This window comes from Haliotis cracherodii, unplaced genomic scaffold, assembly GCF_022045235.1.
Source record: "Haliotis cracherodii isolate W230 unplaced genomic scaffold, xgHalCrac1.p SCAF_16, whole genome shotgun sequence".
NCBI classification, from domain to species: domain Eukaryota; kingdom Metazoa; phylum Mollusca; class Gastropoda; order Lepetellida; family Haliotidae; genus Haliotis; species Haliotis cracherodii.
The window spans coordinates 19,418,581-19,562,759 of record NW_027266271.1 but is presented as its reverse complement, the minus strand read 5'-3'; the positions used below and the strand labels follow the sequence as shown (position 1 = coordinate 19,562,759).

The following is a 144,179-nucleotide window of genomic DNA, read 5'->3' as shown; positions in this document are numbered from 1 at the left end:
ATATGTCATTCTTTTGAACAGATACACGAATGTTACACGGAAAGACAAAAATGAAAATGACATTATCAAAAGAAGAGTTGTATATTTCAGTTACAGCGCGGTTCGTCAGCTTCATGTGAGCAAACAGACGAAGCGGCGCCAATCGTTGATGACTCGTGAAGATCCGGGATAGAATAGGTCTTCAGAAACCCATGCTTGCGACTATGCTTGTTGTAACAGGCGACTAACGGGATTGGGTGGTCAGGCTCGCGTGATTGATCCTCATGATGTCAACCCCTGGGTTGGCTGGTCCAGACTCGATTATTTACAGACCGCCGTCATATAGCTGTAATATTGCTGAGTGCGGCGTAAAACAACCAACAAACCAACCATCGTATTCCGATTACGTAGATCGATACTCATGATGTCAATCACTGGATTGTCTGGTCTCACATATAGCTGCCACATGGCTGGGATATTGTTGAGCGTGGCATTTAAGAACAAACAAACACACAGGAAACTAATTTGGACCGATCGGACTTGATTATTTACAGACCGCCGTCATATAGCTAGAATATTGCTGTGTGTGGCGTTAAACAAAAAACAAACAAACACAAGTATGATACTGGCTGGCCAAAGATCATATTACGGTCGAATCTCAGATTCTACAACACGACTTCCGGAATCTCTCAGTGGCTCATGATGAGCAATCTGTCCGAGACAGTGGCGATAATAAGACAGTGCAACACGTGTTCAAATGCGTTATTGTCTATATCATACGTTCATCCATTACGATATCAAGGCAGGTGTTTCATTACCCTAATTGTTCGGCAGCTACTTTGAATGTCTCTACCACGGTTGCCTCAGTGCCTTCTTGAATAGTGACAACTACGACGAATGTTCTACTTCAGCTACCATGACTGTTGCTACAACTGCCACGACTGATATCACATCTACCACGACTGTTGCTGCGACTACCGCGACTTTTCCTACATCTGCCACGACTGTTGCTGCATCTACTACCGCGACTGTTGCTGCATCTACCACGACTGTTGCTATATCTACCACGACTGTTGCTGAAACTACCACGACTGTTACTACAACTACCGCGACAATTGCTGCGACTACCACGACTGTTGCCACATCTACCACGACTGTTACTACATCTACCACGACTGTTGCTAAATCTGCCACGACGGTTGGTACAACTACCACGACTGTTGCTACATCTACCACGACTGTTGCTACAACTACCACGACTGTTGCTACATCTACCACGACTGTTGCTACATCTACCACGACTGTTGCTACATCTACCACGACTGTTACTACATCTACCACGACTGTTGCTACATCTACCACAACTACCCCAATGGTTGCTTCAACGACCACGACTGTTGCCACAACTACCACGAGTGTTGCTGCAACTACCACGACTGTTCATACAACTACCACAACTGTTGCTACATCTACCAAGACTGTTGCTACATCTACCATGACTGTTTATACAACTACCACTACTGTTGCTACATCTACCACGACTGTTGCTACAACTACCACGACTGTTGCTACATTTACCACGACTGTTACTACATCTACCACGGCTGTTGCTACATCTACCACGACTGTTGCTACATCTTCCGCGGCTGTTACTACATCTGCCACGACTGTTCATACAACTACCACAACTGTTGCCACATCTACCACGACTGTTGCTACATCTACCACAACTGTTGCTACATCTGCCACGACGGTTGCTACATCTACCACGACTGTTGCTACAACTACCACGACTGTTGCTACATTTACCACGACTGTTACTACATCTACCACGGCTGTTGCTACATCTACCACGACTGTTGCTACATCTTCCGCGGCTGTTACTACATCTACCACGACTGTTTATACAACTACCACGACTGTTGCTACATCTACCACGACTGTTGCTACATCTACCACAACTGTTGCTAAATCTGCCACGACGGTTGCTACATCTACCACGACTGTTGCTACAACTACCACGACTGTTGCTACATCTACCACGACTGTTACTACATCTACCACGGCTGTTGCTACATCTACCACGACTGTTGCTACATCTTCCGCGGCTGTTACTACATCTACCACGACTGTTTATACAACTACCACGACTGTTGCTACATCTACCACGACTGTTACTACATCTACCACAACTGTTGCTACATCTGCCACGACTGTTGCTACATCTATCACGACTGTTGCTACAACTACCACGACTGTTGCTACATCTACCACGACTGTTGCCACATCTAACACGACTGTTGCTACAACTACCACGACTGTTGCTAAAACTACCACGACTGTTACTACAACTACCACGGCTGTTACTACATCTACCACGACTGTTACTACATCTACCACGACTGTTGCTACATCTGCCACGACTGTTGCTATATCTACCACGACTGTTGCTATATCTACCACGACTGTTGCTACAACTACAGCAACTGTTGCTACATCTATCACGACTGTTGCTACATCTACCACGACTGTTGCCACATGTACCACGGCTGTTGCTACATCTACCACAACTGTTGTTACACCTACCACGACTGTGACTACATCTACCACAACTGTTGCTACATCTGCCACGACTGTTGCTACATCTACCACAACTGTTGCTACATCTACCACGACTGTTGCTACATCTACCACGGCTGTGACTACATGTACCACGATTGTTGCTACATCTGCCACGACTGTTGCTACATCTGCCACGACTGTTGCTACAACTACCACGACTGTTGCTTCATCTACCACGACTGTTACTACATCTACCACGACTGTTGCCACATGTACCACGGCTGTTGCTACATCTACCACAACTGTTACTGCAACATAACTTCTTCAACTACCACGACTGTTACTACAGTTCTGCCACGGCCGTCATTAAATGTAAAACCACGGTTGCTATTGTGCAGCAACCCTTTTAGCATACGCATCAAATCTACGACCTTGTTCAGTTGTTATTCCAAAAATTCCAGAATGAACACTTCAAGAATCCCATCTCCTGTATGACGTCACTAATAGGACCACATTTATGTAACATTCAAGGAAGTGACTCGATGCCGCTGTCTCTTATTCCTTGTTTATCTCCGGCCTAGTCGCGCTAACGTAATACCATAACACATCACGGAAACCACGGCAATAATTAATGGCGCATTTAATGTGTACTGATAGCTATGTTGTTTATTGTCATAATGAAAAAGAAAACAGGTTAATCATTAATAAAACGAAAAACAGGATACACCAAAACGTGATTAACTCAAAAAATAAATCGTCCAAGGAGACTCTACCCCAGGTGTACTCGACTCTTTGTAGATTTACCTGCGTTCCGGTTGGGAACCAGAGGAAGAGTATTGACAGGACGTTGTACTCGTATACAGGTGTTTTCTAGCCACCACAAGACTACACCTGTGCACTCATTAGCGTTATTATCCGCGTTTCAAACAAAATCAGGCTTTTGAACAGAGGGCTCCCTTCGATGACGCATTGAACCATGGGGTTCGGTGAATCAATTACCCGACAAATATTGATAGAAAAGTCGCACAAAGGAAGTTGAGAATCCCCATGGAGCTTTCGATATCGCGACACTGACATATCATGGCGAGCGTCTGGTAAGACGCCGATACGATGAGAACGATGTCAGGAGCTTGGGGAGAAGGAGGGGACGGGAGCATTCAGTTTTGTCATTTGTCATTCGACGTGTAGCATAACAAATGGTCCCCTGTAGATGTTACTCGCGGAGCGGGTTGACATGTTTTTAAAATCATCTTGATATTCTATATTTTACGGCTTGCTGTGAGGAGTGATTAGTTGAGTTCGTGTTTCACAAAAGTCATTGTCTTTCTGTGGACAAAATTACGCGTATATGAAGAACTTGGTAAGTTTTTGGTTTGAAACAAGGCAATATACACTAGGTAGGAAAATAACAATAAATAATGTTATACGATGCAAATAATGCAACAACAATTAACAGACGAGGAAGAATCAGGGTCCTTTTTTGCACAATGGAAATGTCAAATTTTAATGTCAAAGGGAAAAACACAAGCTGCCTGTTAGTCGTTAGTTTAACAGTCGCATCACCATCTCATCCTACCGGGGGGGGGGGGGGGGGGGGGGCGGTCGGGTAGCCTAGTGGTTAAAGCGTTCGCTCGTCACGCCGAAGACGTGGGTACAATGTGTGAAGCCCATTTCTGGTGTCCCCCGCCGTGATATTGCTGGAATATTGCTAAAAGCGGCGTAAAACCATACTCACTCACTCACTCACTCACTCACCATCTCATCCTACCGGGTACCAATTTACTGCTGACATGTTTCCAACAAAGTGACTTGCTAAAGGAGACACCACATTTGCTACATGTGCTTTAGAGTGGAGCGGAAGAAGTGAAACTGAGAACTAGAAACTCTCAGGGGCCAAGGGGTCGAACACGGTCACCCATCCACCTACTCACCGCAACCATCGTTACTGGATTGACTATAACCAGATATGTTTACTGTCTTTACTTACATATCCTGTTAAAATGAGGTTGGTACAAAGACGTACTCATGTTCAAATCAAAACTATATAATGCCTCCAAATCAGCATAACAGACGCACCTTAGCTATAAACACGGTCACCCATCCACCTTCTCTCCGCGACAATCGTTGCAAACGTCACCTGATATGTGTCCCGTGAGCTGTACAAAGCACCACGTGGGTTTACAGGTATCACTTTGTCTTTCTTAATCTTGCACGTTTCGTTCTTCTGACATAAGCAAGGAAACAATCAGCATAACAGACGCGCTTTAGCCTTACTCTTCATCTAGTTTTGTTGTACAGTAAACTACGGTTATAAAGAACTGAAAGGGACCACTAATTTTAGTTCGTTATAACCGTAGTTCGTTATCAGCATATGTCCAGCAATTCCCAAAGACTAAAAATAATTCGTTATAGCCGTCAGTTCGTTATAAGCATGTTCGTTACAAACGTAATTTAGAGTCCACAACATACACGCGCTGCTATGAACAAAACCAAATCTCATTCATGGTATCATTTCTTATTTTTTGCAGATCATGTGCTATTTCCCTACCTCGTTCTTTCAAGAGATTGTGAAGACATTTTCAGGACATGGTTCATATCATGGCAGGTCACATAACAAATATTGATGTCGGCAATACCAGAGGAGAAGAGGATAGAAGGAGATGTTTCCAAGTTTGGAGAAACACATGAGAAAGTTTATAGTGGTGACAACAAAAGATCCAAAATTCGAACCTACGACCAGTGAACTCTTATACCAAGGGAAAGCAAAACCGAATAGCGATACGCCACGTTGTCCTCAAAGTCACAAAGAGAGTGTTGTTAGAGTCATTCAACTGCCTGGGAAAAGATTATTCACTTGAAAATGATATTTGCCCAAAATAAACGTTACAAGGTTGAAAACAGTCTCCGAAAAACTGCAAACGTTAGATCCGAACACGGGTACGATACCCTATCAAATACATCACCATCGATTAATTATTTCTTGTATTTTGTCATACCCACCATCAAACTTGGAGTATACTTTCCTTTGTCCGGTACTTACATGTTTGTCTGCATATATCCCAGTACTTTCATTATTATACACCAGAATAAAGGCTGGTTTAAAATTTGTGTACAAAGTTTAAGAAGAAGAAAGAAGAACATATTTTATTCAAATGCACAGAGATGTATACATCTTCAAATACACCAGGACCTACTGGATACCAATAACCTTGTTACAGGTAAAAATATAAGTCATTAGGTTTATGAGCTCCCATTTCGACTAGACATACAATCAATAAAGTTTCGATGCCCCTTAGTATTACAGCTTTCACGTTTATTGGTAGTATTGGGTCGTAACGTCCCGTGGGTACTCACAATGTAAAGGACCCGTTTGCTAATGAAGCATTATACAAATTATTCATGATCGTGGTGATGTCTTTTTTCATGAAAAGTGAAGCAATGATGCATATGTTCAATCAAACGTACGCCGAAAAGTCACATGTTTGGCTAAAAGTTGTGTGAAATATCTGACAAGTAGCGAACCTAATTAAAGAAGTTACAGAGTTGGAACTATGGTGAAATATTGATGCTAAAGTGGGCATGTTTTGTAATTGGAATAACTGAAGAGGAAATGTTAATGCTCGTTATAGAATTTGTAGCCTGAAGCCATATTTCACAAAACTGGTCAAAGAACTGCTTTCAAAAATTATATCAACAGCTGATGTCTTAGCCATGGAGATGCCTCCGTTTTATCATCAATAACTCCGAAAAAATGATTCTATCGTGACACGTTAAATTCCTCCGTGAATTAGTTTTCGAACAATACACATGACTGGTCTAAAAAACATTTATTTTAATATTTTGTTTCTCATCAATTAATGTTTTAACCTATGCTAACATACCATATGCAACTTCTCAAACGTGTTTCTGTCTGGTGAGTCTATTGTTTGTTGTGTTACGAATGAAGTGTCATAGTCAAAGGCTTTACTGTTGGTCTATTCTTATACCTGGATACTTGTAACCGCATGACAGGCATGAATGAGCGAATCGTTGAAACCAACAACTCTTCTCCGTTTACAAACCTCAGATGGATATGATACAAGGCATGCATGACTGACACTTGCTTCCCGCTTGCATCACGGACCCAGCTCGTGTTGTAAATGTACAATTAAGACGAATTATACGTATTAAGGTCAGGCGTTTTTGTTAAATGACAGGAAGATGTGTCCTGATGGACGATAGTAAGCACAAGAGACAAAATACCGAAGATAAAAACAAAGTGTCTGTTAATACGTACCTCATTATCCCCTCCATCATGTTGTGTACGACAGGGTTGTCCTCTAGCCCCCTTCTTTTTATCACAAACGTTGAAAGATTGCTCCATGGCTGTCGCATTCGCGCTGATGCGTTTTAAACGTTGGAAATATGTTCTCTTTATGTTGTGTGCAGTGTCCATCAACATAATACAATCCTCAAATGTGATTACTTTGTTTGTTTGTTTATTTGTTGTCAAACGCCGAACGCAGCATGGGGTTAACTGTATGACGACGACCATAACAAAATCGTGTGTGGGAAAAGATAATCTAGTGGCTGATATTGTGAGCATCAGTTATTCGCAATAAAGTTATTTATCTCACCAAGTGATACACTTGGTCGCCTCTTACAAACCAGCATGGGGTGCTGTGGACCAATTCTAACTCGGATTTCACACGGGGTTGATTGTCTTTCATCACACCTTCATACTGATGACATATCAAAATTTAGGCTGATATAACACACTTTCGATGAACGTTTTCGAATATGATTACATGAATTACTTGTTTAATTAAATGATTATTGTGTTTATCAGTAAATCAGTACTTTGTTTCCATCCAAACAAATTCCAGACATTGACGTGAATACGAAATATTACTGGATAACACGACGTTTCTGAAAGTTTTTGGCAAAGATCGTGCAGCCCAACGCATTCGCTGCATGATGACAATAGGGAGGTTGTTTAAACGCCGCCTCGATTTTTTTTTTAATTGCATTAAGTGTGTTAGTTGATGAGGGAGGAAAGGACATAGTGTGCATGTTGTCGACGTTTTCCACATGGCTGAAACCTAATATAACGGACATGGTGCTGACAAACCTAGACAAATAATTTGTGACAATTTGGGATTCGAACTCACGATCGTGGGCTTCGGGCACGCCCAAGGCCTGTAAGTTTACAAAGTGAATTGCTGGGCAGCGATTGGACCAACCACGTCAGTCTTTAGGATTATAATCAACAACACAGTGGTAATATGCAGTGAAACCCCGCGAATCCTGAGGACACAGGACACAATTCACACACTTTCTCACAACTTGCTACTACAAAACAAGGGGCGGTCGGATAGCCTAGTGGTTTATGCGTTCGCTCGTCACGCCGAAGACCCGGGTTCGAATCCCGACATGGGTACAATGTGTGAAGCCCATTTCTGGTGTCCCCCGCCGTGATATTGCTGGAATATTGCTAAAAGCGGCGTAAAACCAAACTCATTCACACTCACTCAATTCACACACTTTCTCACAACTTGCTACTACAAAACAAGGGGCGGTCGGATAGCCTAGTGGTTTATGCGTTCGCTCGTCACGCCGAAGACCCGGGTTCGAATCCCGACATGGGTACAATGTGTGAAGCCCATTTCTTGGTGTCCCCCGCCGTGATATTGCTGGAATATTGCTAAAAGCGGCGTAAAACCAAACTCACACTCACTCAATTCACACACTTTCTCACAACTTGCTACTACAAAACAAGGGGCGGTCGGATAGCCTAGTGGTTTATGCGTTCGCTCGTCACGCCGAAGACCCAGGTTCGAATCCCGACATGGGTCCAATGTGTGAATGCCATTTATGGTGTCCCCTACCGTGATATTGCTAGAATGTTGCTAAATGCGGCGTAAAACCAAACTAATGGATCAGGTGGTCAGGTTCGGTGACTTGGTTGATAGCGTGTCATCATACCCCGACGGCGTGGATCGTTACTTACAATATCAGTCACTGGCCTATCTGGTCAAGACGCGATTATCCACAGGCCACCGTCATATAGATGAGTGAGGCGTTAAACAACAAACAGACACACGATACACAAAAAGACCTTTTCAGTTCAAAAATATAAATGTTTCAACACTGTTTGCCTTAGTGTTTCTGTAAGGTGGTTTTTCACAATCAACACGTGGCCTTCACTTTGAAATAGTTTGACAACCATTAACGCCAACTATATATGTCAGCACAGTAGCACAAGAATGCCCAACATGGCAATAACTGGTACTTATTTACCTCACATAGGTCAACCAAGAGACATATTCTTAGACGAACTTGCTGACACCGATATCAGATACCGTGTGCCGTCCCGTGGCCATGGAGGACAATATTAATTGCCAATGAGGAAAATATCCTCGTCCTCATCTGCATGTACCAAGCTACCGAGGACATCGAATATGTATATGTGGAAATATCTGTTTAACAGGACTTAACCGTACGTTTTGAGATTGCTATTAGGGATCATTTGCAGTGCATTTGCTGGCGTCACGAGGATTAATCTATATAATTATGATTCCACAAAGTGGGGGGGTGTCTCGACGCGAACAAATTCTACTCTAAAAGGGGACATCCTGTTGTGTTCGTGTAGACAGTGTTTGTGAGGGTCATGTTAGTGAGAATCGCGTTGACAGAATGTTGTGTCATGCGTTCTCTATACTTGGCAGTGATCATGTCTGACGTTTCGTTCGTACACTGCGTAAAATATTAATTCATGTGTTTTCATTTCCATTACTATTCTCAAAAACTCATCTCCAATGACAGCACAACATTACTGAATGTTGCTGATGCTGGTCAAGCAACACGCACGGTGAATATTATGATGGAATATCGTTGTAATAACCTAAGCGGAAAAAGAAAGTATAGGTTGGCAATTTGTAATTTTCCTAAAAACAGCGATAACTAGTGGAAAGTGGGTATTGGGAATATGACATCCCAGCACTTAGATGGTCCTTGCATATTCATGAAAATTCCTTGATGGATAAAATTGAAACTGATGTAGAGGAGGGGATTACATATTTGGTACAGTATGTTCTAGACTCGGCGTCCTGTATGAGGAAACAGATCAAATATGGTGAAAAAAACCCACGATAAACCAAAGTTGAATATAGCATGTAGGGCAGCAAGATCTGAATCCAGGAAGGCTCTCAGAAGGTATAGGTGCTGTCGCAGTGAATACAACCGACAACGCTACTGTAAACTGAAAAATGTGTATAAAACCTTTTGTAGAAAGTTCAAATATGATCTTAAATTGTCACGGCTAGTCCGACTAAACAGCACTTTACACAGTCCGAAATTATTTTGGAATACTATACGTTCTCTTCAGAGACATCCTACCCCCAAAGGATCTATATCCCAAACAGAATGGTTACATCATTTCAAGAAGTTATTCTCAAAAGATGATTCGATATATTTGGTAGACAATGAGTGCTTTGAACGTGATGATGATGGCGTCAGTGAAATTCTTAGTGATGTTGACATGCTTCTGTTGGAATCGCCTATCACGGAAACGGAAATATTTAATGCTATATCCCACCTTAAAACAGGTAAATCTGCTGGTACTGATTGTGTTATAGCTGAAATGCTCAAGTACTCACTACCTGATACTATGCCTTTTCTGGTTAAATGTTTCAATCGGATTTTTGATACAGGTATTTTTCCTTCTATCTGGTCAAAATCTATTATTATTCCGTTATTCAAGAATGGAAACGTAAACAATTATCGGGGTATATCTCTCACAAGTATCCTTAGTAAAGCATTTACATCATCAATAATAGATTAACACAGTGGTCAAATATGAGAGATTTGATCCCTGAAACACAAGCGGGATTTAGAAAGGACTATTCTACTTTTGACCACATATTTACTTTGTATGCAGTCATTGAGAAATATTTATCGTACAGGAAACGTAAGTTGTATGTGGCCTTTGTTGATTTTAAAAAGGCATTTGATTCTGTAAATAGAGCTTATTTGTGGAGGTGTTTGAAAAATAAGGGTTTAGGAGGCAAAATGCTTGTCATTATTAAATCAATGTATGCAAATGTACAATCATGTGTTCGCTGTGGTGATATTAAGAGTGACTTTTTTTATTGTCCGATAGGTTTACGTCAAGGATGTGTTTTAAGTCCTATACTTTTCTCATTTTTTATAAATGAGTTATATGTTGATATCATACAGTCTGGTAGACATGGCGTCAAGGATCTTATAACATAACATCAACTGGCTTTGTACTTACATAATGCTTTTTGGTTACGAAGTGAATTGTTACCTTGACTTTGTATTTTATAAAATATGTTATGTAACTCCGTTGTATATGGGCCTGTGGCCTTTCATACAATAAAGAATTGAATTGACATCCCAGGAACAGGTACCCAAAAACACCTCATCCGAACGCGCCACCTTTGACGGCGGTCGTGCGGTGACAAAAAAAAATGGTGAAACTGGTTTCCCGCCAATGGCATAAACTGCACGTGAATGTTAGCTGTATAAATGCGTTCGTCTGCAGGGTATAACTACACGTGATGAAAGCACACAAGATAAATTCCACGACTGTCACAGGAGCAGAGAGAGAGAGAGAGCCATCGGTATGGCCGAAATGGGGGCAACACAGATCCAAATTGCCAGAAGGTTTGGTTGTACACCATTGACAGTAGCTAGGCTGATTCAACGGTACAGGCAGACGGGGAGGACACAGGACAGGTCCAGAACCGGACGACCCCGAGTGACAACACCACTGGAAGACGGTCAGATACGGCTCATCTACCTGCGAAACAGATTCGTAACGGCGACGGCGACGGCGACGGCGACAGCAGCAACAGCGTAGGGACATCCCATTAGCCAACGTACAGTACTACGACGACTTCGCGCTGTTGGAATTCGAGCGAATCGTCCTTTCCGAGGAACGGTACTGGTCAACATCGACGCCTGAGACTGCGATGGGCGAGGCAAGTTCGACCCTGGCAAGTGAGAAATTGGCGTCGAGTGCTGTTTTCTGATGAAAGTCGGTTTAACTTGTTTCGAAATGACGACAGAGAACGAGTTTATCGACGCAGAGGGGAACGTTTGGCTCCGGCGTGTATTCGAGAGGTCGGGCGGGGGAGGTGTCATGGTGTGGGCGGTATTTGTTGAGATCAGAAGACTGATTTGGTGATTATACAGAGAAACCTGAACGCTGTGCAGTACAGAGACCAAGTGTTGCAGCCAGTTGTGCTTCCGTTCTTACAAAACCAACAGCAAGGGACATTGTTTCAATGCCAGGCCCCATACTGCAAGACTGACTCGGAACTTTCTAAACCAACAGAACGTTGACGTTTTGCCCTGGCCTGCCCACTTACCCGATATGAATCCTATTGAACATCTGTGGGACCACCTTGACAGACGGATTAGAGCACGCCATTAGCCTCCCGTCAGAAATGCAGCAGGCCCTGAGAGACGAGTGGCAACGGATTCTAGTCCACGTCATCGGAAGACTGACGTCATCGATGAGGCGGCGTATCACAGCATGCATTGAGGCATCTGGAGGTCATACACGCTATTGAAGGCAACTGTGTCGACAATGAACTTGTAGTGTGTCTGACATCTTTTTGGTGACATTTCAGACAACTTTTGAAAATGAAATTTCTTACCCCACCATTGTTTACCTTGAGCTTAAATTACCTGGGATTGCACAACATTATTCACACTGTGGTTGATCAATCATGTGTTACCCCTCCCTAGATTATATTATAATTCACAACAAAACCTCTTCTTGTTATTTTTAATCGATCATGGAACTGGACCTATACTTTCTTTTGCCGACCAGTTTAATTATGAGATATTATATCAATTTACACATTTAACTACAAATGTATCTCTTGTGTCTGTTTTTCTTAGCATTTCTTGTGTCCCCCGCCGTGATATTGCTGGAATATTGATAAAAGCGGCGTAAAACCGTATTCAATCACTCACTGTTCCTTCTTATAATACCGAAAAGAATTAACTCAAAAACTTGGCCCTGTTTCTTGAAGAGTTAAACTTTACTGATGTAATTTGGCTGCCGATATCTAAGGATTTTCTATTTTTAGATTTAAGCACATTTCAAAATCGAATTAAAATTCAATTCTTGTTCTTGTTACACATATGATTGTGAGATATGTGGTTATTTTCATTTATCGATGCAGATGCAGGTAGTTTGAGAAGGAAGGGACATTTCCTGGGCGACTCTCATTTGACCCCAATGCAAATTTAATTAGCTGTCCTGGTCTGTCTTGACAAACCGCCTCCATGGTCTAGTGGTAGAGCGTCCGCCCAGAGAGCGGAAGGTTTGATCCCCAGCCGCGTCATACCAAAAGACGTTAAAAGACGGTACTTGTTGTTACCCTGTCTGGCGCTCGGCATTAAGGGGCTAAAACAAGGACTGGTCGGCTCGGGGTCAGCATAATGTGTCTGAGTGGGGTATTCATGTTAAACTGCGGCCTGGTATCTCAGTGTCCTAGCACTATAAATCGGCATCAGTCAGGACTGACAAGCAGCCACACATACACGTGCATGCACGTCGCTATATAAGTGCAATAATCTTGGACGCGACGTTAAACCCAATTTCACCTCACACCTCACCTGTCTTGACAAGGGTTTGTTGTGTCCACTGACGGTCGATCAATCTTTGAAGATATGTAGCCAATATCATTATAAATTTAATTGTCAGTTATCGAATAAATAATATGAGCATTGCAGTAGACAATGTACTTGTCACCTTCTACACCCTCACAAATGTGGCTATTGTATGTTTCCTAACGCCGCAGTTAGTAATATTGAAGATAAATGACGCGGCCTCTAAATAATCGAGTCTTGGACAGATAAAACAGTGGTTAATAGTATAAGCAACGACAACGCTGGCGGGTTTAGTCGACTTAGCAATCATAAACCAAGCCATCGCGCCTGACCAACCAATCCACTTTTATCGCCTAAAAGGACAACATACTTGAGTGCTGGGGACGTATTCAAACAAAACATGACATGACCACCATTGAAACATAAAGAATGTACATATCACGGAATAACACACGTCATTACAGTGTTGTCATACTGCCAATTTCACGACGAACAGTACTCTCATGATATCAAATAGACACGTGTCACTGACGGATGTCAAATCATCCATAGCCATCTGAACAAGCCCGGACTGGATCCCTTAAACAAATTCAACAGAGACAGGTGTCTGTGTTAAAATTAACAACTTGCTGGGCCAACTCGATTGGAAAGTGTTGTATCACATTTTGCTTCAAACAGTATCTTATTTCATATGAAATTGACAACCGAATGCCTATCCAATCAGTTCGTTCACCCCGTGCATGATATTTTGCATCTATACACAATCCTGTTTGTGAAAGAAAGTATAATATAAAATGGATATCGTTAAAGCTTTGAATGTACCTCATCGTTGACAAATATTATATTCTAAATTTAAATATGACAAAAATATTTTTGTTTCCGGGTAGTCGACTATTTATTTATGGGTTGTTAAAATATTATGTTTTTGGTAAATAATGTTTATATATTGTAATTTTATTGCCTTCATTTTTGTTCTGGGTAATTCCCCGAAATAGGCACCAAAGTTGGCACTGGTGCTTTAAGCATGAATTTCTTAAATTATTTGAAAATAGATGAATTTCTGTTTCTTTAATACATTTGTTATTATCATGGATTTTGATTCAGGGGAGAAGCACGAAGTGGCTAGAAATATCCTGTAAAAAATATCATTTGGGAGAATTGTCTCAGCTTATGTAACATAAAAAGTGTTTTTATCAAGACAGAAGTGGAATCATCAAATAAAAATATTCCTTATCATCGCGTTGATGAAAATCCTGCTAAAACGGGCAATGTATCAACGGTATCATACTACGAACACTTAGCCATCGCGAGACTCAATGCATCAAACAAACCTCACGTTTTAAATAGTTTGGAATATCACGTTAAATAACAGCGATACCGCTCTGCATTTCACAAATGATACAGGTATTGGGTAACTCCAAAACGTATGTTGAAGCCACGTGTTGTTTGCCTCAATGTCACGGTTTGAATCGCAGTTGAAGGCAATGACAACCATGCGGCGGTATTTCACGGCAATATATCACCATAAAATAATTGTTACACTAACCCCAACTCTTCAACTAGTCGCCATCGTAACACGAGTTCAAAGAGAGGTTTATTCCAAGATGGCGTCGCGCTGGAAATGGCTTGAGAGGAAGACGCCTTCCAAGACCCGCCTTTGACGAAATCAAAGCATCCTTGAGACGCGCGTTAAATAGATTTTGATGAAAATTCCCTCTCCTTTCATCGAATTGACAGATTTATTGACATTTGCGCCCTCGGTTTATCAGAAATACATCTATCTGCGACGTTGAATCATAAGCCTCAAGCGCTGCCGGAATCAGATTGAAACAAGATGTCGGAAAAGCCCAATCCAGTTGTATTCATATCGCCACATCTACTCATGAGGTTTTGTTGACAAAGGGGTGGGGAGGGGTAGATGGGTGTCATGGGGGACAGGGAGAAGTTAAGACGGGGGTGGAGCAGAGAGGTAATTTGACTAGTTGAATGTCATCGTCGACAGGTTGGGTGGATGGGAAGGGCAACGTCGGGGGAAAGGTTAAGAAATGCGGATCTGATTGAGTGACGGACTCACGACGAACGAATCCCAACTGGGGTCCGGGGGGAAGGTCTTCTGGAGGGTGTAGGACTGTCAAAAACTGTGTTACTTTTGCGCGCAGTTTTTTCAAGATAGTATTATTTACCCTCAGTACATTGCAAACTGTAACAATTGAAATTGACAATATGTGATTTTGATATTGATTAAAGTGTTTTTAAAGTGACTAAATTTGTGGTTTGTGATAAATTTAGAAAAAAAGAAACGTTTTATTGAATGACGGCGGAATAGTTGTAATCAAACTTTTATTTCCCCCACATGGTACTACAATCAATGCTATTCATCGTGTAATTGGCAATGCGGCAACGTTGTACATGTTTTGAAACGTGAAATGAACATTATGTGAAACAAACAATATAAATAGCAATATGCCTTATTTACGTATGGACATCACTTTTAAACCATGTTAAGTTCCTGCGTTTTAAAATTTAATTTTACCTTACGTATAATTAAGTCTTCTTTTAACTATTTTATCTTATTATCTTATCCATAGAAGTAGGGAGCGGTCGGATAGCCTAGTGGGAAAAGCGTTCGCTCGTCACGCCGAGAACCCGGGCTCGATTCCGACATGGGTACAATGTGTGAAGCCCATTTCTGGTGTCCCTCGCAGCGATATTGCTGGAATATTGCTAAAAGCGGTTAAAACCTTATCACTCATTCACCCATAAACGTAGACGGAGTAGAAGGTTTAGATCTGGTTGTAGCTGTACGAACCAGCTCAATAAAGCGTGAAAAACAACACCGTTTTGACACCCATTTCAGGCGTCGCAGACAACACATACCACTAAGACATGACCCTTGTGCTAATGACAGAAAGACAAATACGGCGTTCTTTAGCAATTCCCCCGTTTATTATCGACAACGGTAATAGGACCATTAACGTTTTTACCTTTGAAGAAATCCCCCACACAGGCTCTCACGATGCCACCCGGCTGTTGGGATGTACCCGGGACACTCGGCGGGGTGTCTTCGGCGTTAACAATACGAGATTAGTGGTTTTAACCAGTTGAACCGCCCCTGCTATATCCACCAGTGGCACGTGAAATGGAATGTCGTTAATATTCGTCAGAATGGCATGGTGTACATATCTGTTGTACACCACCCGTTTTTCACCCTTATATACCCGTTTACTTTAGAATTATAACTTGCAGTGCATCTCAGAACACATATGTACCCCAAGGATAGTGTGCATATGATGTTAATTATTCGCTAAAACTGATTTATTTCATTTTTATTTCCGGCTTTATGCCACTGTCCATCTGTCCACCCGTCCCGTGTGTCCCCTTTTATATTATCGTGTCTGGATATGTCGGACCCCAAAGTTCATAATAACTGGAATTCGTTTTCACAGGGACAATAGTGTGGCTTGTGAGAATCAAAATTTGGTTCCTAAAAAGCATTATAAATCTTTGAGATAACGGACGTCGTCTCTTTTACCCTTAATCTATCTCTTTATCTGTCTCCTCGTCTAACCCCCCGAAAGATATATATTGCCTATAACTATAATATCTAACTGTAATATTAACTGTATCATGCAAACACCCAACTGGAATATACACCGTATTATGTAAACATCCAACTGTAATATACACCGAATTATGTAAACATCCAACTGTAATATACACCGTATTATGAAAACATCCAACTGTAATATACACCGCATTATGTAAACATCCAACTATAATATACGCCGTATTGTGTAAATATCCAACTGTAATGTACACCGTATTATGTAAACATCCAACTGTAATATACACTGTATTATGTAAACATCCAACTGTAATATACACCGTATTATGTAAACATCCAACTGTAATATACACCTTATTATGTAAACATCCAACTGTAATATACACCGTATTATGTAAACATCCAACTGTAATATACAACGTATTATGTAAACATCCAACTATAATATACGCCGTATTGTGTAAACATCCAACTGTAATATACACCGTATTATGTAAACATCCAACTGTAATATACACCGTATCATGTAAACATCCAACTGTAATATACGCCGTATTATGTAAACATCCAACTGTAATATACACCGCATTATGTAAACATCCAACTGTAATATACACAGTATTATGTAAACATCCAACTGTAATATACACCGTACTATGTAAACATCCAACAGTAATATACACCGTATTATGTAAACATCCAACTGTAATATACACCGTTTTATGTAAACATCCAACTATAATATACAACGTATTATGTAAACATCCAACTGTAATATATGCCGTATTATGTAAACATCCAACTGTAATATACACCGTATTATGTAAACATCCAACTGTAATATATGCCGTATTATGTAAACATCCAACTGTAATATACACCTTATTATGTAAACATCCAACTGTAATATACACCGTATTATGTAAACATCCAACTGTAATATACAACGTATTATGTAAACATCCAACTGTAATATACACCGTATTATGTAAACATCCAACTGTAATATACACCGTATTATGTAAACATCCAACTGTAATATACACCGTATTATGTAAACATCCAACTGTTATATACACCGCATGTTAAATTTTATTTGTGGTATGCAAACACCGAACTGGAATATTCATCGTGTTGTGTAAACATCCAACTGTTATATACACCGAATTATGCAAACATTCAACAGTAATATACGCCGTATTATGTAAACATCCAACTGGTATATAAACCGTATGTTAAATTTTAATTGTAGTATGCAAACACCCAACTGGAATATACACCGTATTATGTAAACACCCAACTGTATTATACACTTTTTTTGCAAACATCTAACTGTAATTAACATTTTATGATGCAAACATAATAAAGTGAAATAAAACCAATGGTTTAGCGATACGGGCTTGAATGACGCTCTCAACAATATCTATGTCAGATTAACGGTGGTCAGCTGAATGTGGGAAGACCTTACGCAGGTCGAAGATCTTTACGTCTCTGGTTACCATAAGACCACGGTGCGGATCGACAAGGCGAGTGGGGCACCACATATTGGTTGCACATAGTGTATCCATTAAGGGAATCAAAATTAATCCAATAAGTGTGTTTGTGATTAAACCCGCAGTCATGGGAGTCTGGTTGGCATAGGGGACGCAACTCTGCACAGATAATCACGAACACGCTGGTTATTGTAGTGTAAACGTTTCATATAAATAATTTGGTTTTGAAACAAACATGGCAATATGCATACCATGTATCGCTACTTACAACATTCATTACGTATAAATGAATGTTGATTAGCCATATTCAACCTGTGTATGCATACAATTGTACACGTTGATCACATGTGACGCTATGCTTTAATGTACATAGCTGTACACACTTGAAGCATTATGTTGATCCCGTGTGGGCGTATGGCCAACATAACAATTCACAGGATGACGTAGCCGAGGTGAATTATGACGTTCCAGGCTACAGGATCACAGGGGTGAAGTCAACAGATCAACACAGCCATGTTGCACAAATTACATCGGGAGATTAATTCATACCCAAAACAAAACATCGAAAACCCTTTGAATTAAATCTTTGCCTGAAATATGTCCCAACAATAGCTTCAAATGAATTCATCACGATTTAATACAAAAGGAGAACAAAGCAGAGAGGTCTTCCTTGTTCGTGATAAATCGCCAGGATATATTTTGTATTCAACTCAAATGTTTCATTAAAGTTCGGTCAATTCTTCTTGGTGGCTACCAAAGAACGAAAGCAAACAAAAACGAAAAATAATAGGACGTGATAAATTCCTTTATGTCGAGACTGTTGTCATCCCCACTACCAGTATAAGGGAAAGTGAAAATCGAGTCTTAATTAAATAGCCATGACACTAGAAAACAATTTATTTTCGCAAGAGTAAGGGGAAATGTCACTGAGAGAAAAGAATGCTTTCCATCAACCTCCGTGGCTACAAACATGACGACGGGCAAGTTACATCTCATCGTGGGACACAGCATAAACAATTCATGGCATGTTTTTATATGTATTTATTGTATAATATTGCTCGTGTTCGCATCGACATGTACATGTATTTGCACACAGATGACATTCACGGGTTTAACATAATTTACCTTGATATTTTATGTCGGTAGTTGGTATTATCGGATTTGGAATCTGCTTTAAGAATGCAATATCTTTACGTTTTCTGGAAGTATCCAGTAGAATAGGTCTTCAGCGACCCATGCTTGCCGTAAAAGGCAACTATGCTTGTAGTAAAAGGCGACTAACGGGATCGGGTGGTCAGGCTCGCTGACTTGGTTGATGCATGTCATCGACCATAATTGCTAGAATCGATGCTCATGATATTAATCACTCGATTGTCTGGTCAAGACTCGATGCTTTACAGACCGCCGTAATATAGCTGGAATATTGCTGAGTGCGGCGTAAAACAACCAACCAAACAACCATCGTATCCCAATTACGTAGATCGATACTCATGATGTCAATCACTGGATTGTCTGGTCTCAGAGACAGCTGCCACATGGCTGGGATATTGTTGAGCGCGGCGTTAAAGAACAAACAAACAGACAGAAAACTAATTTGGACCGATCTTTGAACAGCATTTTTAACGATTCTGAACATACTTTATGATGTTAGAAAAACGTGTTTTATTTGGTTATGACGGTCATAGACGGTTGTTGACATTTGCTACGTCTGTGCGTTGACCATGGCCTTGACCTTGACCTTAATAACCAATGGCGCTACCGTAATGACCTGCGCGTCTGTTTTTACCCATGTTAAGTTTACAATCATGAGTGAACGTTTGTTTCTATTACTCTGCCGCTTCCGTTTTGTTTTGTTTCGTTGCATGTGAAATAGTGAGTATGATTGTACGCCTCTTTTACACAATTCTAGAAAACATATCACGCAAACATATTCGCGCTGAGGCCGCTTTAACCACTTAGCTACCCCACCGCTCCTTTGGAGCTGACAGACCAAAGATCATAACCATGACGATCAGCAGATCCTGGCATGTTAGGGACTACAACTCTGCACAACGAAATACGGCGGTTCACATGGCTGGGTCATGTACAAAAATATGTACATCCCAAAGACATCTACGTCTACCATTTGATATGAGGTTGGAATTATTTTATCACGTGGCGAGCCATTTCTGTTGGCCCCTCCAGCATGCTGTTGCTGGAATATTGCTGAACGCGGAGTAAAACCACTCTCACTCACTCATGACAAGCCTTAGTGTACATACTGTTTCTTCTCACTGCGATCGCTATCTTGTTACGAATAATGAAAGACAATGACTGATCAGATCGAGACGGATCCACACAGTCAAGGTCAAGGTCAAGGTCAAGGACAAGGTCAGGTAATTTTTGGTTCGATTTAAAGTTTTGGTGCCACAGTGACACCGTGGAAATCATGAACACCAAGAGTGAGTGAGGTGATGTTAAATGGGCTTTAACATCGCGTTCCAAATTATTGCACTTACAGCGATGCACGAGTGTGTTTCTGCTTGTAAAAAAACCCACTGAATACGATGCTGCACTTTAACATGGATACCCCACTCAGTATACTGACTCCAAGCCGACCAGTTCTTGCGTTATCCCTCAATTCCGAGCTTCAGGCAGGGTAACAACAAGTATTTAACTTGTTTTGTGGTATGACGCGACCAGGGATCGCACCCCTGAACTTCCAGTCTCCGGGCAGTTGCATGGTTTAATGTCTCTATGATCATTATTGCTATCGCATCGCCGTGTATCAGCTTGTATTTGGGGGGAAGGTCGTCGATCTGTATAATTTTGAAGAAATCCATCACAGCACGAATCTTGCATTCGAATCTACGATCACAGGATTCTGAAACGCATAAGGGTCGCAACTCTGTACAACGAACTGCGATACCTAAGACGAGCAATTCAGGAAAAGGAAATAATAAAAGCCAAAGGTGAAGAGTGAGTGAGTAGATTTTACGCCGCCTATGACATTCTCGACCTATCGTGTTGTTGTTTTACGCCGCACTCAATATTCCAGCTATATGACGGCGGTCTGTAAATTATCGAGTCTGGACCGGGCAATCCAGTGATTGATATCATGAGCATCGATCCACGCACTTGGGATCGTTGACATGCTGCAATCAAGTCAGCGAGCATGACCACCCGATCCCGTTTGTCGTCTCTTACGACAAGCATAGTCGCCTTTTACGGCAAGCATGGGTTGCTGAAGACCTATTCTACCCCGGATCTTCACGAGTCCTCGAGCTATATCACAGCGTGGGGCACCAGAATGGTATTACACTCTGTATCAGTATTGTTAACCACATTCTACCCACAAACCCAATAGTTACAAAGCTTTCTTTATTCTGTTCAGGCCAAAGGACGAAATACATGATACATTTGACACACCTATGCAACAAAAGTTTCAAAACAGAATGAATTTGAAAATATTTTACTGGATTTTAATGACAGAAAAACACATATGATAACTCAATTCAATTAAAACAAAAAAAAACAGTGACATTTTAAATATAATTTCCCCGGGGTACCACATCATTACCGTACAACTGTTGTACTTTTCATGACGTCATACATCACTCAAATTGACACACCAGATCACATCAAACGTGCCGCATTGATTAAGGCATTGACAAAACTTAACCACAATATAAATCGATATTCTGTTGATCACGATCAATCACAGGCGAGCTCTGCTATCAACGTTTAATACAATCATAGCCAAATAATAAATTGTATCTAAAATATTTTAGACAATATTGGATGTTTACGAAATAAAATAACCATGTGAAATTCAAAAATATTGTCCATCGCTTGTAATTATTCCCTGACTTACGTATCGTGATTAATGACGTCACCACGCTGGGGCTTTGAAATGAAACTGCCTTAACATTTGGGGCTCCTCAAATTTCTGTAAGCCGTCCATCATGCAAGGCGTCTTTGATGTCCGGCGATTAATTATTAGATGTGGGCTGTCTGTATGATTTATGCTCATTAATAAAGTATAGGTCTGTCTCAAAATCAGAGATCGGTCGTTTTAGTCCCGTGAAGTAACGAGTCCTGCAATAGCAGCGGACGTCAGATGACTAAACTTCAGAACGCTACAGTGGAACTCACAACCGCATATCAACCGGCGTCCTCGAAGTTAGATTATATTGTGTTATAAAAGTCGACGGTCAGCCATTTCGCAACTCTGACTGGCTTCACCCCTATCCCGGGCGCCCAAGAGCCGCTACCTAATGCTTCATTCGCTTTCATTCCTTCTCAGAAGTTTACAATTTCGTCTGTTCGCGACAAAACTAAATTGACAACCGCAAGAAATTTTATGTTGTAATTGAATAATAGCATGCTCGCTTTAATTTGTTTCAACTTAAAGTCTTTCGTCTCGATAGCGGGCTTCGAGAAATCGATAAGTACTTTAATCTAGCGAATGAAATGAAACGAAAAGAACAAGAGCGACTCAATTTGTTTCCGACTAATCACGGAAGGACAGCGTAACCACAAGCAAATACAATGTCGGCATTTCCAATTAGTACCCCAGACTGAAATGTTTCAAAGAAAAAGTTGTGTTAGTGATGACGTGTAAATAATACTGTTGCATCATGGGTAATGGAGAGTGGCGAATGCATGAATTACCTGTGCGCATACCGACATCGGGTATACTCGTTGTTACATGATTGTGATACAAATACAATGCCTCGGCATAAATTAATAATTTGAAAGTAAAATAAATATGATCCCAAATCGCAGAATGAAAAGAGTAAACCTCGCTTATCCGGACGTTTATCCCCGATGAAATCATCCGGATAAACGAATCAGGGGTATTGAATTATTTCCCTTTGTTGTACGTACGATTCAAAAGCATTCGCACTCAAAACTCCGTATGAACGGAATCTTGTCGAAAAGATCGTTTATAAAAAAATGAAAAAAATACACGTTAAAAAATAAACACACGAAAACTATTGGAAGTTTGTGTGAAAATCTGTAAACGTTTATCATAATTGCGAAGCGGTATTGTACACAAATGGGATCGTGATGAAATATGAATACACGCATTGAAAGCAGTTGAAAAGAGAACACCCAAAGTAATAGCACTAAATTTGTTGCTTTCTGTGTAAATCTGTCTCACGTTTGCATTTAGGGCAGTCACTGGCCTCACAAATTGTAACCCCACGACTAAGAGACGATTTGCGGCACCTTAGACTGTTTGGCCATCCGATACCCTAACCTACTAAAGTTTTGGGGATCAGGTGGTCTACAGGAAACAGCGTCTGACAGAACATGATCTGAAGTATGAGGGCTACGAGTGGCCCAGTCGTCTTAGGCGCCGTAATTGGTAAAACAGATTGCGTCCCCTGGGTGCGCCAGAATCCTATAATTGTGGGTTCGAATCCCGGTCCGCCCCGACTATATTTCTAGGTTTGTCAGCACCATACCCGTGCTCATGGGTTTCACCGAAGTCGTAAACGTCGGAGACCTGCATCACTTCTGGCTTTCCTCCCACATCAAGCTGACACAACATGATATTCCTGGAATGCTGTTCAGCGGCTTTAAACCAAACACTCACTCTCTCATCCAGTAGCAGTTGGTACCCAATCGGCCCATGTACGAAATTGTTACATTGATTATATGTATTATGTACGTCCTCGTACCCCAATGTTTGTTTGTTTGTTTGTTTGTTTGTTTAACGCCGCACTCAGCAATATCCCAGCTATATGACGGCGGTCTGTCAATAATCGAGTTTGGACCAGACAATCCAGTGACTGACATCATGAGCATCGATTCACGCAATTGGGATACGATGATAGGCATCAACCAAGTCAGCCTGACCACCCGATCCCGTTAGTCGCCTGTTACGACAAGCATAGTCACTTTCTACGGCAAGCATGGGTTGCTGAAGACCTATTGATCAATGCTCACTCTAATAATCCCTGGTTGTCTAGGTGAGTGAATGAGTGAGTATGGTTTAACGCCACTTTTAGCAATATGCCAGCAATATCACGGCGGTGGACACCAGAAATGGGCTTCACACATTATACCCATGTCGGGAATCGAACCCTGGTCTTCGGCGTGACGAGCGAACGCTTTAACCACTAGGCTAACCGATCGCCCCATTGGTTGTTGAAAAAGTAATACAGATTGTTGATTAAAGAAATGTTATGCATATTGAACAATATGTCAGCCTTATCACGGGAGTCGTGTTCTGGTAAACCAATGACTGACAGCATGAGCAGCGAACCACGTTATGGGGTCACGACGACACTCAACCAGTCATGTTACAAACGAGGGACCCTCAAACCACTCTAACTCAGACACGATCAAAATGTTCTAACCCACCTTCTCAGCGTTAGCCCGAGTTACGTATATCGGTCCCTAGTACCATTTGCTTGTCGTAAGAGGCGGCTGATAGGGTTTGGTGGTCGGGCTAGATGACTTGGTCGATTGCGTGTCACCGTAAACCGACGTCGTTGCTCGTAATATCAATCACTGGTTTGGACAAGATAAATTTATGTTTATGGTTTGAATATAGTTGATTATATCAGACACGGCGTCAAAAAAACAAACGAACAAACAAACAAACTAGTACCCCATGAAGCGGTAATTCGAAGGGGAAACTAAACGGCCTTTTATCACCATTGACTTAGTGAGTGATTTTTCTGGCGCCGAAAACGAATGGATGTCAGCAGCGCAAATGTTCGCAACTGAATAGATGGCACACGAAGCGCGGAAGCCAACAGTATAATAGAACCTTTAGACGTATGTTGCGGGCGCATTTAAGGCTCGCACGGAGGTTTCAAGACGAATATTCTCGCAACGTACACCTGGCCGAAAAAGCGGTGACTTGCACACTTGGGTACATGTATTTTCACTGAACTGACAAGTAACATGTCGTGGTAACGATACCATCGCGTGCACCTGCACATCTGTTGACGGTCCCTTTCTCATTGTGTTTCAAAGTTGTTGTTTTTTACCATTTCCTTGGGGGAGGTGGGAGGGGGGAGTGTCAGAATGTAATGTATCAGCTCCAGGTATCTGCTTCCCTCTGTTTCCCCAACATTGTATAGCACCATTAACAAGACGGACAAAAAGTATACATTTGTCAGGCAGTCGCTCTTCTGGCTGTTTTTTTAAATGGTTGCTTAAAATAGTTTTTTTACGCTTTTCCTTTTGTTTTATCGTCTGTTGTTGCATATTTGTGCCTTTGGAGGAGGTTTTGACAGGTTGGTGCTGGTATATCATCAGTAATTTGGAATGTGATGAGTGAGTGAGTGAGTCGGCTTTTGTGTCACTTCGCAGTTAAAACTGTCCTGGAATCGTTATAGCTCAACTGAAACGATCGAGACATAATCGTGTCATATGGTGTTATAGATGAAAATAAACCACATATTGTATTATTTAATGTATAATTGGTGATATTATTCTACATTAATGTCTAGTCCAGAAACGCCTCACAAATCTGCGAGATTGCAAAGTCTTATAATTGCATACGTCGGTCGCGTGATGGCTGTAGCGCTGGATATGACGTCATTTTATTTTTCAATACTGAAATGGGAGTCATGTCTAAATATGTCTATTTCTATGAGTGAGTAAACGGTTGCAAGAATTTATGTAAATAAACAAGTGGTTGATAGCGAACAATGATCGGTGTTCATGCTGACACAGAATCCTCTGGACCAAATCAAACAACCCGACTCCGAAGGCATTAAGCTTTATTTTGTTGCAAACAAATAATTATTTTCACGATTCTTTCAAGACATGCTTTTCAGTCATTCATACCTATTTTTCATGTTTATATGTCATAAATCGGCCCAACGCGGAGCACAAAATGGAGCGTTTCCACTGCACAACCACGTTTGATGTACGAGATGCCTGTTAATACATATAATAAAATATAAAACGAAGATAAACACATTGTAACACGTCTCTATATCCTGTCATCAACAACATGTAACAAATTATTTTCAGCCGTCCATTCACACATTTCCAGACACGCCAAGCAAGAACGATATAACTTGTACAGAAACAGTCCATTCTGCGAGTCATTTGTCATTTTCCGCTCATGTGACCCTGTGTCCAAAACCTAACTGGACACTGATAAACACGACAGTCGCATGATAAAGACGTGGGACAAGCGCACAACGTCGTAACTCTCGATCGTCCAGGTGGCAAGTTTCTTCCCGAGTCGCCTACGTGATTCCCCGCATGACTTGCACGGGCTGAAATATACACCAATAAACACAGGCCTTTGAAATCCAACACAGGTGATAATTTACTGTTACGGGACAAAAGATGACCTGACGGTTTACATGTCGTAAGATACGCTTGGTGGGAAAATATATAAATTTAATGTTGTTTATATAATTAGAGAAATATTTTGAATTCTTTTTTTTTTGGAATAATCAGATATGTATTGTGAATGACAGTTTGTGAACATATAATTGCGTTCATGTTTTGGTCCAAAATTTAATTTTCGGTAATCTGAAAAAATATATTCAGGTATTTCAGAATTGTGTTATGTTTACTGGAGGACAGAAAACACGCAAAATCATTCAACACAGACCTGTCTTGATAGAGACGCTCAATTAACTCTGATTGGGCCAATATTAAATTTCTTATAGGTTGGATGAATGCGACCAAATACTCATATTCGTAAGAAATCGATTGAGCGATTCTGTTTACATCTTGCACATGTGTTTCTTAATCACTATCAAATAGTGATTCTACGAAGTGTTCGCGAGAAGGAAAGTGTGTCCTGCCCCACAAGTGGCGCCATTCAAAAACACATGCAAAGGCAAGTCAAATGTTCACCTGAAAAAATATGGGAAATAGGGAATTGCATCTGATATAAATTTTTCACTGATGCGTAAAATATCCTCCACTCTTCCATTAAAAAAAATTGAATTTGAATACCAGTATATTTTTTTATATACGACAGAAAACGGTGAAAAAAAATAAGTTGGTTTCTATGGCAACGTGGATACTTATATGTGTGTTTAGTTAAACTAAAATCCATTTATAGACCGTTGTCGCACATTTATTAACAAGGGGATTTGCATCGTACCCATGATTCGTTACTCCGTACTATTTTATTGTGATTGAAACCATGAGCATCTCACTACGCAATTGGGATACGATGACATGCATTGCTGAATGCTCAGGTATGATTTGTTTGTTTTTAACGCCGCACTCAACAATAGTACAGCCATATGACGGCGATCTGTAAATAATCGAGTCTGGACCAGACAATGCAGTGATTGACATCATGAGCATCGATTCACACAGTTGGGATACGATGACATGCATCAACCAAGTCAGCGAGTCGCACCACCCTATCCCGTTAGTCGCCTCTTACGAAAAGCATGGGTAGCTGAAGACTAATTATAGCCCGGATCTTCACGGGACTGGCTGAGATAGCAATTCACTTTTGACGTCGAATGAATTGTTTGTGTTAATACTGTTCGACTTGAACCATGAGCTAATGTTCTGTAGATGGTGCCAGTTGAAAAACAAAGATGAATGTTTTTTATGAAACTAATGCTAATATTCAAATGGATGCTCTTGTAGGAATGGCCATATCACCATCTCTCTGTGATGGCTTTCCGGTCTCACTGCTCTTGGTGTTTTTTTATGTCTCCGAAGGGTTTCCTGTGGTCAGTCATTTGACCTGCAGACTTCAAATGGTCAAGTTTGTCCCAGGTGGGTTGAGCCGACCCACTTATCTGTCCCTTTCTCAGCGGCTGTTGTACCCACGGAGTCCTTGACAAAAAAGCTCAACGCTGACAAGCATTGTCTAAAAACACAAGTTATGGCCAACATAATATATGACCCTACAGAAGTACCCCTGAACAGCTCTCGCCTTTATAACAAATACCCAAACTCAGAGTCAGAGTTCCTTGCGGTCAACCCGGCACCTCTGCCAGCGAGATACTACGATTCGTCATATCCTACACAGTCCTTTCAACAAATTAAAATGTTTTTCATCTGTTTCGTTTTTTAAAAGTCTCCACATTAAGATAAACATATGTCATTAAATGGTGAGACCGCCTCCGTGGTCTAATGGTAGAAAGTCCGCCCGGAGAGAGGAAGGTCCGGGGTTCGATCCCCAGCCGCGTCATACCAAAAGATGGTACTTGTTGTTACCCTGTCTGGCGCTCGACATTTAGGGGCTAAAACAAGAACGGGTCGGCTCGGAGTCAGTATACTGTGTCTGAGTGGGGTATTCATGTTGTAAACTGCGGCATGGTATCTCAGTGATGTAGCACTATAAATCGGCATCAGTCCGGACTAGTACAAGCAGCCATACACACACATACACGTGCATGCACGTCGCTATATAAGTGCCATAATCCTGGACGAGACGTTAAACCCCATTTCACCTCACCATTAAATGGTGAACTTTCATATCCTAACACATGACGAACTCTTTCTATTTGCGTATCTATCCGTCGTTTACACAGGATGTATCTACGGCAGACATAGAATTAAGTTCACCCACACTACAACCCAGTAACTATTTCCTGTTCCGGCAAATGAAAGCTGGCCTATGTGGAAGACGCTTCCAGGATGACGAGGACGTAAAGGCTGCCACAGAGGCGTGGTTAGAGGACCGACCTGCGGATCCCTATAAAAGTAGTATTAAAAACATGAAGGATAAATGGAATAAGTGTATTGAGGTGAATGGAGATTATATAGAAACATAGCAGTACAAAAGATATTCTGTGACTTGGTCTTATAATGAAGTTACAAAACTTATTGAACGCCCCTCGTATATTATCGTACAATCATTGTGGCAGTTGAAGATGCATATCTATATGATTATATAAAACAACCAGTAAAACGTACTGAAAGGCTTCCATTGGCCCGGATTGTTCTTATTTCAGGGGCGGTCGGGTAGCCAAGTGGATAAAGCGTTTGCGCGTCACGCCGAAGACCCGGGTTCGATTCCCGACATGGGTAAAATGTGAAATATCAAATGAGTAAAACATGTTCGGAGCTATAAAAAGTGAGATATATAGGGCGTCCCGTATCCCAGTCCACATCCTTGGGAGTGTCCTCTAAAGTACTGTCGGAAATGCTAGAAAAATGTTTTTTGCCCGTTAAAGAAAGGATTAAAAATTTCACAGACTGTTATAATATCGAGTGACAACCGATCGGCTTACCTGTGGTTGGAAGTATTTCACTCACAAGGAGTCCTACCAACAAGTTTACAGGAGAAACATTCAAACGAAAACATTAAGTTCACATTAATTCCAAGTCCAGTGATGGCAGTCTGTAGCGTACTATAGAAATATGAGCACGTGACTCCGTTATAATGATAATAATGTGGTCTTCATAAACCAAATCGAGTGACATGTGCACCTGTGAGTATGCACGTGCCGGTGTGAGGTCATCACCTCGGGACAGGTGTAAGATGATAACCTAAGGTTATAGGCCGTTTCATATATGCATGACAACATATGACACGGTATGGTGCTGACAAGCCTAGAAACATAATCGGGGTGAACCGGGATTCGAACCCACAATCATAGGTTTCTGGCGTGCCCTGGGGACGCAACTCTGCACGCTTTAGACGACTGGGCCACCAGTGCCAGCTGTCACATACGAGGGATGGTTGAAAATCTATGAACCTAAATATAGCGTTAGTATAGCAGATCCTTAACAATCTGTTTGTATGGAGTACAATGTGTTCCATGCTTTGTGGCTACATTTGAGCACAACCAGCAGCATATGTCTGACATCAAAGTGACGAGGTATTCTCCGGGGACGAAATTGGACAATGGATCTCGGTGTCATCAAGTATCTACAGCTGAAAGGGCCAGCAACCATCCATGCGGACATGGAGTCCAAAGGAAGGGATGATGTTCCTTCCTTTGCCACTGTTTGCAACTGAAATTGACAGCGGAGTGTGAAAAGGGGACGAGAGAGCCCCGAATATGATCCACGCTCAGGGATACCTTCCACTGCCGCCACTGAGGATAATTGGGATGAATAATGATATAATGATGGATGGATGAAAGAGTGAGTGAGTGAGTTGGGTTTAACGCTGCTTTTAACATTATTCCCGTTATATCACGGCGTGTCAGTTTAATGTGGGACGAAAGCCCGAAGTGATACAGGTCTCAGACGTTTACCACTTCGGTGGAACCCACGAGCACGGGTATGGTGCTGACAAACCTAGAAACATAATTTGGGCGAACCGGGATTCGAAGCCACAATCATAGGTTTCTGGCGTGCCTAAGGGACGCATCTCTGCACAGCGAATCGCGGCGCCTTAGACGACTTGGCCACCTGTGTCCCTTATGGATGAAAGGTGACTCATCACGCGTTACAAAGCCACTATAGTAAGAACCTGACAGAGTTGACAACATTCTGGGGTGAGGTGAGGTGAAATGGGATTTAACGTTGCGTCCATGATTATTGCACTTATATAGCGACTGCATGTAAGTTTGTGTGGCTGCTTGTACTAGTCCGGACTGATGCCGATTTATAGTGCTAGCTCTTTGAGATACCATGCCGCAGTTTAACATGAATACCCCGGACACAGTATACTGACTCCGAGCCGACCAGTCCTTGTTTCAGCCCCTTAATGCCGAGCGCCAGACAGAGTAACAACAAGTACCATCTTTTAACGTCTTTTGGTTTGACGCGGCCGGGGATCGAACCCCAACCTTCCGCTCTCTGGGCGGACGCTCTACCACTAGACCACGGAGGCGGTGACAACATTCTGGGGAATGAACTGGGCATGACTAAGGTTGCAGATCCCCTGGTTCCAAGACTTCTGATCAGAAACGCTCCCGATTCATGATCTCTTGGAAAATTCCATCAGCTGCCAAGGCGATGGCTTCGATTTTCTGGGATTCCAAAAGATCAGGCCATTAGTGGCCATTATTATGCTAATCTGCTTCTACACTCACTGAAGGTGTGCTGTTCCACGAGGAAAATGCACCTGTGCACATGTCTGTTGTCGCCATGGTCGCTATGCATGACTTTCGCCTTTAACTCATTGAACATCCTTCGCATTGAGGGGCACGGGTGGCCCAGTCGTCTAAGGCGCCGCGATTCGCTGTGCAGAGTTGCGTCCCTTGGACACGCCAAAAACCTATGATTGTGGGTTCGAATGCCGGTTCGCCCCAATTATGTTTCTAGGTTTGTCAGCACCATACCGTGCTCGTGGGTTTCACCGAAGTGGTAAACGTCTGAGACCTGCATCACTTCGGGCTTTCGTCCCACATTAAGCTGACACGCCGTGATATAACTGGAATAATGTTAAAAGCGGCGTTTTACCCAACTTACTCACTCACTCCTTCGCATTGAAGTAGATTTGGCACCATCAGATCTCCATCCTCTTCTCAGACTTGAAGACAGAACTGTCTGGCAAGCATTACGCAAATGATTATGACGTAATGTCTGCTGTGGAGGATTGGTTGGTTGGTTGGTTTGTTGTTTAACGCCGCACTCAGCAATATGCCAGCTATATGACGGCGGTCTGTAAATAATCGAGTCTGGAACAGACAATCCAGTGATTAATATCATGAGCATCGATCCACGCAATTGGGATCGATGACATGCATCAACCAAGTCAGCGAGCCTGACCACCCGATCCCGTTACGGCAAGCATGGGTTGCTGAAGACCTATTCTACCCCGGAATCTTTTAGGGTCAGAAACAGTTAAGAAACGTCATCAACCAATAAGTGACGTCATATGTCTCCCTAAAAACGGAACTGCCTGTCACGTAGAATCATTTACACTGTTTTCAAACCAAATTAATATATGATGGATAGACACTCGAGTTGTTATCGGGGGCAACGCTTTTGCAATGATTGTATGTGGCACGAAAAGTGTAGTAGCCAAAGGGATTCACATAACCAATTTTAACAACAAATCCGATCGACGCACACAGTAGCATTTCTGTCACAGTTTCGTTTTGACCCTGTCCTATAGTCAGGCTAGATCGCAGATGGAAGTTGTGACACAAGCCATTTATCAAATATTCACGCGGACACGGAGGCTGTTCGCGACGGTGCCGTGTAATGAAATCCTCCGATGGCACAATGGTGAAGAATATTCCGTTTGAGATTTGTCTGTTACTCTGTGTTCAAGAACACGGCTACTCAGAATTCATTTGACAGTTTGGAACGGACTATTTAATATTCGGAGGAGGGTTTATTAGAGAGAAAGTAATGTTTCTGTGACTGTTCAAGCCACACAATTGTATTCTCAAACACTATTCTGTGAGTGTGTATGGTTTTACGCCACTGTTAGCAATATTCTAACAATATCACGGCGGGGGACACAAAAATGGGCTTCAGATACGTACCCATGAGGAGAATCGAACGCACGCCTTCGACGTGATTAGCGAACCATTAGACTATCAAACCGCCTTTGTTCAGGGCATCAAGTAAATCATTTCTATGTAAAAAAAACCCTGAGGTACAGTATTTTCAATGAACATTTTATTTTCGGAAACGAAAATGCTATACACCACACATGTAGAAGCCGAAAAGACATAACTTGATTTATTACTTCATGATTTATTAATATTTTACTTCCTTTCAACTTATTAATACCGCTTGCTACCTTATTCCAGGATCGTCCTCAATACCGACGGCAACTCCAAAGACAGACATACCACAAGAGCGCGGATAATTATGTTCCAAATCAATTTCAAAGAAACAACGATATGCATCACAGTTTCCTTGTCTCAGAACACACTCCCAAACAGAACTTCGATGCATGGATACGATACTTTGTGTTTTGTATCAGCAAATAGATGGAACGTGCAAGTTGTCAAGTTCCTTCCTATGCATCATTCAAATTAAAACAAACGCCTATTAATAACCCTCTGTCTGTGGCTTTGATCTTCAGTTTCAGCTGCAACAATAGATGATATATTTCAGTGAGTGTAGAAGTGTAATCAATCTGGTTAAATTAAAAGGAATCTTTCAGTCTGACATTGTGGAACTCTGGTAGACAAATGTGCTCTCTGTGGCCACACTGACGTAACCGCCTGGTTGAATTTTGACGTCAGGATACAGCAAGTCCCAACAACTGATTTTGTGATGAATTTTGTGGTTTATGTATTTCTATGTTTGATAATTTGATTATATGAATTGATAAATAAATGAATAATTCATAAGAAGTGGCATTGCGATTTGGCATCAATGACAATACACGCTACAGTTGCTATAGCAATTGTGGCAACTGACTCAGAAATGGACGACGCTCAGCTTTAAAAGATGATCATCAATTCAAATATTAATTAATCAACTTCATTTTTAATACGAACAAGAACATCTCGTTTAGTTTTTTAAAAAACTGAACGATTCACAGTCTCACGTTCATTCGCTATCACGTTATTTCGATGTTTCTTGAAAATGGCAACAATGACCATCTTGAAGTCGAGTTCTTCAACAGTCGTCAGTGAATAGAACTAGATCGGAAACATCGCAGATCAAAAACACCAGTTCCAGATACAATCAACTCTCTGGTCAAGAGACACACACTCAGCCAGAACATTCACTTTCGCATTGCCAAACACTGCCGGGGCTGACCGGAGCTATATATCACTGGGACGAACACACACACTAACGGAAGAGATAGCCAAGCAGATCCCCAGTGACCAGCTATCGTCCGGGAAACTAGATTGATGGAGTCTGGGCGTCTGACATGGTGTACGTAGCCCATCAGAGTTGTCTTTTCCAAAGACTTTGGAAAATAAGACCCAGATTCCTACAGATTAAGTTAATTATTTGTGGGTCTCTGATGAACTGATCCTTGTTACAGCAACACTTGGTTAATTTGGACTCCGTATTAATCCGGAAACATCATTCCACAATTTTGATCCAAGTGTCTAAAATGTAACATCAAGCAGTACACGTGATTCCTTAATCATGAAATCTGGTAATCCGGACGATTGCGTTGAAACCTCCTTAATCCGAACGGCTTTGTCCGGATTAATTAGGTATGTTTCCATGTATTTCTGTAACTGCATGTAGAAGTTGGAGTACTAAGTAAGGATAAGATATATGGATGATAATATCAAACCAGTCAAACAACAGAACCAATGCCACATTCAAAGAAATTCTTTTTGTGAGGTCATTTTGATGATGTATAGAATATAATGTAGTTCTTGAATCGCTGGGGAATTGTGTTTAGAATCCGTATTTTGATAAGAAGATTCAGAAAACGTTCCAGGTTTGTCCTGTACTTGAAACAGTATGACGTGAAGTGTCATGACAACCAGTCTCGAGTCAAAAAAGCAATGACATCTCTTAATTTAATTCCGGACATAAAATCGCTTGAGAAGATTAGAGACACTTTTAGAACATATTCTTCAAGACATTAAATTTGGAATGCGTTATATTTAATGCACAAAGCAGCTGGGTTTAGGAATATCTGTATTTCGTTCTTAATACAATATTATTTATTGAACAAATTCCCTTCACCCGCATAATCACATACGAAAAGAAATGGTCAGTACATTTTGATATAGGCTTGATATAATTGCTTGCACCTGCACGGAACCGTCTACCAAGTGCAAGTAAAGAGATTGTCATCAATACCACTGTCATTAGGTCAGTTTATAATTGCAAAATAAAATGACAAAGAAGACAAAAATCGATATGATATCCAACAATAGTCTCGCCGCATCGATGAAGCATTGTATAAGGCCCGTGCCGTTCTCAAAACTTATCGTAATGTTTTACCAATCGACGTGGGTCGTAATTTGGGTCTGACACGGGGTAGGCTCTGACAGGGGCCAGCATAAATCGTGGGGCTAATGAATGGAGGAGATAAACCTCTGCCCCCACAGATAAAGACTACACACTCCTCATGGAGCCGCTCAGATGCCTGGTCCCTGTGCTAATTAGTGCAGTAGGAAACAATGCAAGGCTACTGTTTCGTAACATGGTAGAGACGTGGTGGGTGTACGGTAAATGTATGCTAAAGACAGGGTTGAGTCATGGTAGAGGCGGAGGCATGGTAGAGACATGGTAGAGGCAGAGACATGGTAGAGGCGGAGACATGGTAGAGACATTGTAGAGGTATGGTAGAGACATGGTAGAGGCAGAGACATGGTAGAGACGTGGTGGGTGTATGGTAAATGTATGCTAAAGACAGGGTTAAGTCATGGTAGAGGCGGAGACATGGTTGAGACATTGTAGAGGTATGGTAGAGACATGGTAGAGGCAGAGACATGGTAGAGAAGTGGTGGGTGTATGGTAAATGTATGCTAAAGACAGGGTTGAGTCATGGTAGAGGCGGAGACATGGTAGAGGCAGAGACATGGTAGAGGCGGAGACATGGTAGAGACATTGTAGAGGTATGGTAGAGACATGGTAGAGGCAGAGACATGGTAGAGGCGGAGACATGGTAGAGACATTGTAGAGGTATGGCAGAGACATGGTAGAGGCAGAGACATGGTAGAGATGTGGTGGGTGTAGGGTAAATGTATGCTAAAGACAGGGTTGAGTCATGGTAGAGGCGGAGACATGGTAGAGACATTGTAGAGGTATGGTAGAGACATGGTAGAGGCAGAGACATGGTAGAGACATGGTGGGTGTAGGGTAAATGTATGCTAAAGACAGGGTTGAGTCATGGTAGAGGCGGAGACATGGTAGAGACATTGTAGAGGTATGGTAGAGACATGGTAGAGGTAGCGACATGGTAGAGCCATGGTAGTGACAAGGTAGATATAAGTGAAACACGTGAGATACTTTGTAGAGATATATTAGAATGGGTAGCGCCATGGTAGTTATATGATAGACACACGGTCGACATGTGGTAGATATGGTAGAGTCCGGGTAGAGATATGATAGAGACAGGTTAAACATGGTAGAGATATGGTAGAGGTAGGATAGCGCCATGGTAAATATATGATAGTCACACGGTAGACATGTGGTAGATATGGTAGAGTCAGGGTAGAGATATGGTAGAGACAGGTTAAACATGGTAGAGATATGGAAGATGTATGGTAGACATGTGGTAGAGTCAGGGTAGGGATATGGAAAATACCGGTTAAAACATGGTAGAGATGTGGAACAGGTATGGTAGACATGTGGTAGATATGGTAGAGTCAGGGTAGAGATATGGAAAAGACCGGTTAAAACATGGTAGAGATATGGAACAGGTGTGGTAGACACACGGTAGATATATGGTAGACATATGCAAGTAGATGTGGTAGCGGTTGGTATAGCGGTACATTAACGTGATGGATGGTATGTGAAAGTGTTTTAATTATTGCGTTTATATTGCAGACAATACAGAAATGTTCACTCTGGTTACAGTGGGTATTGCTAATAAACGTATATTTCTTAATGTCCTGTATATTATAACAGTGCATCAGTTATAAAAGGTTTGACATATTATGGAGTTCAAACTGTGATATCCCAAAAGTAGAGATATACCCAAACCTCATCAGCCCGGACCCTGATAAATCGAACATCATTTCTTTGAGGTGATTATTGATAAAGAGATGTTGCTAATTACCAATGATTCATAAATCCATAAAATCGTTAATCCGGATGATTTCACGAAGAAAGTAAAGTTCGGATCAAAGGGGTCTCACTGCATTTATGTTACTTTTCCCTTGAACACAGTTGGGCGTCCTGTGTGAATACCAGGTGTAACCGCCATCTGATACAGGAGTAAAAACTCGTCTTCAGTGAGTGAGTGCGATTTATGCAGCTGTCAGTAAAATCACATTTCACGTAAATCAAGTGAAAAGTAATCGAGTTTACACCAGACAAACTAGTGGTTGATTGTGCGAGCAACGATCAGGTCCCTATAATTCCGATTTGATGGTAATCGGGTTAAACAGTGAGCGGACTTTCTCGGAAACCGAAGAGTTGATATATGTGTTGAGCTGAGTGTTTGATTCGTGGTATCGTAAGCATGGATTTCACTGTTGAGGTGGGGAATATAGTTCACTACTCTTACAACTAAGGGTCGGTGGGGTAGCCTAGTGGTTAAGGCGTTCACTCGTCACGCCGAAAGTCAGGTTCGATTCCTCACATGAATAAAATGTGTTAAGAACATTTATGGTGTCACTCGCCGTGATATGGCTTGAAATGTTGCTAAAAGCGTCGCCCTCACTCACTCACTCGCCCACTCCCTCCCTCGACCTAACTCACTGTGCGGGGCGGCCGAGTAGCCTAGTGGTTAAAGCGTTCGCTCGTCACGCCGAAGACCCGGGTTCGATTCCCGACATGGGTACAATGTATGAAGCCAATTTCTGGTGTCTCCCGCCGTGATATTGCTGGAATATTGCTAAAAGCGGCGTAAAACAAAACTCACTCACTCAGTGTGCATAGTCTATTCTTTTTTTCAACAGTGTTCGTGACACTGTTATGGACAATAGCTGATACCAAAGATGTCAAGTGAAGACGTCACGATCAACTGATGCTCATATCAACTGCCATGGAGAATGTCTTTTGTATGGGTATTAGACGTGCATAACAGTATTCGTCAGGAAAAAAGGATTAACGGAGTCTTAATACAGTAATTAGTACAGGATAATGCATGATATAGTCCCTCTTTAGGCCCTGGAGTACCACCCGCCTTGGTGGTTATTGCCTGGTAATTGTCACTTGTCAAGGTGTCAAACATGTCTACTTGCACTCAACACTTCAAAACCATATCCAAAAGCAAACTTAAACGTCATATAAAAATATAAATATTCTGTGTGATGATAATTTTAAATATATAACAAGACAATCGATGTTCGACCGTTCGACAAGTTGCTGAAAACAGCTGACAAGGTGATTGGTGACACCGGAAGTGACAGAATGATATACTGGCCGGCCGATGGTCAAATGACATTGTCCTTGGAACTGATTAAGTCCGAAACTGACACCAAGATACAAAACACGCACTTCAGTGCAAGCCGGTGCTCTTTCAAAATTTGTTAACAGCTTAAATCTTTCTAACCCAAACTAGAGTCCTTGTTGAACAAGATAACAGCTTAAAGACAATGCCACCTAATTTCTACCAGACAGCGATAAATATGCTACTATTCCTCTGACACTGACAGCGGACGAGACCAGTTGGACTTTGTCTTCACTCCTGTCCAGTATTAAACCATCTGACCACTCCAGACTCAGGGTTGAGTGGACACAGGCTCACTGCAGATGACCATCATCGGGAAACACGCCTGTAAGCAAAGGTCATCTTTAATGATAAATGGACTTGGTCATCACGTTAACCCTTCGGAAGTTTAAATGAAATTACACATTGTTGTAGTGGACGGATATATATTAAATTGCAATCGTCTTCACAGGTCAGCTGTATTTAGCACAGGGTCAGGGGTCACCAGGCCGTCTAAGGCGGGGCTGTACACAGATGCGTCTTTTTGGCGTACCAGAAACCTATGGTCGTGGGTTCGAATCCCAGATTCGGGATGATTATGTTCCTACTATTGCAAGAACTATACCTCTGTCCTCAGTCCTGCATCACATCGGGTCTTCGTCAAACTTTAAGGTGACATGCCGTGACTAAGTGGAAATACTGTTCAAAGCGTCGACAGAAAACCAACACACTCACTCAATATCTCCAACAAGTAGTCTATGGTAAGACGGTAGTTGAGTTTTGTGTCTTGTATATAGGGGTGGGATGGGTTGGGGTGAGGGGGATGGGATGGGGGTTGGGGTGGGGGGTGATCCAGAGTGTGACATCGTGAGCTTCGATCTATGCAGTCAGGATACGATGACACATGTGAACATGCTGATGACAAATCCCGGATTATAATACATTATTCCAGTTATATCACGTCGTGTCAGCTTACTTTGGGAGGAAAGCCCGGAGTGATGCAGGTCACAGACGTTTACCACTATGGTGAAACCCACGAGCACGGGTGTGGTGCTGACAAACCTAGAAACATAATCGGGGCGAACCGGGATTCGAACCCACAATCATAGGTTTGTGGCGTGTCCAAGGGACGCAACTCTGCACAGCGAATCGCGGCGCCTTAGACGACTGGGCCACATATGCGCGCATATGGGACTTGATCCACGACCAGTGGATCTTGAAAGCTGAAGGACATATTTCTGCACAGACAATTGAACCGCTTTAACCACCTTGTCGCATACAGTTAACGAATTATAGAATACACTGACAAACGTATCACAGTGTGGAGTAACATAAGATCCTGTCCGGACGAAGGAATTTTCAGATTGGCGGGGTCCGGAATAACGAGGGCTCTCTGAACTTCTAGGATATTAAGTGATATTTTACCATGACATTGATGAGTGCTTGATTCTGATTGTTTACAATGACGAATCATAGAAGTTCGATATCGATATTATTATCGGATGTTTTTGGCGACGATTTTGAGGTCCTTGGCCTTAACCCGACCGTTTTGAAGATGAGATGACAAAACGTAACGAACATATATCGTTTGAATAAAAGAAACATGTATAAAGATTAAGGGACCTGTTCGGTAATTTTCCCATTAAAACATATCATGATAAAAATGATGAAATATAACATTGAAAAAGTGTCAAAAAGGCACATCGATCTTTAATTTCCTAAGTATTTTCTTGGGTGAGATTTTCACTTTTAAAGGAGTTGCAACATGCGAATAGTTTATGCCCCCAGTAGGTTAGAGGAGGAGGAGGATAATCAGGACAAAGTGCGATAAATGTGATAGAAAAGGGAATGTAAAGGGTGCGAAAAGAGTGAGAACTGGTTGAGAACGGGTAAATCAATGGGAAAGAAAGGGGAAAGTAAAGGGTTGGAACAGGGAAAGAAAAAGGTGAGAGCTTGGAGAGAAAAAGGTAAATCGAAGGAAAGAAAAGGGAAGGAAAAGGGTAAGAACAGGGGAAGAAAAATGTGAATACATGGCGAGAAAGGGTAAATCGAAGGGAAAGTAGAGGGTGAGAACAGGGGAAGAAATAGTTGAATACTGGGATAGAACAGGTAAATCGAAGGGAAAGAACAGGGGAGAACGGGGAAGGAAGATGGTGAGAACTGGGAGTGAAGAGGGAAATCAAAGTGAAAGAAAAGTGAAAGTAGAGGGTGAAAACAGGGGAAGAAAAAGGGGAATACTGGGAGAGAACAGGTAAATCGAAGGGAAAGAAAAGGGAACGTAGAGGGGAGAAAAGGGAGGAGAACTGGGAGAGAATAGATAAATCAATGGGAAAGAAAAGGGAATGAAGAGAGGAGAACAGGGAAGGAAAAGGGCGAGAACTGGGAGTGAATGGGGAAATCTAAGGGAAAGTAGAGGGCGAGAACAGGGCGACAATATGACGAGGACATTGCAAACAGGGAATGAAACGGGAAGAACATGGAAGAACGTTGTGTGAAAAGGGAGATCACAGGACAACGGGGCAACAAGGAGATAAAAGGAGGAGAATATGAATAGGACATGACGAGAACAAGGCGAGAACCGAAAGAAAAACAAGCGAGAACATGGAAAGAAGTGGTAGGTATATGTGCACAAACGCAGGAGACAGACACGAATAATTATTCTATAATTCATTGGAAATCATGACAATTTCAGGGCGAAACACACATCATTCTTCATTTTCCTTGGTATTTTTCTTGGGTGAAATCATCACTTTTAAAGGAGTTGCAACATGCGAGAAGTGTGTGCCCCTAGCAGGTTACAGGAGGAGGAGGAGGAGGAGGAGGAGGAGAGTAATTAGGACAGATCGAGAAAAAGGCAAGAACAGAGAAAATACAGGACGGGCGAATGGACAGAATTGATAGGTCGACAACAGGGCGAGAAAAGTGCGAGTACAGTGATAAAAAAGGGAAAGTAAATTGTGCGAAACGGGTGAGAACTGGGAGAGAACAAGGAAATCAAAGGGTTTGACAGGGGAAAGAATAAGGTGAGAACAGAACGACAACAGGACGAGAACATTGCAAACAGGGAATGAAAAGGGAAGAACACGGAAGAACGTTGTGTGAAGCGAGATCACATGACAAGGCCCGGGAAACAACGGGGCAAGAACAAGGAGAGAAAAGAACGAGAACTTGAATAGGACATGACGAGAACAGGCGGAGAACCGAGAGGAAACGCCGAGAAGAGGGAAGGTAGTATGTACACACACGGAGGAGACAGACACACGCCAATATTCTATTGGACTGTATCAAATGTAACATAACAATCAAATTATTCATTGGAAATCATGATAATTTCAGGGCGATTTGTCATTACCATGTATACGATGGTGTGAATAATGTGGGTTCCTAACATGGAAGTCGACCTGCGATCTTTTTTAATTCAATGAGAGAATATTTGCACATTGCTAGCCCGAGTCTATCTCAGAGTGATGAATTACACTGAAACCAACCATCTTAAATTCCAACACCTTTGAATTTTAATCTCCCACAAGTCTTCGAAAGACAAATTTCCGATCAGCGACCCTCAATGAATATTCATTAAGTTGCCATCAATCATAATTCCTCCCTTGCTAATTACTTGTGATTTAGTTGACGGCCGTGTGTTGCGCACATCTGTATATGAACATCATAACGAGACGAAGGACGTCTCATTTGGTATTCATGCCATTCACCTTGACGAGGGCGAGCGAGAAACCAGACACAAATTAGCATTGTAGTTTTTTACCAATTACATGGATTTCTATAACTCAGAAGTTGAAATTCGTACTACAAACATACGAGTCCATGAAAATAATAAAATAAATATAATATCACGATAAAAGAGATCTCAGCATCTTACTGCAATGGCATGAATTTGTTATGGCAGAAAGGACATTGACAAACATAAAACGACTCTTAAACGTAAATATAAGGGCTGGGACGGGTCCCCGGGTCGGGTGGGTACTGTGTAGGACCCGGGTACCCACCCGTGATATATTGTTTCATGACAAAAATTCACAATATAACTACATGGTTACACGACAATTTTAAGTCTCTAATGTTCGCATTTCTTTATGACTATGAACACTTTCCTTCTGACTTAAATAAGTTTGAACAAAGCTAAAACGTCAGTCAACTTCAGTGTATGCATGACAGCATCGTTTGATACGTGTATCTAAATACATTCTGCCAGGGCTACTGTCAAACTATTCCCAATCGGACATTTTGTACCTATCTCTTGACACCAACAGCAGGTACCCGGGTAGGGTCGGGTTATTGTGGTGTGGGTACCCGGGTAGTTAAAATTTGGACTCGTCCCAGACCAAGTAAATACTATACAATTTTAATTCCTAATATGTCGGAGTTTATCCATTTTCCATTTTATAATTCAAGGTAAAGTATGATAACATACTTGTATACAAATATTATATACGATATGATCGCCTGTGTTATCAAACAATGCATAATCCTCCTCTTGAATCAATAGAATATCGAAAGGTGAAAGAGAAATAGGTATCCGTGTGTCATATCTATGTGATCATGATCTTCGGGATTGAATATGAGGCACTATTTGGATGGATTGTTCACATAAAAAATGACGTTGCTTCCGGAGATAACCGGACATCTATATGAGTGAGTGAGTATTGTTTTACGCCGCTTTTAGCAATATTCCAGCAATATCACGGCGGGGGACATCAGAAATGGGCTTCACACATTGTACCCATATCGGGAATCGAACCCGGTTCCTCGGCGTGACTAGCCAACGCTTTAACCAATAGGCTACCCGACCGCCCCGACATCTATATGAAGTCGAGTATACATTACCCAAAAGGTGTTCATGTGCCTTGATTATTGAATCATGTTTCGTACAAGCGGGGGTTCAGAACTATAAAGTATAGACCGCAGTGATTTGGAATCAAAACAAACTGATCGAAGGGTTTATGAATCATAATCATAAACCATGAATCATAAGATAAGAGTTTGTGGATCATGTCATGGAATGAAGGATTCATTAGTTATATCACAAATGTGAACGATGTCAGAAAACGATGGTTTGGAAACCATGTCGCAGAGAACGATGGTTTGGGAATCACGTCACAGGGAACGAACGTTTAGGTGGGTTTGGTTGGTTTGTTGTTTTACGCCGCACTCAGCAATATTACAGCTTTATGACGGCGGTCTGTAAAATAATCGAGTCTGGACCAGACAATCCAGTGATTGATATCATGAGCATCGATCCACGCCATGGGTTGCTGAAGACCTATTCTATCCCGGTTTGGGAATCATGTCAGAGCGAATGTTTGGGAATTATATCAGATACAGCGAAGGGTTGAGAAACATGTCACAGAGAACGAAGGTTTGAGAATCATGCCACATGGAGCGAATCATTGGGAATCATGTCATATAGAGCGAATGTTTGGAAATCATCTCACAAAGAACAAAGGTTTGAGAATAATGTCACAGAGAACGAAGCATTGGCAGTTGAGAATCATGTCCCGTGGAGCGAATTTTTGGAATCGTGTCACATAGAGCGAATGTTTGGGAATCATGTCACATAGAGCGAAGGTTTGTGAATCATCTCACAAAGAGCAAAGGTTTCAGAATCATGTCCTTTAGAACGTAGGTTACAGAATCACAGAGAACGAAGGTTTGGGAATCATGTCACATGGAGCGAATCATTGGGAATCATGACATATAGAGCGAATGTTTGGGAATCATCTCACATAGAGCGAATGTTTGAGAATAATGTCACAGAGATCGAAGGTTTGGGAACCATGTCACATAGAACGAAGGTTTGGGAATCATGGCACATAGAACGAAGGTTTGGGAATCATGTCACATAGAACGAAGGTTTGAGAATAATGTCACAGAGAACGAAGATTTGGGAATCATGTCACATAGAACGAAGGTTTGAGAATAATGTCACAGAGAACGAAGGTTTGGGAATAATGTCACAGAGAACGAAGGTTTGGGAATCATGGCACAGAGAACGAGGGTTTGGGAATCATGGCACACAGAACATATATTTGTTAACCATGACATATATATCATCTTATTTGTTGACCATTTATATCATCCTGTTTGTTGACCATGCAGCTTTGCATGTCCACCAGAGAACATTATAAGACAACATAGTCCAAGACCCATTGCTCGTAGACAGATCACAATGCAGTGACTAACGTGAACCGATCATTGTGTCAAATTCATTTTATGTCAAACAGGATGAATGCACAGAATGTGATCGTGACCATTTCCATTGGTGGGCGAATCCAAAACCTCTCGATGGAAGAAAACGTCTCCCACATAGGAACAGCTGGATTCTCCAAGACAAATGTGATTAATGTCCCCAATTTATTTCTCTGTCTTAATTGGCAGGGACTTCGATCGGTTTGTTACGTTTGAAAAGTAATTTGAGATGAAAAGTATACCCTAACCGCCCGCATCTGACAACAGTCCGATGCTGTGTTGTGGTAGATCAATTAGCTGATGAAGGCCTATCGCCAAACCGTTCTCTATCACGTACTGCTTTTCTAACAGAAACTCGAATAAAAGAAAGTTGTTTTTGTTGGACCGGGTTGGTACAATATTGCAACGCATTTCTTAAATGTTTAACTATCTTATTGCAATTTTCGTCTTTTGCTCCCGTTTGAATGAATTTCGATGTTCCGATGTCAGTTGATAATATAGACAGTTAGATGGTCATATATGATAATTGTTTTTTAACGTTTTTGCAAGGAAATGGGTTTCAGAAAGTATGTTTGAATAAAATGAAAGTACATGAAGAAAGAGCTTACGCGTCGCATCTAAAAAATTAACAGGACAGCTTGACGTACACATGACCACACCTCCATGCGAATATGACTATTATTATGTGTCTCCAGAAAAAGAATAAGTATTAAGCGAATTAAAACCTGGTAAAACTGTAGATAGATGCAATAGATAATATGACACACAGCTTCATATTTTGCATCTTTTTGGAACTCCACCAATTGAAACGGGAGTTTCACCGCATGAACGTTTGAACGTGCATGAAACGATGCGAACTGGAATTTGTAATCTGTATACCATGTTTTCGCACATTCTGATGAAATGCTCATTTTTAAGACCCAAAAGTATGACTAATTTCACGTTGACGCCGCACACAGCAATATTATATATATATATGACGGTGGTCTGTAAATAATCGAGTCTGACCCAAACAATCCAGTGATTGACATCATGAGCATCGATCTACACAGTTGGGATACGATGACATGCAGCAAACAATTCAGCGAGCCTGACCACCCGATCCCGTTAGTCGCCTCATACAACAAGCACATTTGCCTTTTACGGCAAGAATGTGTTGCATAAGACCTATTCTCTACCTGGATCTTCCAGACGTTTACTACTTTGGTGAAACACACGAGGACGCGTATGGTGCTAACAAACCTAGAAACATAGTCGTGGCGAAGCGGGATTCGAACCCACAAGCATATGTAGCTGGCGTGCACACATGACGCAAATCTGCACAGAGAACTGCGGAACTAAGAAGACAACATGTGCCCCCAATTTAGCGTAAAAGATACACACCCTCATTCATCAGCGCAGTTCCCCTGAGGTACACGAATCATATCATCACCTTTTCTTTCGTAAATGTAATGTCAATTTGGCGCTGCAATGAAATCCACCCGAAACAGACTGGTCCCTGTGTGAACATGTGCTGTGCACGTGGATTTTTTAGCTGTCTGATGAATCGATTTTAGCCTTTAACCTGGATGACTCCAGACTTTTGCTCAACCCACAATATCTTCGAACGGTGTATATGTCTAAATAGAACGCAAGAGTATAATAAGTCTCGATTATATTCCATTGGGCGTAAAGTAGAAAATAGCGGTCATAATTACATGAATGGATCACTAAATATCAGTGACGACACCAGGAGTTCGCGAAAAGGGTAATCATGTCCTGCATTTACGTTAGCACCAGTATCTCACACAAATTTCATGGAAAAGTAAGTGTTTGTTGCCGAACGCCGCAAAGTCCTTCTGCCACACGACGGCGGCCTGTGACCATTCGATCACCACCTTGATCAGGCAATCATGTTGTCACACTTTGACATCAGATATCGGATTATCTAATAGAAGTGAGCGAGTGAGTTGTGTTTGACGCCGCTTTTAACAGTATTCCAGTTATATCACGCGTGTCAGCTTAATGTGGGAGGAAAGCCCGAAGTGATGCAGGTCTCAGACGTTTACCACTTCGGTGAAACCCACGAGCACGGGTATGGTGCTGACAAACCTTCGGGGAGAACTTGGATTCGAACCCACAATCAAATGTTTCTGACGTGGCCAAGGAGTGCAACTCTGCACAGCGAATCGCGGCGCCTTAGACGACTGGCCTAAACCGTCACAAGTTTCAGTGCTTGCTGAACCGTCGAGAACGGAAATGATTGACAGAGAAACGATCGCAATGGGGATTCGAACCATTGTTTGCTGTTAAACGCGCTGAAATAATCCAGCCATATGACGGCAATCTCTAATTAATCGTGTCTAGTCCAGACTATCCAGTGATTGACATCATGAGCATCGACCGACGCAGTTGGGATACGATGACGTGCATCAACCAAGTCAGCGAGCCTGAAAACCCGATCTATTCAGTCGCCTTTACAAGTGTGTTTTGTGGGTACCTGTATTCTTTCCCGGAATCTCTATGGGTAGGTCGGCAAGGAAGATATTACCGTCTTGGATACTCCTAATACCACTGTATCTTCGCTAACTCAAATACTAATAATTGGATTTTATTTGTTTATAATTTCTGTCCTTGGGAAACGTTGTGTGTTCGATATGGAATTTGTTATGTACTTATTAACGGATATCGTCAAAGGTAATAATTATTTTTCAAGGAAACTCCAAAAAGAGCAATAATGCAGTGCCTTCAAGTGATGGAGTGGCTACAGATAAAAACGGTATTATGAACATTTTTAAGAAAATAAACACTTGAATTCATCGTTTAAAGAACCAAACACTTATCAGAATCGGATTTTGAATGTTATTTTGATAATTCCATTGCGGTTGCTTCAGAGGACCACGATTCGATGGTCTACTACGATCACCACTTTAGTGACACCAGGGACCAAAGATGCAAACCATGTTCACGGGAAGATGTCGAGTTACCATTTTATTTGGCAGACCGGCACATTAGATACATTTCTTCCTGTCAGGTCAAAGAAAAATATATGATTTTTTTTTAAATTTCGCCTGAAAGTGTTGTTAAGGGTTGACATGGAAATACGCTTCCTTAACCTGTTAAATAATATCTCGTATGAATAATTACTGTACTTTGAGTCCATATAAAGGGAGACAAGTGCTTTGGAGGCAGATCTGCCACGCGGCGAAGGCGTATGGCCGGAAATGAAATAATCTTAGATTTCTGGGAGAATCGGAACACTTTTCAATTACAAAAAAACTCTTATCATGCGTTTTTCATCCAATCGAGTCATGATTAATGCTCCTGTTTTAATGTCGTCACAGGTAGAGATGTGTGTGTGTGTGCTTTTATGGTCGAGGCGAATATAATCAATCTTATGTTACTTATTATCATGGATGTGTTGGTTGGGCGTTGGTGTTGATGGATGGGGGTTCACACCAACGCAGGTCTTAGTAGTTTACCACTTTGAACAAACGAGCGTGGATATGATGCTGACAAACTATGAAGCAAAATGTACGATCAGCGAATCCTTTCATCCTTAAGGGACGCAATTCTGCACATCGAAATGCGACACCCTAGAAGGCTCGGTGTCCCGTATCTCGATAACCAATGACATTCAGAAAATGGAATGTTTGCAACGTGATTTCAACTATTTTGAAACCTTCAAACCCTCAACCTTCTTATATGCTCATTTGATGGGACATTAAGGGCTAAGTATATCCCTGAATATTACCATGTTAATCCCAATTTCTTTAAATTCACATCTCTGTTAAACAACTCCAAGTACTTACTTTGACAAAATGTATCGATGTACACTAATCATGCAATGAGACACAGGAAAAATATTATGTTATAGACTCTACTACTCTGAATATACAAATCTAAATGCACCATAGGCCTGTGGCCTCCTCAGTACGGAAATAAAGATATTGAACAAATTAAAGGGGCACTGGACGGGGCAAATTGCCAGCCCTAGCATCATTTAAACACCAATTTCTGTTTCTGGTACTCAGATGTTATGACTAATATTGTCACGGAGCTGTGCCCCAGAGACCAGGGTGTAGTTAAACAACAATGAAGTAATAATTGAAGATGTTGTAAAAGTTCATAGTGTTATTACTATCCGCTAATTGTATATATAGACGGCAACATAAAGGATCAAGACCCTAATTTATACTGATCACTGATTAATAAAATCAGAGCAAATATACAAGTTGAGTAACTAAGTAACTGTATAAAAGTAGAGTATAAGGTATAAAAGGAGAGTAGCTTTCACAAGATCATTGGCAAGATGCATAGACTTCACTAGTTCATTAGCTCTAATGAGTAAATAGCTTCAGCAGGATTAAATAGGGAGAAATAATCACTGAGGGTTTATCTCTGAAACAAGTCTCTTGGACAATGAAATAGACGTATAGTCTCGGTTACTTAGACTGGCCAAGGAAATACTAGACTTCCCACAAATACAAGGTACTTGACCTAAGGAGTATCAAGACTCACAATCATCAAGAAAGGTATTTGACCAAAGGTAAATAAGATATTGACATAAACTAGACAATCATAGGAGAGTTGGTTATCCACGGATTACTGGAAAAACGGGGTACGAAATATAGAAGCCAAGCTAATACGTTTCAGCTCAACACGGGAGTAAGTCAGTACCAGAGAGAAAAGTTTCGACCTACCCCAACCAGTGGGAAGGCGACCTGTAAACGGTCTAGCAATACCTGGTGGTGAAGGCACAGAGTTTTGACAAGTGTTTTAACCAGTGTGCGAGGACGTCGATGAAAGCAACCTTTTCTGAGTCAGTAGGGGGGATGATGTAGAATGGCGAGCTAAACAAAGTGTGTTTTCAAACATAGGGAAAACAGCAAACTAACTACAAAATCAATATTTGAGAAGTAGATACCAAAAAGCACTGAACAACGGTACCACTGAAGATCTACAACCAGATATGTACAATTAATGAGGTGGCACAAATGGACCATAAATGCATGTGAAATATCTACCAGTATTAGATAACAGCGCTACAGCATGAAAATCAAAGTTACAAAAACATTTTCAATACATGAATAAGTTTGAATACATATACGAGACAACCTATGTCAAATCAATACATGATAAAACTAAAAGTATGTGATTAAACCGCTTAGAGAAAATGATTTACATGTCACCAATTCTCTAACAGTGAATGCAAAGACCCTGGACAACTCACACACATATATTCAATGTCTCGGTGTAAGGCAGTTCGCAAGCTGCAATGTTTTGCATGAGTTTGATACCTAACACCAGACTGGCGAGCATTGCCTCTTTAAGAGGCAACAGCAAATCACGTTCAAACCACTGTTCAGATCATATACAATGAGAGCTGCCGAAACATCAATAATGCACAATTGAGTCTGCATAATTATTGATTGCAAAATGCAATAGCATGCTTTCTCATGGAAAGGGTAGCTTTCTCGGCAGGATAAAGCCAACGGAAGAATACGATTCAGGCTATATACGGATAGACATGCAATTAAAAAGGTTTGGTAGGTATTTTCATGGGTTACGAAAAAAAACATGGCGCCGCCCTTGTCTATCTGCGATCGCGCCAGAAATAGCAATCGGTGTCCAGGACAAATTAGTGGGGTAATTGTTATCATTATTAAATAATAGTTAAAAATACTTACTGTGTCTCACTGGGATGTAGCTGGGGTTTTACGACAACAATGGAGATATAAACTGCGATACAATTTAGCGGGGACGGTAAAGGCGTCAGTTTTCATGCCTGTGTAGACATCTGAAGCGTGGGTCTTTTCCCCTACATGGCAGAACGATTTGGCCGAAATATGTCCGAAATTTTACTTTCTTTAATGTTGTCGCTGTGTGGGACATTTGACTGCATTTCGCAAAGTTATGACAACGCAATATGACCAGACAGACCAGAGTAACTTCCCTTTGTTAAAGGGAAATAACTCAAACGGGCGGACAACAGGAAAGCCGCTAAGGCTTCACTGACAAATTTATTTTTGTGCTTTAAGAAAACTACTATCACAAAGTGTGTGTAGACAATTGTCATTTTGCCTACATGGTCGGTCCGACTTACTAATCATCGACCTTGTGACGTTATGTATTAATTTGTACATTTCAGGAAAACTTTCAATGTTTAGGTACGCTTTTGACAGATGCGAATGCGTTTTTACGCAGATATAACTTAAGAATGGCATTACATGATAAAGAGGTTATCTGTTTTTTGATATGGTAAATATGCTCGCAAAATACAATGGTAAATACATTTAGCATAAACACACTCTATTAGGAATATACACAATGTATTAAGCTAATGTTTTCTGAATAGAATGTACATTCCATATACAAAGATGAATATCTGTCAAACTGCTTTGATATGAATCAGTAATACACCGTGGATGATAAAACAAGAAACTGTCAGTGCCAATGAAACTATGGAACATCTTTTCTTTTATTGTAAGGAGACTAGAAGCCAAATTTAAAAAAAAATGATTTACTGGTCTGAAGAAAGACTACCAAGACCCTGCATCTCTATAAAGTGTCATTCATACTTGCCCCGTGACGATCAGGGGTGGAATAAGTCTTCAGCAACCCATGCTTGTCGTAAGAGGCGACTAACGGGATCGGGTGGTCAGGCTCGCTGATTGTTTGATGCATGTCATCGTATCAAATTGTGTGAATTGATGCTCATGATGTCAGTCACTGAACGGTCTGGTTCAGACTCAATTATTTACAACCGTCATAGATTCTGAATATTGCTGAGTGCGGCGTTAAACAACAAACAAACAAACATTCTTGGAAACCCTAACCTGGACATTCTAGAAATATAAAACCTTTGTATTCATTCGAAAACATATTTAAACACTTGCCGTTAGAGAAATAGTATTCCTTACTTTAACCAAATATTATATCTGTTAAAAAATATTACAACATAGAAAAATATATATACCTCTGAAAGTGTTAAGATGAACGAAAAATGATCAATCCTTTACTTAGATTAGATATTGCTATCCTACATCATCCTCCGTACCTTTATTCTTTTGTGGTACACAACCCCTGTCCTATCCACCTTGCTATTGTACCATTCACTATTCAATGACATTCTTACCATCCCAGTAACCCTTAGCCATGTGGGTATATACGGGGTTGTGTAAAGCGTGTTTTCTATTGTCAATAATGGTGAAAAATATGTATATTCCCAATGCAGCATATTTCCCATCCCAAAACAAACTGTATTAGTAATACACAGTTTGTATGTATCTTACCAAGACTCTCTAAATACAACGTATATTCCTGATACAGGATATTTACCATTCATAAACACATAAAGGAATAAACAAAACGCATTTATCTAACCAAGGCTCTCTCAACGTTGTTGTTGTTGTTGCATTAGGTGTTTAAGAGGTCGCCTACTGCCTAGGCAATTTCGGCTGACCTGTCCCTCTTTGGGACTCCTGTGTGTGAGAAGGGTTCACATATCTATTGTGATTTCGGTGTTCACATAATTTCTGTTTTTGCATTGATATGATTTCTATTTTCTTATATTGATATGATTTCATTTTTATCCTTGGCTGCTCTGTTTATATACGTTCGAGCAGCTGTCCATCTCTAAGAAATAGAGTTAGTTTGGCCTTCGCTATTGCATCTCTTGGCTTTAGGAGATCTATGACAGATAGCGGATCTAACTGCAATTCTTGTTTTAACCTAGCCCGGGCTGGGGCATGGTCTTGACATTCTAGTAACAGCTCTCTCAACAAAATGAATGTCTCTAATATAGGATATTTAACGTCCCAAAACACACTGTATTAGTAACAAACAGTTATGTCTGTTTCACCAAGACTCTCCTCAAACAATGTGTATTGCAAATACAGGAAATTCCTAAACACACTGAATTAAGAAAGAACATAATACATTGATCTCAACAAGACTCTCTAAATACAATGTTTATTCCTAAAACAGGATATGTGAGGTGAGGTGAAAGTGGGTTTAACGTCCCGTCCAATATTATTGCACTTACATAGCGACGTGCATGCACGTGTGTGTGTGGCTGCTTGTACTAATCCGGACTGATGCCGATTTATAGTGCTTGCCCACTGAGATAACATGCCGCAGTTTAACATGACTACCCCACTCAGACACAGTATGCCGACGCCGAGCTGACCAGTCCTTGTTTTAGACTATTTATGCCGAGCGCCAGACAGGGTAACAACAAGTAGCATCTTTAACGTCATTTGGACCTTTCGAACTCCGGGCGGACGCTCTACCACTAGAACACGGAGGCGGTCAACAGGATATGTATCATCCAAAAACACACTGTATTAGGAATAAACATCTCACCAAGGCTCGCTAAATACAATGTTTATTCCTAATACAGGATATTTACCATTCCTAAACACACTGTATTAAGATCAAACACTAACATGTATCTTACCATGGGTGCTAAATACACTGTCTATTCCAAATACGTGCTTTAACATCCCAACCACACTTGTGTGATAATATCTCAATATGCATGATGACTTTTTATAATGAGTTGCCAATATTATGATTTGTATTGATTTCAACATTCCAAAACGCTATTTCTTGATATGCTGTGGTCTGTTTCGTTAATAGTGTGCCATATTCAAGTATCTGAATGTCGTAACGACATTTGTGCAACCTACTGTGCATGACGTATCAAAATTATACAAATAATGACACTATTCGATGTTTATTCGAATGTTTGAAAGCATCATAAGATGTTTGTTCGATACGATAGCACAACATTTGGTTGATCACAAATACTGAATGACAATGTTTGATGACATCACAAAATGTAGGCTCGATAACATCACAAGATGTGAATTTGATGATATTACAAGATGTTTGTTCGATACGATAGCACAACATTTGGTTGATCACAAATGCTGAATGACAATGTTTGATGACATCACAAAATGTTTGCTCGATAACATCACAAGATGTTTGTTTGATCGCATCACAAGATGTTTGTTTGATGGCATCACAAGATGTTTGCTCGACAACATCACAATATGTTTGTTTGATGGCATTACAAGATGTATGTTTGGTGGCATCACAAGATGTTTGTTTGATGGTATCAGAAGATGTAAATTTGATGATATATCAAGACGTTTGTTCAACAGTATCACACGATGTTTGTTTGAAAGCATCACAAGATGTTTGTTTGATGGCATCACAAGATGTTTGTTTGATGGCATCACAAGATGTTTGTTTGATGGCATCACAAGATGTTTGCTCGACAACATCACAAGATGTGAATTACAAAATGTTTGTTCGACAGTATCACACGATGTTTGTTTGAAAGCAGCACAGGGATTTTGTTTGATGGCATCACAAGATGTTTGTTTGATGATGATGATGATGATGATGACCGCCCTCCCGCGACTGAAGATGTATGGGCGCCGTGAGCCTGGTGAGCTAACTGCCGACACTCGTCAGGCGCCTTTCCATCAGCCCTCAGTTCCAGCAGCAGCAGACTCAAAATTGTAAATAAACGTTCGCATTTTTCTTCCTAAAAGTCCTGATGCAGTTGTCACTGATGAACCACACATTGGCTCACAAAATGAAATCCCTGATGTTGACCTCGAAGATTTTGAGTTTTCCCCCTATCCCGACTCCTCTTCTGTCAATGATCTTTCTTGTGAGGATGTCATTTTATGATCAAATCTGTGATCTGTCGATTGAGAAACGGCGGCCAATAAAACAATTGAACCAATTGTTTCCACAGAACCAACTTAAAAAATTAAATGACATTATTTTTGCTGCCCTCAATGCAGACTGTTCTTTGCATGACATTAATTGTTGCTGTATGCTGCGGCGCGAACACTTGGAGGAACAAGACAATGAAACAAAAAGGGGTAACAAACAAAACTATCAAAAGAAAAACCTGTTCCAAATAAACATAACTGAAATAAGAAAAGATATATCCTGGAGAGAACCTTGCTTGAAACTACTTCCTCAGGGCAATCAATGTCAAAACCTCAAAACTCAATTTGGAAAATAATAATAAAGAAACGGTTGCAGCAATGCAAATCAAATAGTTAAATAACGATGGTCATGTTTCAGGAAACAAACAACGCAAATAAATGTGTAAATCAGCACGATATGGGTTGCGCTGCGATCTAACATCTAATGCATGTTGGACGAAGGGAACAATATGCCACGGGCGATCTTTACGAGAACGTTGTGTCGAGGTCAACAGATATGGTGGTTGTTACAGCCATTATGGAGTATGGTTTTTGTGTGTAATCAGCCGGCGATTGGCAGAGATCAGAAAGTAACGACCAGGGTGTCACGGGAACAAAGATAGCAGTCTTTTTCGAGCTTTTTCATCTTAAACGTTTTTGAAAAGTTAAACTAACCTCTCTCCAGTGAATGTGCGTATTGCAGATTCCTCATTTAAAGTTGCCTCTGTGCAATTCCCCGTGTGAATTCCCAGTTGAAATTGGTACCTAGTAATACATGCTTGTCATACGAACCTGGTGTTCAGTGAGTGAGTGAGTGAGTGAGTTGGATTTAACGTCGCTTTTAACAGTTTTCCAGTTATATCGCGGCGTGTCAGATTAATGTGGGAGGAAAGCCCGAAGTGATGCAGGTCTCAGACGTTTATCGGGATTCGAACCCACAATCATAGGTTTCTGGCGTGCAAACTCTGCACAGCGAATCGCGGCGCCTCAGACGACTGGGCTACCCATGCGACATGCTGTCCCAGCGACGACATGAAAGAATACATGACATGACATGTTGTCCCTTTGAAAAGAATGACAGAATACATGACATGACATGACATGAGTGAGTGAGTGAGTGAGTTAAAGCTTAACATGACATGATGTCCCGCTGATAATATGATATGGTACATCATATGCTTTCTCCCTGATAACATATTGAGATACATCGTGTACTTTCTCCGATGAGACGAAGTGAAAATTGACTTGCCTTTGCGTGTGTTTGTGACGGATGCCACTGATGCGCAGGATACGCTCACCTATGGTTTTATGACTATTTGGTAGCGATTAAAATCGCATACTTATGATACAGTCGGATTCAATGGACAATGGACCCTTATGGTTATGGAAATGTCGCTTTTATTAAGTCTGAACGGGGTTTCAGTTGCATCTAGGTGCTGCGGGGGAAATCTCGATGGGAATCAGGGCTTAAACGTTGGAAGAAGCCAGGAGCACGAATTTGATGCTGACAAGCCCAGAAACGATCATAGCGAATCATGGAATCAAACCCGAGACAATTGTTTGTTTTTTGTTGTTTAACGCCGCACTCAGCAATGTTCCAGCTATATGACGGCGGTCTTAAAATAATCGAGTCTGGACCAGATAATCCAGTGATTGACATCATGAGCATCGGTCCGCGCAATTGGGGTACGATGACATGCATCAACCAAGTCAGCGAGCCTGACCACCCGATCCTGTTAGTCGCCTCTTACGACAAACTATGTTTGTCTTTTACGACAAGCATGGGTTGCTGAAGACCTATTCTACCCCGGATCTTCACGGGCATTACATGAAACAAGACATGGAGATGCTTTAGTAGTATTTATAACATCTAACCCTATTGTTTTCAAAATAAGATGACACAGAAACATCACAATATAAGCTGCTTGCACATCAGTAGAGACCTCCTTAATGTTTCAGTTATGCATGCGAGAGCTTGATGACCATGCAATTACCATTAAAGTCTTGATATATCCAGGTGTTTCTTTCAGATATTTCACTGACTATATTCAGCATCCCAGCCTAACTACCATCTTCATCAATTACACCGGATTCCGTTACTGTAGGGTTACTTTGCTGGCCATCCTTAATGGCCAACAAGATATTGCATACCATTATAATGACATGCTCCACAAAAAGCGTTTGCTCATTAACTTTGAAGACTGGTCAGCAACACTTTACGAGCATTGTACACCGTGGGTAGACATGAAAAATAGCATTAACCGTAGCTCGTATTTTTATTTTAATACATTCCTGAACTTCGAGGCTCCCAATTAAGCTGCATTTCAGGCAACTGTTTGAAATCTAGTTGGATTTCCATTAGGCGAGCAACGATGGACGGAAAGTGTCTTGAGGGTGTTTTCGCGGTTGGTTTTTGCAATTACGGCCTCTGACAGTCAGGTAAAGCAGTATATTACATACTCCACGCAGACAAAGCATAAATACCCAATCTCGCGTCAGACATACGATTAGACTAGACCATGCGACCATGTGACTCCCGACTACGTGACCAGCAACGGTGTCTCAACTCGCGACATGGCCATAGATCAACCATCAGACCCAACACCCTAACTCCTTTCTCCATTAGGATTGTTTATACCCTTTTAAACGATGTTCTTTGCTTTTAATGGCCGGAGCGGTCCCCAAGAGCCAAGGATGTCTTGTATTAATTTATAGCACGACGATTTGGCGATTGGTTGCAAGCTGGGGTTAGAAGACAGGGCGCTTATGGGGAGAATAGGGGCATACATCACTCGAAAACAAGGGACGAGTGGACAGAGGTCACAATAAACTATCGCCCGGTCTTCATTCTCCAACCGTTCTCTTTCATCGAACGTCGGATCGAAAATATGGCGTTCGAGTCACTCGGGGAATTGGGCCCAAGACGAAGTAATTGATTTATAGTTAAACAAACATTGAAATAGAAAATATTCTTGTCGCAGACCTGTCTTCGAAGCTCCTTGGTTCAATTCTGTCAAATATCTCTTATTTATTATTGCCTCCTCACTAGCCGATAATGGAGCCGCGATTTCAGACTTATTTACGGTGTGAAGGTGTAATTGATTTCTCATAGAAAGCCATTACAATATAGAAAACTGACGACTCGTTCTTAGTTCAAATTTATGATCGTTCGTGCCTAGTTTAAGTGTTTCCCCCTGTGCATAAAGGCATATTCTGGGTTGGTTCATAACAAGAAACAACACAAAATAAAGCTGTCAAGCTGGTGGAATTTCTCATGGAGTTGGTGAGTGATAAAGAATTAATTCTCAAACGGGGGCCTAGTTTATTTGCATGCTGAAAGAACAGGATGCATGTGTATTTTCAAGTCTTAATCATCCGTAGCATTAATGTCAGAATAAATCGGAACTTGTATAGACGCAATGCGGGGGACTGGAAAATTGGATTAAAGACGTAACAGCTAGATTATTATCGAAACTACTTGTATCACTGTCGACAATTTTCTTAAGGTAATGCAGTTCTGAATGGTACATTATCTCGTTGCTGATTTGTAAATAGAATATAATGTATGTTCCGTCATTGGTCTTCAAGTGGTTTTTCGGGGAGAAGGCTTACGTATGCTAAGGGACTTCGCCATAACAAGTGTTAATACAGCTGATGTGATTTCGTTTCATTTGTGTTCTAGGTAATTGAGTTTCAGGGTATATAATTAACTAAACTGTCATCGTGTTTATAATATGAAAGGGTAAACTATTTCTTCAGCGTAATGATGGAAATTGAGATTCATTGACAATAATCCCAAGGTCATTCACATCGGTTATGAATTTACATACAGATCTATGTTTTATTATCTAAATGCCAAACAATACATATGGAAAAGAAACATTGTCAACTTTTTTAATGTTCGTCCTTTGGAATATAAAAATAGCGTTTGGTTTAATAAGGATAGGAGTTGATTCTTCGTCTTTCAGGCAAACTCCGCAGCTATTGATTGATTGATTGGTTGGTTGGTTGGTTGGTTGGTTGGAACTCAGTAACATTACATGGCGGCGGTCTGTAAATACATGGGTGTAATCGAGTCTGGACCATACAATCCAGTGACTGACATCATGACCATCGACCTATGCCATTGCGATATGAAGACATGCATCAACCAAGTCAGCGAGCCTGACCACCTGATCCCGTTACTCGCCTCTTACGACAAGCATGGGTTTGCTTGAAAACAGAAGAAGAAAGTTTGTTATGTGTTTTATACAGTCATAATTATATTATATACAAACATTTTATGCAATGATCATTGTTAAATATATATAATCCCCGGTCACGTATAGTTTGACACACCCGAGCACAAACTCACATTTATGTCTTTAAAATGACAAAAATCACTTGTTGATGATGTCATTATCATCATCGTCGTCGTCGTTGTTGTCGTCGTCGTTGCGTCATCATCATCACCATCGATTTCGTCGTCGTCGTTGTCATCATAATCACCATAATTATTGTTTGTGAGGCGTTAGCTTCCATCCATCGTTCCGGGGTAGAATATGTCTTCAGCAACCCATGCTTGCTGTAAAAGGCGACTATGCTTGTCGTAAAAGGCGACTAACGGAATCGGGTGGTCAGGCTCGCTGACTTTGTTGATTCATGTCATCGATCCCAAATGCGTGGATCGATGCTCATGATATTAATCACTGGATTGTCTGGTCCATACTCGATTATTTACAGACCGCCGTCATATAGCTGGAATATTGCTGAGTGCGGCGTTAAACAACAAACCAACCAACCAATCCATCCATCGCAGGCGTGATGAAAAGAATGACATGTTTTTGTGAGCGCTGGCACAGGTAGACACAAGTACTGCTCTCGGTGTAGGTCTCGGGATACCCGTAGATCGAGACATGCGTAGGGCCGATGCTTAGCATTACAGGAGTTCGAATTTAGAAGGTTCTTCATGTTGCTTTACCTTTTTGTAAACCTATTTCACAATCTATGACGCAAATCTATAACCTGATATGACAGTTTCCTGTCGACCGTTAACAAGTTCCATTTGCTGCACCATGTACGTTACAAATACGTCGGTGGATCTGTAATTAGTATTGTCCAGTCATTTTGACGTCAGAATAGGATCATAGCAAAAACCAAGTTCTGACGTTAGAATTTGTCTGTTATTTAGAAGCTGTGGATATATTTATTTGCTATACTTTGCGAGAATACGTCGGTTCGTAGTGCTAAATATACACTTGTCTTGACTGCCGTTCTCCTCATGATTCGATAACTCGGTTTTGAAGCCGATTTCCAGTGTACCCCGATGTGATATTGCTGTAAAAGTCCTAAAACGGCGTAACACAAAACTCATTCATCACTATGTTGCCCCTCATTCCCAAGGAATATGTTTCGGTAGATAATCGAAACGATGACCTTTTGAACATAGAAGGCATTGTGTTGAAGCTTTGATACGGCCAAAGCATCGTTCACTCACTCACTCACTCACTCACTCACTCATTCAGCAACAACTGCGTGTGCGACAGAGCCTGTTACGTCAAAAATGGAAAACAGATGTCAACCCTAACGTCTTCGAGAGTGCCGTTTATGCTGACCTAAGCATAAATGAGGCCAGTTTTGACATTGCGAACGATGCTTATAATTCATGACCAAAATCAAAAGAAAGCCATACCAGCAATTAGAACATATATCAAACACAATTCGTCTGCTTATACACTGCCCCGAACTGTTGACGAACGACGAACGACGAACGGCGAACGACTGCCTAACGGATACAGCGTATCCTACCAAAACGCATTGACAATGGTATGAGTATCTTCAGAAGAGCATTACTGGCCATGCAGTGAGGTCGTTGCGTCAGCGTGAAGTTGACAACGCGCCAACTCGGAAGCGGGGGTAAAATATCCCCCCATTCATCATTGATTTACCAATCGATAATATAATTCAATAGGAATTGCGTCAGCTCTCTTTATTGTGTGGTGGCAGAGGACTTTAATACAATGTGAGGTGTATATTGAGGATGGATTCACATCTCCATATACTACACTTTCGGCTTCGTTGCAGGATTCCCTTTGCCGTTTGAAAAGTGAATTCGATTAATACATTCTTTGAGTGCCATTCTTAGAGAACAATAATAAAACATAATCCCATTTATATTAAATATTGTGCATCAAATGTATGACAAGACGAAAAAGACAAAGTACAGAAATGTACATGACATCGTGTTGGTTCGTGATAATATCAAGAAATGATAAAAAAAAATATTATAAAAGCGTCTAGATCCCAGCAGGATATAGAAGTAACTAGGCGTTATTGGATTGTCTGTCCAGCATATTCAAAAGGTGTTAACCCGCGTCTTCTAATATTAAATGGTTTTTTTAATATTTTTTAGAAAAGAGACAAATGACAGTGTATGACCCAGTTGACCCATATGACACAAAAAGCTCACGTTGCCATATTATGATCAGATCGTTTAAACACATCATCAACTATGCTTTATATCCTATCACAGATCAATATGTGGGTTGATTTGAAACAATTGATCTGTTTATGTAATTGTTAGATTCGTGTTTGTTTGTAATACTGAATGACATTGTTTTATCCACAATTGTTAATTTGGTTTGATGAAGAAATGATTACGATAAAGTATCTCTTAGAACAGTAAGGGTCGTAGTGTTGGCTGAAATGAACACTCCTGTGATCTGCCAAATGGAGCGAGTGAGTTGGGTTTAACGCCGCTTTTAACATTATTCCAGTTATATCGCGGCGTGTCAGCTTAATGTGTGAGGAAAGCCCGAAGTGATGCAGGTCTCATACGTATACCACTTCGGTGAAACCCACAAGCACGGGTATGGTGCTGACAAACCTAGAAACATAATCGGGGCGAACCGGGATTCGAACCCACAATCATAGGTTTGTGGCGTGTCCAAGGGACAATTCTGCACAGCGAATCGCGGCGCCTTAGACGACTGGGCCACCCGTGCCCCCCCCTAATGGAGCGAAGCTCATTTTCATTCAAATGAATGAATATACGTCAACGAATATGTCAGTTTTCATAACACAAAGTATTGTGAAGCGAAGACACAACGCCAACTATTGCAGTAGTCCGTCTATGCTTTAATGATTAATATCCTTCCCATTTTAGCTGTTAAGTTGAAAGCAGATTGTCGTCCTCGATGTATGGTACTTAGGATAACAGAGTACTGTCCTGTTACACTTCTCATGACAAGAACATCCCCCGGGGGTCATCCAAAGTGTGTGTATGATGTGTAAGAGAGAGAGGGGAGGGGGGTTGGGGTGGGGGTTGAGTGAGAGAGTGATACCGAGGGGAGCGAGACAGAGGGAGAGAGAGTCAGAGACGCACACAGAAAGAGGGAGAGAGACAGAGGGAGAGAGAGAGTCAGAGACGCACACAGAAAGAGGGAGAGAGACAGAGGGAGAGAGAGAGTCAGAGACGCACACAGAAAGAGGGAGAGAGAGAGAGGGAGAAAGAGAGTCAGAGACGCACACAGAAAGAGGGAGAGAGACAGAGGGAGAGAGAGTCAGAGACGCACACAGAAAAAGGGAGAGAGACAGAGGGAGAGAAAGAAAGACACAGAGAGATAGAGAGACACAAAAAGGGAGAGACACAGAGAGACAAACACACAGAATGACAGGGAGAGGGACGCAGAGAGAGAGGGAAAGAGAGAGAGACAGAGACACACAAAGAGGGAGAGAGAAAGAGATACACAGAGAGAGACAGACAGACAGACAGAAATAGACATATACACACAACACATATAAATTATTACGAGCACACATATCATATTCTACAATTTTTATCAGATGGTATATCTCTTAATGTGAGTACTTGAACCATTAGGGGTATTCTCAGAAATCCATTTGAGAACAGTGTGACGATACGGTAGAGTGGGTTATTGATGGCCATCCTTCGTAAAACGTGAACCAAAACGATATGAAAAACATTTTAAATGAAACGAGAACAACCGTTATATATATTTCCAGACAGGCAAATGGGATATCCATGACCAAAGCAATTACAGAAATGGTTTCAGGACAAATTGTGAAATATTTAAGTTCCATTTAGAAAGGAAAGCATTCTTTTCTAACGAACTCAAGACGTCGTGAACATCTGAATATATTTCACTTTATAAATCTGAAGGACAGGCTCTTTTCATGATGTATCCATGTATAATATATGTTGCACACTGTCTGTTTTTAATATACTCACAATACTTGAACATTGCGCATAACTGTGCATAGGGATGTTTGTTTGTTTGTTTGTTTGCTGTTTAACGCCGCACTCGACGGCGATACATAGGGATGTGACCTGTGTTCTATGAATCATTCGGACAATGAATTATGTTTAAATACATCAGGAAACAGTTAGTAATCACAGCACATTTACATCAAAATTTGAAATATCGAAATTGAACCAGATTCCAGATATAAAAAAATCCTTGCCTAATTGTGAGGTTACAAATGATTTGCTGGAACCAAGAATTCAAGATTCCCAAAACAGAAACTACGCCTGAATAGCATAAAGACTCATAATGTTCATATGAGCGAGGGGAAATAAATCCTTCTTACAATTCCATCGTTTGTGAACACAGCAGACTTCTAAAACAAATGTAATGCCTGTTCATATATTTCTGTCATTTATTTTGTTTGGCAGATAATAGTAAATACATTGATTTTAGTTAAGAAACTCATCGATGTTTGCAAAATCTTTAAGAGCAGGTGCGATTATTTGCAACACGATTTAATACCACCTACCACGAGTGAGTGAGTTTGGTTTTACGCCGCTTTTAGTAATATTCCAGCAATATCACGGCGGGGGGACACCAGAAATGGCATTCACACATTGTACCCAGGGCGGGAATCGAACCCGGAACTTCAGCATGACGAGCGAACGCTGTAGCCACTAGACCACCCGACCGCCCCTCCATCTACCAGGGATGTAACTGTAGATAGATATGTGGTAAGTACATATGAAAGTGTTTTTGCAAACGTTAAGATGTAACTGATAAAACTTTAAAGGACAAGGTGTGGTAAGGGTTTGTCCAACAGCAATTGGTTTGTTCAATCAATGAGCAGGGCCTTCGTAAACCATAATGAAAGAATTTTGATATGTTGACACGGATGTCAAATATATGTTTTCATTTCGCAACTTACATGTTATTATGTTTACGTTTTGTAATACATCTACTGAAGTATTAAAAGAAAAAACTGAGTTTATTCAGGTGAAAAATAAAAACTGTTGGCATTCAAACTATGCGTATACCTTGCAAATATATCTATGCATATACCTGAACCGTTATCTTTATAATAATATCTTAATAATAATGATTAATGAGTCAGACGCGTTAAGCAGTATTTCAGCACATTTTGACGGCGGGAGACGCCCAAACATACGGGTATTCGAATCCTGGCCTTCGTCAAGACAGATATATGTCTTAACACATCGTAAATGAATTGTACGGAGAGTTTCATTTGTTTGTTTCTTATCCGACGGGTCACTCAGATATTATCCAGACATATAACGGCGTTCAGTAAATAATTGAGTCTAGACCAGACTTACCAGTGGTTGATATTATGAGCAACGATTCACGCCGTCGTGATTAAATGAGCATCCCACGTTGTACCCATGTTGGAAATCGAACCGGGCCTTCGACGTAACGAGAGAAGTGAACCACGATAGTTCAGATTGATAGAAAGATGGTACACAGTACGGACAACTCCGCATGTATCGAACACTGATGGACCTGAAACGCAGTTCGTTATATCAATATGTTAGCTATATCCATGTACGCAAGTGCTATATCTGCGGTAAAAGACTGTCCTCGTTATAACCACACATTCGTTACAACCGATTTCTTGGTATGTTTGTTTTGTTTGGTGTTGTTTAACAATATTCCACAATATTCCAGCTATATGACGGCGGTCTGAACAATAATCGGGTCTGGACCAGACAATCTTATTATTGACACCATGAGCATCGATCAGCGCAATTACGATACTATGACATGCATCAACAAAGACAGCGAGGCTGACCACCCGATCCCGTTTTTCGCCTCTTACGACAAGCACAGTAGCCTTTTAAGGCAAGCATGGGTTGCTGAAGACCTATTCTAACCGGATCTTCACGCGTATGAAATTGGTTGTATAAGAAATAGTTCGAAACCCGATTTTTCTTGGCAACTGGCGCCATGTCTTACATATTCTCCCTACCGTCCCTGAGGACTTGGCCACCAACTGCAGAACAATCCAATGCAGGATTATCACCAAAATCAATTTATTTCCCATTTCGGCCCGCTGTTTGAATATGCAGTTTCAACCCCAGCTACGGGGAAACGTAGGTCGTAGCTTCGCCGATGCGACTTTTTAATCCATCAACTTTTGTAGTGCTGTGTCTCAAGAGAGAATGTATTGACAGTGATTAAAGTCAGTGAGTTGGCGGTGCGCGACCGCTCACCTGGAGCGATGGATGCAGACCTTGGATACAGACACCCGACCCAACTGGGAAACCGCAAAACACGACCCTCGGGACCAACTTCCGGTTTCAAAATTCCTACCTTGGAACAAAGAACGAAATTGGATTTTACTGTTCGGAAGTGATTTTCAAACACCGTTTTTGTTTCTTCTGTATTTTTATTCATTTTCAACTATTGTTTTCTAATTCATAAGATTGGGTTCTTAAAAGTCGGCGTATCTTATACAAATTAACTCATACAAATCAAACGAAATGTTTTGTTTTGTGTCAGGTGTTTACTTTTTTACAAATATCATTTTATTTTATTTGGCTAACAACTGGCTTTCTCATCCCACTAAACAGAGATACTGTTCCTCGACTACTGTTCACAGCACAGTTCTCTTGATACTTAGGTTTTTTTTGTTTGTTGTTTAACGCCGCACTCAGCAATATGCCAGCTATATGACGGCGGTCTGTAAATAATCGAGTCTGGACCAGACAATCCAGTGATTGACATCATGAGCATCGATACACACAATTGGGATACGATGACATGCACCAAGTCAGCGAGTCTGACCACCCGATCCCGTGAGTCGGCAGGCATGCGTTGCTGAAGACCTATTCTAACCCGGATCTTCAAGGGTATATTTTATTTCAAATACGATTGAAATGGCCGTAGTTCGAGGTTTGACATGATTAAGTGGAGCATACTCCGTTACACCATAATCTCGTTTATATTTATACTATTGAGGGGTGGGTTTTATTCTTCGTTGTAATATACTGAACAAAAAAGGTTAGGGATCATAAATATTTTGGGCATATTTTTATGAAATTGTGTGCTCAGTTTTCACTACGAAAACATATCCCAAACATATTCATGATACATGAACTTCTTTTGTTGAAATATATGTTGTAATAAGTGTTTTAATTGAAGGCTGTGTGAAAAAGCAGTGTAAATAATCATGTCGAAACTAGACAAACCAGTGGTTGATATTATGAACAACGGTCGAAACCTGACCACGCGATCCACTGAGTGGCCCCCAACGACCAGCATAGGTTGTGGGGACCCGAAGTCCTCACTAGGGAAATCAATTTTTAAGGTGTATATAAATAAACAGTTTATGATAAGCCAAATCATACAAGACCGCCTCCGTGGTCTAGTGGTAGAGCGTCATTCCGGAGATCGGAACGCGTTGGGTTCGATCCCCGGTCGTGTCATACCAAATGACGTATAAAGATTATACTTTCTGTTACCCTGTCTGGCGCTCGGCATAAAGGGGCAAAAACAAGGACCGGTCGGCTCGGAGTCAGTATACTGTGTCTGAGTGTCAAACTGCGGCATGGTATCTTAGTGGGGTAGCACTATAAAATCGGCAATAGTCAGGATAGTACAAACACACACACACACACACACACACACACACACACACACACACACACACACACACACACACGTTCATGCACGACGCTATATAACTACAATATGCTTGAACACGACGTTAAACCCCATTTCACCTCACATCACCAAAATCAATACAACATCAATGTCTGAGTCTAACACATGATACTAATAACAATGGTTAAACCTGCCCTAGTTAAGGCCAGGGAACATTGTCACACCGGCGGGTAACGTAAGCTGAAATACAACGGCTCAGTTCAAAAGTGACGTTACGCCCTGGTTCTGGTGGCATTGCCCTTCTGTTATAGACAAGCGTCTCGTATAACGCTGCCGTTTTTTTCTTTCCAACATACAAAAACGGGTGTGGTGCGATGGAACGGTTGTTTATAGGGTACTGATGAACACTTGAAAGGAAACTGATGCCAATGACATCAGAACTGAGCTATGTGGACTTGCATTTGCCAGCTTTCCAGACTTTCTGTTCTGAGACGTTTTTTGAAATAAAAATGCTTTATTCATTTTTCACTGTTAGATATCTCCATGATCACACGTGGAGCCACAAACAAAAGCAGTTAGTAAAGGCAGTGTGTCTAATGCCGACAAATAAAGACAACGTAAAAAAACAGCACGAAGTCTTCCACATTCTTATGCTACATGTACGACGCCACTAAAACAGTTAAACGTAATTTGGTTTACACAACACTATTACAATGCAATATAACGGTATATTTTTGCCTTTAAAAAGATGCTACTTGAAGACGACCTTGACCATGTGATACACATGGTTATACGTTTTACAGTCATCAACAGTATGTCAACATGCAAAATTCTGGGTTGGGCTTAAATATGTTTCTAAAACCGGATTCACCATCCCCTATCGCCTACACGTTGTGTGTTTGATAGTCACTTTCTGTTGCCTAGCAACTCGATATGGGTATCCGGATGGCCACTACGCGTCATGTCGGATGATAGCAATAAAATAATGGCGATAGGTTTCCATAATAATAAAAAAATCTAATGAAAGATTCCAACTATATCATGAGCACTTTCAAATAGTGACGATACCAGAATTTATAGCAATACAACAACCCCATACAAAAAGCGTCATGGTATACATTGTCTGGACCAGACAATCCAGTGATTGACATCATGAGCATCCACGTAATTGGGATACATGGCATGTATCAAACAAGTCACCGATCCCTTTAGTCGCCTCTTCCGACAAGCATAGTCGCCTTTTGCGGCAAGCATGGGTTCCTGAAGACCTACTCTAACACGGATCTTAATATTTAGGATTGTAAATAATAAAAACATTTCTATTTCGAATTGTTTGTCCGGAAATCCGTTTCCTATTCTGAGTATAATGGCTGAAAATATAAAACTGGTTATTTTAATTAAATAAGCGGTCGATTCCGACTCAAGTGACAATAAATTTTTTTTTTTTCAGGGAAGGTTAAAATAAATGTTGTGTTTAATCAGACATGATAAAATGAAGTTAATTAAAAAATCAATGTAAAAGCTGCATTTAGTGAGTGAGTGAGTGAGTGAGTGAGTGAGTGAGTTTGTTTAAACGCCACTTTGAAGAATAATTCAGTTATCAGCATGTAAGTTTAACATGGATGGAAAGCTCAATCACGCATGATATAGATGTCTGTACAACTGGTGAAACCCACGAGAACGGTTATGGTGCTGACAAACCTAAAAACATTATCGGTGGAATCGGAATTCGAACCCACAATCATAGGTTTCTGGCGTGCCCAAGGGACGCAACTCTGCACAGCGAATCGCGGCGCCTCAGACGCATGGGCCACCCGTACCCCCATATATCTTATGATATATATTATACATAATTACTAATGAATTTCATGAATTTCATTAAACAGTGTCGTGGGGACAAAGGCCCTCAATTGATGAGGAACCTAACGAGCCTGACTGTGCCAGGATCACCTAAACCCTCTTTGCTGCATTTATTTATTTTAATCTGTACATATTACCAATAATAATACAACAACTGTCGGGAATGCATGTCAATCTGACGAAGGATTTGCATCATACATTTCAGGAAATTCATCATTTGGAAAGTGTTCCCTGACTCAAGCTTGGTCCCTGTGTGCATTAAGAACAAGTACCCTCATCAAATGCATCGTATCGACGAGGGTAATTAAAGGCAACGCATTATATTACGCCATATCAATATTCATACTCTAATGATCTTGTCTCAATAAAATCCACATTATGTTCTGGAGGGCAAAAAATGTTTTATCTTCTTTTTCGGCGATATTATTCGAAGGTAAGTCGAAGGTAGAAGATATATACATAAATCAGTATCAAAGATACAAAACATACATCTCTTGTCAATTACTGACAAACTGATAATGCCAATCAAATTCGTACCTCCTTTGTCAATTTCACTCATCAGCTGATATGACATCCACGCGTGTGTTCATTAACTTTACATTGTTTAGTTTTCAATAAATACGCATCAAACTACACAAGCAGCCTCAGGGTGTATGTAAATCTGTAGCTTTGTTATGCTAATCCGGAAACGAAAATGACATGTCGTTTTCTCGTTACCCGCGCTTGCAATGTACTAGATATGTGTTCTAGTGTCCGTGTGTCACCGTACCCGCCTGAAATGAGAGATTGTTTATTTCACTTGTCGATGTCTTGTCGCGTGTTAGTCGTTTCCTTCATTTGTCGATAGCTCGTCGATGGCCCCCGGCAGAAGATACGACCATATATCTGTCACTCAACCCGGGGATGCTGTGACTCGGTGTTCTACTATTTCCTTAAACTTAAAATCCGTCGACTTTAATACGATTAACTCTTTTCAGTCATGACGTAACTCACAAGATGGGATGTATTTCGTGAGAGAGATGTGACAAGTCTTTTAAGATAAATCAAAATATCCAAAAATAATATGCAAAGCTGTATCATATTATTACTTTGACCACGCGTTACATAAAGATCAATGTTACAATTACTTTTAACACTCAAGGTAAACAACAAACATAATGAGACTCACTTGAAATTAACGGAACACTTCCATTAATGCATTATAATGCATTACAATGCATTAGCTACATTGAGGCCTCGTGTGATAATTGTGACGATGGAAAATATAAACGATTGAACAATTGGATAACATACAAAATACATTTATTTCGAAATTTATATAGCTGTAAAGTTAATGAACACGCGGATAATATGTTATATCATTTCATGAGCGATACTGTCAAAAGGGGTATCAATTTGACGCGTGTTGTAAAAAACTTATTACATACATTCCAAGTGGACGCTGATGTGGGTAAAACTCGCAATATCAGTGACGAAACATAAATGTGATGCACTAAGTACCATATGTTCCCGAGTCAATTCAAGTCACTGGCCTGGCCTGTCTTTTTATTTGTTTGTGATATATGCAACCTTTTCACAAACACCTGGCGTCATAACATTTTCATATTGATTCATAACCGGAATCGTTCAAAGGGCATATTTCTTATGATAAGGGCGTGTGTTCTATCGTTTATTTTAACATAATTAAGTGGGCTGAATTCTTCTTTTCTAAAAGACACAAAAAGGCACGTGCATCTATCATGACTGGTGTGTCATGGACATGCATGCTAAGGAACACGTTTATCTTTCACACAATACGGTGACACGACCCGGTGCGGGGAACATCATCGTTTCATTCACCTTGCGGGCAGTGATGTCGATTTCAATCAATACTCACTTTGAGTACATTTCACTTGTCGATTTCAAAACTTGCTGGGGTTCTGTCTTTGATAAAAATAATGTCCGATGCGGTTCACTATTTGGCTTGTCCAATATCTTCCCGTGTCTGTTCAGAACACTTGACATGACTTTGCATGTGTTTGTGAAGTTGCCACCGGTTGGGAAGGATACGCAGATCTTTTCGCGAACACCTTGTGATTCTAAAAGACATGCTTATGATATTGTACGAATCTTATAACAGATATTTTTTGCAGATTTTTTTTCATGATTATTGAAGGTGATTTGTCGTGTTTATGTATATTAAAACTGTTCATATCTAAGGTGACGATGCCGTAAGTCCCCATGGTCCCTAGTATGGTGGCCTAACTTTGGTTCCTGCTGATCTCTGGCCCAATTTTATAATGTAATGTTCCGAATTGTCACCTTTTTTATGCTAACATGCTAGTTTTAAATCTAAATCATATCTGTGATAGTCTGGTGAATTTACTGTCCTTTGTCGACAGATTTTATAGTCCATATTTATATATTATTCCTGTTCAACTTGATTTAGTCACGATATGGCTGAAATACTGCCGACGTGACAATAAATTTTAACTCACTCACCCACTCACTCTAAGGTGACGATAGTTTGCATACACCACTGATGGCCAATGTTAAGTAAAGGTAGAAACTTCTCACCAACTCCTAACTGTAGGGGACACGGGTGGCTCAGTCGTCCAAGGCTCCGCGATTCGCTGTGCAGAGTTGAGTCCCATGGGCACGCCAGAAACCTATGATTGTGGGTTCGAATCCCGGTTCGCCCCGATTATGTTTCTAGGTTTGTCAGCACCATACCCGTGTTCGTGGGTTCCACCGAAGTGGTAAACGTCTTAGACCTGCATAACTTCGGGATTTCGTCCCACATTAAGCTGACACGCTGCGATATAACTGGAATAAAGTTAAAAGCGGCGTTAAACCTAACTCACCCACTCACCCACCCACCCACCCCAACTGTGCAGCACAGGGGTACAAACAGACTGAGTTCAATTGCGGTATCAGTTCTTTCGATCTGATTTTTTAGCACCGTAATTTCAGAAAATATAACGGTTCAGTTTAACGGTTCTATCAACATATCCATTTTCTGTGCAAACTTTGCAGCTGAGATCTACAACGTTGTCAACACTTACGCTGTTTTGAACATCACACATTGCCCGATATTGCAACTGGCAAAACGTCAAATCTCTCTTTATAAATGCACCTCTGTTTTAGTGACGAAAGGATTTTGAAAGGCGAGAGACGAAACAACAACGTATTAGTAAAGCGTTTTTCGCTGATCACCCTACAGTGCTTTAAGATAGTTTGGAATCAGTGTTGTATTATTATGGTCAAACATGACACGTGTCTCCATTGAAACAAATAGAACCACACAATTCCCTACAAGGATCACGTCATTTACATCGTTCATGTGGGTGAGGGTGTTCTTTAAGTCAGTATCAGCTGACGACAGTGTAATATGGTGTACATGGTAACAGATAATGTTTTTTGTACATTTTATGACATGTGTCCGCTGGACCTTAAGACCTTAAGGCACAGGTCCCTGCAATTAGTGGATATTAATTATGCATAAAAATCCAATAAGAATCAAAAGAAAATAAGAAACAGATTCTTGATTTGAATTTAAAACGCTCCTCATACTTAAAACCACACTATTAGCATCGATGGGGAGTTTTCCATGTTAATTAACGCAGGACATCTTTAAAGAATCACCCCAGTTCCAAACAAATGATCTTTCAATTTTATTATTCCAAACAATATTTTCCTCGTAAGAGATAAGAGAGATAGTTAGAGGAATATTTTAAGAAAAATCGTCCACTTTGCCTTAATTACACATCGTATGAATCATACAAGAGGGAAATATACTGGGACGGACACATAAATCAGTTAGTGCGCGCATGGGAGCTCAAGATATCTGCTAAAGATATCATTTGACCAGGAAGAATAATGTCTATCTGAGATTCAGCTCAGAGTACAGATCTTGATATTATTTCAAAGTTGTATCTAAAGCAACGCTACAAAACAGACTCCGTACCCGGGCTTTCGCAACAGAGTCCGAGGTATCTCAGACGTGGGGCTGCCTCTCGGATTGGTCGACGAGCAAACACAACACTTTTGAAGCGCGAGTTATGCCGAGTCACTCGTAGGACCTCGGGCGCTACACGACTTCGGCTGGCGACTGTCGGCTCGCGATTGGGCGAGAGGCCTTTTAACCTCACAGCTGAAACACAGTGTTTTGCTCAGCGAGTTTTCATTCCACCGAGAACAGTGATAGGCGAAGATTTACTACTGAACTGGTAAGTTAATGATCCTTTATGGTTTTGTGAACATCCGTTAACGCTGCTACTGACCACTAGCTGACCGGGAGGTGGAAGTGGACAGTGGTGTGAGATGACCGTGGTATTTTCAAACCGAGTGGTCACAAGCCTTAGTTCTCATAAATATTGTACAATCTTCTTAACGAGAGGGAAGGATTTTATGGTGTGTTAATTTCGGTGACATTTTTTTCCATACAATCATCCTTCGTCGTTTTATTTCTCGTGTGCAATTTGCCAATTATTATTGCAATAATGTAACGTGTTTAAGGGACGACTAATTGTCGCAGCTCTTGTTAAAGAAGCTAAAGACGTTGAAGCAGTGAGAAGAAAAATCTCGGTTTGAAATGAAATTGTCGAGGGGAGATTAAGTTTATGACTTTGCCGTGGCTTTGTTTAATTCGGGCCTATTAAAAACACATAAACCCCCGGGAGGGAAATTTTTCATGAAAATAGAATTGGATTTAATCAGTTAGCAGAAAGAATATGGATTGTTCGAGGAATTTTGTCTTGATATGAAAAATGTATTTCTTCAGATCCGCCCCATCTGTCGCAACGTTCTCGGGGACGTGTTGGTGTTGGTAACGGAGTTGTCATCAATCTATTACAAACAGTGACCCACAACATTGACATTTCATGAATTGATTTAACCGCTAACATGAACGAAAATATTTCAAAAGATTTAATGCAAAATAAATGACCGTACCGCTATGTTTCAGTCGATATCGATAATCAGGTGATCTCGATTAGGTTTGTGTTCAACAGTGAAATAGGTATATAGCTGATAAGTGTACTTGATAATGCATGTAACATCGTCCTGTGTGAGTATTCGATAAGTGTGCATTTCAGATATATGTTTACGTCTCTTGTTTACATGGGCATATCACCCATTTATACTGAAGTGTTCAGTGTGGATTGATCCATAAGTCATTCTCACAATACAGCAAATGGTCAAAAGAGAATATTTTACTGAAAATATGTCTATATGTATGTTGAAATTTTACTTACCTTATATATACGCTTAAGTAAGTATTTTGTCACAAAATGTTTTATGAGAAGAGATTTGTAAGTGTAAATCGTAAAACGAGCGCTGTAAAATCGTCATACTTGGCAGTAATAGAAACGGTTTCACGAAAATTGAAAATAACAGACATTTTGACAGCCATGACTATTTGTATATGTATACGATCCTGTTTATACTTATTCAAAGGGTTTGATTGGCCAATATATATAAAATCTCAATGCCTATTCGCCATCTCGAGAAAGTATTCATTTCAACACGCCTTGAAATGTATTGGTACCAGGAAACCGATGAAAACCATCATCTTCCCTTTCATCTGTAGATGTACTGTTATGTTAAAGTAGCACGTCAGTGAATTACCGCAATCCGTAAATTCTGTAATCCCGTTGAAACAAGAGACTTACATTACGCCCAGGATGATTGGCCAGCAGATACCGCGGAATCGGAAAATGAATATTTCTTTCCGACAGTGCTGCAATACGAGCTTTATTCATACCAGTCTCGTCGGCGTTAACGTGCCTACTTCGGAAGTCACACCAAGTCTAGGATTATTCCAACATTTCCGAATTATCCAACAAATATGCAGTCTTTTCACTAATCCTGCCTTATTGCTTTTGCTATTATAATGCACTTGAATAGTTGAAAGGAATGAATGAACTAGCTGCCACTCAAACTTGAAATCGACACAGAGCTACACATGTATATTGCTTGTTCGAATACGGTAGGTTAGTATGCAACTATGAATTAATGATATGATCGGATCGGTAAACAATGTTATGTTGTGTTTCCGTTTCAATGACCCGTTTTTGACGATAATTCTTGAACAATGAGTTCTAATAATTTATTGTAATGTGTGAGTTGTAGCATTTCATGTGTATTGCTTGTACATGCCTTATATACAGCTTGTTTATTTCATGTTTTCCATGCACCAGTTATCACGCGATTTCTTGTACCGTTGTTAATTTCACTCCATGCATAATCAAACGTGACAATTCTGCCGTAACTCGTCTTGTAATAAAAATGCCAATTAAATTTAACATCACTTAATCTCTGAAATATTTATGTCCAATTGTACTGGCATATTATGCCGACAACATCGTTAAGAGGCCAGTCAATTTGACTCCGTAAAACACATGATTACAAGCATTGTTTTAGAAGATTTTTATGTCGATTTCACCGACATCTCATCGATTGCAATATCCTCTTCAAATAATTCATCCAATATCACGAGAATGGATGCTCACTGGAAAAATATATCAAATTTCTTCCTCTCGGAGGCAATATCGATAACTTGGTGTCAAAACATAATAAAAAGAATATTCTCTCTATTCCCGACTCCGAAATAGGAACAACTCACAATAGTTGCTCGTTCTCCAATGAAAGAACAGCTCTAATGTTTATTTTATAGAGACAATCATGTATCCGACCGTATTCCTTGACAGTTTTATGTTCCCGACACAATTTATGAACGTCAATTTTCCTTAAATCAGCCGAAATCGGGGGAAGCCCTGTCCCTATCGTAAATATTCGGGGGAGATTTCCTAAGTCAGTTCCTATCAGCGGGCAGCATGCGCGCTAGGCTATAAATTATTTTCTTTTTCGGATTTTAATTCCGGCGTTTGCAATTGCTTAATCAGTTCCCGAATTAACTACAGGGCATTTGGGTCATTCGTGAAAGAAATATCTGCCACCGCACTTTGACCGCCGTGTCGAGGATGCTTCGCCATATGCAGAAAAAGCCACGGATATTTCAATCAAATATCCATACAATCAGCGCAGGGTACGTGTGGAGGACTGTCAGTTGCAGGTTGTATTTGTGAATATATTACACGAGTGGATTCTTACATAACAGCACCACATTGTGCGAAATTGATTACTGAAATATAATCCCACGAATCGGGAGACATCGGTATGATCAAGCATCGATTTATTTCAACGCAAACATGTTATAATTGCAGTTGGTTTCTAGGAGTTCTAAGTTATCTACATATCGTCAATATCTTAAACTAAAGTAGAAATGTTGAGATTGAATGCAGAGTAATTCACCAGATGTCACACAACCTGTTATTCTCAGGAGGATTTCAGTGCATTGTTATTCAGATGTATGTTTGTTCGTTCGAAACATATATCCGACTGAATGTGCGCTGATATATTGTACTATTATAAGACATATCGTCATAGGTAATATCTTGTGATATTGAGCCATGTTGATAATATTGATATTGATAATAGTTTTCTGTTTAAATAACTGATATAATGAAACAAATATTCTTCAAGAGGACCTGATTAAGATCCATTTTCCAGTTGTTCTTAAACCATTGCGCTTCACTGTAAATATTCAAATGAATTAAGATTCAGGTAGAAGTAAAATTAATCAAACAGTGCAAATATGAAATACAGTACCACGAAACATGTTTCATGTCATTTCGTTTGTTAAACAAAACATGTTTCGCAATGTTTCCTGTGAAATCCAACACATTATACAATACATACAACATGCCGTATATCTAAGTCTGTATACATTACTAGATCAGCGAAACCTACGCGACGCAGTGCTCAACAGTTTGTGATCAATCTTATTACAAAAATAGTCAAAATGGTCTTACACACTGAAATTATGAGCCAGTAAATAAGATAATAAATTACCCTGAGACCCCCCCCCCCCCCCCCCCCCCCCCTCCTAATTATTTACACACACTTATACAATGGTATTGACATTGGCAATGAGCAGCTATGGGAACAAACACGTGGTAAGCCTGCAAGAGTTGCAACTATTCGCCAAGATAGACGATTCATCACAAAAAAAACAAATTACCCCTGAAAGAATATATCAGGCACCCGATATGGCAGAAAAAGAATAGCTGTTTGTTTTTCTTCTAAACCTATATCTACTTTCTTCTATCGACGCTATTTGTCCATTGGGTATTCTCGCATTACTCGTGTGTGAAATTATGACTGGATATTTGATTGATTTGTCTCTGTAATGGAGGTTAATGCTTCTCTTAGGGAAGCGCATCTATCTTTGTACTTGGGTGACAGACATCTCGTTGCTAGGCCCCCTCCGAACATGCGGCGGGGGAGGGCAACAACAGTTTGCATTGTTTATTGACGTTGACAATACTTACTTAACGGTTAGACAAGGATAAAAACGCATATTTGTATAATGTAGTTGTACACGTTGTATGTGCCCAAACAAATTTAGTTTTATGCCAAACAAATGTTTATGGCGTATTCTTTGTCTGTGTGTAGTTTTTTTCTGAGAGTATGGTCCAAATATTGACAACAAATACACGTGGTGTATCTATATATCATAATTGATCATATTTCTATTTTTTTCAAAATTTCTATACAAGATAAAAAATACTAATGTGAATACGTTGCAGGTTTATATTTCATGTAATAAACAGCTTTGTTGACAGGGTTATACATTAATCAACACATCATAGAAAGCTGTGAAATATACACGCACACGTGACAATAATACACGGTTCTTAAAAATATACAAAACAAACGTGTAACGTGAACTCGCCTTGGAGATATTGCATTGTACATTTTCCGTCAAATACAATAGTCTCACGGCCATGTGTCTCCTCAGTAGTAGGAGAGTTTTATTCGTCCCCCATGAGCGGTGTTAGATTTTATTTTCATTTAATCCATTCCAAAGAGAGAATCCCTTAATATTAAGCCTATAAAAGCTTGCCCTAATCCTGTGAGAGAGCCCTCTTCACCAGCCGTCGCAAGGACCTCTGCGATACTCCAAGCTACAATTACACAGCTCGGAGTCAAAGAGCAAGCTATGGACTGCTGAAGTGGTCAATGCATGCTTTTATGTCCCCCTACTCGTGTAAATTTCACTGCCGTGCTAACGAGCGGCGAAATCCATTTGACCTTCCATAAAAACACGTCACATCGTGTGACCCGTGAAATGCCAATGTCGGATGCCGTAGTTGGGAATTAGTTTGAGAATCTCAAATTTAATTCAATAATTGACATTGCTGGATTTGAATCACATCTGATGATGATACGGGGCTGACGTGGATTTTGTCAGTTCAAGTAAAAAACAATTTGTTGATATTACTAGTTGTTGTTATCAACATATTGAGAGAAAAGTTGGAATGGTAAAACAGTTGAAATAATTGCTATATATTTTTTTTATGTTTATGATTTTGATATACCAAATAGTTGTGGATCTCGAATAATGAAAACATTTTTTTTATACAATAAGTATAATATGTTCAATAAGTGCAGCGATTTAAAGTAATCAAAGCCCCCCCGCAGCGCTGTTACAACTTTGATGTAACCCTTAACATTTATGGATATGATGCACATCTTTGAAGTTGTTGCTGATGGGGGACTATTTACTATAGTAATGGGTAGAATTTCCGGGGAATTATTTTGTGGTCTGACCATCCTGAATATTGTAACCGAATAATCAGCACATATTTACATGCACAGCCACATATTCACAGGCATAATGTGCACATGAACTACACAATACGTGATCATTGTATTTATTATTTTTGAGCAAACTACTATCTTTTAGCAAATATATTCCATCCAAGACGATACGGCTATCGGATTATTGTTTTCAGAGGAATAACAGTTTACTTCATGCTACACGAATGAGGAGCGTTATAACGAGGTTTGGGGGCTTCATTGTAGGGTCAGTGGGCAATGCAGTTCAAGGATGATCGTAAATGTAGGATAAAAATATTTTATTGTTAATTTGTTACCCTATGATAAAAGGATGGTAAAATGAGATGGTTTTCAGTCGGCTGTATCTCCCGTCCTGGCGTAGCATTTCTTTTTCAACAGGTTTGGAGACATTTTATTTTCCAGAAGGAACCATATTTTAACAATTAAAGCGAACAAATTACCTCTTCACATGACATGAGTATTTTATAGCCTGTTAGCATGCTATTTCAACTTTATAAACGCCCCGAAAATCAAGTCATCGCACAGTCTATCGCGTTAGTTATTTATTAGTGTCAATTTCATAGATGGGTGGTTTTACAACCTCGGTAACACCTACAATACACCACACACTCACGAGTAGCCGTGATTCTATAGCAAATAAACTGCCACATAGCAATAAATCATCTGTTGTGAAATCTACATGCTATAGACCTAATAAACATGCAATCAACGAACGCACAAAACATGATTTACTCGCAACAATAGGCAATAAGCACCCAAGTTCATAAACAATCCGGATTATACACATGAAACAATAACTCGAAATGTCATCACAAATTTGCAATTAACAACACAAAGACCATCACTAATTGAAATTAACATGTGTCTATTGCATGTAAGCAGTGATCGGTTTACAGCGTGTGAAGATTACCCGGGAAAGAACCTTAGTGTTTTGAAAATGGCACGAGTTTGTGCCCTTGGGACATACGTACGGAGCGGTCAGACGAATTTGGGAAAGGCTACAATGTGTCATATGAGTCGATTAGACATGTATTGTGAAAAGGTGGGAGTCGGAATTGATTTACAAGCCAGCGATAGTCAGCAAATTGCTTCAAGTAGTTCTAATATTGCAAGTAGATGTCACATGGATCTAGTGAGAGATGGTCTGATAACACACACACACACTGGGACAACTGAAAGAAGAGCATGCGACAGTCTGGAGTATCAATTATAACAGCAAGATTAGATGACATTGATGAAGGCGATATATTAAGGGTAAGTCATCGTTCTTGATGGTTGTAGCCTGTAGATTTCGTCAGAAGGGTGACGACAGCGTTATAGAACGACATAATGGTTACAAGTGTTTGTGATCACGCCCCAAAACAGTTGCAAAGTTGTATACAAAAATTATGTTTAATACTTCATAAATAGATGCTGATGATGAAAGTGATGAAGTTTGTGATGAAGTTTGTAGATGACCACTTGTTTTGGTCTCCAAATGTTATTTTTAAGTTCGTATATCAAACTTGTACACATTTTTAGGTTTGTTTTGTATTTGTACACAACATGATCGGCAAATGTGTCATAAGGAAATATGTTTATGATTTGTACAAACATATTATCAATGATGATAAATTTCCGTTGTTATGTCTCTTGATACATTATAATTGACACGCATAACACAATTCAGAGAAAACCGACACCAGCCGCTGGAGGAAGTGGGTTTTTTTATCCCTTAAAATCTAACTTGATTTCACATCGACTTTGACCCTTGTAACAATGGCGAAATAGCCTTCATTTGAATTGGAAATATTTGTTCTTTTATTAGCAGCAGACTAATTGCTACGCTGCAGCCCTACTTAAATCAGACAATCTAAAGAATTGAGAGTTATTAAGCTGGCGTATTTGTGTGTCTGAAAACACCCATGAATAATCAAATAATGGGGATGTAACAATTGTAGATACCAGCTGGGAGAGTGGTCAGTGTCAATGCGATGACCACCGTCCCGTTGCTCCAATGTCCAGACAATCATTAGAGCAATCCGATTTCTTAAATTTTATTATGGGGTTTAAGACAAAAATCGGTAGGCATCAGCGGACTCCCGCATATCTCCATTTTTCATAGCGACATGCCATGAATGAAACCAATAGAGCAAGTGGTCCCAAACGTGTCATACATTTCCCCGTTCTAACGTGATAAACAATGCTTAAATTCTCAATAGAACTGTTCTCAGGTCCCAGGCGAGATTTGGTTTTGTTCTTGTGTAGGAGTCTATAATAAGCTGTGTTGGTTTGTGCCGGTTAGCTGTATCGTTAAGGTGGTTCTCATTCACGCCCCAGTGCTTAAATACAAACATCGGAGAAGGGTAAGATTTTATTGACAAATGTTCCTTAAATAGGCATAAACGTATTCATTAATGAGATTAGTTATTGATATGACGGGGCGAGTGCGTGAAAATGAGCAAAGATCACGCATTTCACAACAGAAGTTGGTGTTTTGGGTTGCATGACAATGAAACACATGATTCGATACATACATTCACAGACTTATGCAATACAATAACCAGAAGGGCAAATAAAACAATAACGCTATCTTAGTGTATTGTATTGATTAAAATGATTTTAAAAAGTTATTCCCATTTCGTAAGGGTTTATTAAAAATAAACTGCTGGGTAAAAGAAAACATACGACCCATGTTAGGTGGTGGCTAAAATGAAATAAACACAAAAAATGGTTATTCGATGGTGATGTATCTGATACAGGTAGCATCGTTTTTTACCTTAAGTTTGCAGTATTTTGGCGACTGTTTTCAGCCTAACGTTTCGATCTTTTGTACATTTTGGGCGAAATCCAACTTTCAAGTGTATGGTTTAATTTGCCCGGCAGTTTAAGGTGTGATACTTTGAGGTAAAAGAAACAATTATGTTTGGGGAAATTCTTTATGTATATTTCGATATTCAAGGCACCCCATGTGTGGAAAGACTGGTCCCCTTCAACAGCTTCCTTGTACGTAGACACATTGGTAAAATGCAATATTTTATCATTGAAAATGACAACTCTCCTATGAAAACAAATAGTTTAGAAAACAAAGGCAAAACTGCTGACGTGGCAATATTAATTTCCTGAGTAATAACCTTATCACATCGGAATGACACAAATCTACAAGATACAGCCATGAATGATTAAAACAAGAGATCAAAAATCACGCACACCATGACAGCTGCTGATACTTATCTGTGACCTAGATAGTCGTATGAAATCTATGTCATCTATGTGAAATGTACATCAAAATGAAATACATATCTAACACATATCTTTCATACCCTATGACACAGCAGATTTAACCAGAATCTCAATTTATGTATACATCAAAAGACACATAAGGCGAAAACGAATATTTCTTATTAACGAAATTTTCGTTTCGAAATACTCCACAAGCGCTGAAAGAAATGGCCATGAAATACACCTATACCGCATTCTGCACGTGGCTTGTATGGCCAGGTGCTCGTTTAGATTTATTGTTTATATCAACCAAATAGAATTGTAGGTCTACATCCCAGATAGGTTGACAACATACCACGAACGTCCATTAGATAACGACTTACCTACAAATATATGTGTTTAAAGCTATTAAAGAATAATTACACGTGTAAAAAAATCCCGCAGATTCATTTCCCATTCGTACACAACATGTGCCTGCGTAGTCAAAGCATTCGTTTTACAAAATCACTGAGCGTGGACTCGGGGCCTCTGCTTTCGTCGTTACTTTTGCTCTAATAGCGAATCTCTGTTTATTTTCGCAAGAGTCTTCAAAATAAACAAGGAGTAATAAGAACGTAAATAAAAACATTCGTACAAAGCGAGAATAACATGATAGCCCACAACCTCCACGCTGCTGTTATAAGTAATGTGGTTTCGTTAATATATCACCCTGACTAATAAACGTGGAGGCTTGAGTGCTCATTGTTTTTGCGCTGATAGTATTCCATTCCGAAAATATGTCTCGGTAACGGCTCGTTGCTTGCGCCGTTGAGGGAACGCCGAACGTCGCAGATGTAGAAAGGTTCTATTAGTTGTCACGGTGTAACGGGTCAACTGAGAACATGTGTACAAACAGACAACATGCATATAACATCTAGCAGAGAAACGCTCGCCTTGTAAATCTTTTTTCCCCACAGGTGGGCCCCAACTGGACAAAAAGCCAGACGCGTTTGTATCTTCTTCGTGTCCAAGGGGGGAGGGAGGGGGGAGGCGGAGGGGCGGGGGTGTTTGGGAGGGGATGTCAAGAATGAATACGCAGACAGACCGCGTCTCCTTTACATTCTTCCGTCACTCCCTTGTCGTATTTCATCCTTCGTTCTATCAAACTAAACATTTTCCCCAACTAGACATGTACATTTGTACATTTTATGCCCCGGTGCTAACGACACTCGACTGCTTGAATAAGCGTCCCCAGAATTACAGGAATCCTTCTTTTGGCAGATTTACGGTAGACATCTCGACATTCTTAAGAAATAGGGTAACAGTAACCTATATGTCTATACCTTGCTGCTTGGCTCCTTGCTCCTGGGTTTCAGGAGCCCTGAGGTAATAGAAATGTCCTATCAATTTAACACGCTTGCAATAAATCTCACCAATGTTATCCTACGCCGTATCCCCGAAACAGAAACGCAGTGAAACAGCCTCATTTTACCCCGCCAGCTCTGAATTGCAGCACAACGAAAAGATAGCCGACATTAGGGTAACAAGAAATGCACGATTCCAACCCATCATAACCTTAGCACAAATTCGCAATTTAAATTAAGATGAATTGATTGAAAGGGATACGACGTCTTCGACATTTATAATGAGTTAAGATTATTTTTTTCTTATACCCGCCGCGACCGGAAAGCATAATTACTGGCTTCTGTTATTAACTTGATAATATTCTGTGGTTTCAGTAATTTTGTCGCGTTTAAACATATTAACATTTAGACACATTCAAATATCACCCTTCAGTGTTGTTTGAACAATAGTCATATTTTATGCTAGTTTTATTATTAGCAATATTTAAGACGCTCCACCGTATGTCGTTATCATGTGGTATATTGTTGAGTGAGCAATCACATGTATCTGTCAATTTGGCCCGCATTCCGGAAGCCCTAATTATGAATTTGTAATGTAAGATCGTTCTTAATCAACAGCAAAATATTAGTTTTTAACCACACAGCTTGAATCGGCTTCAGTCGTCTAAGATAAGCGAAGGTATCGGCGAAACTAATTACCTGTGTATCAGATATACTGCTACACCGCCGTATAGCAATGACCTGGTTATAAAACGTTATATACAATCATCAGTTCAGTTATCTAAAAAGATACAGATAAAAAATAATAACCGTTTGAACAAACTCAACCCTACACTAAAATACCATAATGTTAGTAACACGTTGAGAATAATATTGTCAAAATATGTAACAGACAAGTACATATGTCTAACTGTTGGCGTGTTTTTTGGCACGTTAAAGTCTCTTGTCTTGAAGTACACGTTCTTTTTCTTCAAAATGACAATATTTATTGTTTTACCAATCTCCCTCAACACCACTTTATGTATGACTTCCTTTGGGCCTCATGTTTGAACACGGTACGTTCAGCAGCACGTATTTGTCTTGCTTGTCGATTTCACAGTTGCGAGGAAGAGGTAAGTACATTTCCTGAAAATAGCATGTCTATTTCATAAGCGCCGTGTCAGTTATCACATATTGGACCATTCGTTTTAGGTGCATCTCATATCGATCAAGATTATGGAGTACCAATGTGTCGTGTTTTTACAGATACAGTCCTTTTATCTATAACCTCATAAATTGCATAGACGATTGTCATCGCATGGTCTAAATAATTAAATTAAAGAAACAACAGTATGTGTTTTATTGCCTTCGTCAATTAATGAGTTTTATGATATATATCGAGGTGTAAGCCACCAAGGTTGTATTCCCTTCTGTTTCAAACCTCCATGGAGTGTAGATAAACTTACGTACTGATGCTTCTAGAAGTGACTGTAAACAGAAATTAATTCCGATTTTGATTATGATATGCAAAAGGGTACTAACATTAATGTAACATTTTGTATCACATTTGCGTCTGTTTGTTTTTAAAATCAACAGAAAACATCTTATTCATCTCTGGGTTATGTCACATATATTTTAGTATCAGAAGAATTTAGAGTTATGTATGTTCACACATACATGTGCACAGTAATGTTTACTCATTCAAAGTAATGGCAGTTAAATAATAGTGTACTTATTCTGATAAATAAACTTAAATATCAATATTAAATTTGATAGTTACCTCAAAACAATTTGAAGAAATGGTCATACAAGATTAATAACCCACAAAGCGTACTTTTTGAGTATTAAACCTACTTACAAGTAATAACATACTGATTTTAAATATATAATAACACTGTATATTTATATATTGTTGATCACATTTCTTTAAACTAACATACGCATATTAAAATGCCTATATTTACATTGCCTCTGGAACGATAAATCACATATGTGACACACATTTTGTTTTATTATTTAAAAAAAAAAAACATTATCAGGAAATTCTGAGGCGACTATGCTTGTCGTAAGAGGCGACTAACGGGATCGGGTGGTCAGGCTCGCTGACTTGGTTGATGCATGTCACCGTATCCCAATTGCGTGGATCCATGCTCATGATATTAATCACTGGATTGTCTGTTCCAGAGTCGATTATTTACAGACCGCCGTCTTATAATTGGAATATTGCTGAGTGCGGCGTTAAACAACAAACTAACAACAACAATCCTATACTACATACGCCACAGAGATAAAAAAAACAAATTTTAATGATTAAATATTCCAACATTGCAGCTTAGATTTAAGTATTTGATTGAATACCATCATTTGCAATATAATTCTGTAGTTACATACCTCATATTTACGATTCTATCTGATTAAAGGAGAAGATATTTAAAAATAATTCCTCCAGGGAAAATATGACCGATTTGCATACAAGTATACATCAACAGCCAAGATCAAAGTGGATTTATCAAAATATTCGATTATTTCGCCTACATTTCATTTAAAATAAACGCCTCAAAAATTCCCTTTATTTTGAAAACCTCTTGTTCAACTAAAGCACACGTTATGTTAAAAATGATTGATTTTTACAGACACATTAGCACCATACGAGAATGAAATATGCCAGTGATTTAGCAACGCCACAATTTAACAGTGGGTGTTAGGAACCGTTTTCGAAATATTTGAGATAGTAGAGCCGAATAAAATATGTCTTAAATTGTTTTTCACATTGTTATAATAGTTTTCCGACCGGGGGATGCACTCGTTGGAAACTAAAGTAGACAATGCGTGCGACACAATTTTTGTATTTGCGTATCTTACGTAATTGCCAAGGTTAGGTTCTTTGCAGATCAGGTGATTAGAATGCTTCGACTATCTTGTATCTGTCAGCTGAAATTAGTATTCTCTCCAATAAGTACATTTAAAAAAACGTTTCAAGTTCGCATCAAATTATCGTTTTTAGAACATATATCGTTTGTGATTACATGACGACAGAAATAAAACTAATGTTGTTTTTATAAAGAACAAATGTTGAAAAAACAGTTTTATGGACAATAATTACCGAATTAAAAGCAATAATTAACAAGAACCAAGCTCGCGTGTAATGTAACATATTTATTTACCTGCTGTAAGAAACTGATAATGTTAACTGTTGTGGAAATCATACTCCATTGTAATAACAATCAAACTCTTACTTTCTATTGGGAGGAACATTAAAATATTATAATGCTTATTAGTTTAGATATGTAATTGCCCGACCCTCACACACCTCTTTTGATATTTACACGTATGGTTTAATGTTGTTTACATTGTATACATCGCATCAATAACGTAATGACAACACACTCTCATTCAGTCTCATCGATAAATGCACGTGTCCGCTTCATCATGGTTTGTTTAGGGTTTTCAATTTCAGTCAATTTCACTTTGATTTGAATGTTGCCATACAGAGCGTGTAGCCTGGGTATTGTCAATGTCACTAGTGATGCGCTTTATATCAGATTCTGCTCTTAGTGAGAGATCTCTGGTCTTGAAATTGATGGGCGTCAATTGCATTTCAATTACACCGTGAGGAGTGTACTTCAGCTCTTCGTGTGCCGCCATCCATCCAAGCTTCGTATGGTGTAGGTTCATTGCTGAATTGTTTCTGGTGCGTGGAGAACTTAGGTAAACATGTAGATAATGAGAGAATTTTTTACCTGTGTTTTTGTTGAAAGCGCAGAGGGGTATTTCCTCCGGCAAAACTTCATATGTTATCATAATTGTTTGACCTTCTTGAAGAAAAATACACTTTAACACACTGGCGGTGATAATCTCTTTTACCATATTCCTTGTATTATCTTAACACGAAAGAATTACATAATGATGGTTTTAAAATAGCATTCCACATCAATAATACATCTATCACGTTGCACATCCACAACGATAAAAAAACACCCCATGGACACAAGCGATGATTTGAAACAGTTCACAACAGCGTATATCAACAAAATCGCCATGAAGAGATTCTAAAACATTTTCATAATCTTAAGAATTTGAAACACTCGTTGAATCCATCTTTTGATTCCATGACTTATCAGCAATCTGGCAACAAACTTAACGATTTGAAATGTTGGTCGTTGCATCACAATATCTCCAATGACCACAGTATTATGTATTTGATATTAGGCAGACACAGAGGTTCGGATAAAGTTGAAACATTACTTGATAAACTTAAACTACGGGTATGCATTGTTTTTGCGAACGGAGATTTGTAAATATATCAAGCTTATCTATTTAAATGTTTCTGAGTCTGCTACAATCCAAATTCGATTTATGTGAGTGAGTATGTTTTTTACGCCGCTTTTAGCAAAATATTCAAGCAATATCACGGCGGGGGACACCAGAAATGGGCTTTACACATTGTACCCATGTCGGGAATCGAACCTGGGTCTTCGGTGTGACGACTGAAAGCTTTAACCACTAGGCTACCCGACCGCCCCTCGGTGTAGGTACTGTAAAAGTAATAGGTCCAAAAGGCCAAATGGTTGTTTATTTGTTGTTTAACGCTACACAGTCGTATTCCAACTATATGACGGCGGCCTGTAAATAATCGAATCTAGACCAGATAATCCAGTGATCGATATTGAGAGCAACGATCGGGGTACGATGACATACAATCCACCTAGACACCGGGCCTGACCGCCCTAGCCATAAAATTGCCTCTTACGATCAGGATAGGTTGCTGGGGTTCTTTTCCAACCCGGAATCGCCAAGGAATAACAAAAGTATAGTGACAGAACACGTATGAATAGAAATGAGCTACAAATGTGCCTTTTAAAAAAGAAATGTTTTTTTTTCATTTATCATCATGCCATAGAACATGTCTCGGCCACAGTAGCATATTGACCTTCTTCGGTGATACATCGAGTTCGTTCCTCTACGTGGAAATCACATCTGCCCTCTGACTCTTCAAAGCATACAGCAGAATGCCCAAGGGACGTCCAATCGCCTCAATTTCAACAGCCTGGCCTTGACCGGTATGAAATTGAAATGGCTTTTCTGACACATTAGCAAAGACAAATATGACCAGTGGTCGTTACGGAGCCCTTGGTGGCATAACTGGTCTCCTATCTCCCTGTGTCCTCCCTGGTCCCTCCCCCAACCCCCGCCAGCGTCACCCTTGTTATCAACACCCTCCGCGATTCACACGCAATCGACACCTCATTATTGACACATTTGATATAGACAACACCAACACGTAAACATACTTAGTAACTATCGGCGTTACAGACACCACGTGACTGATGGTATCACAGAAACGCAATCTGCGATACTCTGCGATACTATGTGATACTCTGTGATATTCTGTGATACTCTATGACCGGGATTGTAAATCACGGCGCAATCGTTGATTCAACCTTATGGACTATTTGCTAATTGGTTTACACGGAGTCCAAGATTTATGACATGGGAGGCGAAATAAAAACACTCTGGACGAAGCCATGCATGATAAGTTGAGGAATTAAACAATTATTCCCCTGACGTTACTCAACGATCTGAACACATTACCGAGAACAATACACCACATTACGATAATTGTTTATTTGCGTACGGTTTGTATTTCTGTTTGTTAATCCGCTTTTAGAACGGCGTATTCAAACATTGAGAATACCAGCTGTTTAGTACAAATATCTGAATTGCTTATTAATTGCCGACAAAAACACGTTGTATAGAAAGGATGTCTTCCACTAAAGAATATATGATTGGTGATATCAATTTGCAGGATATCAAAACGGAAGCATATATGACTGTGATATCAATTTGCAGGATATCAATACTGAAGCATATATGATTGTGATATCAATTTGCAGGATATCAGAACGGAAGCATATATGATTGTGATATCAATTTGTTGGGTATAAAACCTGAAGCATATATAATTGTGATATCAATTTGTTGGGTATAAAACCTGAAGCATATATGATTGTGATATCAATTTGTTGGATGTAAAAACTGAAGCAAATATGATTGTGATACCAAGTTTAGGATATCAAAACTGAAGCATATATGATTATGATATCACTTTGTAGGATATCAAAACAGAAGGAACTGGAACATTGATGATATCTGTGTTAAAAGCATGTGTCTGTGATGTTATGAGAGGTACACAGACATATGAAAGATATATAACATGTTTCATTGGGATTTGGATTTAGTTGACAGGCATGAAAAGAATATACTGCATAATAGGTTTCTGATAGACAACGAAACCTACAACAGTAAATCAGCTGTCATTATTTGCCGTATTTAAGACAACTCGACGCGCAAGCCTAAACAGGATTACATCTGTGTACGATGGTGATACGACGAGGTTACGGCGGGGTTGAGGTTGGCGTAGTGGAGTTCAGGTTGGCGTAGTGGAGTTCAGGTTGTTGTTTGTGAGTTGACGGGCAGACTCAGCTGGGGTTGCCTAGACAATAATCCGATGAATATGTTTATTATGAACATGTATTATTGTCTCAACACCGGTATCAATTACAAACGCATGTCTATATATATATACACCCGATCACTCAAATATCACATTAATATGTATATATAAAAATCGGCACTGTCAATTTATTGTATTCGTAACCATATGGAAAACTCGACCTTATCCATAAACACGAACAGTTCATGAAATAGAAAACACTGTGTAATTCCCCCAGAGATGGATTTGAAATGCATTGTGGAAATATTTCGATTATGGTGTCGTTTTCCATATGTTGTGATGCTCCTTTCAACGTACGCATGTACATATCACAAGGGACTTGAAAATAGCACTCGATTTGCGCTCTCCGCTGAAATGAACATCATGACACTGGATGTACATTTCATGTGTTTGCCTTGCGAGCGCTAAGCTGGATACTCCCTTGTTATACGGGGAAGAGCACCATGCTTCAATTACAATGGGGAGATTCAGCAAAGGGGGCTATTGGTGTGCAATCGACATTGTTTATAGCACATGGTCCTATCTATACAGCCTTCCAGCAGTGATAGGAACAACGGGGTGTAAATAAGCGCCTGTCCTATTGTAATGATGTATCACAGTGTCGCATTTCACCAATATCTGAAATATATTAACTAAGTCTTGATGTGAATTTTCAGCTCTTGCCAAGTGCCGGTTTCATATTTGGTTACTGTTATTGCAAATTTAAATGACTTGTCTCAAATTGTTAATAATCGTGAATTTTGTCAAAATATTCATAATGCTAACTTTTGATTAACTTTGATATTATTATCTTCAGGCAATCTTAAATCATTGCAACTTGATTTAGAGTTATTTGATTTATATTTGAGGTGTATCTGTTTACTTTTAGATATATGGGACAGATAGTTACGATTCATGCAATACATGGCAGCGGCGTTATTGTCATTATTTGTAAACAATGAGTCGACATGTTATATTGTTTGTGTTAATTATTATTGTTGATGGCGATTTAAGGATACAACATGCATGCTAGTGTTGGCTGTGTTAAGCTATATGCCTTTCCTTTGAGTCAATTAATGAATTAACTATATAAATTTTACAGGATGTAACTGAAGTTTTCAACGTTATCGATAAATATCTAACACATTAGAAGGATGGTTAGTTTACGTTTTACTGCATACTGTGCATTCTTAACACTATTTTACATTTGATCTTATTTCAGCTTTCCTAAAAAAAAATCCATTTTTGCAGTCACAATCATACCGCACACAAATCAGTAAATCCAAAGCAGTGGTGATTAATAAATCAAAGAGACGGATTGAAATCATAATTGATATATATTCATTTTAAAAAAAAATAATGACTAGACAAAGCACATCACTTTGAAAGAGGAGTTGTTGCTTTACTCGTCATTAAGACCTGGGTAGAAAGATCACTTTCAAAATTCGAAATACTAGCCCACAAAATCTACTCTTTTAGAACTTTCACATTTCTATGCTTTGAAAAATTGATGAAGTAGAAGTGACTTTTTGAAATTCTATATTCAATATTGCCCGCGTGCATTAACGCAGCATCCTTGAAGGGTACATATTCTAATTATGTTTATTTTACTGTTCCTTCATATTTTCCATCACAAATGCAATATTTCGTTGTGACATATAATCAAAAAATGTCATATGTGTTTCATCAAGGGTAGAGCTTATGTGAATGAAGCTTACTTAAATGTATTTCTTTTCAATGAAAAAAGTATCTCTCGCAATGGAAACATCGCTAAACGAAATCTCTTTCAAAAGGTAATTTTAGGTTGAGAAAGCATGAAAAATACCACGTCAAGGGACACCTCTTTAGGTTAATGATAAAAACATTAAATTCATTTCACATTTGGACCGCTCACGGAAGCATTAATGCACTAGCCATATTCAAATCCTTTTTCCATGACATTCTCACCTCGCTCAATCCACTTTGCGATTTCATTGGCTGCCCCAGTCACGTGACTCTTCTTTGGTTTCGTTTCAGTGCGACAACCCTGTTCTACCGTGAAATCAAAGCGTACGAGCGAATCATCATAATTCATTCTAAGCGCAACATCGCTTGACGCTAAGGACAGGTTTACGATCTTATATTATTCGATTCAGATGAGTTCTTACTTCGTAAACTCGCTTTCAGCATGCTACGGACAAACAGCCGGGTTAGACAATTGCTCAGACGGGAATTACGAGCGGAATGGAAATTATCACTCGACTGGCAGTGTCTATTCCAGTTTTGCCGGGACCCGTTACCCATACAACGCTAACCGTGGCGACAGGATAACAGATCAGCAAAATGGCGACTTTTATTCTACCCCTCGCCTCACCCACCTCCCGGCGTCCAGTCCCTGTTCGTCCCCACCCCACATACAATCTTCAAACCACAATGCAGTCCCCATGAACACTACAGACCGCAATTGCGAACTACGGAGTAATTCGTCTGCTTCGAACGGGGGGTATTTCCCAAACGGTCAGCTGAACACAAGTCTCGATGACAGCCGGCCTAACTCTGCTCATTCCACTGGCTCACCCCCCTCAAGGCATGACACCCAGTCCCCACAGCAGCCATCGCCGCACCCCCCAGGACAGGGACACAATCAAAACCCGAGCCACAGGTCGGAGAACTTTCCCCCTCCACAGATATACCCCTGGATGCGGCGAATGCAATACAGCTCAGGTATGTAGTTTTTGTTTTCTTGTATATTTATTATGATGAGATTCCGTGCACCTGTTTGTGAAATGAAACACCCTTAGATATTATCACTGACGGTATTTTACAGGATTTATGTAAATAGAGTACCTCGATTTCCGTGGTATTGTTCCCCGCTACAAGCTGTTAAAGGAGACCCGACTATGATGTCGTGAGGTGATTTGTTTGGAATTTGTAGATTCATGATTGACTGACATTGACAACACTCGAGGTACATATCACATGTCACAACACTTGTACATTTCACAAACCCATTCACGCTGTGAAACAAGTGACACTGATTACTCTAAGACGAAATTGACATGGTGTAGTTTAAACTCTATAGTCAACGCTGAAATATGCAATTATCAAATTAGAACAATAAGGAATAAAATAGTGATTTAACTCTTACCTAAATGATCCTAACGTCATGATAAATACATATTTAATCGATAATGAAACGGGTGAACAAAAATCTGAAATTTTAACCTGAACTCTAGTCGTAAATTGCAACCGTATTACGTGTGTCAAACTGTATCCCTCCCTAGCAGTTTGAAATTCAAGTCTATAATTGTTTGACAATGATCATAAGAGAGCCTCGGAAGTTTTAACTTTCCGTAAAACTATACAAATTGTGGTGACTTATAGGACCTATTTGGCTGTCATAAATCAACAAAGTAACAATAAGACTGTCGCACAGTGCAGAATGTTGATGACAACGTCACACGGTAAATCCCCCCGTCCGTCCTTACACATATATGTATATATCATAAAACTTTGCATCAACTGGTTTCATCCGTTTAAACATGTCTACATGTCTCTGTCCATTACTTTCATTTCACGCACGAACAAAGAAATTCAATAAAATTTCTTATTCCAAATATATGCGGCTGAATGACTACCTCTATATGATAAGGTGTCGTTAAGACATTTCCAATGGTAAATATTTAAAACGTGATGTGTATGTTTAAGTTTTATGCTTGAATTCAAATTCTTTGATATAAAATAACGATAAAGCAAATGTCATAGTTGAATATCTATTTCGGCTGACACGCTAAGGGGAGATATGTGATCTTTCGCAGTCAAGTTTTAACACTAAGTCTTACTTATAAATGCAACGATTGATTTCAATCAAATAAAACATACATAGAAAGAAGTTATGCATTTTGTTCAGATAAATATGACAAAGCACTTAGGACTATGTCAATAGATTGTATAGTGGTACGTTCATCAGTAAGGAAACGCCGAACGGCATTGACAATATTTATAAAGAAAACAACGTTATTACGCAACCATGCGCAGAAACATTTTTTACAAATGGAGCGAAAAACATGTATTTAAAGAGAACTCGAAACAATCAAAGCGGCAGGGCCGTGTAAAAAACATCATTAATTATGTTGGAGTTTGTCAACAGGAACTTGCCTAAGGCTAAAACGTTGTCCTGATTTCAGCTTCTGAAACAAGTGTAAGCTTGACGAAAAACCTACGTCGTATTCTGTTTTGTCCATCCAAGCTCATAATGTATTTACGTAACGAAATTAAACAGAATATGAATAATAACAAATATGATACTGAAGCGGGTAAAAAAACATGACTAATGATACATGCATTTATAAATAAATATGGTAACGATGCATTCAGTGTGTAATTACATTATTCACCAATAAACATTTAATATACAAATATAGAATACCCTTTATGATAATGAAGGAGCCTCGAATACTGTGTCAATATGTGAATGATATCGAAACGGAGAGATTGAAATGAACACTCACTGGCGTCAATTTCATGAATAAATTTCCTTGCTGCTATGTAAACATCGTGAAATTGACAATAGGATATAAATCATAATAATCTTCATGGGGGAATACGTTGTGATAATTCATTTATTAGACTCCTCAAGGCAGCTATACCTCCACCATCCTCCATCTATATTTATGGATTGAGAAGGCCAGTAAACAACGTCGGCAAGCTCCATCGACATCATGAAATCGACATCCATTGCAATGAGCGTCGGGCACGAGCATTTGCAATGGCACATCACGCCGATCGCTCGCTATCAGTCTTGTTCAAGCCCAGATTTATGATCATGGAGATGAGAAATAAACAGTCTATTAAGCATGGTGGGGTTAAAAGACGTCTAAAGATTTAACTGGGGAAGGCAATCTTTACGATCGAGAATCAATGCTTGAAAACACGCCTCGTTGCTACAAGTGATACATAAATCCCATTTTATGTTTCCCATTTGTCGCGAAACAACCTCGAATCCCATAAAATAAATATCTATATCTAAATAGTATTCCCCGACCCTGTTGCAACTACATGAAATATTATTGGTCGGATCTGTCCGTTTAATCCACTATATTGTACTCAGTAATATATATACAGGGTAATATATTTGTTTGGACCGTTGTGAAATCAACAAGGCTTTTTTAGCGCGCGTGTTATCGAATGATCGCGATAGGCGTCAGAGAGAGAAATTTATTGGGCCTATTTCCATCCCATTCACTTCATGACTGTGTCCTCACATGCAAAATGACGATAATTTTCCATCTTTTGTCTTTGGGATAGGAAAAAGATATATGTACCCTCTAATTCATTCATAGATAACATTGCAGCACAATTACTCTAAGGAATTGGAATATTGGATATTTCCTACCTTATATAAATTATCGTTAGAAAAGAAGTGTCATATTGGAATTTAATTCATTTCATTATACAAAATTATGTTGATGACATTAGTCATTATCAATCCGTGTAACATTTTAATATGTATTTGCATGTAAAAAATGATGTCAATGACTTAGCAGCAAATTCAGTACGAGCTAAAAAATTAGTTCATGGAATCGTGTTATCGGACCAATTAATCTCTTCATTTTCGTATCAATCACCACATGATACAATTTCACCTTTTAAAACATTATTAGAATCCTGGAGGCAGCCATGCTCGTATTAATTATCACAACTATAACAAAATCGATGGAAGCCACTTAAACCATCTTAGCTATACAGTTGGGCGAATCCTCTGTACTCGCACCTCGTTTTAACGAATATTAATTCAATTACGATTTATGTAAAGAGACCATACAATTTATAGCTTTTTAATTAGAATACCCAGTCCTTATTTTGCATGTTAATTTCTTTTCACACTTTCTGCTCGTAGTTTTTAAATAGTGCTTGATATTCTGTTTTTCGTTATACCGATGAGAGTGTAAATGTAGAAAAAAACAGCCTGATAAATAGCCAGTCTAAGGGGAAGTGTCGGCAAAACGAGAGATCCTAACTTAGGGATGGGGGATAAACCGCCATCAAAAGAGGAAATAACAGAACAAATAGAAACGAAATGAGTCTGTTTAATTTCAGCTCGGCATCTGACCTTGCGAAGCGTTTCATCTTTGTAGATTTCAAACAGCTAACTACAGCCTCTAAGGGGAAGGTTGTGTTACACTCAACAATAATTTGGGCAAATTATTTACTTGGGCGTGGACCGATTGAAGTCATGATATATCTTTTAGAAGAAACACTATTAAAAGGGAGAATCTTGGAAAGACTCAACCTCGGTTACTGTGAAGTTTGATATTATCAAATATGATCAAAAGTCTGCAACACGTGAAATAAACACCATTTAGATAAGACTGAGGTGATATTGACATCTGACATATGACATTTACCTAAAGATGTTCACTCTGTTTTCCTCTCTAAGTCTTCAACGCCACGTCAATTTTTATTTATGTTATATTATATCATAATTTGAAGTGTTGAATTAGTGTTTAACTGGATATACAACGCTTGTAAGCGTGAACTTCTGATACGAATCAGGCGCAGAATATTAACGCTACTAGTAGGCCACACGACATAAACATTGAAGGCTTAATGTGAGAATGATACTTTTAGTAATGTGTGACATGTATATGCAGCTGTTTTTAATAGAGTGATGGTTCGTACATGTGTATATATTAATGTAACCCTTTTTTTCAAACAAAAGCAGGAAATTGCAATAATTGTGTTACTTTTACCGGTATGTTAAATCATGTTTATAAATATGTAAATTGCTATCAAAATTTTGTAGTTTTATTACAAATACCTCTCAAAACTAAACTAAACCTTACTCCCCCTAAATCTCATAACATTCGCGTTCCGTTTTGTTGTTTCCTCTCAAATGTAATCGAGCTTGAAAATGAAAATTACAACTCGCTCAGTCGGAAAATTGTTACATGTTCATAAAATGCCACACACACAATTTTCTGGCATCAGGGCATGAGAGTCGAAAGATTTTATTGATCAAAATTATTCCACGTTGCTTTTAAAGGAAAGCAATACTATTGCAACCACACTTTCCACGCAATGTCTAGTTTTCTCAATAGACGGGATTTCTAACCAGGTCCTATAACGGAATTGAAAACAACATTATGTCGTTAGGGAATGTGGAACACAAACGGCTCGCTATTGCCGTCAATTTCACGTGGGGCTGATGAGGTTTTGAGTAGCGACGGTCGGTCGTAATCTTTGATTATAGTAGCATTTATGACGTTCAGACGCCGACCTTTGATCAAACGGATTATGATTATTCGTGGAGTAAGATACATTGCATCTTTTGTTTCCATGTTAAATTCATCGTTTTGAAATGTATCACTCGCATGAAATACACAACGGAGAAATATATAACCTGTATTTTAATATAATATTCGATAAATAGAAACGATTTGTTCGATGAAGCCTATACACCTGGTATGACGTAACCTTGGGTTTCATCCATGGTAGCTCGACATTCGTTCTTGTCATTTCCACCCAAGTTGCGTGTGAATTAGCATCAGTTGTAAACAAGTCATCAACGGATTAGGTAACAGTTACAAATAAAGTACATATTATATCATAAAACGTAACCATGTAAATAATAATGTTGATAAATAATATTTCCGAAATAATTTAATTCACAAATATATGTGTATACCCACGTGCAGCATCAGAAATAAAACGCGAAATATATCCGGATGTAGTTACAAACGTAGACATTCTATTGAAACATCATGATCCTCATGACCATAAAACGAATATAAAGTCTCAAGTGTGAATTGAAGAAGCCACTCATTGTAGGCGCGATCTCGTGGCCTACTTAAGCACATACTGCATAAAACGGAAAAGTAAGTGGACAAATCTATAGTTTTTTCTGCCGTTTACCACTGACCCCTGGTGATTAAATATCCAGTATTTAAGTCACGACTTGGCACATTTTACGAACTTTTAAATACCCATTATAAGTCAGACTGTTGTTGAGGAAATTTACGAGAAGTTTTCCTTTGACTCCGACGCCTGAGCTTATCCGAGTCGACTATCGATAGCATCATCATCCACACTGTTGCTGTACACTACAATACCAAGAAGCCGGTGGCCATATAAATTTCCCCCTGTGACAATAGATCCGTCGGAACGTTGACACTTGGGAAAACCGACCCCTGAAAACACGTGACCCACCCTGATTCCATGTACTTTGGGATTTTGGCCGGGTTCTGATTTATACTGGCAGATTCTGTGATAAATGCCAAGTTTTTTTCTTTGTAAGATCCACCCCAACGTAGGTGTGGCTGACCAAGCGCTCGACGTGGCTTACAGACAACAGATGCTAGGTTCGTAGCGTTCACCGGTATTATTTATAATGGGCGCTTCGATATCAAGACTTACATCTGTGAATATGTAAGATTAAAGATGAGACTATCACCTCGGGAAGTAATTTACCATTTTGACAGAAAATCATTTATTGTAGGGTCACGCACATTCTCGTTGTCAATTACGGTATTTAGTCAAACAATACGAAGTCAAATGAACGCATCACGATTTGCTGATGTTTGTCTATACTTCGAACACGCTCCTGTACTTTTCCAGGTAAAGTATGATAAATGTATTTTATATCGACCATAAAACAGGAATGGCCCATTTACAACCATCAACCACGTTGTAAAAGTAGAATTCGTTTTACCCTAAACCATTAAAAACGTTACTGTAAAAATCAACAACTCTGGTTAAATCATAATAAAAAGAAACAAACAATGGGTTTGTTATAATAAACATTCGTATATTATAGGCAAACGTTTTTCCCATGTTTTTTGTGTAATAATGGTTATCCAGCACTCCAACGGTTTTTAACCCTCTTTCACACCTACCAAACAGGCACCAAAGAGAGAGGTCATCTGCGTGCGTTAGATCTTGGCAGTTCGAAAATGTCTTTCAGATTTCATCGCCTATATGGCACCGGTACCTTATGTGTTTCCAACTCTCGTGAATTGCAATCGGTGCATTTACATTTATTATTGACTTGCTGAGGTCTTGCGAAAATCTCTTTGGTTATAAATTAAGGCGTGAACACCCGTTCGTCAACCGTGAGGCTTGCTTGTGCCACGAGAATGCTGGGCCACCTGACTCCCTGATGGGGTGCTAGGAGATTTTATTGACATGTGAAAAGATAGAATTTCCACGAATGCAAGCTGTTTGGAAGCTGGAAGAGCACCGAGAGACGTCAGACCACATATGTTGAAAACAAACCTTCTTGTGTATGAAACAGAGTTTGTCGTATGCGTATATAATGGAACCTTTATAATGTGAATGATTTGATCTTGAATCAAACCTTTGGACTGATGAGCGAGTGAATTGTGTTTTACGACGCGTTTGACATTTTTCAGTTATGTCAGCTTAATGTGAGAGGAAAGACAGAGGGACAAGTCTAGATTATCGAGTGTCTAGAATGCAAATGTTTTACGAGTTTTTATTATCTTTCCGAAATATTTTATATTGATTGAAATAGATTACTAAGTTTATGGACACGAATGAATACCAAACAATTTAACACTTGAAAGTGTGTCGAATAAATTATAATAGAAAATAAATCTATTTAAAAATCACTTATATAAAAGATTCGTTATGTGTTATACTCGAAGTTGAATAAACAATGCGACAGTGCCGTATCAACAAGAGAAGACATATATCAACCTTACAGTGTTGTGTTACTATATGCTCAAAGGAATACTAATATATGTTATTTCTCAAAGATAGAGCTATTTTTCTAAGTTAAAATGGCCCATTGTAATCTGTGTCGTATTAGCATCGTATTCCCATTGCACCCGTAGATAGTATAAAGACAGTTGGGTGATCTATTTCTAATCTGCTTCAGTGTTGTTCTTTTTCCATCTTGTGATTGAAGCGTCCGATATCAAGTCTCGAAGGTCGTATTTCCCTCTACCAATCACAGTGTTCCGAGAATCGTATCCAGTTCCCATGGTTATCAAGATATATAGTCCAAGTCAATCGGCCGCGATCGCATTGTGACATGAGCGGGTTTTTTTCATATTGTCCCAAGGGCCAAATAAACCGCTACCATTCTACACTCAAGCGGGTTTCTTTGTTGCAACATGCAAAAACGCGATTAAATATATATCCGTCTTTGTCATGAGCAGTTGGTCGTTGTGTTTTGACGTTAACCGTCTAATGGAAACCATTTAGGGGAATACCTTTCCGAATTAAACATACATTTAGTAAATTGGACTAAGAAATGGCCTCCGATAGCCCCCTCATGAATCCACGGGCGTTCGTAAAAAATGAATTTGTCCAGAGAGAAAAAAAATTAGCCGAACGGGGCCTGTCGTCCAGTTCCTCCGCCTTGGTACTTCAAAAGACTACGAAGCTCATTTCATCTTTTTCCTACTGATTCCGGGGTTCATAATTTCCTGATATCACGTGACCATGTCGTTTGCATGTCGTTAGCGTAATGGACGGAATGGAAAAGTGTTGTATCTCTATCACTCACATGTCAATTTCACTTCAAGAATCTACGCCAACATTTGAAGGTTGAAAGAGACATCAAAATATTTTCAAGATGTGATATAAGATGGCAAGCAGCAGGGTTAATTAGAAGGGACAATTTTTCACGCACCCCTTCCGACCGCGGAGTTGTAATGTTGCGCAGATATGAGAAAGTGAGCACGAAGGGAGATAACCCGGTAAGCGAAGAAATCGTACCACTAAACATTATATTAAGCACTAACCGTTTCTTTCATGTTAGAATGGGGTTGTTATTCTCGACGAGGCTGATGTCAATGAGCTCCAACAGATTTCTGTTAGTTCAAACTGCTTGGTGTGGATTTCACAAGCCTCATTAAACAAATGAAAAACAGGTGGTATAATAACACATAAAGAATATGTTAATACTGGTTCCATGAAGAGTTTGTTTTGAAAATATTGGTGAGGTGAAGCTCTACAAACATTACAGTAACATAGAGAAAAAAGGACGCAATTAATAATATATCCTGAAACTTGGTGAATCGTTTCCTCTTAATCGCTTTCTGAATTATTAACCCTATACTTACGGAGGATACCCGTATACTCATGGACAGTACTGCCCGGAATGTAAAGTTTCCTGACTCTCGGGATTCATTCTACAAAGTAGTAAACTACGGTTATAACGAACACGCTTATAACGAACTGACGGATACAACTAACTCACTTTTTAGGCCCGACTATTTGCTGTTGTTATGCTTATAACGAACTACGGTTATAACGAACTAAAAATAGTAGTCCCTTTGAGTTCGTTATAACCGTAGTTTACTGTAATGGGGTTTCAAATGTGCTATGCAAATATGGAAGGGATCATGAATTCAGGCCTTTAACCAGACACCCCATTTTGGATACAATGTGTGAAGCCCACTTCTGGTGTCGGCCGCCGTGACATTGCTCGAACATTGCTTTAAGCGGCGTGAAACAACACCCACTCTCTCTCACACTCACCGACAGTGCGGTATCACATTCGAACCCCTTACATTGAAATATTTCTCTCGCGTCAAATATTTCAACTATCTACCTTGTAAAAAAATCGAATCTGGACCAGTCGAACCAGTCGAACCAGTGATTGATAGTATGAGCATAATCCCACCATCGCCTACCTTGGCACACAATAAACCACATCACCAAACCTGACCATGTTAACTCGCCTCTTACGACACCCATCGGGCCACCTTACAATGAATCAAAACACCATGGTAGCGATAGATCTCCCCTCAAGTATCATGTAATATGGGGCGGTCGGGTAGCCTAGTGGTTAAAGCGTTTGCTCATCACGCCGAAGACCCGGGTTCGATTCCCGACATGGGTACAATTTATGAAGCCCATTTCTGGTGTCCCCCGCCGTGATATTGCTGGAATATTGCTAAAAGCGGCGTAAAACAATACTCACTCATGTAACATCACAACTATGACACCGGGTGTCGTTTTTCACGTTCCGGAATATTGAAAACGATTATTAAATTTGATAAATATAAAATGCTAGTGCAAGAGAATAACCCAGATTATCCGCCGAAACAGATTCCGTTTGGTGTAAAGGGCAAAATAGCAGTGCCAATTCCATGTACATGAATGGAAAACTGAAAACCAGTAACGACGCCAGGTGTTCTCGAACCGAAATCATTAATAATTTGAAACATGCATCCATTCCTTTTTTCCTCGTCTGATATATACTTGAGATATGTTCCTGTGCAGTTCTGAACGAAATCGTTAAGAAGCACAAACTGTCATATCAAAGAAAAAAATTCTCAAAATCTAAATAACATTTTCCAGCTTCCACGTGTATATGACTGCCCTCGATATAGGATGACATCTTGCCTCCCGAAACGCATTTCTGCGTTCAATAATCAGAAAACTAATACCAAAGCAGGACTCTATAAAAATACCTGCACATATTTCCCACACTAACCTATTAACAACCCAACCCAACCCTCCGTCTGGTGAAGCTTGAGTCTGAGCATGGACACGACGCTGGAGCCTGACTCGGAGAGCCGAAACTGGCCAAACGTTTAGAGGAGACACCTTGTCTAGTCTTCAAGCTTGATACTAATCGTGCTGCTATTGCAAGGCCAGTATCGGGCTCCTATGCTAGCGGGTATGGATAACGCTCGGCGGGATGTATAAAGGCTTAGGTGATGTATTGGTACTCGCCTGTATCTTGTGAAATATTGCGTTGGAGATTGCAATCTTTCTAGTACATCTGCAAGATAGCAGTTTTATGAACGGTTAATTCGCTGGGTTTACCCAACCACCAGGAGACAGTGGTGTTCGACTTTTGTCGTTGATATCAACGTCGCCTAGTTGTTTCCAACCTGCTGAGAATTGCGATGATTGCGTTTTAAGATGTTACAGAAATTTGAAATATTATAGATCGTGTGTCGTTTGATATTATCCCTGGATTTTTTTATAGCGACAAGCCGAGAAAAAGAGCTTTTTAAAAAGACGTTAAGATAAGTTGGTACTGTAAAATGTGGGTGTCGTTTTCAAAAGCGATATGATATAGATGTCGTAAATAACATGAAGGGTATCATTGTTAGTATTTTGCGAACTTCTTTTTTTACATTTTATGAATCATGATTTGTCGGACAAAAATGTCAATCTACAATAATCTACTGTTTTAATTCACTCCCCTAGATTTGCAATTTCTACTTTTTGAAAATTAACAATTTTTTATAATAATATTGATTATAAATGCAAATTAATTATGTTACACAAAAGGCAAAATATAATTCTGTACTAATTCAGTGACCTGAATGTTTTTATTGATTTGCAATGAGACCTGAAATTGAGAAAAAAAAATAATTCTATGTTAACGTGAAGCCATTTATTCCATTTCTGTAATTATCCTGCGAGGGAATGGGAAACGCAACACGTTCCCTTCCCGCTGTTAAAACACTCCTACTTTTCGAAACTTGATACTTCATCCGGGACCTCTCGCCAAGAATTGAACAGGTAAAGCTATCCTTACAACTCCTTATTGTCAGGAAGAGATAACGGAGCCTCCACGCGACAATTTATTACTTTGATCATGGCATCAGCTTGGTAATGAGGGACTCAATGCCTGGATCTGGTTTCATAATCAACACAGTCTGAAATAATGAAATTGATTTTTTTTCCCGTCTTAATTAATACATTTACCCATCGGTGGTTATATGTTCATACGTGTTCTCTGATGGCTCAAGATATGAAAAATGAAAATAATGAAAAGAAAACCGGATTCAATTTTCTAATGTTATTCATGAAATATTTTTATCTTGGCGCCGTAATATAGTGTCTCTAAGTGCTATGTCCCTTCGAAATGTTACGCCCAAATCTCCAAAGAACTCCGGAAAGCGGGGTAAAATGATAAAAGAATTGGCCAGACTTTGTGTCTGTGAGTAATGCACCCAGGCGTGGCTGTCGGAAGCCAGATTCGATCAGATGCGGGCAATATTGGTGAGAATCGAACCACAAAGAATTCGGATTCCATTTTAGATATATCGTTTAGCTCCATCCTCACACCCTGTACCCTATCGTTCAATTCCTCACTTCGGCTTTTCAACATCTTAAATATTTCCGTTTTCCTTGTCTTAAATGTTAACGGCATACGCAAATGAATTTATCTACAGATATATGTTAAAGTTAATTAATTCAGAAGACAAACAGGTCGTTAAGCTAGATAAGAATTCAAACCATGTTTGCATAATGGTCTATTTCGGTGCGCTATATTCACAAAGTTGACATTGAGATATAACTTTGTCATTCCCAATATGTTTGCTCATCTATGACTATGGGATGTTACCTTGGCATTGTTGGTTTGAAAGCATACCATTTTCCAGAGACATTTGACATCATAAAGGCTGGATCAGACAGTGGAATGGAGATATTGTGATCAGTGTAGGGCAGTACAGCGGCGGTGTTTAGACTGCAAGATACACGCATGTATAAATGTATGTCGACGTATCGAAACCTCGTTATTCCGGTAACCATCGAAAAGTTCGAATTTACCGTATTTCGAGACAAGCGGATGCTGGGATGATCTGGGGCATCAACAAACGCTCCTGATATGACCTTGAAGTTAAGTAGTCTTAAACGTTATAAGGAGTTATTGTGTTTTCTGTGTATATGATATACATGGAGTGTGAATTATGAATTATGTGAGCACATTTCAAGTCAACAATGTTAGCAATGCTGGCTGTCTAGGATACATTACCTGTATGGCGAAAGATGAAATAGAAACTGTTTCCATGACAACTGTTGTTGATGGTTCAATAATATTCCACAGTTTGTTTTATTCATATGTTTCGTGCAAATATAACTTACTCCATCACCCCACCCCTCCAACCACGCCTCACCCTACTCCACATCCGACCACCGCCCCGCTCCCACAAACACCATCCAACCATTATCACGCTGGTGTGAGACACGTTCAATGAACACGCAACGCTTATTTTGTTGGTATGTTACGTCTAAATGAATATTTACGAAATATTTACGCGGACTTCATATTTGCATAAATATCTTCTCAAGAAACAGTCCACTTTCTCGAAGCCTATCAGTCCGGCTTAATGGTATCACCACATGTTTGGACCCTTTCTGCAGTCATTAATATTTTACGTTATAACACTGTTGGTTTCACTATGGGTCCTTCTCAGGGGGATCATAATTCGCATCCTCAGAAACTGTTCTGATCATACGACCATTCCTTTCATATATTGTAAATCCCTTGGTTTCCACGTCGAAATTCTGATGTCAACCATGCGGCCATTTCTATCTTATATTGTGAAACCTTTGCTTTCACTGTAGTCATTCTGACGTCAACTTTACAACTATTCCTCCAATATTATGAAACCCTTGATTTCAATGTCGATCATTCTGATGTCAACCGAACGACCATTCCTATTTTATAAAGTGAAACCCTTGATTTCAATGCCCACCATTCTGGTGTCAATCATAGGACCAATCCAATCTTATATTGTGAAACCTTGATCATTCCGATGTCAACTATTCCTGTCCTATGCTGTGAAACCCTTGTTTTCGGTGTCGATCATTCTAATGTTAATTATAGGACCAATCCACTCTTGTATTGTGAAACCTTTGGTTTCAATGTCGATCATTCTGATGTCAACCATACTACCATTTCTATCTTATCTTGTGAAACCCTTAGTTTCAATGTCGACCATTCTAATGTTAATTAAAGGATTAATCCAATCTTGTATTGTGAAACCCTTGGTTTCAATGTCGATCATTCTAATGTTAATTATAGGACCAATCCAATCTTGTATTGTGAAACCGTGGCCATTCCGATGTCAGCTATTCTTGTCTTATGTTGTGAAACCCTTGGTTTCAATGTCGATCATTCTAATGTCAACCATACTACAATTTCTATATTATCTTGTGAAACCCGTGCTTTCAATGACTACTGTTCTGGTGTCAATTATAGGACCAATCCAATCTTATATTGTGAAAGCTTTAGTTTCAATGTCGACCCTTCTGATACGACCAGTTTAATCTGTTGCTTTAAATTGGTTTCATGTTGATTCTTCTGAAGTTGACCATAGGCCTTTGGTATCGTATTCGTTTAAACGGCCCAGTGTCGACGCTCATCGATCATACTATCAGTCCAATCATAATTTATGCAATATGTAACCTGGTGTATAAACTTATATAGCCTTTATAGATCTATCTCTGGAAACATAACAAGTTTATATACACCAGGCTATCTCTTATATCACATGTCAATCATTCTTAAAAAGACAGTTCCATATTTTATGTATGGTACATTGGCAGATACAGTATGCATCATCTAGCAGGACCTTTACGGCGGAGGAAAAGAGTTTGAGCCGATATCGATCCTTCGTTTGTCGATGATATGATCGTGCTTCGCCTCTTATAGGTATTACTGGGGCCAGCTATAAATCACATTCGTTGATTGAAGTGGCTGAGCAGCGAGGGATTAAAAGGTATCATCTAAAAAACCCGTAAGTCATATCACGACTGTTTCCGTAATGGGAAATTAGGAGATGTATACACGGCATGCGTTCAATTTCACATCACCTTAATTTCTGCTGATAGACCAGAGCAAGATTTATGATGGAGGGAGGCGGGGGGATGGTATGGAAATACGCCATTTCTCTTTGATATTTCAACACGAGACGGCGTTAATATGTTCCGGATTTTTTAAGAATTTTATTGGAAACATCATTTCATTTTTAACACAGGTTAAGCTATGGACCTTGATGTAAAAGGTTCTTGAAATAGTTATGTATCTCAATTTTGGAATAACTTTTGGAACGAAATAATTGTTAAGATGACTATCTTAATATATAGAACTTGTTATGAATAGTCGTAATCGAAGTTTCATTACGATTTCGACATTAATCGAAATCCGAAACGACATGCATTTTTTTCGGAAAGAAGTAATGTTCATTTCCAAGAAAGTGGATTAACAAATTAAAAAAAAAAACATGTTTCATTTAGGGAGAATGCTTTATCGTTAGGGTGCACAGAAGGGACATTCCCTGTGAAATATACCATTCTAACAAATCATACATTACCGAAATGGGTTGGTGTCATCTTTGTTCAATAAAGAACAAGTTATACGCCAGAGGACAAAGCTTAAAACGAGCGGTATCATCTGTCTGGTTCATATACAGGTGATGTGTTATTATTATTATCATTATTGGTGACAAGAGGTTTATTGATCCTGTACCTGCGCTGGGCGGGCCAAACGCATCAGGCGTGGAGCTCATTACTGATGTGTTCAAAATTATAGTTTTTGACGACGCATGATGGGGACAGTGGGAGAGGGGTAATATGGGGGTTGGCCTCAGATATAAACTTAAGAGGGAGGAGGGTAAGGGACTTTGACAGTTTCTCGTTTCTCATCACATACAAATGTTCGTCATTTTCATGTCAACAGCGAACCTCACAACCTTCAAACAGTTCTTAATAACTCATAATATGTCCATGGCTACCATTGTTGTGTCGTGTTTCATATTCTCTTCTTAAAGATGAGGTTCTCCCATCAAATCATACATTCGCCATTCAGTGTTCCAAACAACGACCATGCTCATTCCTAAACTGGATATCAACCATATGCTCCAACATAACATTATTTTCTTTCCTAACCGAAATTCCACATTACATTTGAACGCGGGCTGAGCAGTAAAGTCGACCATTGTCTTTGATGCCAATAACACAGGACTATATACGGATAAAAACGTATTAAGTATGCTTTGTATATATAAATTGTAAATACGTAATAAAAAGTACATGGTTTTTGTCAAGATATATAGAATTCTCTAGGAATGGAGACGTGTTACCTTAATCCATGTTGAAATGTCGTATTTGCATTCAAGCCTTGGTTCAACTTAAGCCAACTGAGAAACGCTGGCCGACTATTTTCCTGCTCGTGACAAATGCTCACATTTGCCGTTGCCTTTAATTGAACAAAAAATAAAATAGTTAAGCCCTCCAAACTTAATTTTAATACGACTGTTTTAGACAGAAAGAAGCAACCTCTAACGAAGAATAATAGATTTTTGAAAGGGAAATTGGCGCGGGTTGAAAATAAGGTGTTCACAGCGAAATTACAAGAAAATAATTGTGAAAAAAAAGTGGCAAGAAAAAGCGACAATAAGGTTAGCGAAGTAAAAGAAACGCATTTTCAGCGCAAAAGCGACAAGGAACGACCAAGTGTAAAGTTGATGATATAGCAAGGCACGAAGGATTTTTCCAACCGTCCGTTCGTTATATGACCAGTTCTCGAAGGACCCGCTTCAAATTGTACGTTGTCGCATGGCACGCTGAAATATTGGTACTGTGCTGGAGAGTTAGGGAGAAAATGAACGAAAATTAATGCGTTTTCTTTGTTGTCTAGGGACCGCAACTACGAACAAGCGAGGAAAACATTTTGTCACTCGCCTTTAGCCCCAGTGATGACTCGACTGGAACAATAATTTGATTGGACGAGAGAAATACATTTTTCTTTCTCGCTCTGCCAATAATCTACAGTGAAGTTTTAGCGAATCGGACAAAGCATGGGTAACAATAGATTACATCGTTGATTGCTGCAGCAAGGGGTATTTGTCTTCGGTGATTCTGAATTTCAACCAAATTGAACTCCTCGCTACCCCGATTTCTTTCTCCGCGCTCCTGTCTTCGTCAGGAAATTTGTAATTTTGGGCGATGAATTTATCACGACATTCCTGCCATCCGTGGTCGTGATAAATGTATTCTCTTAAATTGAAAGTCTCCCTGACTGGCCGTAGTAACACGACGTGAGGAAAAAATAACAGTAGGAAGTAATCCCACAGGGAAATAATTGTTAAGATCACGGCCAGATCAGGCCGAATTGGTAAAAGCAATTTGGCTAATTTGCATAGAGAAGAAGAGAGGTCTAACTCCTAGATTAAAAACGCCAAAAAGACGAAGATTTTGTCAGTTCAAATAAAACTTTATCACTCCTTTTTGCATACCAAACATCAAATTAATTTCTAAAGCAATCTTAGGTTTTGCTGAACAAGAACTCCTTTAATTCGTGTTTAGTCTTGTATAAATCTCTTTGATGACCGACGTTATCGCAGCTTTGAAATAGTACATGATGATGTCTCGATTCAGAAGATGTAGTGTCTCAATATGTTAAAATGTCCGATTGTGGCATTTTAATCAATAGATCGATTCGAATTCACATTTTTAATTAGTAAAAACAACAAATCATGATTTGGTACCCTTTCAAATAATGACATCAAACTGTTGATTGTCAGATTGTATGCGTAAAGGTGTATTCCCGTTATATACATAGCACTCGTTTTGCTACTTTAAGTAAACATCTGAATAATGAATTCTAACGATGTGACCAAAAGCGTCAGACAGACTTTTTTTTCTAATTCGCAACACGTCAAAGTTAACCACGCGGTATCGAATGAGAGAGACTTTAAAAATCGATATTCCGAATTTGATCTTAGGTGAACATGGCGTCACAGTTTAAGATCCATAATAGAATGCCTCGTTTTTTTCACTTTTTCTGTCTGCAGAAATGATGATTTATAATTTGACATGGTTCCACTCCCATCCTGTTTCCGATAGTTATTGATTAAAGCGATTGAATTACACACATCTAGAGACTTAGAGAGACTGCCCGATTCAATGTTCCGTTCATTTCCTTAGTGCTAATTTGTCCGTATTTACTTTATCAAAAAGATAATTAACACTGTATAATTTCAATAAAACAACTGATAAAATAATATGGGCCCTTGTGTTTGTGTGATTTTAAAACACAAATACTTGACCCACGACAGCTATCATCGCGCCTATAGTCATCATGTGTGTATATTTTTTTATAAACAAAACAAATAAAATGTCACATCGAAACAACGATTTTAGGTTGTTTCACCGTCTTGTGAAATGTACATCGTTGTTCATTACATTCAAAAGGATATGTTGGTACATTGTATGAAATTGATTCCGTGGTATTTACACAATGTTTATTAGCTCCAACAGAGTGGATGTCCATTTCACAGCAATATAAACGTGTCGATTTCGTTTCATCACTAATATAGCGGAATAGTGTAAACTAGCATAAACGTTTGTAATTGACAAGAAATGACCCTGAACCGGCATATCAAGTTGTCCTGTTTATAGCAATTGGCATCAATCATCAGATATTATCCACTTTGATTTACGAAGAGTTAGACAGATACCTCTGTACGGGAATAGTGGCCTCTTTGTCGCGTCGATTTCTGTCATACGTGGTAATACATTTCATAGGTGCAAGATCATTAATCAGGAACAAGAGAAGGATTCAATACCCAACATCAACCTGTCATTTTTGCTCTCTTTCGGGATAACTCATCTTATTACAGAGACTATATTATCAGAAACAAATTGGTCACACTGATGTAATATGGACCATATGTCTGCTATTCAATTTATCCAGATAATCACGTAGGTGCATAACCATCTATTTCTTTTGATCTGTAACGAAATACATTTCTTCTGCTACGTCAGTGTTGTATATTAGCATCTCCCTTATGCCGCTTCCTTCTGTATGTGCGATGACATATATATGTTGACTTATTGTGTTTCCAACTCAGGTACAAACGCCTCTGCGATCCCACAACGCTGTACGCGGTGAACTTGAAAGCCGTTTTATTAGCTATACATATGTATCAAAATGAACTATTCACTGTCACTGCTTTTTATAAAATATCTACCTACCTACCTACCTACCTACCTACCTACCTACCTACCTACCTACCAACCACCTACCTACCGCTCTCTCTCTCTCTCTCTCTCTCTCTCTCTCTCTCTATATATATATATATATATATATATACACACACACAGAGAGAGCGAGAGAGAGAGAGAGAGAGAGAGAGAGAGAGAGAGAGAGAGAGATACTCTGTTACACTGATTTGGAACTGCAGAGACGATGCTGCTTTGTTTTAAGCAAGCAATTACTGCACAAAACGCAATTTTTACTGATGTTCTAAAATAATTGATTATCGAGGTATACTTATATATGGCTTGAGAAATACAGGTAGGTAAATTAAGTATTTCACAGCCCACAGTCAACGCACAATATCCTCAGCAAACACACACAATGGTATATACTGTGTACGATCGACGGTAGTGGTTTCAGAGCGACACTTACGTGACAATGAGATCGTTGGCGCGAGGCCTTTCATTGATGACCCCGCTCCCGCCATGCACTCGAGTTACGGTGGGAGTTCGTGAGTTGCCCAGTCAACCGTGGTCCCTGTGACACGACGCGATCTCAGGTGCGAATAATCGCACTTATTGACATTTTTCTTATCATTGCTTAGGGCAAAAATTGTAATTTCTGTGTTTATAATTTCGTACGGATCAGCGCTTTCTTAACCCGAGTGATGCTTCCTATCTGAAGCAAGCATCAGTACCTCGCATCCACCCTCCCCCTTTGGGACCTTTTATGTTCTTTTTTTGTGATAGGGTAAAATGACGGTTTGGAAAGACGGAAATAATGTGAAAAGAATAATTCATTTTTTCATTTAAATCATTGTGAATATTATTTTTGGTTAAAGGTGATGCAATGTGATATAAATGTATACTTACATATACTATACATATAATTATATATATATATATATATATATATATATATATATATATATATATATATATATATATATATATATATATATATATATATAGACGAAAGCAGACTCAGTGAAGAGAACACTTTGGAACATTAATAGGTTCACAAAAAAAACAACTCGTGAATTATGAGTGATCTTGCAAATGTACCCGAAGACCTTATTTCGATTCCACCCAAGATGTACTCGTCCCCTACTAACTCCCTGTTACAAGACATAAATGAGTACCAGTAACCCCACGTCAGGCTGTGCTGTTCCATGGGATGTCCCCTCATGTCAACAGCAACCGAGATGATCCTCATTGCAACTATGTTGTGACAATAATGAAACGGACAGGTCGACTCAATTAAGCAGTTGTAAGAGAGTCCATTAAGAGCCGAGGGGGTCTGGCGAGCAGAGGGGGTCATCCCAGGGAAACAGCACAGCCTGACAGGGGGTGACTGGAACTCAATTGTGTCTTATGACACGGAGCTGGTGAGGACTTCATGTATGGTGCCCTGATCTCATAATATAAGTGTCGTTTTGGTAAACTGAACTGAACTGAACAAAACTAAAACTGAACTGAACTGAACTGAACTAAGCAAAACTAAAACTAACTGACCTGAACTAAAACCAACTGAACTAAACTAAACTGAACTATACTAAATTAATCTCTATACTATATTATGTACATCTTTTATCCACAATTTGTTTTTAATCAGTTTAAAATGTTTCAGTTTGGCCGGAACGCTTTCTAAGTTTCACGTAAATAGCTGTATGAAATACACTCGCCTCACAAATGTGTTTGACAAGGTGTTCATTTCGTTAGGAGCACTAATATCATTGTACATTTCAATGTGACAGTAAGTGAAAATATCAAAATGACTATCAATTTTCACATTAAGTGAACTCTCGTACGCATTTTAATATTTTACTGAGAAGTCGTGAATTTTTTATTCGCTCTTTGTGTATACGACACTGAAGCTCAAAATCCATCTCCATCGTCTGTAAGTTCAAGATCGGAAAGAAAACCTGACTTCAGTTGACAAACACACGCTCATAAATAATTCGGCATAATACGTTTGAAAATAGACTTATGATAATTTATTTCCTTTAAATCAAATATAATGTGCTGTGTATATTCCTTTAAAATTTATTCATGACACTTGAAGACGGATCTTTGAATTTAAAAATCCTTGAATGACATAGGTCATTTAAATATTCATGTTGTAATAAATAATAATGATATTAGAACAAATCTAAGACATCTATATAAAACATACATGGATGAAAATGTTTTTTCGCTGAATATGTTTGTGTATTCAATGTGATTTGTCATTCATTTAAACCTGACTGGCATACGTGCCACATTAATTATATTCTATAAATGAAAACGACAAAACCCTTTTCATAATCTTAAGATCTCTCTTCTAAAAGCATAGTCCATCGTAGGATCCCTACAATATCAGTGAGTGTGAGTGAGTGAGTATGGTTTTACACCGCTTTTAGCACTATTCCAGCAATATCACGCCGAGGGACACCAGCGAAAGGCTTCACATACTATATCATAAGCATGTGTTTATGCATCACTTTCAAACAGTGATGATACCAGGTGTTCGCGAAAAGGTGAGCGTATCCTGCTCTGCCGGTGGCACCCGTCACTATCACATACAATTCTCATCTTTATCTTCTATTTTCGTACTATTTTCAATGATGGAATAAACACTCACATTAGGGGTGCCTCGAACTTGTATCAGTCCCGACACGAGTCTCTTCGTCAATCATTAGTAGGTTACATTGCAAAATGTATTTTTTTAACTTTTTAAAAGATCACAATATAACTTTATGGCAAGATATAAATATTTTCTTTTTAGTTGTGTTATTCGTCTGAACACCACCACACTGTCATTTATTACAATACACACAATGTACAGCTTTAACGATGCTGTCAGTTTCGATATAAATATCATCTCAAATATATTTATTTGTTTTGGGTTTAATGACAAAAAGGACGGAAAGGAATATGTTTCAAATGAGTTTTTACTCATAAAGCTAGATATTTCATTTCACAATTGTGTATAACTTTAACGATACTCTGAGTTTTGATTTATATTTTATGTCATGTGTGTTTGTTGTCAAGTAGACGAATGACGAAAAACGCGTTTTTGTCGTGTCTATGCTCATAATGATATATACTTAAAAGGTTAAAGTTATAAGCGATTTTTGTGGGTTTATGAAAAACATTTTTATAATTATAAAGGCGACAAAACCCTTTCCATGTTCATGAGAAATCTCGTTTGTCGTTTATACGATTCCTTTTATATCATAAGAATGTGTATTCTGCACCTGCGGTGGCCCCGTCACAAACACATGCAAAGGCAATTCAATTGCTCACCCGAAAAAATACGAAAATATGGTACAAGTCATAATAGGGAATTGCGTCGGACATTATTTTTGTCACTGATTAACATTTTCTCATATATATATATATATATATATTGACGTCTTATTTATATTTCAGATGGCAACGATGGGGAGACAAAGAGATCACGCACTTCATACACACGGCATCAGACACTGGAGCTTGAGAAAGAGTTTCATTATAACAAGTACCTCACTCGAAGACGTCGAATCGAGATCGCTCATGCACTGAATTTGACAGAAAGACAGATCAAGATTTGGTTCCAAAATAGGCGGATGAAATGGAAGAAAGAGCACAAACTTTCTCACATTGCCAAAAACATGAACCTTGCAAACGCGCTCGAGAAAGTGGCAGAAGAACGTAAAGCTTGTATGTAATGACGTCACAAATACGTCACCATGACATCAAATAAGACGCCCGAAGGTCGGGAAAACGATTCGAGGTTATCGTTCCGACTGACTCATCACGTGGTGCAAGATATGTCACGTGACACCCACAAATCAGACGATACGTGCACGTGCAGCTCGTGGCGCCGCGTACGTTGTGGTGAAAGACTGTCATGTGATGTTGTCACGTGGTAAATGGAGGGTAAATGGCTTTGTGACGTCATAATTGACGCGGCAACTCATGTGATAATTGCCTCGGTCAAAATGGGTAATTCTAAACATTATGTGTAAGTGTACATACTCTCAAGCTGAATGCGACAATGTTGCTCTGTATAAGGAGTTGTCATGTTTCTTTGACGAAGGGTATATTGCATTTAATGTAATAAAAGCGCATTGCAGAAGCGGTTCCTATAGCCAAACAACGTACTAAACACCAAAGATGTTTTGGCCTAATTTAAGACTGTAAACTCACTTTATTTCTGTTATTTACCGTTTGATATTAGATAGTAGTAACGCGCTGACCTGTAATTAAATAATATATTTCTAATTCAATACAAATGTTTATGCTTGCCTTTTTGAGTGATATTTAGCACCATGAAGCTCAGACAATCAAGCTTTTTAAAACACAGAAAAGAAGTAACTGATGAATAATTTTAAGAATTAAACTGAAAGATATTGTGTAGCATTAAGTTGTATACTTAATTACGCATCTTAGGTAAGATAAACATGATTATTTGATCTTTGTAAACATGAAAATAATAAGTGCATTTATAGTGCGCCAGATTCCATTCACCAAGTGGATGCTCATGGCGCTATACTATTATTACCCCGGTATTTGGATCAGTGAACACTCGATATTCATTCTCAGCTCCCTGGGGAGTATACAATTCGAATACTTTCAATATGCATAAGAACAGGCATTGAACGAATGTATTATGGTTTTAACCACCAACTCAAACTAAAACTGTCTATTTCGTCTTAAGAGATATGTTGAATTTTTATAATATTCATGTATTTTATCATTTGTTGTTAATCTCAGTCTGCTGAGGTCAAGATGTTGTAGATAAAAGTATGTATTTTTATTATTATTTCAATTGTAATCATGGCATATGGCGATATTGCTTAATGCAAGGCGTAATTTAAGTTAGTGTGAATATGATATATACTATCAAATTGACATATCATTTGCTGAATGAGTGAGTATGAGCGAGATTAAGTGTAGATAGGTAATTCGCGATAACAACATGTGCAATTCAGCGTTCAAACCAAAGTCGTGATTGTTTTTATTCCTGGGAATCGTTAGTGCTACTGGTTATTGTAGATTTTCTAAACGTTTTATTATGTACACGCAATATACGGGTTTACATGCATCACATAGATTACTAAATTCATAATTGTCTTTTTGCAACAACTAAAATAGCACCAATGCAGCATTTCTTTAATGCTATATCAATGAGTGCTCGAGAACGTTCTCAAAAGCTTTAATTTTAGACGGACGAACCCTTTTCTATAATTGCATATCATAAATATATGTCACTTCCAGATTACTAATTACTTAAATGTTGGTTACTTAATTATTAAACTTCTGAAAGTAACACATTCTTTAAATTAAGGTGTAAAATATTTTTGACAATATACATATTTAATATAGTTAAGATATGTTTTGTTCTGTTTAAGATAAAGGGAAGTGTTTAACGTTTATTCTAGGCGGTGTGAAGAGACGAAAATGCACAAACTAAATGTCGCGTTGTTTTGTGGGAACGTACAAAGCCACAGAATCCACAATTTCAGGCATAATATATTCAGTGCAATGACCAATGGCGAGATCTTATTGATTTCATGTCTTTGTAAGGCGCGGTAAGTATTCCTGTTTTTTGATGATGATAAGAAAAAAGGGGACTTGGCGCATCTTTAACCAGGGTAAAACTCTTCATCTGATCATTTGTGATGTTTTGTGTATATTTTATGAGAAAACGTATCAAATGGTGTTTTTCACGTTTCCATGGTAACTTACATGCACTTAATTTGTAGCTGCCATGTAGTGCTCGAATATGTCGCGGGAAATGTACTTTGATTCGAAAATTTACTTATTAGTTTGCATGCAAGCTCTTGATTCTGTTTGCAATGTAGATGTATTAGATTTGATGGGAATTAAAATTTCAAATTGATGTTGAAATAAATCTAAATATTAATGATTAAAATTCACCGGTAGCCTTATCTAAGCTATTTCCTTCTTGGAAGCAAAATAGTTCTCTCATTTCGGTCATGGTTGCTAAAGGGATATTGTACAAATCGGTAATGTTAACCTCATGAAAAAAATATTCTAATTGCAGGTGAAGGTTTTGATTTAATTACCAGTTAATGTTTCCAGACATCAATTATTTTATAAATAAGTAGTATTAATTGAACCGAATTGAAAACGAATTGATACGTTTCAAAACGCAACGGCCAGAAAACGCATTCAATGGCTTAGTCAGCCAGTTAAGCAAAATTGATTTTTTTTTTCATTAAAATAGTTTATTATTTTGTACATAAGATACAAGTGAGTAAAGAAGTATATTTCCTGTAGATGTAGATGGAGACATTTTATTGTAACGTGGCTGTATGATATCGTTCCTGTAGTTGACGTCAGTGCAGCGATCGTTCATCGTCGAATTAGATGCGTACCATCTTGTTTTCATCTGTGCCATATAAAATATTACACCTCATTCATTTTTTTTGTTTTGTATTTATGATCTATGTAATAGATCCCGCCAATCAAGATGGGAAACTGTAGAAAAAACGGAAATCCATTGGCGTGAAGCTACGGATGTTAAACTGTAGCATGGTATCTCCGCGGGCTAGCAGTGGACTTCTGGCATCAGATCGGACTAGTACAAGGAGACACACGCACGCACGCACGCACGCACGCACGCAAAACGCACGCAACACGCACGCACGCACACGCACAATATATTGTTTTAGAAACATGGTCAGTGTTCTCATGAACATGATTAATTCTGCTTCCATTAATTATATTCTGAAGTGCTGCATCTCTATTAGTGTATACACATAGATACACATGCATATATATGCATGATCGTAACCACTGACCAGAACCTGCATGACATAATCACGCGTTAAAACGGACATTATAAAAATAAAAAAGCGAAAACCGTTCCATATCCATAAGTAATCCTGCATGAAACAGAGTCATCTGTACGATTCAAACTATATCATGAGCATGTGTCTGTGAATCACTTATAAATAGTGACGATACCAGCATTGCATACTATCGTAGAATTATCTAAATGACTGCAAGGTAACTTGTTGTTTCTTCTTATGTATAAGTCGACATAAATATTAAAGTAATAAACTTGAATTTCATCCTATGAAATTGAAGTTCCAAATATTTCACCTTTTCTCGAACACCTCGTGTCAATACTATTTGATAGTGATTCATAAATGCCGATAGTCAATCGTACAATCGACTCTGCTTTTAACAGATATTGTTTGATGACCATGGAAGGAAGGTTGCTTTTATTTGCAAATATGCCCCAAACAATTGCTTGTTCACCGACTTGTCGACCTCTGTTGTTATTTACAGGCTTGTTCTTCAACTGAACATATTAACTCCGTCTTTGAATCTCTCCAATTCGTTTCACAAATATTTTTTTTTAGAAACCTTCTGGAACACACTTATCAAAACATGAATGTGTTTAGAGAAAACAATTTAGTATCAGAGTAGACGGAAAAGGACACTTGTGGTTGATTCTTTTTATATTTGCATGATGAAAAAAGTATAATATAAAAATTGTCAGCTCTGGTATTTGGCGACGGCCGAAGGAGTTATATACTATAAACTCTCATGATTCAGTGTCACACGCCAGCTGTATTACGTCAGACTCAGACACACGTATCTGTCAACGCCCTTCCACTTGCGTCAATACGCCAGAACAACCATCAACCAACACGAGCCTGCCGGACAGATAACTTACACAGCATTGCGATTGATATTATGACAATGAGACGTCTCTGCTTTATTGAACATATTCCAGCTCACGTTCAGCCTGTGTGTCAAGTTATTTGACGCAGTATTTGTCTTCTTATTCTTTCTAATATATTTCGATAAACTCAAAGTTGAAAACTGACGAAAGCACTTTTCAACACATTTTGAACTTTAAAAACCTGAATACGACAACAATCTCTTAAGCCTATTAAAATGTTAGCCCTCAATACCTTTTCTAATGACATATTTTCGATACATTTAAAGTTGGATTAGGTATCATTCAATATGTGCTGATATCCAGTTTTACACCTGGTGTTTTTACCGCCCTAAAAGTTATCAGATTGTAACGTAAAACTGTCGTCAAATTTATAGCTTTTCCGTTTCTATATGAAACAGAATAATGGCTGGTTGATGTTTGGCATTTTTCAAACTGAAGTTGGTTTCTTCACTATCATTAAGGTGATCTAAGACATTTACGCAAGAAGTAGGCATCCCCATGGGCACCTAATGTGCCGCCCATTTTACTGATCTGTTTCTTTATGCATATGGAGCAGCATTCCTGCCCGGATTTGCAAACTTTAAACAAGGGAATATTGTCAGGCAATTTAACTTTTAAGCTTGAGGTATGTTAATGCTCTGAAATCGTTCCATCACAGTCAAATTGTCAATGCCCTTCCACCGAATTACCCACCTGAACTAGAAATAAAAGAGACTAGAGAAACCGCCTCATCTGTTTCAAATTTAGATCTATGTATAAAGATTCAAGTGACACAAATCTCTTGACAAGACTGTATGACAAGAGGGATGACCTCAACGTTCCAATAATCAGTTTCCCTATATGTCAAACATGTCCCAGTAGCTCCAGCCCTTGGAGTCAACATTTAATAACTGTTGAGGTGAGGTGAGGTGAGGTGAAATTGGGTTTAGCGTCGCGTCCAAGATTATTGCACTTATATAGCGACGTGCATGCGCGTGTATGTGTGTGTGTGTGTGTGGCTGCTTGTACTAGTCCGGACTGATGCCGATTTATAGTGCTAGCTCACTGAGATACCATGCCGCAGTTTAACATGAATACCCCACTCAGACACAGTATACTGACTCCGAGCCGACCAGTCCTTGTTTCAGCCCCTTAATGCCGAGCGCCAGACAGGGTAACAACAAGTACCATCTTTTAACGTCTTTTGGTATGACGCGGCTGGGGATCGAACCCCGGACCCTCCGCTCTCCGGGCGGACGCTCTACCATTAGACCACGAGGGCCGTCTAATAACTGTTGAGGTACAACCACAAAGCACGCTCTTTGTACGAATATTTCAATGAGCTTCATACGATTCTTGCTCAAAATTGTTTGATCAAGATACAACATTCAAGACCTCAGTAAAGCTTTCACAAACCTAAATGGTAAACACGTGGAGGCCATTGCAAATTTGAGGCACCAGTGACAGAAATGATGTCCGATGCATATCCGTATTTTGACTTGTACCCTATGTTCCCGTGTTTTTGTGGATAAGCAATTGACTTGACTTGCGTGTGTTTGCGATGGGTGCCACCAGCGGGGGAGGATATGCTCATCTCTTCGCAAACTTCTGGTTTCCTCATTTTTGTTTATTGATTCATTAACACATGCTCAGGATATAGTCGGAGTCACACACACTGACAACTGTCAAACGTAGACATTCCTTTTGATTATGTTAAGTATCATTAATTATCATTAACATTTATTTCAAATCAACCACTGTTCATTTGAGCCTTTGTCTGGGTTTGATTATCTGATGAAAGGTTGGTTTGTTGTTGAACGCCACACTCAGCAATATTCCGATGGTCTGTAAATAATCGAGTCTGGACCAGACAATCCAGTGATTGATTTCATGAGCATCAATCCACGCAATTGGGATCGATGACATGTATCAACCAAGTCAGCAAGCCTGACCACCCGATCCCGTTAGCCACCTCTTACGACAAGCATAGTCGCCTTTTACGGCAAGTATGGGTTACTGCAGACCTATTCTACTCCGGAACTTCACGGGTTCTGATGAAAGGTCGAGCATACATGCCTGAATAGTCAGTCTGAAAAGTCAGTCCACCCGTCAAATATTAGGCTAACATATAGTCTATGAAATCGTGTATTACATAATACATTTGTCTCCCTCTAAAATTAAAACAAGTAATGTTCCTGAAACTGATTTCATATGTGAAATGGGGCTGGCTAGGCTTGCTTTTATATGTATCTATATATCTGGGTTTTTTTTCATAAAATATATATATTCCACAGTCATGGTGCTGGACTTGCCTCCCAGTGGGTGTTCTTTAACCTGTTTTGAGTAGTATACACATAACGGAGCTATGTATTAATTCACCATATTGACCTACTCGACTACTGTGTAATAGATGTCTGCCCGGAGAGCGGAAGGTCGGTGGTTCGATCACCTGGCTGCGTCATACTAAAAGACGTTAAGATATGGTACATGTTGTGACCCTCGACATGAAGCGGCTAAAACAAGGACTGGTGAGCTCGGAGTCAGTATACTGTGTCTGAGTGGGGTATTCATGGTCACTATGAAACTAGCGTAAGTCCGGACTAGTACAAGGTGACACACGCACACGCGGATACATCAACACACACACCCACACAAAACACACACACACACATCAACACGCACACATCAGCACGCACGCACGCATGCACGCACGCACACACGCACACGCAAGCGCGCACACATACCTGCACGCAAGACGCTGTATAAGTGAAACAATCTTGAAAGCGTAGAACAGTTGACAAGGAAATACATTATACCACACACATACGAATGTGATGAAACTGACATTCGGCAGACAGTCTAACATCGTTAATTAACCTCGAACTCATGCCAAAACCTCGTTGTCCCGACAGAATTCGTCTTGTCAATATGGTGCAACAAGGATACAATGAACTCGAACTACGGATAAATCAATATATATTCCATTCTTCACAGAAATTGAGTTGAGCTGGTTTCACGGCTGGATGTTATTTGCATGTGTCAAATACATCGGTAGTACCATTGCCACCAAACCAGTTTCTCCGTCTCTAGTCTGAGTGTAACATGGACTCTGCTTTTAGAATTCTGATGACCATGGAAAAGGTTTTAATCGGTCATAGTTAACACTAGATCTGCAGATTTTTACCGTAACGTGTTCTTTTCACTTCAATGTCAGTGATCAATCGAGCTTCCAGTTTGATCATATTGGCTGGGGATCTCAAAAGTCCTAACATGTACCTATAAGGTTCAATGGTTGCGTCTTTGAGTCAGGTATCTTCAAGAGTGTTCTGTTACGATATGACTGAAATATTACCGATGTTACGTTAGATATAGATTCCCTCAAGGGTGTTCTTTGGGAGGTTACTTGGAGCCATGGTCGTTTCAGCAAATACTGACAGGCTTTGGTCTATGTGTTAGTGAGGGAATATAAATAAAAGCGACTTGATGATATTCCCGACTTATCATTGTGTGGGTTGAGATTATCAGCTTAACCTGCAAGGCAAGCCGATAGAAAGTGACACTTATCGAATATGTTTTCCAGTTTTAGTAAGGAGTTGATTTGGATCATACGGAAGCCTTTTACGGCCATTTTTCTTCCTTTTCGAAATTTCTGGATACTAAGATAAAATTTCAAGAAACTTAATTGAAATTTATAAGGAGTTGAAATTTTAAGATTTGAATCTGAATTTGCAATGTATGTATCTTGAAATTTCAACTAAGTATATTGAAATTTCACATAGCGTCTTGAAATTTTCTTTGAATTTTAACTGAAATTTAAAGGAAAAATAGAAAAATTAAGAGGCCCTAATAGGTCAATATCAGAGGACATGGATTCGAACCCATGACCAGTGCTTCATGCTATGTTTGAGAGATGCACATGTGCAGAGAATTGCGGCGCCTTAGACTACCAGGCTGCCTGGGTCCCTCCATATTTTTTAGTTTTGAATTTCAATCTTACGAAACCCCGCACTAGCATTTGTGCAGTTATTCTCCACGAGACTGATTCTGTCGTGAACATAAGTGATGCGTTTTGCTGGATGCCAGACATGTCACAGTAACTAAGACAAATGGGCGATTTAGGGAACCAGTTAGGCTTCGCGGTATATGTTGTACGGTCTAGGCTCCACCGTCTACGTTCTATGGTCTTGGCTCCAAGGTCTATGTTCTACAATCAAGGATCCAAGGTCCTAGGATCAAGGATCCAAGGTCTATGTTCTACGGTCAAGTATCCAAGGTCTATGTTCTACGGTCAAGTATCCAAAGTCTATGTTCTAAGGTCAAGTATCCAAGGTCTATGTTCTACAGTCAACTATCCAAGGTCTATGTTCTACGGTCAAGGATCCAAGGTCTATGTTCTACGGTCAAGGATCCAAGGTCTATGTTCTACAGTCACGGATTCAAGGTCTAGGATTCATGTTCTATGTTCAATAGTGTAGAATCCAAGGTCTGTGTTCAACGATCTTGTGAGTAAGTGAGTTAGCACCACATTGAACAGTATTACGGTCATGGAACGGAAACTTTATCCGGCAGGAAAGCGCGAAGTGACGCATGCCTCAGACGCTTTCAATCTACAGTCTAGGCTCCATGGTCTATGTTCTACTGTCTATGCTCCATGGTCTATTTTCTACAGTCTAGGCTCCACGGTCTATGTTCCATCGCTTTACGGTCTATGAGCCATGGTCTTGGATCTACGGTAAAGTTCTACTTTCATTGATCTGTATTCTATGCCTCACAGTCTATGTTCTACGGTCTGTGGATGCATAAGACCGGTACCGCAGTCAAGGTTACTTGGTCTTGATTCAACAATTTAAGCATGCTGACAAATGCTGTCAGATACATATTTAATCTAGACCCCAAAACAACCCATACAATCTTGGAGAACCTCAAGATTCACTTAGGAGAAATATGAGGACGAAAAGTACCCATGACCCTATTATTACTAGTATTCCAGACAATATATTTTGGGCATTGATGCTTGAACAATAATTCTCGACATGATATATTGTTGTCAGTAAAAAAAACAATATAGACTGTTTTCAGTCGCTTGATATGTAATGTATTGATGTTGACGTACAAGAGACTGAGCAAGTCTAAGAATATATCATGGCGTTTTTTGATGAATCAGCAAAAGTACGCCATCAACTTCATTCATATCTATATGCGGTAAAAGCTATATTAAACGACAAACACAGCATGAAAGCTCTTTGCAAATCGGTAAATGAATGCTTATGAGGGCCTCACAGTGCGCGAAAACTAAGACAAATGAGGCGATTGAGGAAACCAGTTTCAGTCCAGCGATAACGCACCACCAGCATATTTAAAACGTTACCACAAAGCTATTGAGTTAATTCTTCGCAATAGAATACATTGATGTTAATTATGAAAATGGACGTTTGTGATAATTCAATAGACAGCAAAGGAACAAAACAGACATAATTTATAGAATCTCTGATTTTCTGAAAATGGGGCAATCGGACACGACCAGTGTGTACTTTAAGCTCCAGATTTAGAATTAGGGAATGTGTTTCGGGAACACAGTGAAGAAATTATTCTTTCAAATATAAATTTTCAAATATACACGAGCACTTATAAAGAACACTATCTGGGTTATAAACTCAGTTTCCACGGTTCTAGGTCTTCTCTGTGAGCAACATGCTTTGGTACTTTATTCTTCGCTCTACGATGCTTTACTGTGTAGGATCTGTGGTCTGGGCTCCACGATCTAGATCTCCGGTCGTGGCTCCTGGGACTTTGTTCTCCACGCTCCAAATAGATATACTTTCACGGCTCCATGGCTTGTGTTCTGCGATCTAGGCTTCATGGTCAAGCATATGCGGTACACGTTTGAAGGTCTTGGTTCTAAGGTCTATGTTCCATGGTCTGTTACGCGGGCTAGACTCAACGGTTTATGTTCCACGGTCTATATTCCATGGTCTGTGTTCTACGGTCTCGCCTCCACGGTCTTTGTTCTGAAGTCGTGGCTTCAAGGTCTAGCAACTGCGATACATGCTCGAAGGTCTTGGTTCTAAGGTCTAGCTTCCATTGTCTGTCATGCGGGCTTGGCTCAACGGTTTATGGTCTACATTCTAGCCTACACGGCCTATGTTCTACGGTCTTTACTTCTACTATACAGGTTCCATGGTCTTGGTTCAAAGGTATTGGTTCTATGTTCCATGTTCTATGGTCCTGGCCCTGCGGTCTTGGCTTCACGGACTAGAATCTACGGTACAGGTTCCATGGTCTTGATTCAAAGGTATTGGATCTATGTTCCATGTTCTATGGTCCTGGCCCTGCGGTCTTGGCTTCACGGACTAGAATCTACGGTACAGGTTCCATGGTCTTGATTCAAAGGTATTGGTTCTATGTTCCATGTTCTATGGTCCTGGCCCTGCGGTCTTGGCTTCACGGACTAGAATCTACGGTACAGGTTCCATGGTCTTGATTCAAAGGTATTGGTTCTATGTTCCATGTTCTATGGTCCTGGCCCTGCGGTCTTGGCTTCACGGACTAGAATCTACGGTACAGGTTCCATGGTCTTGATTCAAAGGTATTGGTTCTATGTTCCATGTTCTATGGTCCTGGCCCTGCGGTCTTGGCTTCACGGACTAGAATCTACGGTACAGGTTCCATGGTCTTGATTCAAAGGTATTGGTTCTATGTTCCATGTTCTATGGTCCTGGCCCTGCGGTCTTGGCTTCACGGACTAGAATCTACGGTACAGGTTCCATGGTCTTGATTCAAAGGTATTGGTTCTATGTTCCATGTTCTATGGTCCTGGCCCTGCGGTCTTGGCTTCACGGACTAGAATCTACGGTACAGGTTCCATGGTCTTGATTCAAAGGTATTGGTTCTATGTTCCATGTTCTATGGTCCTGGCCCTGCGGTCTTGGCTTCACGGACTAGAATCTACGGTACAGGTTCCATGGTCTTGATTCAAAGGTATTGGTTCTATGTTCCATGTTCTATGGTCCTGGCCCTGCGGTCTTGGCTTCACGGACTAGAATCTACGGTACAGGTTCCATGGTCTTGATTCAAAGGTATTGGTTCTATGTTCCATGTTCTATGGTCCTGGCCCTGCGGTCTTGGCTTCACGGACTAGAATCTACGGTACAGGTTCAATGGCCTTGATTCAAAGGTATTGGTTCTATGTTCCATGTTCTATGGTCCTGGCCCTGCGGTCTTGGCTTCACGGACTAGCATCTCCGATACACGTTTGAAGGCCTTGGTTCTAAGGTCCTGGCGCTATGTTCTATGACCTACGGTCTAGGTCCTTCAGTAAACGTTATAATGTCGATACTCTCTATTTTCTATTGTCTACATGCCTCGGACTTGTCGACAATGAAGGTTACACTGTCTAGATTAACAAATTTAAGCACATATGTCAAATGGGCTCAAAGACCCCAAAACACAACAATCTTGGAACTGAAAACAGGTGAGTGAGTGAGTATGGTTTTACGCCTCTTTTAGCAATATTCCAGCAATATCACGGCGGTGGACAACAGAAATGGGCTTCATACATTGTACCCATGTCGGGAATCGAACCCGGGCTTTCGGCGTGACGAGCGAACGCTTTAACCCCTGGGCTACCCGACCGCCCCTTACTGAAAACAGGATCCTCAGCGTGCATTTATTCAGAGGACGAAAGTATCTGTTACCCATCACCGTAACTTCAGGACAACTTATTTTGACATTCATGCGTAAATCATAATTCCAGTTTTATAACACATATACTATTCTTACATGAAAAACACTCTGACAGAAATAGCCACAATACCGTTTCCTTTGTGCCCTGTTTACACAATACATTCACATCGATAAAATCAGCGGATGCTTCTAAAGGTTTCACTCTCAGAAGCCATGCTTCAAAGTGTTGCAGAAACTTGATTGTATTTCTTTGGTTACGAATGCAACGTCCGACCGCATCAGCTGATATTTAGTTCTTTATAATTCCAAACCACGCCCCAAAACAGTGTTAACGATCACGATTATTTGGATGTAAAGTTTAACATCAAGTGTTGACGGTTGTCTCTGATAGCAAACACGTGCCTTGATACTCCTTAAGGAGCAAAGAGGCTATAAGAACCCCCTCGAAACCGTTTTTGAATCTCCTTGCATGTTCTTTGCTTAAGTTGATAGCCCCGTAAACACTTAAACGCAAAGTTGCGTCTTGACGAGACTTTGCTCACGTACTAAGCGAAGAAGAATGATTGACGGCTATGGACATGCTATATGTCCCACTTCTGAAAGGAACACTGTGCGTCTACTTGAAATAGACATTGCAACCGATGTCTGGTGTTTTATGCATAGTGAAATGTGAGTGTAAATTGCCTCGTAGATAACGAGATAGCAACAGGCTTGTAAAAAGATGGTATTTTGCAGCTCGTTTCATCTTATGTGTTAATTTCCAAAAGGGTGATGTTCTCAGTTTGGGATGACTATTGACGATTGTGTCTATTTTTGGTTACATTAGCTCCAGAGACTGTGAAGGCTGAAACTATCTACACCTCACTAATGCAACATTACTGCATGAAGTATTTTTGTTATTGGGGCCGTTTGAGGTTTTGTGTGTGTGCGAATCTATGTTTACAGAGGCTCTGCACACAAGTTGTCAACCGCCCCTTAAATCATAGATAACCTGTAGTTTGTTAACAATAATTCAACACAATTTATCTTCGGTTGATTTTGAAGCATACTAACAAAGTGTTTGTCTTCAACATTACTGTCTCAAGGGAAACCGTATTGGAAGCCATGTTCATTACTGTAGTACTCACAACAAGTTAAGGGCCACCCGATACTTCCACATGACTATAGTAAACGAAAGAGTGAGTGAGTGAGTTGGGTTTAACGCCGCTTTTACAGTATTCCAGTTATATTGCGGCGTGTCAGCTTAATGTGGGAGGAAAGCCCGAAATGATGCAGGTCTCAGACGTTTACCACTTCGGTATGGTGTTGACAAACCTAGAAACATAATCGGGGCGAACCGGGATTCGAACCCACAATCATAGGTTTCTGGCGTGTCCAAGGGACGCAACTCTGCACAGCGAATCGCGGCGCCTTAGACGACTGGGCCACCCGTGCCCCCAGTAAACGAAAGAATCAGGTGGTACTTAACATTTAAGTAGTATATTTAATTAACATACTTATATGAGCCACTCTTCCATTTCACTTTCATAGTGGGGGTGGTCTGGTAGCTTAGTGGTTAAAGCGTTCACTCGTCACGCCGAAGACCCGGGTTCGATTCCCGACATGGGTACAATGTGTGACATTTCTGGTGTCCCCCGCCGTGATATTACTGGAATATTGTTAAGAGCGGCGTAAAACCATACTCACTTTCATACTGAGGATTGGGTGTCCTAGGAGCGAGCGAGTGAATGTCGTTTTACGCTGAAGTCAGAACTATGTTAGCTTTATCAATTAAGACCGGTTGAAGCAAACCATTAGCTTATATAATATGCAATGACCACCTTATTAGAAGTAGGCCCGTGAGGATCCGGGGCGGGAGTAGGTCTTCAGCAACCAATGCTTGCCATGAGAGGCGACTAACGGGATTGGGTGCTCAGGCCCGCTGACTTGGTTGATGCATGTCATCGTATCCCAATTGCGTGGATCGATGCTCATGATGTCAATCACTGCATTGTCTGGTCCAGACCCGACTATTTTTCGGACCGCCGTCATGTACAGTCAAGTCTCGTTAATCCGACACTCGTTTATCCGACGCTCGGCTTTATCCGACACAAATGATGGGAACCAATTAATTCAGTGCTATTTAGTCCCGTTAATCCGACATTCTCGTACTCCGGGGGTGGGGTGTGTGTGTGTGTGGGGGGGGGGGGGGGGGGGGGGTGTTGTTGTTTTACGTCGCACTCAACAATATATTCCAGACCGCAGCCTTTATAATCGAGTTTCGGCGATACAATCCAGTGATTGATATTACGAGCAACGATTCACGCCGTCGTTGTACGATGACACGCCACGTCACCAAGAATCACCGATCTTTTACGTCGTCTCTATCGACAAGCATAGTTTGCTGGGGACAAATGCGAGAAGCAATATGTTAGACTATATTAATGATGAGATAGTAATTATTTGTGAGCAATGAATCATGATAAATAAATAAATATGAACAATGATGTAATAAATTATAACATATCACCGGGCCTGAACACCCGATCCAGTAAGTCGACCAGCACAGGTTGCAGGGACCTATTCTGAACCGAAATACCCACATGCGATGGTCTGCTACGTAAAAATATCATCCTTCCATCTCCTATAGGTGTGTTGACACGACAAGCAAAATATGACAACCCGACACCCTTGTAATACAGCACCTTGACGTGTTAACAAGGAAAGACGTGAATAATAGGTTCCCTTTAAGAAGCTGCAGGTTTTTTAAGGACCGACGGGTCCCGTCCGTTCCTGTATCAATGATAGATAGTTGTTATAACCGCACATAAATGTCATATAAAAACGACATAAACAAATTAAGTATGATATATTCAGTAGTGGCGTTGAGGCATATCCTAGCGAGCAGGACGTGCACTTTAGTCCAGGTTTTAGGAATTAAGTCTAAATATTTTTAGTAAAGTCGTATCTTCCAAGCCGTGATATTGCTAGAATAGATGGAATAAAACGACTCACTCGCGAATGTTTTATTAATTAAATACGTCATACAGTGATGCACAATATATAAATTAAAGCGGCAAAACACATTCCATATTGCTAAGAAATATCTGCTAAAATCAGAATCGATTGTAGGATTCCGACTATACAATAGGCATGTGTCTGTGAATTACTATTCAATTGTGATGATACCTGCGATGATAAAGGTGAGCATATCCTGTTGCACCGATCACAAACACATGCAAAGGCAAGTCAATAACAAATACCGAATCCGATACAAAAAAGGAGTATCACTGAATATACAACATTCATGTATGACATTACATTATGTAATGACAGAGTTACGTCCCTTACATTGTCTATATTATGTAACCTTTCTTCTCGTAAGCATCAAAGGACTAGTAATGGGTTTTTAATATCGATGATAAGACTTCACTGCCACTGAAATCGATCACACACTGATACACATTTGCATCTTCTTATTAATTCGTTCATTTTAAGTTTAAATGAGAATGCAATGTTTGCGATGTGAGTATTTATGTTATCATAATTCAAAATGCAAAATATCTTACTTAGAAATCGATGTTCCATTCCTCAAGACCATTAGCAGTTTGGTTTTATTGAGGAAAATATAAAAAAGAATTACGTAAAATATGAACAAATCTCGAAACTGATGACGTGTTTACACGGTGAATTAGATATATACGATTGTACTGCCTGTATCCATTATAATCATGGGAGATTCGTTTCTTATTAAACAATATTTAGAGTTCTGTATGATGCGTCATGTTAGTATCAATATAATAGCTCTGGTATTCCATAAAACATCATTTGAAGGGAATTTGTTATGTTCTAAATTCCAGATTATATCAGTCAGATGTTTGACAACACGGATATGAACTTCAAACGAATAATCGTCATAGAGACAAGGCGGTTTCCATCAGGGCGATTAACGGGATTATGGGAACAAGCAGGGCAGAGTGAGTGATTTCCAGCTGGCATATTATAACAGTACACGTAGAATGTAGGTCACAGCAGCCAGGTGGGGAAGGATGGAGGAGACAGCCTCTTGTTTTATGTGTTATTTTTTACGCCCCCTTTAGAAATATCCAAGCAATACCACGACGGCGACACCATTAACTGGTTTCACAAATTGTAATCACGTGGGGGATCGAACCCGGACATTCGGCGTGACGAGTGAACGCATAAACCACTGGACTACCACACAGCCGAGCAACTATTGAGCAAAGCCTGAAAGCAGCTAGGGCGGTCGGGTGGCCTAGTGGTTTAAGCGTTCGCTCGTCATGCTGAAGGCCCGGGTTCGATTCCCCACATGGGTAGCCTATTTCTGGTGTCCCCCTGCTGTGATATTGCTGGTTTATTGCTAAAAGTTGCGTGAAACCATACTCACTCACCAACCCTGATTCAGATATGTTATTGTAGACTACACGCCTCCTTGACTCAGCTCACTCACTCACTCACTCCATCACTCACTCACTCACTCACTCATAGTAGACATTTCACACATTTTAAAACCCACATGGCATCAGACATGGCAGACATTGACAAATGATAATCAGGCTGAATGTGTGAATCTGGATGCAGCAAAGACGATCACACTGTTATTCATAATTTGATGTGTGCCAGCATCTCGTAACCTTGATGTCATTCGGACATCAATGTATAAAGTAAGTTCATGCCATCTGAATAAAGATGTTAGATTCATACCATCTGAATATGGACGTTTGACCACAGACCCGACGTGCCCGGATCTTCGTAATTAACCTTTATTGAACTCATTGTGTTTAATCTGTTTTGACAAATATATTATCAAATTATTTGGTAAATTACTATTACGAAATGCACATTTGGTGAATTAAGGTTATGTGAAAATTGGACTGCATTGATAACAATTATTGCCACACGGTTGAATACCCATGTAAAAGAGTCTTTAAAAGTTCGTCAATCAACTGACTGTGTTTCTGTCTGTCTGTACCGATAGTCAATAACAGGCTTAAATAATATAATATTTCAGAGGGCACATTGTACCATTGTTAGACGTTTATTTTATACAATTTGCACAAAAGAATAGTGACAAATGGGGGAAATTACTGATAAATGAGCAACGAGATTCACGTGTAAAACAATCCCAAGGAAATGAGTTTCTTTGAAACGGTTTTCGTCCGACCAAATTTAGATGGAGAGGAGCGTGGTGTCTCAAAGCGTCTATACAATGCCTTACTCGCACCGAACAGCATCAGTGAAAGGTCTGTAGGACTTAATGAACACAATACTTGAAGACGTATATTGTCTCATTGTGTACAATCTCTGAGAGGGACATGTTCTGGACGGTCAAACGTGTCTGACAGGACAAAGCTTCAGAACAAGCCATGGCAACGATTGTTGATTCAATTGTCCGTGTAACATATTCATCGCACAGCGGTTGACGCAAAGATGGTCCGCGTAATACATTCAGGAATACAGAGAGTACTCCTTCAGTGGTCAATGTCAAACATTCATAGACACAATGATTGCTGTTTCAGTGGCCAATGTTATACATTCATTAAACAACGATTGCTGTTTCAGTGGTCAATGTCAAACATTCATGGACACAATGATTGCTGTTTCAGTGGCCAATGTTATACATTCATGACACAACGATTGCTGTTTCAGTGGTCCATGTTATACATTCATGACACAACGATTGCTGTTTCAGTGGTCCATGTTATAGATTCATGGACACAACGATTGCTGTTTCAGTGGCCAATGTTATAGATTCATGGACACAACGATTGCTGTTTTAGTGGTCCATGTTATATAATCATGACACAGCGATTGCTGTTTCAGTGGTCCATGTTATAGATTCATGACACAACGATTGTTGTTTCAGTGGTCCATGTTATAGATTCATGGACACAACGATTGCTGTTTCAGTGGTCCATGTTATATATTCATGACACAGCGATTGCTGTTTCAGTGGTCCATGTTATAGATTCATGACACAACGATTGCTGTTTCAGTGGTCCATGTTATACATTCATGACACAGCGATTGCTGTTTCAGTGGTCCATGTTATACATTCATGACACAACGTTTGCTGTTTTTTAGTGGTCCATGTAATACATTCATGACACAGCGATTGCTGTTTCAGTGGTCCATGTTATACATTCATGACACAACGATTGCCGTTTCAGTAGTCCATGTTATACATTTATATAATATATTTTGCATCTGAACTGTCGAGCAGAAAAAAAACTTTCCATGTCTCGCTTGGAATACAAACGTGGTATGTTTTCGAGGACGAATGAGTTCAACATGCATCCCCTATATGTACAAACAACCAATAAGTCAAAGAGTGAGTATTGTTTTACGTTTATAGCATCACCACATCAATCGACGGTTGACTCTGAGAAGAGGCTTCACACATTATACCCGTGCGGGAACCGAACGGGCGTCAGAGTGGCGAATTAACGCTTCATCTTCTGTGCTAATCACTGCCGTAAATGACCAAGTAACTCAATAAGATTCATCCACTTTATGCAAGGCTGTTTTGTCTTTACAGTGTCGGATTAAAATGGCTAAAGGTACGTATATATGTGTCCTTCTCGCCATGCAAATCACTGCAGTTGTCGCGAGAAAATAAACACGTGTCCCATTAAACACGTCCACACTCCCTCCCACTCAATCCTCTGATGGAACGTTGGGCGAACTCGATATAGAATAATATTAACAAAGGATATTAGTGTAAAAAATCTCAAAGTTAAAAGTACAATAATGAACGTGTGAAAGTAGGCTCCCTCCAATAAGATATTGATATTATATTTTTCGAACAAGCATAGTCGACGTATTCCTTTGACTTAATTGCTTCCCTGGTAGATAGTTAACCGTATATATTGTAAATCACCATGGTCAGTCGGTTAGTGAAAAGTGCAAGGCATGTGATGAGTCAGTTTGTGTAGATGTCGTAAGAACCGCGGCGACCGAGACAACATGTTAAAAGAGCACACAGACACTCAGACCACGTTTTATAAGAGCACACAGACACTCAGACCACGTTTTGTAAGAGCACACAGTCACTCAGACCACATGTTGTAAGAGCACACAGTCACTCAGACCACATGTAAGAGCACACAGTCACTCAGGCCACATGTTGCAAGAGCACAAAGTCACTCAGACCACATGTTGTAAGAGCACACAGTCACTCAGACCACATGTTGTAAGAGCACACTGTAACTCAGACCACATGTTGTAAGAGCACACAGTCACTCAGACCACATGTTGTAAGAGCACACAGTCACTCAGACCACATGTTGTAAAAACACACAGTCACTGAAGTCACATGTTGTAAGAGCACACAGTCACTGAGGCCACGTTGTTGTAAGAGCACACAGTCACTCAGACCACACGTTGTAAGAGCACACAGTCACTGAGGTCACATGTTGTAAGAGCACACAGTCACTCAGACCACATGTTGTAAGAGCACACAGTCACTCAGACCACGTTTTGTAAGAGCACACAGACACTCAGACCACGTTTTGTAGGAGCAATAAGTCGCCCAGACCACGTTTTGTAAGAGCACACAGTCACTCAGACCACGTTTTGTAAGAGCACACAGTCACTCAGACCACGTTTTGTAAGAGCACACAGTCACTCAGACCACATGTTGTAAGAGCACACAGACACCCGGACCACGTTTTGTAAGAGCACACAGACACTCAGACCACATGTTGTAAGAGCACACAGTCACTCAGACCACGTTTTGTAAGAGCACACAGTCACTCAGACCACATGTTGTAAGAACACACAGTCACTCAGACCACATGTTGTAAGAGCACACAGTCACTTAGACCACGTTTTGTAAGAGCACACAGTCACTCAGACCACATGTTGCAAGAGAACAAAGTCACTCAGACCACATGTTGTAAGAGCACACAGTCACTCAGACCACATGTTGCAAGAGCACAAAGTCACTCAGACCACATGTTGTAAGAGCACACAGTCACTCAGACCACATGTTGTAAGAGCACACTGTAACTGAGACCACATGTTGTTAGAGCACACAGTCACTGAGGGCACATGTAAGAGCACACAGTCACTGAGGCCACATGTTGTAAGAGCACACAGTCACTCAGACCACATGTTGTAAGAGCACACAGTCACTCAGACCACATGTTGTAAGAGCACACAGTCACTGAGGCCACGTTGTTGTAAGAGCACACAGTCACTCAGACCACACGTTGTAAGAGCACACAGTCACTCAGGTCACATGTTGTAAGAGCACACAGTCACTCAGACCACATGTTGTAAGAGCACACAGTCACTCAGACCACATGTTGTAAGAGCACCAAGTCATCCACACCACAAGACCTAAGAGCATATAGTCACTCGGAGTATAGGTGGCTTGGTCGCTTTGACCACGTGGTGTCAGAGACGGTGGTCTTCAAGGCCTCGTGGCGTAAACAGGCACATGGTCACCAGACCACATACAGTAAGACCACACAGCCACATGTCGGAAGAACACATGTTGTAAACCACGTGTTAGTAGCCAGTCCACATGGGGATGCATACCTCGCAGTCACTGCATCCACACGGAGTATGAATCCCTCGTTATCTGGTCAGAGCCACGTCAGTTATGTGAAAAATGTCACGCTCGTGTGCCGCCTCCAAGGAAGCTGATGAAACTGAAAGCGTTATTAATCATAACTGATGTGGATTATCATCCTGGCTATATATGAGTAATCCAACATGACACGACTACAAACCATGGTCAGACAGTGACTAATTTATAAGGTTTCCAGTTGACATTGAGATGTGTCAGGAACAGGCTGCCAAGCATCAGCTGAATGGGACAACTGTCACTGATACCGGGCCGCCTCTGTGACAATTTCATTCTACTAGTCATTTCAGTCTTACTATTTTGCAATATAACGCAGCTGACTAATATTGAGTCTATTTGTAAGCAATACAATGCAAAAGACTTAAGATAAAATCAGGTTTATTCGGTAGCAATAGCGTGCAAGGCTAATAACGAGATAACGTTTATTCGTTTGCAGAATGATGCAAAAGACAAATGGTGAGATACGGTTTATGCGTTAACAATGCAATGCAAAGCTAATGATGAGAAAAAGTTTATTCATCAGCAATATGATGCAAAAAACTAATGATGAGAAGAGGTTTATTCATCAGCAATATGATGCAAAAGACTAATGTGAGATACGGTTTATGCGTTAACGATGTAATGCAAGACTAATGATGAGAAAAGGTTTATTCATTTGCAACATAATGCAAAGGAGAAATTGTGAGGATCGGTTTATTCGTTTGCAATATGATACAAAAGACTTATGATGATAAAAGGTGTTATTCGTTTGCAATATGATGCCAAAGAGAAATGCTGAGATACGGTTTATTCGTTAGCAATATGATTAAAGACTTGTGATAAGATAAGCTTTATTCATGTTCAATATAATGAAAAGGACATATGATGAGGTTAGGTTTAGCTGTCAGCTGTTTTCAGCTGATCAGATAAAAAAAATTCGCGAATATTTAAAAAGAATACAATTGATGACATGCTCTTTATTTGTAAAAAACATGGTTTGTTTGTGTGTTTGCTAATGGTTCAATGCGCACCCAGCAATATTCCAACTATATAACGGCGGCCTGTAATATTCGACAATAGTCGACAATCCAGTGATAGAGCAACGATCCAATCCGTCGGGGTACTGACACGCTATCAACCAAGTCACCGAGTCTGATCGCCTCTTACGACTAGCATAGGTTGCTGGGGATCTGCTGAAACCCAGGCTACCAACGGATAGCAATGTTAGGGACTAGTTGAATGATGATACAATATTTATTCGTTAGAAATATAATAACAAAACATTGAACGATGGTATAATACTTATTCGTCAGCAATATAATGCAATATTGGCATGATATGTGTTTATCATGACTGGTGGGTGACTTGTGGACTAACATCTAGTCTCTGAAATGAACATATTTTACAAATAGAAACAGTTGTTAAATTATAGTTATGAAACATAATAAAAAGGAACCTAGAGACTCTCTTCATTGACTGCAGTTATCTAGACTTTCCAAATGTTATAGACTTGCATCGGCTCTATTGGATATATTTCTTTCAGGGTCTGTATGACAGACTAGGTGCTTCATGTACGTGCAGATACAATATTGTTAACTACAATGTACCAAATGTTTTTAGATCTCAAGCATAAACCTATTGTCCCATATTTATTGTATTAAATACAAGACATGATTAGATCTTTAGATACTGGTCTTTCCCACATTTATACCCTAAACATGTTTATCATTTAGTTTGTTTGTTTGTTTAATATTGCTGAGTGAGACGTATTATTGTCACCTAAAATTACGCAATATTTCCAAAGACTGCCACATCGGTAAGATTTGGTAAGTCAAGGTCAGTCAGCATATCAACACTATCAATTATGTTGAGTGGTGGTGATTTCAAGCCACCTTTAGCGATATAATCGCGGGAAAGCCTGAAGGAGAATCCATTCCGCAAAATGCGGATCCTGCTGTCATCGTATCCGCATGAAGCATATGTGAATATGGAGCTATGACGAAATTTGCGTAATATATGCATATTTAATGATGAAACGGTGACTAAAGATCAGAGGGTGAGTGAGTTGGGTTTTGTGACGCATTATCAATTATGATATAATGGCGAACCAGCTTATTTGTGTTCTTAGATCTTTATAATCTTCAGAACAAGATATGTGTTGACAAATCGAGAACACGAAATCGATAATTCGAACACATTCAGAGCATTTTACCACGTCGAAATGACGCAAATCTGTACAATGAATTGCGGCATCTTAGACAGCTGATCCACGGTACCATAAAAGAAACAAATTGCCTCCATCTTTTAACTTAACAAATGAAGTTAAATACTAAATCCGGGTTTGATATCCCAATATGGGCACAATATGGGGAGCCCATTTCTGGTGTTCCACGCCGCAATATCGCTGGAATATTGCTAAAAGCTGCGTAAAACCATACCCCCTCACTCACTAAAATTTAAATCAAATTACCGTTTGATATGAACATCTAACAAATAATAATGGAGACAGAACACAGTCCTTTTTATCCATTGTATACATTTTGTATCAAGGGACATTATTTTAACTAATAATTTAAAAATGATATTGGTAGCGTTGCACGGAACGTCCGTGTACTGAAGCATGCTGGGAGAAGAAACACCACCAGGTGATAAGGAAGTTCGAGTTACAAAAAGGATCACGATGTTAATACGTCATATCCGGGGATAGAGGAAGCAATTTGATAGGCTGAGCGGTTTGGGTGGCAAATTGACGGAATAAGAAAACTTCCTTACGTTTAAAAAAATCAATTGCTGTTGTTTATTCATGAACGTCAGCAAGTGCTTTCATACGAACTAGAGAGCTGTGAAGGTGTGTTGCAAACGCGTGTTGTCACAACACTAAAAATTCGGGCAGTTTAAATACGATTAGGAGATGGTTGATGGATAGGTGTATTTTTAAATTACATAACATTAACTGTACTTTGCAGCTGACAGCATACAGACACTGACAGGCCCGAAGGTGTCAGCCAGTGCAGACATCCAGCACAAACATTCTGAACAGGTATCCATTCGTTCAGTCTCAGCTACGTTTGATATTTACCTGCTGGGGAAACAACTCTTTCCATCGGTCAAAAAAACAAGAGACTTATGATTCAAGTTACATTTCTTCAATAGATATGGGTCGGTTGGCTGTTACTATCAATATACTTGTTTTCTACTTACATTCTGATTCGCATGTCGACTAGATAGTGAAGTCAAACTTTAAGGTTCATAACTGAAATCACGCGTTCTTCGTTACAAGAAACGTCGTTGTTTTTTTATCAGCCTTATCATGTCTTCATATACAAAAGATATAAGCAACGTAAATCTACGCCAGAACATATAAGACATAAACACGTATTATTTTACACTACATAAATGTTTTTTATGGTTTTTTTCATATCTAACAAATATAATCCGACAAATAAGTCATTTGTGTCCTTCTTAGTTTCGGCTCCCAAAGACATTGGAACTTCTTTAAACCCTAGACTAACATCTAGTCTCTGAAATGAACATATCGTACATAAAAGAACCAGTTGTTCAGTTATCCTAAAAAAATATAATAAAAAGGAGCCCAGTGACTCTCTTCTGATACTGCAGTGGTCTAGACTTGCCAAACATTATAGACTTGCATGGGCTGTAGGGCATTGAAGGGTACCCGGAAGGACTAGAATTGTTTTTATGGAAAGTGATACTGTCATGAGAAAAACAACGTCAACCACAGATTGTTAAAAGATCTGATAAAAGTGAGTGAATATGTTTTTTTGCCGCTTCCAGCAGTATTCCAGCAATATCACTGAAAGAGACCATAGAAAAGGGTTTTTACCCATGTGGGGAATCGAACCAGGGATTTCTGCGTGACGAGATTATGTTTTAACCAATGCTGCTTCAGTGCCTCTCAGAGATCGGTTTAACCGTCGCCGTAGTCTCTAGCCATGTGATGACGCAGGACACCATATATTGCTTCAACCATCTACGCTTGATGGAAGCCAGCCACACCCTCTACTCACGAATTAGAAGACTGAGGCTGCCCCTGTGGTCACACAGTTCTGGACTATCCGACTGAGTTTTTAAACTCCCACATTCTAAAATCCCCTGTTTTATTATGAAAGCCGACTTCCTCCGTGGTCTAGTGGTAAAGCGTCCGCCGGGAGAGCGGAAGATCCGGAGTTCGATCCCCGGCCGCGTCATACCAAAAGATGTTTAAAGATGGTACATTGTGTACTTTTTGTTACCCTGCCTGGTGTTCGTCATGAAGGCGCTAAACAAGGAGTGAGTATGGTTTTACGTCGCTTTTAGAAATATTCCAGCAATATCACGGCAGGGGCACAAAACATGGGCTTAACACAAACTGCCCATGTCGGGAATTGAACCCGGGTCTTCGGCATGACGAGCGAACGCTTTAACCACTAAGCTACCCCACCGCCCCAGCTTAAACAAGGACTGGCTCGAAGTCAGTATACAGTGTCTGAGTGGTGTATTCATGTTAAACTGCGGCATGGTATCTCAGTGGGCTAGCACTATAAAATCGGCATTAGTCTAGACGAGTCCTAGCAGTCACACACACACGTGCATATATGAGTGCAATAATCTTGGACGCGACGTTAAACCCCATTTCACCTGACCTATCATGAAAGCCATATTTGTCACTGGACATCAGCAATACACGTGACATTTCCCTGACCCGGGAGTCCAGGGCCCCGTTCCACAAAGCGATCATAGCGCTACGATTGTCGTAAGTCAGTGTTAAAGAATGGGAGTTACGATCGACTTAGCGCTAAGATCACTTTGTGGAACGGGGCCCAGGTCGGAAACGGTAATAACCTTGATTAACATCATTCTAACCATTACCATCCACACAGTCAACAGTGTCGTTGTCATTGTAAACTTCATCCACGACCTCTCACTATCTTAACGAAATGAAAACAACATTGTTATTTTTTTGTTTCTCTGTGATTTAACAGGTGGAGACCATTATAAGGCCATCGTACTGTAAGGCTGTCCTTGGTAATTCCTGGGTAAAATAAAACAATGCATTTATTTTGCAAAGTTGAGGCAATTTATGTAGAGCATCTTCTTTATTTACTGTAAGGGCGAAGTTTCAGTATAGAGCCTTATACCAACGGCTGGAATATTGCTAGAATATTGCTGTAATACTGCTAAAAAGGGGTAAAACTATTCTTACTCAGTCAATCTTCATGTTCAACACTGACAAGTTAACATATTCAAAGGTAACTTATTTTGTTTCTCTTTCTTGTGCGATGTCAACCGATTATATTCAGTGAACCTTATGCTTTATAAGGCTCTATGACAAAAATACGCGACAAAACCCTTTACACATTCATAAGACATCTCTGCCAAAAACAGAGTGGATTGTACAAATCCCACTTTATCTTGAGCATGTGTATATGAATAGCTATTAAATAGTGACCAGGAACACCAGGAAATCGTGAAAATGTGAACGCACCCTGCCCCACCGGTGGAACCCGTCACAAACACATGCAAAGGCATGTCAATTGTTCACCTGAAAACACACGAGAACGTATGGTGCAAGGAACGTTAAGCAATTGCATCGGACAGAATTTTTGAAACTGAAGCGTCAAATTTGGAAATGTCTTCCACACTTTTTGAAAGCTTTACTGAGGCCTTGAAATTGTGTAATCTCGATCAAACAACTTCTGAGCAAGAGTTGTGTGACGCTCTATGAAATCTTGGTTGAAAGACAATGCTCGATTGTACCTCAAGAGTTATGAAATGTAGACACTAAGGGCTGGAGCTGCAGGAACATTGCTCGCCATAAAGGGAAAGTTGACTATTGAAACGTTGAAGTCATCCCTCGTGTCATACAGTCTTGTTGAGAGTGTTTTGTAACTCTGAATATTTATTCATCGATCTAAATATGAAACAGATGATCGGTCTCACTGGTTTTCTTTATTTCTAGTTCAGATGTAAATCAGTGGAAGGCTATTCAATGGTTATTGAATCGATATACCAGAAGCTTAAGTTAAACTTCTTGGCAAAAAGTACCTTGTTTTGACTTTGCCAATCCGAGCAACAATATTGATCCATATACAAAAAGAAATAAATCATCCCAATATCTATCTTTGACAAAGACTTGAACTGTGAACGACTGCAGACATTCAAACTCTAACATGAAATCTGCATGAAGGTGAAAAAAGGATATTGACAACTGTTAAGCTGTCTCAGACTATCCCATGTTTTCGCGTGTCTATTTCAATCAATCACGACACATGCGTGGATGGCAGATATGACAGTTAGTCCCTTATAAATGGGACCTGACCTATTCGGTGACATGAAGGTGATGATAATTATACATGTTCCGGATGCAGTGCTTCGGTAATGGAGGTGACGTGTTTGTTTAAAGTGCGAATGTGAAATGAAAATTTTGAAATCGAATAGACGATCATGAAGAACAAAAATAACATGGTCAAAAAAACATATTTCATATGTCGTTTCATGATATGCCCCTCATTTTTTTTTCAGAATTGGAATAAGTACATATTATATAAGATTTTAAACTTAAGTATAAACACTATCGTGACATTCAGGTGCAGTTGTACTGCATTGCTCAAAGTGAGCGAGTGAGTTTGGTTTTACGCCACTTTTAATAGTATTCCAGTTATATCACGGAATGTCAAATGTGGGAGGAAAGCCCAAAGTGATGCAGGTCTTTACTTCGGTGAAACCCACGGGCACGGTTATGAGTGAATGAGTGAGTGAGTATGGTTTTACGCCGCTTTTAACAATATTCCAGCAATATCACGGCGGGGGGACACCAGAAATGGGCTTCACACATTGTACCCATGTCGGGAATCGAACCCGGGTCTTCGGCGTGACGAGCAAACGCTTTAACCACGAGGCTACCCGACCCCCCCTGGCACGGTTATGATGCTGACAAACCTAGAAATATAATCAAGGCAAACCTGGATTCAACCCACAATCATAGGTTTCTGGAGTGTTCAAGGGACACCAACTCTAGACAATTAATTGCGGTGCCTTAGAAGACTTGGCCACCCGCGTTCCCTCAAAGTGAGTGAGTGATTGTTGTTTTGTCATAAACGGCAAAAGTCCTAACATTACATTGCATTGCATTGTGAACTTATATAGATCACTTTCAAATATATAACTCCTCATGTGCGCTGAGATCATTAACAAAAGCTGAGAGTGATTGACATATCAATCTATTTCAAATTTATAAACTTATATTAAACAGTATATTAATAGTAACACATTGTAGAAATTTAAGTTGATAACCAAATATATACATGACAATTGGTAATTGATTATTTTGCTGACAACTTGTTAATCCGAACCAGTGCCCTACCCAATCGTCCGGATTAACAAATTTCCGGTTTAACGACCTACTTTATTGAAGAATTAAAGTATTGAATATTGTTACTTTGTATATATTCGTCATTCCAAACAACGTTAATCCGAACAATAATACTCCGGAAGGCAAGATTTCCGGACTAAAGGGGTTTCGCTGTCATATATCGAAATAGGTAACAATTATCCCTGTATCCCTGTCAAAACGTGAGTGGTATACATTCAGTCAAAACGTATCCACTGATTCTTCGCACCAACAGCAAACAATGGCATTTACAGATGAGTAGCGTTATTGTCCCAAGCCACGCAGGATAAAACAATTAGCAAGACAGGAGCTCTGGTATTCCAAAAACACCTATCCCGTGCGTGCCACAAGCGTATTCCTGACCCCTGACTGAGTTGTTGACTTTGGGGGGTTCGCGTGTGCCCTGACACCCCTACAATGCGGAGCGTCCCCCGCCCCTTCTCATGACAAGTTGAGCACTGAATACAATCCTAGGGTGACCACGGGTCATATAGCTAGGTATTAAGGGTTTGACCCCTGTCAAAATGGCACGATCCCATAGTATGTGCCAAGTCTTGGTGCGAATGACTCAAGGAGCATGATTCATATTTGTAAACATGATATGTGTGTGGGTAGTGTCATGGTGCATCCTTCGGAAATGTTTGGTTTGAACGGAATCGTTACATATACAACGGTTTGGTGTTATTCGGAGCAGTGACGTGTCATTCTGCACTTTTCGGAAATGTTTGGTTTTAACGGAATCGTTACATACAGCAAGGTTTGGTGTCATTTGGAACAGTGACGTGTCATTCTGCATCTTTTGGAAATGCTTGGTTGTAACGAAATCGTTACATAGTCTGCTTTGGTATTATCTGGGGCAGTGACGTGTCATTCTGCATCTCTTGGAAATGCTTGGTTGTAACGAAATCGTTACATAGTCTGCTTTGGTATTATTTGGGGCAGTAACGTGTCATTCTGCATCTTTTGGAAATGCTTGGTTGTAACGAAATCGTTACACAGTCTGCATTGGTATTTTTGGGCATTGAAGTGTCATTTTGCATCTTTTGGAAATGCTTGGTTGTAACGAAATCGTTACATAGTCTGCTTTGGTATTATTTGGGGCAGTGAAGTGTCATTCTGCATCTTTTGGAAATGCTTGGTTATAACGAAATCGTTACACAGTCTGCATTGGTATTTTTGGGGGCAGTGACGTGTCATTCTGCATCTTTTGGAAATGCTTGGTTGTAACGAAATCGTTACATAGTCTGCTTTGGTATTATTTGGGGCAGTGAAGTGTCATTCTGCATCTTTTGGAAATGCTTGGTTATAACGAAATCGTTACATAGTCTGCATTGGTATTATTTTGGGCAGTGAAGTGTCATTCTGCATCTTTTGGAAATGCTTGGTTGTAACGAAATCGTTACATAGTCTGTTTTTGTATTATTTTGGGCAGTGCCGTGTCTTCTGCACCTGTGGGAAATGCTTGGTTGTTACGAAATCGTTACATAGTTTGCTTTGATATTATTTGGGACAGTGACGTGTCATTTTGCATCTTTCGGAAATGTTTGGTGTAAACGAAATCGTCACATAATCTGGTTTGGTGTTATTTAGAAACGTGTTTTGTTATTCTGCATCTTGATTTCCAACAACCGGGATATAGAGTATAAAGGATTTTAACAGGAAGACTGTTATGGTTTAGGTCATGCTTTCATCTCTTGTAAATGAACAAAGACTGTAGAAAATCATGGGAAATATATTTTTAAGGCGATCGAAACAGAAATAAAGTTTCTGGTTTGAAGATCCACAAATCTCCACCTGCCTTTTAAGAGTGCAATATTATCGTCGGACGAGCGCTTATCTGTTTATTTTGTTCATATTGCTTTGATTCATGTTTCAAATAACTTGCTTTTTATTCTATTTAAAACACCAGTCGTTCTTATCGCGTGTATGTCACAAAACATGATCAATATTGATTGAAGCGCTGCTTATGTCAAAGACTTAAGAAACAGGCATTAATATATAGTACGGACGCCCCCGTTTTCTCTAAAAGTGGCATCTCATATCAAGCATTGGGATCATTTCCGAAACTTTAACATTTTTTTCATCTAAAGCTCACGTAAAAAATACATTGATGATATAAAAAGCAAGAAACGTATGTTTTGTCTCACTTATTTTCAAAACATAAAAAGCCTTTGTAATTATTAAAACTCTTTAATAATGGTTACTATAACGGCATTAAAAAGACTTTCATTTCTTTCAAAAGTAATTAGTCCGACACTAATTTTGTGTATGACATTCAAATACAGAAGTCACATTTGTGCAAATATTTAAAAATAAAATGTGATATTTGCTTGTAGAAAAACTACAAGCAAATATCACATTTTATTTTTAAATATTTGCATTATATTCGGAAATCTTTAAAGTTTGGAGACTATGGCTTCATTCAAAAACCATTTATCTCCTTTCACAGCGAAACTGTAGAACACCCGCCAGTCAACGTCGCCCCACCCTTATCTCGGCACCGCTGCCCTCCCAAAGCGCACTAATTACCGTAGTGAGTCGCCTAACCATCATTTAGTGCCGCGCGGATGAATACAAGAAGATACGTATTACGTATCCGAACTATACCGCTTTAATTACCCCTATAAGGCGGACCAGAGTATCAAATTAGCACCAATTACTGCTTCTGGTGCCTTTTGGAAATTTTCCACAGGACATCGTGTCGATTTTAAGGTATGATTCAATGATTCTATAAAAGACTTTGAAAGAAAAGCCCATTAATAAAGCCGGTACTGAAAGAAATAATTTTTCTTTGAATTTAATTGGTTAAATTATGCACGCATACTAGAAAACAGCATTTATCAATGTTCAAAGATGCTGATAAATAATCACACTCCGCTTTGAAAGAAGACATTTTTTACCTCTGTCGTTGTTACGAAAAGTGCAGGGGGTGAAACGAAACAAATGTATTCTCTCAACTACCACTGATAATATGATTGTTTGCATACAGAACGCCAGAGCTTTGTTGGGTTACGCTGGGAAATGGACGGTGTTTTAGAGGAGAAGTTCAATAAAACATTTTCGTCATGTTTCTTGTTCTAATGAGGGATCTTTGCGGGGACACTGCGATATCTCATCATAGCAGACATCGTATTTCTTCAATAAATATTCATTAATCTTGCTGAAATATTGACAAACGTGCCAGTTCCGGAAAGTAATATACATGAGGCAAAACACGTCGGTATATTGAATACATGTAAAGATGGCAGCGAATGCATACAGAATGCGTCCAAACTACGTGCGTTATAAATCATTTGGCGAGTTGTCCAAACATAATATCGTGTTGCTTCGATTGAACACAATTTTTTGGTTGCTTTTTTAACATGTTTTTAATGTGCGGATTATAAACTATGCGCGAGCATCGTGATATATATCATCAGTTATATCATCCATTGTAGATCGGTGTTTAATTGTGTAATGCATATTTGATCCGGATAATTACAATATTTCAAATAAAATCAGCATTTAAAACTACATTTATCAATGAATCCATCTGAGTTATTACTTGTATACATATGTTCTTCTTCCCCCCCCCCCCCCCCCCCCCCAAAAAAAAAAAAAAAAGAAAAAAAAAGAGTGTGTTGTTCAGTGTCAGAAACTGTTTAATCAAACGGCTCAGATGTATTGGAGGGAAATAAATGTCATTCTCGAGTGACGTCCATCGATTCATCTGGAGTGTGTAGTATA

The 144,179-nt window shown here is 39.7% G+C and overlaps 2 protein-coding genes across 2 annotated transcripts; both read left to right on the top strand.

The window, feature by feature from the left end:
- Positions 1-895: 895 nt before the first annotated feature.
- LOC139463608 (uncharacterized) lies at positions 896-2,860 on the top strand. Its single transcript, XM_071244879.1, has one exon. It carries the CDS (start codon positions 896-898, stop codon positions 2,858-2,860), a length of 1,965 nt encoding a protein of 654 aa, XP_071100980.1.
- Positions 2,861-71,767: 68,907 nt separating this feature from the next.
- On the top strand, positions 71,768-115,539 carry LOC139463455 (homeobox protein Hox-B4-like). Its single transcript, XM_071244723.1, has 3 exons — positions 71,768-71,908; positions 90,417-91,103; positions 112,557-115,539. The coding sequence occupies exons 2-3, from the start codon at positions 90,536-90,538 to the stop codon at positions 112,832-112,834; spliced, it is 846 nt and encodes a 281-aa protein (XP_071100824.1). The 5' UTR covers positions 71,768-71,908; positions 90,417-90,535; the 3' UTR covers positions 112,835-115,539.
- The last annotated feature ends 28,640 nt before the right edge of the window (positions 115,540-144,179 follow it).

Excerpts from the sequence above, each read along its gene's own strand:
- LOC139463608 (XM_071244879.1), top strand. The coding sequence starts at position 896 with ATGACTGTTGCTACAACTGCCACGACTGATATCACATCTACCACGACT.
- LOC139463455 (XM_071244723.1), top strand. The coding sequence starts at position 90,536 with ATGAGTTCTTACTTCGTAAACTCGCTTTCAGCATGCTACGGACAAACA. Across the intron at positions 91,104-112,556 it reads GCGAATGCAATACAGCTCAG|ATGGCAACGATGGGGAGACA; the intron begins GTATGTAGTTTT and ends TTTATATTTCAG.